Genomic DNA, 144,179 nt, shown 5'->3' with positions numbered 1-144,179 from the left:
ATTTGAAGCGGAAGCATTTCCACTCTATAAATGTACAGAATATTTGCACCCCATCTCTCCCGATTCAAAACCTGGTTGTCAAATGTGGGGGGGGGGGTACCCATGACTCCTTTGCGTGTAGCCAATCAGGGATGTGGCACAGCTTATAACAGAGGCAAGGGGGTGCAAGGCCACATGGGGATGTGTAGCTTCTGGGTAATTAGACTAATGTATGGACTCAATTTATTTTGGTGCTTGTTTTTACAATCATCTACTTCACAGTTACAATACTCTGAATGTGATCTTTTTCCTTAGCTGTTATGTATCTACATTGTCATATAGTGCCCGTTGTTATAAAATGTGGTTTGTTAAAAAGTGCAAGTTTAATAATACTCCTGGTAATATAGCCACCTTTAATAAACAGACATAACATCTAAGGTTACCTGATGTCTTGAAAGTGTTTGGAAACACTACAAGGCCATCTGGCAAAGACAAAAGTTGTTTGGAAATGTATTTTCACAAGGGTACATTATATTTTTTATCGCAAAATTTTTGGAGAGTTGGTTAGTTTATATGTATTAACTGCATGTAAGATAAATATTGCCCATGGCATCCCTCCAAGAGAATGTATAAGAAACATTGTAAAAATCCTTCTGACTTTATTTTGCAATGTTTTGTTTAGTTAAGTTAATAATCCTCACTTAGCTGTCAATTTGCCTTTGCTATAATGTACTAGACATACTTGTGAATGTTAGCATTTGGAGGGTGGTCATTTGTTTGTGTTAAAGTGTATTAATGTTTGTTTCTTGTGTCTTTCTTCTCATCCTACATAGGAGACAACGCTTATTCCTACCATGTTGAGGCCACACACAGAGTGTGATGTTGCATATAACTTGGCTCATACAGCCACCAGATGGGTAATTGAAAGTGCCTTTGGCCTTCTAAAGGCACAATTTAGATGCCTTGACCGGTCTGGTTGAACACTGATGTATGGACGGAGTAAAGTATGTGACATCATAGCTCTGTGTGTGGTGTTTCACAATATTGACATCCGGAGTGGGGAAACATGGGTGGTGGACGAGGTTGCTGGGATGTACGAGGTGGGGGAGTCTGAAGCCACACCATGGTATTCAGACCAAGGAGCCAACTTCAGGCAGTATGTCCTTGATACATATTTTTGAGGTAAATCACATTTATTAGTACTGTTTTCTTTAAAGGTCAAATACGTCAATTCAATATGCTTGAATAATGCGCAAACGAAAAATATAAGTAAACTAACATTAGGAACCAAGAAATGGCTTTACAAACATACATGTGGTTTTGTAATAATTAAATTGCTTTCATTTGCACTGCTTCCAAAATGTATGCTAACCTGTAAGAGTACTTGAGAATGCTTTCGGAATTCTCCTTCAATTCGTGTAAATTTTTGGCAAATCATTTGTCCTCCAACCCCCAAAATGTTTTGCTGTCCAAAACTACAGGATAATGTGCAAACATCAACCTACTGAAGTGTTGAATTTCTGACTTACCCTTCAACTGTCCTAACATGACCCATATGCTGTTTGAATAATATCATTGAATAAATGACCTTATGGTTTCGTGAGGCAATGGCGCTTACCTTTCCAATATGATTGCCTAACATTGTTAGTCAAAACTGAGGTTAACAGTGTTCCTCAAGGAATCTAAAGTATATCATCTAATTTGTAGCCATTAGACTGACAAAAATTCCACATTTGTACACCAATGGTGTTAACCATTTTTAACCACTGGCTGTTTCACCAACATGCCACACCATATAGGTGCTGGCAGGACTAAGGGCCCACAGCACTTGCCTTTGGAGTTGTCGAAGGTGCCTATCATGTCATAGCCAGTTAAAGAATGTAAGTATCTCTAGTGTTTTGATAACTAACATTTAATATAATTTTAAAGTGTGTGTGTGCTGCATACAATATTGCTGTTATCAATTTATTGAATTGTAATGGAGATTTGTGTGTCTGCCTAGGCCACCTTAGGCAATCCACATGTTTATTAGCTGTTGCTTTTTTGTGTACTTTCAAGACCAAACCACAATTCAATTCCAAGACCTAGATTAAACTCACAAGCCACTATTACAGAGAGGACTGTGTTGAGCCTTACAAGACACTTTGCATGGTAGGATACAGTGGTCACCTTAATGTGAACCAAGCCAAGTACATGCATTAATGTTAGATGTGAGCTATTATTGAAGTATTAATTTTTCACTTTACCTTCAACAGGCAAAGCTGATATGCATTTAATAGTTCAGAATTGCGTGGCTTCTTACAGATTTAAGTATTTCTCCAATGCTATAAGACTGCATATGTGTTTCTTCAAATGGCCCTGATTGTTTACTGAACATCCAAGGACCTTTCTAGCAAAGACCACTGTCTTACTTACTATGTATTGTGCTGCAAATATGTAATAATGTTTGTTAATAATAAATCTGACCCTGCATTAGTGTCAGCAATCTGTGAAAACGAAGTATCTACTGCTTACTACACTGCTGCTCTTCCTCTTGTCATACACAGCAATCACTCTATAGTCCTTTGTGGCCCATTTAGGTACATGTACCATCGATTGTAACAATCCTTGCTTATTTTGATATTAGCCACGTACAGGCCTCAGGGCCACCTTAACAACATTATGGGCCCCCGGGCAAAGCAGTGCAGGGGGGCCCCTACCTCTATATATGTGTATCATATATAGATATATATATATATAGATAGATAGATAGATATATAGCTGTATATAGATATACATATAGATATATAGATAAATAGATATAGATATATTTGCAGGATTATTTTTTTTTGCAGGATTATTTATTTTACTTAAGAGCCCTGTCTATGGGGTCCCCTTGCCTGTGGGGCCCCCGGGCACCTGCCCATCGTGCCCAATGGTAAAGATGGCCCTGACAGGCCTTCCCCTTAAATGACACTCTCTATTTAGTGCTTTTGAAGTTTATAAGATTAGATATATTTGTGTGTTTACTATGTATGCTCTCTTTTCATAGTCCACATGTTAGGATTTTGTATTTCTTTAGTTCAATATGTTATGTGACCTTAATTCTATTTTTTTATTTAGAAACCGTTGTAAATGTTGTCCAGGTAGGGTCCTTAAATGTTAGAATCGTTGCCAACAACACTTCATAGTTAAAACCACTACATGTTAAAACCACAAAGCCAAAAATACACTCCAGACAGAATCACCACTTTGCTTGGATTCATGTCCATAGACAAATGCAAAAACAAAAAGCCCACACAATCAAGTCAAATGCCTTGGTGTCAGACGCAAGTTCAGCATCTGTTGGATTACTTATCAACATTCCCTTAAAACCTGGTTTGGGCCTGCAGTTAAACCATGACACTATTCACCCTTTTCACATTTGTCCGCCTCCCTAAGATAGTTTTGACATACTACACAGTTTTTTTTTTATTTTTTTGGCCCAGGCATGCAATGTTCCATTCCAGCCACATACATATACACACTTGTAAACATAATACATTTTTGGTGAAACACAGATTGTTATCCTGCACACACCTGGCATATATGTTCTTTTTTGGGGGCGGGATTGTCAAATCTGGGAGACAATCAGTATTGATGTAAACTCACATGTTCATATGGGATCTTGGTGCCTGATGTTGACATTAATGTGCAATAGCATACAGTTTGTGATTGGTTCCAGAAAAAAAAAAACATTAGCCTTAAGCCAGAACCATGATGGGAATATCTGCAAGTAGGATCTGTAAGTGTGTTTGTAATTAATATGTAGGGATACTTTCTGCCATAGTAAGACCAATGCCTACTTCAACATGTGTCTAAATATACGGTATCACAAGTACTTTCAAAGTGTTAGACATAATAGCACTATGAGGCAACAATTTCATTCTCCTCACACAGCAGAGTGGCCATCCTCCAGAATGACAAGCAAGTAGTAAGTAATGACCACTGGCACAATATCCGTAGGGAGATGAAAACCCCATCCTAAACATAGGGGTTTACACCAAGGTGAATGTAACATTAGCTGCATTCACTAAGCATAGTTTGTTGTTCCTAAGTAGCTACTTTGCGAGGAATATACCATGGCTGCATGGTGATCCTGGAATCTAGGGGGACTGTGTTATAAAGAAAAGGAAAGCACTACCAATATGGCTAATGTGAACTCAGCACAACCATGTCACAATGCAAAGGAGTGGACATAAAATGTAATTCCAACATTAAACCCTAAAATTCCAAATCACATTGTCCAGGCCAAGCACTCCACCAAAATTTGTACAGTAAGACTTTGAAAAGGCTAAACCTTACTACAAAACTTCAAATCATTCCCTAAGGATTTGGGTTATATATTTGTTTTTAAAAGTTTAATCAAGGGCCACACTGACCCTATACAGTTTGAGTTGTACTTTGAATCCCCATGTCCTCCTAGAGTGTCTGCCCTAGCATACATTAGCCCTGGGAATTCATAATGTCTGGATTCAATTCAAGAACATGTCTGTGCTCAGTAGAGATGGGCGAGTACCGAGCCCTCTTCCGCCTATTCGGTATCGAACTCGAGGCAAAATGTCATTGTGACGTATTCGTATTTCTGAGCTCGGTTCTCACGAGATTTGAAAAGCATAAATACCAGCCTCCACAGCAATCCATCGCCATTTGACAGAGGGAGAGAGCAGGGTTAGTTCACATTATATATTAGCGCAAGGAAAGAGTAATAATTGTACACATTATTGTTTCAATTCTATTCTATACAATTCTATTATTATTAATACCAATTCTATTAGCAAGTGTTAGAGCAGGAAGAGAGGAGGATAGAGGATGCACTACAAGTGCTTTGGGGTCTCCCATATTCCCCAGTGTTTTAGACTAATTTTTCTGGCTGTCAAAAGTCATATTTGTCAGCAGTATTTCTAATTTTTTTTGGCACTACAAGTGCTTTGGGGTGTCCCATATTCCCCAGTGTGAAACACTAATTTTTCTGGCTGTCAAAAGTGATATTTATCAGCAGTATCTATACAATTTTTTGCACTACAAGTGCTTTGGGGTGTCTCATATTCCCCAGTGTGAAACAATAATTTTTCTTGCTGTTAAAAGTGATATTTATCAGCAGTATCTATACAATTCTTTGCACTACAAGTGGTTTGGGCTCATTAAAATGGATTCAAAGCAGTCCACATATGAGCAGAATCAGCAACCAGGTTCTGTCACCAGTCCTGATGGTAGTGTTCCCAGTACGTCATCTGGTAAAGGCAATGTAAAAGTACATAGTCTTTTTAAATCAGGGGGAAAAAAAACACACCAAAAAAATTTTACTGTGTTGAAGCGAGAAAGAAGTGTAACTGAGGAAAAGTTAAGTGCCGATAAAAAAAAAATATGCCAACATGCCATTCTACATACGCAGTGGCAAAGAAAGAATGAGGCCTTCGCCTTTCTCTATTAGTGGCAGATCAAAAAATGTTACCGAGCCTTCTTCTTCTATGGTCACTCGTGACCAAGCAAGACCAAGTAATTTAGAGACTAAAAGTGGTGCACAACTACTGTTACGCGTCAAAGCCAAGCTGTAAGAAAACAGTAAGGCATTAGAGGATAATGTATGCTCAGAATCAGAAATGACACCAATCCCTGTGGAGAGTCCATCCACCAGTGGTATGTCTAATCGTGAGCATTCTGATAATGTACGTATAGAGAAGGGCCCTTTCACCAGTTCTGCTGATGTTTGCCTGAACAGCCCGATTGTAGGCGGTGATACACCAAGTGAGGATGACACTTTGGAATTAGAAGAGGATGAGGGGGAGATTTGGGTAGCCAATGAGCGCGCTGATGTGGGTGGATGCGGTTGATTGTGTAAGTCCTGCACCAGTGGCAGCAGGGTGGCACCAGTGGCAGCAATTCTGGCACGTGGTGTTCTGGCACCAATTTGCACTTTCCAAACACAAGCAGGGATGACGCAGGTGGCAGACCACAACAGTTTGACATCTGGGCTGGTTTGAAGGATTTGACATAAAAATGTGTGACCTTGCCCATAACTTCAACCAATCTCACTATTAACATGCAAAGGATGATGGAGGGCCTAGCAGGGATTAAACTGTATTTTTCCTAATTTGCACTAATAATTTTTGGGTGTAATATACACCCAAAGACGAGTGCTCAATTGCTAAGAGTCATTGATGAAGAGGAAGACAAGCAGGCTTGCAGGCAAATTCTACTGTGTTATATAGGTAACACCCAAAGAGAAGAGCTCCATTGCTAATTGTAATTTCTGAAATAGAAATAATAGGGCTGACAGTCTTGGTCTAAATCTGCAGTTACATTTTATTGTACCATAGCTCACTAAGAAACAGGAGAGGTGGCAGGATACAGTGCTAATCTTCCTCAAACAATACTAATTCATCCCACCATCATAGAAGTCTGTGTACTATGATGTAATTGCCAATAATGGCCTTCCAAATTGAATTAGTAGTTCGTTTTAGGGCAGAGCTGTCACGATTTTTGGGCAATTCTTTTACAGCAGAGCAAATATCAAAATGTTGTGCGGAATCATCTGCATCACCACTGGGTGTCATGTCAAAGCATTTTTTTGTACAACAAGCAATTGCCAGAGAAACTGAAGGAGAAGATGTCCAAACAAGATGTTGATGGCTCTTGGATCCTTGCACAGCAATTAAGTATTTAATATACAATTAAAATATAGTTAGCACATTTACTTTGTTTTATTTCACACGTTAAATTTCTGTAGCTCCTTGGTAAAATGTATTATTAAGGCAATCACTTGACTCAAGCTAACCGTGTCTGCACTCTCTTCACAGGTGGACTAAAGTACATTCCCCTTAAATGCTAGTCTTCTTGCAGCTGCTGCATTCTCCTACATGCTGTTGCAGAAAAGAGAAATTGACCCTAAATTTTTCCGGACACAAACAGCATCTCCTGCATGTCATTTTTTAAAAGTTCTGTAACACCAAGATGATTGTGTGTGCAAAACAGGAAATGTGATGGAATTCAACCCCACTGTAATGCTTGAACAATATTGGGGTCGTAATCAGAAATGACATATCCGCAGGAGAGTCCAAGCAGGAAATAGCCATCTTTCAATGACATCTCTTAGTTTTTGGAACAGATTTTCAGTTGTATGCCTCTTAGTGAAGCTGCTGATGCACAGAGTAGCTTACTTCAGAAAAATCTGACGTACTTGGGTACATGCTGCTGCTGTCCCTGCTGGTGAAGGTGAATGACCAACCCAGTGGACTGTCACAGTTATATAATCTTTACTTTGCCCAGTGCCGCTTGACCACATATCTGTGGTTAAGTGTACAGTGGGTAGAATAGCATTTTGTAGCCCAATAATTAAATTTTTATGAACTTTCTGGTAAAGGTGAGGAATAGCTTTTCTAGTAAAATGGTGTCGTGATGGAAATTGGTAATAGAGACAGAAGACCTAACTGTCTAAAACTAGCTGCATTAATAATGGACATTGGATGCTGGTCTAATACTAGCATAGTCCTTATGGCGTCTGTGATCCGATTTGCGACTGGGTGACAGATTTCATACTTACTTCCTCTTGCAAAGGATTGTTTAACTGTAAATTATTGGTTCTGGGGATATTGATGATGAAGGTGTTGGGGGTGTAGATTGCAGGTGCTGGGATGAACATGAGAGAAGGGAGGCAGATGATGCTGGACTGCTTGTTGTTATTTTTATTTTTTTTAACCTAAGTTTCTGATTTTCCCAAAAGCTTTCCAAGAACTCGCTGAAAAATGATGTAACATGGATGAGGATCCCAGATGGTTAAGGTCCCTACCTCTACTGAGTGTGGCTTTAAAAACACTACAAATGGCTAGATAACTGTTGTCAGGATTTGTGTTAAAATGATTCCACACTTAAGATGTGGATTTTTGGTCTTATGCCCAGGTATGACATTGGTCTTTTTCTTATCACTGGCAAGAACTGCAGCAATTTTTCTTTGCAAGTATATGAATATCATATTGTGACCTAGGAGGTGGTCAAAATTGAATGGAAATGATTGGAAATTAGTGTTAGTGAGGTTAATAATAATGTAGGTACAAAATAATACCTAAATTATGTTATTTTAGGCCAAAAATTTTAAATTTTTTTAACAAATTGCAAAACCAAACCAAACAAAACCAAAACCAAAACCAAAACACGCAAGGGCGGTTTGGCAAAACCAAAACCAAGACATGACGGTAATCCAGATCCAAAACCAAAACACGGGGGTCAGTGAGCATCTCTAGTGCTCAGCACCATACTGTGTTTGGATATGAGCCTTAAGAATGGACAGATATGAGACGGTGTAACAATATCTAATACAATGTAGGTAATGATTTCATGTTAGTATGAGGCTTACTATTGTTCACTTATAGCAAATGGGTAAGTATGAGTATTTTTGATCTGGAAAAACATACATCAATAATTTTATTTTCGTGTTTTGAACATTTGGCTTCACAATACCTAGCTTTGTTTACAGAAACAACTGTATATCAGGCAAATGACCTGGCCTCTGTAAAAATCTAGTCATGCAAGTGTTCCGTTTCAACCACAATGGAATGAATAGTCAAAATTACATTATGCTTGAACCATTTATATAGATTGTGTATATTTAGGCCTGCTATTTTCATTGCTAATTATTAACGCATTACAGGCTAGGCAAGTTATTTTTAAATATTGTGCTTGGACCTACATCACTAGGCTATCGCGATAATGTGTTGATGTGTCTTTACAAGCACAACAGGGTGTGGTTCTGTGCCTGATGTAATAATGTGAAATATAACTGTGTCTTGAATTCCTAGGCATTAATATCCAGAGACACAGCAGACAGTCTACACACCCCTACAGCCTGAGGCTCTTCTCACAAATATCTGGAGATTGGAAGAAGGACTGCGATGGCCCTTTGTCAGGAGCCGCGGTGGACGCGGGCACCGCCACGACTCGCTGCCCGTGGTCTCTGGCGTCCCGGCCGTCGCTATGATGACCGGGATGTCACTTCCGGTCTCCACGTCCCGGTTGCCTAGGAAACAACTGGGACTGGGCACTCTGCTTTCTCATTTGGCAACTGTGCCAGTAATTTATAATGCAAAAACCTGGGAGCACTTGCAGGGCCTTGCTCTGATTGGCCCTTGGCACTATTTAAGGCAGTGAGGACTGAGCCTCACTGCCGGTTATAGAGTTCTGTCTCAATACTGCTGTTTGCTCCTGTGCTATTTTCGCGTTGAAACTTTGGATTGCTTTCTCTGTGTATGACCTCTGCCTGTACCTGAACTCTGAACCATTGCCTGTGACCCTTCTTGTGCCTGACATCTCCACCAGTGCTCTGTTCAGTCCGTAGATCTCTGGCCTGTCTCTACCCCGTGTATTACCTCCTGTACCTGTGCGCTGCCGTGTGAACATAAACTTGTACTACACTGAGTGTAAGTCCAGGGGTCATCCGAGTACCTGTGAGTGTAACTAGTCTCTACGGGAAAGGTGGCTGCTAAAGGAGAAGACCTCTTCTACTATAGTTCTACAAGCTTATGCCACACTGGTTGCCATAACACCCTTGTTGTTATTTCTTTGGCTAAAGTTAGCCCATGTCTGCTGATTAAGTGTGCTTGCAAAAGCATGGTGACAGTGAATGCGGAACAGTGGCCGGCTGGCAGGCATTGGGGCTTCACACTACCAGGAAAGACTAAGCCTTTGCTTGTCTTTTCAAAGATGCCCATAATAGGACCAGCACTGTATTTTAGGTATGACTTTCATGTCCATTGAGCATACCTGAAATTGATATTATTAAGCCATATGTTGCTTTAGAGCATATTGTCGGTGTTACATTAATTAAAGATAACATTGGAAGAGTAGGATAGCTGCCTTGGTGGAAGTATTTCCACACGTACCGAGGAACACTGTAGGCTGGTCATCCTTTGGTAAACACTGTTCCCTCACACAAGCCATGAAACACTTCAACCGCTGCAAAATATGTCTGTATATAGAAGCTCAGTCACAGAATGTCTCTTTTTCCACAATCCACTACATGTCTCTGACATTCACAAGACACAATTTTCTAATAAAGCACACTATGGCCCTGATTTGTTAAGAAACTTAGTCCAGACATTTCTAACTTAAGTCTACTGGAACAAACCATGTTAAAATGAAAGGGGAAATAATTATTTTTCTATGTTGTACAAAAGTTAAATACTGGCTGCTTTTTCATGTAGGCCACAAATATTTTATAGTTCATTTGGACACTCACATTTATATTTGATATTTGTGTGCTACATGAAAAACAGACAGTATTTAACTTAGGTGCAAAATAGGAAACTAATTTTAGACCTTTGCATGTTAACCCGGTTTTGTCCATGATACTTATGTCCGAAATGTCTTCACTAAGTTCCTTAAGGAAGCAGGCCCTACCAGGAATTTTTTTTCGACCTAAGTGTCTAATGGATTAATTTTATTACAATATGGACCTATGGGTCAAAACTAAACATGTACATGCAACACAGAGCACAGGACAATAAAACCTTAGCTTGCACTATAGTTAAGGAATGCACACATCTAGGGACATATTGGTCTGAAATGTGTAAATTAAGCAGCCATGATACTCACTTTTAAATGGTGTAGTGTACTCTGACGTCACACATTTGTCCCTGTGGATCAAACTATTTAAGTGTCCTAAAGTATGGCTCGTAGTTTACTCGGTACCTTGGAGTTTGGGGGAATTGTCTTGTTGTGGGTGAATGCTTGGGTATGTGTATTATTTTCCTCCACCCAAACTTTTGACAAATTAGACATAGGATTAGAGTTTTCAAACATTTTGCAGGGCCATTTTGACCTGAAATGTATTGTAAGACACTTTTAAATTATTGCTTGAAGGGATGTAGACTCAGTGTTTTAATGTAACAAAGTACTCACAAAATATGTATGTATTTGCCCAGAAAGACTTATATGTCTACAATAACCAACAACCAAATAGTTATAAATGGAAATGTAATTTAATTCTCATTACACTTCTTTTACCACATTAAGCAATAACAAATTTAGTAAAACAAAAAATTTTTTTTTCCTTTTGGAGCTACGCTGTGACCCCTCTTGTGCCTGGCTTCGAGTTAAAAGTGATGTGGACGGCTCAGAGAAAGCTTAGAAATTCTCTTGGTCTGCAGGTTGTGACCGAGGGTGTGCTGAAGGGCCAGAAGGATATCCATGGGGATAGTATGGTAGATGGCGAGGGGGATAGTGAGGGGGATAGTACGGGGGATAGCCCTGTGGATAGTCCTGGGGATGGCCATGAGCGGCAGACACTGGAGGGGCGGCAGACACTGAAGGGGGCAAGAGCCGAAGAGTTTGAAAGCTTGAAAGAGCAGAGATCTCATGAGGGAGCTGATGGTCTGTGGGGGAGAAGGAAGCGGGTGCGGAATGCATTTCAATGGGTGAAGGAGTGACAGTTGGTGGGCGTGGGGAGTGGTCAGTATAAATTTGCAAAAAGGTGGTGTGACAGGATGTCACCCTGTCTGTTGTTGCTGGGAACCGGCTGGGCTTACTTTGCCACCATTCCCTTTTGCTATCCCAAATGCGCCCTCTTGCCGCAGTAGGAGGGGCTTATAATGCTGCCACCACTGAGCTCCTTTATGGCGCTCAGAACCACGTTCCTTCTGGGTAACTGTCACTGCTAGAGTACTCCTGTGCTGGTGCACTTCGGCTGGTAACTCCGGACCTCTTATTATGGATCCGGGTTGCTATGGATGGATTCTCCCTGGCCTATCACACTGACCATAGCTGCAGGTAGCAGGCAGAGCGGTGGTACTGGAAAAGCTTGGGTCCAAACCTCAGACAGCCTGTCAGGCGCTGTCCCGCTGTCTCCTCGGGACGGCCGTCTGCATCTCTGCCCAGTGCGTCTGGTTGCCAGGCAACCAGACGCGGAAGCTCCAGCCGCGTGGCGCGGCCTTCTGCGCATGCGCGTCCCATTGCTAGGCAATGGGACGCTACTCAATAGTCTCGGCGGCAGTTGAAAACAGCGCTGCCGCCCACTACACTCCTATTCGCTCCCCAAACTTTAAAAGGCACTTCCTGTCACTACATCTGTGCCAGAGTATCAGGTCTTCCTGCCTCCAGCGTTTTTCTGTGTTGCCAGTTCCAGCATTGTTACTTACTTTCCTCGTTTGCCTGTGACCTTTCTGACCCAGACCATTTGACCACCCCTTTTGGAACTCCCCTTTGTACTGCGCTACCTGAAAGTTACCGACCCGGCTTGACTCACCATCCCTCCGGATATCCTTGTGTTCTTTCTATTACCAGAACGTTACTGACCTGGCCTGACACCCTCTTCTTGTATCCCGCTGTTGACTCGTAGAAGGACCGCGACCTGCATTTCCCTGCAGCGGAGTCCATACCTCCTTGCGGGGGTCCCTGGTGAATATCAGGGGTACGTTAGAGTCAGCACCTTTCTCTGAGTTGCGCTAACAGTAGCTGGTACGCAATATATATATTGTGACACAGCCGAAGAACGGATTAGATTTTGGGTCTAATCTGTAGATCACAGGAATACAGCAATAATGAACATGTTTTCAAGCAGGTCTTGAAGCAAGATGTTTATTTGCTCACACTGGTTAGTGGTACCAGTGATCAGTTTAGATGAAAATCACAAGAATACATTACATGCTCACACAGCTCATCTTCTATACAGTTCTGACATAACCCCTAGCAGAGGTAAGCCAGCCCCTTGGACCTAGCTGGCTCCAACCCATCTAGAATATTCCCTCAGATCTCAGGATATAATCTAATTTTGCATCTAATAATTGAACTTCCATATCAACTTGATTTCCATCAGATCTCAGGATGTAATCTAGTTTTGTACTTAACACAATTTAACTTCCACATCCCCCTTCAGATGTTCTGTCTCCATTGTTTAGAGTTCCTGTCTACAATGTTGGACCTTCACACATCCAAAAGATCTAATTAACATGGGGCCTTTTATCAGACCGTTTGGAATACATATTTACACAGAACAACAAAAACCAAAAACAAGCTACTTCCCCACATCACAATACACCAGAGGCTTGGTAAACACACGCTCATTGTATCAGATATATACATCAGAAATAAGGTATTTTCTTTAGCAAGGGTAAACAGAAAAAACTAATTTTCTACCCTGGTCTCAGAGATAATGATTTCCAACCTCACAATATACACAATATTAAAAAATAAGTGCATTGGCAATTTATATAAATCAGCTGCCTGCGCTATTTACTTTAACTAAATTTATACCAAAAGTTATTAAATAGTGATCCAGTCACAGGTGGCAATAATGGAGAGTGTCATATTTACTGTGGACATGTGGGTGCCAAAATTTGAAAGGGTATTATTTAACATTGTGAGTTGATGGTCAAAGTTGTGTTCCATATGGGTGTTTAAAATTTAAGCTAAATGTGTCTCTTGTGTTTCTGTTGCGGACTCATAATGTTGCCTGATGTGCGCCAGACACTGCAGCCTCAAAAGTCGGGCAACCTCCATCTGAGTGACATCCACATCACGGGCAGGCACCCCCACTTCAGGACTGGCCTCAGCCCCCTCCCCTGCCTCATGACCTTCAGCAGTCTCCCGTTCTGTATATAGAGCAAAATAAAATAGCAAAAATTAGCTTCTAAACTAGGCAACCTAAAAGAAAAAGCATTGGCATTGGCAAACTATTATTTCAGCCAAAGTGTGATGCATCCATTTTGACGAGGATGACTACAGGGAATTTAGCTACAAACATGACTTGGTAGTCCCAAATAGCAACTATGTCTATTAAGTACATGTGGTTGTCAACAATACATATTTAGGCGTAGATTTAGATAGTATGTGTCACGGTTCAAATACAAAGTGCAGCTCAGGAGCCAAGAATGAGTTAAAAACACACAAAGTTTATTGCTGGAATAACAATCTGATGGTGTAATACTGAATATACAGGAAAATGCAGGAATAAATACCGGGTAGATGGCTGATGTAGGTAAGTGGTAATATGGAGAGATCCCAGATAGCAGGTAAGCAGTGATATGGAGAGATCCAGGCAGCATGAAACCACAAGCACAGCAGAAGGAAGGAACAACAGAATGCAACAACAGGATGGGACAACAATAACCAGCAATGACTGCTGGGAGAGACAGGTTTAAGAAGGAACACACCCAGGTGCAAGAAATAATTACAGGGCAGGTCAACCCCTGATACAACCAAGTAAGGCACAATAGCAGCACCTCTGGTGATCAGAGGTACTGCTGCAACATATAAAATGAACACAAATACTGCACAGAACAAAAAAAAAAAGGGCTGCAGGATGCAGGCAGCATTCAAAAGGGAGATGTTGCAAAGCAGACGGAGGCAGACCGTGACAGTATGTTAAAAACAGTGTGGACATTTCATTCCCTTTTATGTGGTTCACAAACAGAGTATGACTGGAAAGGTTGCATTATCGTACATACTGATAGAGGTGCCACATGTTTCCAAACACAACATAAACATTAACAGACAGATATATTAAATGTTTATAATGTACCTAGGGGAGATAGCGGCCTTGTTAGGAGTGGGTCACATTCTGTATCAATGCAGCCCACCCCAGCAACTTCTACCTCCGAAATCGCCACACTTGCACGCTCCTCTAGGTCTGTGGGGTGGAGCTCTTGGGGAGGCCCCCCACCAGTTTCTGAGCATGCCTCCTTGCCGCCGCTATTTTTTTTTCAGGCATTGTTTATAGTCTGTCCATCTGTCAAAATGGGAAATAAAAATATGCGTTTAAATGCTTTGAGAGTCAAAAACATGCAACATAATAGTGTCCATTTTCTATTTACACACAAAATGACACTACAACTACACAGTGAAATGTGTGTGTCTTTTCAAGGGTGGACAATGGAGAAAACATGACCTTTTAAATTGTCTAAGTGCACTTGAAGGCAACCATGGCCCTTTTTTAGTTTAAAAAAGGCCTGGACAGACAAATGACTTACACAGGCACAATATGTGCCAAGTTCACAGTCATCAGACTTGTACTATGTTTTGAGTCATCAAACAGAAATTATGGTTTTGAACATTTCATTGTACCTTTTCTGCACTTCATGCGTCAGACGCCGACAGGGAGCGATTACGTTTGTTTGTGTGATGGCCTCCCATCGGTTAGCTTTTTCTAAGGCGCTCAACCGTCGGGTCCCGGGAATACAAGTTTGCGATGACCTCTTCAACTAAGACTTCCAATTCTGCGTCAGAACCATTTAATATGCGACGGGTTCGCACCCTCGTCCCAGCCTCCGAGCTGGGCCTGGCATCAGACATAGTTATCTAGAATAGAAATGGAGTGTAATCATTGACAAATGAAACAGTCATGTTAAAGTTTGCTAATGTCAAAATCCCACCCCCTTAATTGACTTTATATCATGCTTAAACTAAATAATGCATTCCTCAGACTCCGACCCTGTTTGCAAGCACATGCACGTTAATATAAAAATACTTGTGATTTCTCAATATACACCTTTAACTTATTAAACTGGTCAAAAAAGTGTGTTATGTAAAGTCCCCGAATCATCATTTGCACTTCCACTACTCAGTTTTGACTTCATTACATTGGGCCTGATTCATTAAGGATCTTAACTCGAGAAACTTCTTATTTCAGTCTCCTGGACAAAACCATGTTACAATGCAAGGGGTGCAAATTAGTATTCTGTTTTGCACATAATTTAAATACTGACTGTTTTTTCATGTAGCACACAAATATCAACTTTAAATTTCAGTGTACAAATAAGCTATCAAGTATTTGTGTGCTACATGAAAAAACAGTCAGTATTTAACTTATGTGCAAAACAGAATACTAATTTGCACCCCTTGCATTGTAACATGGTTTTGTCCAGGAGACTGAAATAAGAAGTTTCTCAAGTTAAGATCCTTAATGAATCAGGCCCATTGTTATTCCCGCTAGGTTTTTCAAGCAACTAATTTGAAAAATGGGCACATGCAACACGGGAAAAGATGAAAGGAAGGTGTAACAAAAACACCAGCAGTTTACAAGTCCACACATTAAACTTTATAGATCCAGGTGTCTGTAATGTACATTATCCGCAGGCACTTCACAAACAAGTGTAATGGCCCTTCACGCCCTTCTGAGGGCCAGAAAAAAGAAGGACAATTGGTCAGTTTCTGTTCTTATCACTAAGTAATCGGCAGTGTTTGAAGCACAGAGAACTCATCTATCTCCATATTAGATTCCGGAGCAGAGTAAATCCAACCAATTTGTTTGGAAATCTAAGGAGAGGCCAAAAGAGAGGCATAAGGATGATTAAGAGTGTAGACAATATTGTACATAAATGATTTTTTGTCATCAAAGATAGTGCCTAGATACATTTCAATTAATATGACCGACAATGCTATGGTCTGCTTACACTTGGGTTTTGTTTAGGAAACCCAGTAGCAAAGTGTTGCATTAAATGTGACACTTTGCCTGTGCATTTTGAGCTCAAGCCCACTTTTTGAAATTTGCAAGCACAGTAACATTGCTTTATGCCTAAGAAGTTTGGTTCCTATTGTTAAGCAAACATGTTTTATCTATTGAAACATATCACATCAAATAGTACTTACAGTAATAATGTTTTTGAATTCACAGGATTTAACAATATTATTCACTAGAAAGAATTCATATAAACCAGAGGCTGCCTGCCAAATGAGCAGGAGTGAAGGAAAAGGCCAGGTGGGTTTTAATGCCTAATTTAATTGCTAGCCCAGGTGAACACTAATGTCATCCTCATTGCAAAGTACAGAGTACTCGTCTCATCCATACCAGATGCCATGTTTTTGGATCTACAGGCAGCCATTTTACGCACAGGTGTAAGAAAGATCCGCGTACGACGTCAGCTCGCCCATACGTGCTCAGATAAACAATCAGAGCGCAGAGTACTGCAAAGTAGTTTTATGCAAGTAACAATGAGGTGGACAACATGTCCATGGGCAGATACATCTCCGAGATGAAATTGTGGGCATATCTAAGGATCCACAGATACCTCCGCCTGCGCTACAACAAACGGCAGATGGTCGTTCAGCTACAGTGGAGCTCGTGCGACCTCCGCCGTCATCAACCGCAGCTGCTGAGGGAGCTACGGGAGGAGATGATAAGAAGTGAGTTCTCTATTAGTCACCGAAAAACGTATCTAAACATATTTATTTAGTATACTGTTCAAATTACGTTAACCTAAATCTCATGACATGGCCTACCACTACATATCAATCTTCCTTCACACTAGACAGGAAACTCCTTCTCCAATGCAACTTGCTTGGCTCCTGTCTCCTAATTTTTGTGGCTGAACATTTACTTTCCTAAATGATTGAGGGTCAAACTCCAGAACATTAAAGCAGGGTTTGGATTCCAACTCTCCAACTCTTGACCCCAGTGCTGTGATGCAGAAGTGCTACCCACACAGGCAACTTGATGACCGTACCTTAAAATCATTTTGAAGATTACAGTGGCAGATGTGTTTTTGTTACTGAAAAATCTTTGAAAACCATGTCCACTCTCACAGTTGTCCTTAGCTGAGTATTACATATAAGCAGGTCCAACAAAACCAACTACTGTATTATATATACTTAATCAGTGATTCATTATCTGGCTGTTTGAATTATGATGTGCCCCCCAAAAATGACTATTTGACAATTACTGAGTAAAACTGAGACAGTCCACTCTCCAAAGCCTAAAGCAAACATTGCTGCAGGCCATGTGAAAGTGGTGTGTGTTATATAGCACCACTAATTGTGCCTAGCAGCAAATGAAGATACAAAGTATTGTTTGGGATGTTTGAAGAAAATCCACACTAAGATGGGAAGAACACTAACTACATACACATAAGGCAATGGTCAGGTCAGGAATCAAACTCATGACACCAGCACAGGGAGGCAGAGGTGCTTGATACTAAGCCACCATGCTGACCTAGTGTTGGCTATAGTATTTTTCTAGACAAGAAGATGGTTAAATACCATACTAGCACAAGCAGTAGATGATGAAACAAGGTTTGCATTTGCTATTTGCATTGCACAAAAAGGACCGTGTGCCCGCCAACAACAATCCACCCCTCCAAGAGGTAGGCCATCCGTAGTAATAGCATACGCATAATGTGCCCTGGGGGCCAGATTCATTATGGAAGGTATATGGCAAATGCCATACAAAATTAACTCCTTCCCAAAATCATGTGTCATTGGAGTGGTAGTCAAATGTTAACTTAAAGCGTCAGAGTAAACCCATGGAAACATTGAAGAGAACATCCAAACTCTACACAGAGGTAATGCAAAAGTGCAAGCGACTTAAACTACCATGTTACTCGACTGTGGTCAGCGTTCTGTTTGGGTAAAGCTGAGTACATAACCTAACCTGTAAGCCGTATACACAGATAAAACAAGGTTTCCAGAAAATGTAGCATTTACCTTCAAGGAGCCTGTCCCCTCCAAATCAATAATAATTCATAATTTGCATGTATTTTAGATTAATAATGAAGAATACTATTAACTAGAACTTTCAACTGTAGCACACATGCGGTATTGGTGATCTTCTGACTCTTATTTCAAAAATAACTTTGCGTTAGTGGTTAGCTACTCCACCTTCCAAAAATGAAGTCATGAGTTCTAATCCAGACTCATACCCTTTATCTGTGTGGAGGTTGTATGTATGTATCACTTATGGAAGAGTGCGTTATGCATTTTTTAGTAATGGTCGAGATAGAATTATAAAACAACATACATTTTTACCGATTCATTATGCATATTTCTTTAGGCGAGCGAATTATATGCATTTGCCATGACATCCCCCCAGTTCAACTCAAACACAAACAGACCAATTAATCGATCTTTCTTTCATGTAGCAGAGTATGGATTTAGCTCATTCAACACAATCCAAAGTCATTGTTTTAAGTTTACAAAATATGTAAAACCTGATAAGGGATAAAGAGGTTACAACATTCCTGCTAAAAACCCACTGGATTGTGTTTGTACATTTGTAAACAAACTCTTCGGACCTCCCACATTGGCTATGACGTATACATTTCTTATCTTAACGTAGCAAAAGTGAACATAGAGGAACTTGTAAATTGAGTAAGTTGCTTAGGATCTGTTGCATATTATTTTCCGTTGCCTAAAGGACCGCAGGTGGTTGTGTTTTTCGACATAGCGTTGCTTATTTGAGTTGCGAATATTCAGTTTTTACTTAAAGTGTTCTTCGCAACTTACAATGAGGAAAGTTCCTTAATGAATCAGGCCCCTTGTCTTCCCTACTGTACGGTGCTGTGGAGCAATGTGGTGCCTTACAAATCTATGATAATAATAATAATAATAATAATATGCCTCTTAATGAAGCAGATGATACACAGAGTAGCCTGCCTCTGAAAAATGTGATGTTCTTGGGTACATGCTGCTCCTGTCCCTACTGGTGATGGCAAATCTCCAACCCAGTGGGCTGTCACAATCATTTAATCTTTAGTTTGCCCAGTTCCGCTTGTCCACATATCTGTGGTTAAGTGTACAGTGCGTAGAATGGCATTTTGTAGCCCAATAATTACATTTTTACATTTTTAGTAGAGGTGAGGAATAGCTTTTCTAGTACAATGGTGCTGTGGTGGAATTTGGTAATGGGGACAGAAGACCTCAAGTAACTGTCTAAAACCAGCTGCATTAATAGAGGATATTGGATGCAGATCTAATACTAGCATAGTATCCATGGCGTCTGTGATCCTCTTTGCGACTGGATGACAGCTTTCATACTTGCTTCCCCTTGCAAAGTATTGTATAACAGTCATGGCCGGATTAAGGGGGTGGCACAGGGGGCAGGTGCCCCGGGCCCCTCACTCTCTGAGGGCCCCCCGCCACCTGGGAGGAGAGAAGCTGGATAGAAGTCGGCGATGTCAAAATTTACAGCAGCCGCGGTGGTGCTGTACATGTGCAAGGATTTTGTCCGTCCGGAGGGGGAGGTTTTGTATTGCGTCGGGGGGGAGGAGACTTACAGCCGCAGAAATAGGAGAAAGATCGGATCACCTGTCAGTTGGTGATCCGATCGAATGGTATTTTTATTTTTTTTTGAACTTTATTGCATGCTATGAAGACAAAAATATTAACACCAAGCGGCATGAAGAGAGAAACAAGAGAGAAACAATTTTAGATGAAATATTTCAGTATGCACAGTCTAAAAACCCATTCCCTTACAGAATGGAACAAGGAGTTGTTCTCACTTCTGTTAAGCAGTGGGTTAAATTTGAGAACATTAAAATTGTGCAATTTTATAAGTTGCCCTAAATAGCGCTGACAAACTTTAAAAGGTGTTTCCGAAATTTTAATATTGGGATATTTTTGGTGTCGTTCATAAATCCACACAGGGAACAGTTGAATCCCCATATGCAAATTGCAGAACAATGCCAATGGGTAATACCTCCAATTCTAAACCTCAAAAGGTATGTTTCCATTTATTCAAATTCAGTTTATAAAAGGACCACTTTGACTTTCATGTAGAATTGTGTATTTTTGTGTTTTAACTTTCCTGTAGTGCACCTTGCCACACAGTACACAAAACACTAAATATTTTACAAGCTATACAGTACATGTGGTCTATTTACAGCACTGCCTATTTAGAAAACCACCCCAATTTACCAACAGGATTATTATGTTAACTAAACACAATGATAAATAATTGGATATATGTTGCCCCTTTAAAATGCCTGTACTTGGCCTACACTCTTTTTTTTTTTCTGTGTAATATTTCTTTATTAAATAGAACATTGTGATTTACAACACATAACATCAACAAAGTCAAAATTAACAAATCACTGAGGTAACTATGACATTCCTTTCTTTTTCTTTTTTTTTTTCTTTCTACAAGTCTGTTATTTTACAGCAATTAAAAGATATATACATTTTATCCGAGAAGGAGAGGAATTAAGATAAAGATTAAAAAAAAACAAAAACAAAAAAAAACAAAAAAAAACAAAAAGAGAAATGTAATGCTGCCATATTCAGGTAATAACCTGGACAAGTAACGAAAAAGAAAGTTAAAGAAAGTTAAAGAAAAGAAAAGGAGGTGGGAAATCGGGTGGGGAAAAAGGAGCTACCTCATTAAAATTGTAATTAACATGGGTCATTCTCGGCTGAGGGACAAGGGGTTGAATTCATCAATTAAGCTAGTTTCCCTGTATCCTGAAATGCAAACCAGGGACACCAAATTACATAATATTCTGCAGTCTTATCAGCTGAAGAGAAAGATAAATCATCCATAAACCTGTAGAATTCTATTCTCTGCAGCCACTCCCTAATGGATGGGGGTGTGGGAAATTTCCAATGAACCGGAATCACTGCTTTAGCGGCAGAAATGAAATATATAAAGGGATGTGCCAGGTTCCACCTGACACCTCCAAACAACGCTTGGTACCCCTGAGAATATTTTTGCTAATTGTATTTTATATTTATGAAAGTAGTATTAGAGAGAGAGAGAGAGAGAGAGAGAGAGTTTCAGGATGGGTTTATTGTTACATGTGACTGCTAATTATTTATTGCTGGCCTGTTTTGTGGGGAGGGAAATAGTTTTTATTTATTAAATTTGTATACTATTAATTTTATTTCATTTTATATTCAGGCCTGTTTGCAGGGAAGCCTACTTATTAAATGTGGGTGCTATTGATTTAATGCCAAGGCTGTTTTACATTTTCACGAGCATTCCAGGATCTATACAAGCAACAACTGAATTTAAGTCACCAGCAGCCACAGCTGATGAAAGTGACAAGAACAGGTAGGAGAGAGCAGGACAGTCTGCCATCTGTCCTGAATCTCGTCGGGCAGTCCCGAATGTGGGTGACTGTCTCTCTTAAGCTGGGTACACACTACACTGTTTTCGTCCAATAATCGTCTCAAACTGCCGATATACGACCAATCGTTCAAAAGTAGGGTCAGTGTGTACAGTTTATCGATGGTCGAAAGTCTGCCCAAGTGGACGATTCTCACCTCATTTGGTTGGTCGCACCATTTAATATTTTCGTTCCAATCTCGTTTCCGCTGTGCAGTGTGTATGAACTTCCGACGGATCCACGACAATCCTCCGATACTTCCTCGACCTGGGGGGCGTGTGTATGTAAATTTTTGATGTCAATCACAGTCCCACGTGGTGCGGAATCCGCACATCAATGTGTTTTGTATCGATGTGTATTGCACCTGTCTGGCTGTAGACTGTTACACGTGTAGAAAGCACGTGGGTTATTACCCTTTGGATGTATGTTGGCATTCATTTTTTTATTTATCCTCTATAAATTTTCTAAACTATGAAAGTTATGAAAGCCATAATAACGTTTATTACATAATGGATATGCCCCAATATGTCTGAAATACTCGAAATAAACCACACAGTGTGAATGCAAAACTTTTATTGCTGGTAAAAGCAATAGAAACGTTCAACTTCTCCAGTACAATTTGAAAAGTGAAAAAAAAGTAGCATTATAGTGAAATGGTGATACTGGTTTGTGGCACAACAGTTGCAAACAGCATATACATCTCATCAAAAGTAATATCAAGGATTTTGATTTTTCTCTTAATGTTCGCAATATTGTCTTTCATTTTTTGCAAATGATCGTAGAGCTCGGCGACATTTTTTCCCTCTACCGAACTTTCGTCTGATATGACGATGGTATCTATGAAGTAAGAAAATACAAAGGTTTTAACATTTCGTTTCTATCTGTACTAAAGTTAATACAAGTTTTAATCCAAGACCTGACATGTGCTCAACTTGCACACTGCTCGAGATAACTTTGTGTTGTGGTCCCTCGGACACATTTATTTTTTCGCTTTTTATCACAGGTATATTTACATCAATGGTATCTACAGTGGCCTTGTCACCGTTAATTCTTGCTTCTGACAAAACAATAATCATACGTTTGCATTGGTTCTAGCGACAGTAGAATGAAATACATAAAGTCCTTCAAACAGGTACATTACACGACTACACAGTGTCACTCACCGGACTGTGAGTGCTACTTCTCGTGTGTTTAGGAACCGTGGCCGTCCGCCATCCTGAGGGTCTGCGCATGTGCAGCCCTTTCAAGCCTTCAGTATCTGTTGCTTTTCATTAATTGGCTGATCAGGCAACACTTCCTATTTAAAGCACCTGTGGTCAATACCTCGTTGCCTGATCTTGGAGTCTCATTCCCATGAGCCTCTGAAGGTGTTCCTGTGTTTCCTCGTGTATTCAGCTCCTGCTGATTCCTGTTATTTCTATTGTGGTTTCCAGACCACTTCAACTCTCCTGTGTTCATCGTGTCTACACCAGCTGATTCCTATCCGCTGCCTCCGTTGTTTCTACAGAGTTCCTACTCACTTCAACTCTCCTGTGTTCATCGTGTCTGCACCAGCTGATTCCTATCCGCTGCCTCCGTTGTTTCTACACAGTTCCTACTCACTTCAACTCTCCTGTGTTCATTGTGTCTGCACCAGCTGATTCCTATCCGCTGCCTCCGTTGTTTCTACAGAGTTCCTACTCACTTCAACTCTCCTGTGTTCATAGTGTCTGCAGCCAGCTGATTCCTATCCGCTGCCTCCGTTGCTTCTACAGAGTTCCAGCTCATCTCAACTCTCCTGTGTTCATCGGGTCAGCGCTCCGCTGCTTCCATCTCTGCTACTGGAGTTCAGACCACCTCAACTCTCCCGTGTTCTTCATGTTCCAGTTCCATTTACTACTGCTTCCAGAGTATTGCCTCGTTCATGATGGTTTACCTGCCGTGCGCTGCACCAACTTGATTACCGCTTCCACCTTCCAGTGATCTCTCCTCCTGCCGGCCTTCAGCCATTCAGGTATCCCTGCACGTCTCTCTGACAGCCTGCTCTCCTGAACCGCGGTATGCATACTTCTCATTGACTTTGCTTGTGTATTGCATATCTAGCTGGACTGAGTTGTGTTCTCCTCCGGAGTCCTCTTTCCACTGAGATTATCGCTACCATTGACTTTGTCTCCTATTTGCCTGGATTGTTATTGTGACTTTGTATACTTTAGCAGTGCTGCTCTGTTATCATTGTATTGTGATATCATCGTGGGATCAAGTTCTGTGTACTAGTGTATACTCTGCATAGCATTCATCTCCTCGTGCCCTCCTCACATATATATTGCAGTGGTACAACTTGCTATATGCAGACCACTGATTCCAGTTCCCTGTGACACCAGTTTCAAGTATCCTCTCACATAGCAGTGGTACAACTTGCTATACGCAGACCACTGACTTCCCTGTTATCTACCTTCACCTGGATTCCATTCCTTCACCTAGACAGCGGTACAACTTGCTATACGCAGACCGTTGACTCTCACTACCTCCTCGCTACCTCTGGACATTCCTCCTCACTATAGCAGTGGTACAACTTGCTATACGCAGACCACTGACTACCCTCACGTTTCCTTGTCCATCCAGTTCCTCGTGTACAGTTATATACTCATTACCAGTGCTGCTAGTCATAGAATTTCCTCGAGCATTCTCTCACCATCTGCTGTTCCTCCGGTTCCGTTGTCACCCTGCTACCAGAGTACCTATTACCATCTATATTACCCTGGTAAGCCATCATCTGGTGATTTCCTGGGCAAAGACTCCTAGTGCCCGTGACACTCGGGCTATTCACTTTTTTTATATTTTTACTGATTCGCTCCAGTCTCCTAGCTTCTTTATTTTTAAGGTCCGAACACCTCTTCTGGACTTGGAATTTATTTATTTTCTTTCCAAGTTTTTCCTTCAGTAATCGCAGCAGTTTTTGCATTATCAATTCCTTTCTATTATTCACTTTTCTGTACTTTCACTTTTGACAGTCGTAGTCATACTGGTCTAGTACTTTTACCATCATCTTCATCTCTCTAGGGCTCATTGACTTTGTTCTTTACCTGCAGTACATTCTTCTTGAGCATCTCCATCCCCCTCTGTAACTTTTCCTACATTTGTTGGCCCTTCCGGCACAATTTGTGCCTGCGTCTCCGTCTCCATTGCTTCCACCCCCACTAACACCTTCTCTTTATTCTCCATCTTCTCACGTTCCTCTGCGCCAGGCATTCTCCACTACAATTTTATACACTCTGACATGGGCGTTTGTTTAGAGAATGGAGCATTGTGGGTGAAGACTATTTGTGTATAAAAACCTCGTGTATCAGTTTTTTTTTCTATAACTGTAACCCGTTCATGACCATTACATACGAAGGGATTTTACGATTCTTCGGAGCTGTACATTCGTTCACATATACGGTAAGTTCTTTCTGATTGATACATACATGTGTACTTGCATTGTTGATATTTACAGCACGGATGGGACTTATGTTTCTTTTTATTATACCAAAACAAATCATCATAATGACATATGAAAGAAATGCTGACCTAATGAAGGATTTTATTGAGACCTACAGGGCTCACCCGTGTTTGTGGAAAACCAAATCCAAGGAGTATTCTAACAGAATGATGCGAAACATTGCGATGCAAGAGCTTGTAAAAGCATGTCTGCCATATCACCCTGGAGCAACTGTTGAATGGACAAAAAGCAAGATCCAGAACCTTAGGAATGTGTATAAAAAAGAATTAAATAAAGTTGAAGCATCCAAAAAATCAGGAGCTGCAGCTGAAGACATGTATGTGCCAAAGCTATGGTACTTTGATATGTTACACTTTGTGAAGGACCAAGAAACACCATGTACGTCCATTAGCAGCATGTCCACAGACAGCAGTTCATCCCCAGAGGTAGAGCAAGCACATAATATACCTGCAAGCAGCACAGTAAGTACAGTACATCATTATGTTGTAATGTAACAGATTTATTAATGTTCAAACAATCAACACCACAATATCAATGCATAACATGTTTATAAATATTCATATACAATCATTTTGCCATGGCACGGAACCATCACCGCTGAAATATGAAAAGTAGGCCTACCGATTTAATTTTGCCACAGAACAATTGTTTTTAGAGTGGCCACACTCTAATGCTGTTAAGCCCACTACCTCCATGTCCTCTGCATTACTTTCCGCATTGACCTGAGTGGTACGGCTACTAATGCTTTTACGCCGCAGAAAGTTATGCAGAACACAACAGGCCATCACAACTTTGTCTATTTTGTCCAAACGCAGGTAGATTGTAGACTGAAAAACTCTGAACCTGTTGCTTAAAATCCCAAAGGCATTTTCTACGACACGCCTAGCACGTGACAGTCTAATTAAATATACACCTTTCATGGGTCATATTTCTTTGCGGGTACAGTTTTAATACATTCCCATGCAATGCAAAGGCGTCATCTGCCACAAAGACAAAATGTAATCCTTATTTACTGTTGCTCCGCAAAGGAAGGTTTAGGGCATTGTTTTTTAGTTTGTTATGGAAGGCAGTATGCTCCAATGCACCACTATCTGAGACTCTTCCATTTTTCCCAATGTCCACAAATAGGAATTCATGGTTCGCATCCATGATGGCCATTAAAATAATGCTGAAAAACCCTTTGTAGTTTTAGTAGAAAGATCCACTGTTTTGATTGTGGCATGATTCGGACATGTTTGCCATCAATAGCACCACCGCAATTTGGGAAATTCCAAAGTCTTCCGCTATCACTTCCCTGTCTGCTTCACTCGATGGGAACTGAAACATAAAGATGTGTACATAGTTAACATTTGAACATGCATGCAATTGCATCCCCTCATTCGTTTACTCTTTTGCAGCCTGCACTACTGTCTGATGCTCTCCTGCTGGAAGCTGAAGACCCGGATCCTACAACTATTTATCCCACTCCACGTGAAAGCAGGCTAACTGTAGACAGGCAAGATGCAACCCAAGATGATATACCAGCAAAAATAAATCAGAAGCGAAAGAGACGCAGATTACATGAAATACCAGAAAGTGATGCACTAGCAGAAAGAATGCTTGATTGCGCTAACAGTCTGCTAACACCAAGAAAGGAACAGGACACATTTGAGTTACTCGCAGCAACACTAGCTAGCAAAATGAGAAGTAGTAGCAAGCGCATACAAACTGAAATGGAACGGCTGCTGTGCGATGTCATGTGTAGGGCTTCCACTGAGGATTTGTGGCCGGACACATGTCTTTCCTCAACTAACCATAGACACCAACAAGCATACACATTTCAGACCATGGGTGGACAAAGCGGCATGTCTCAACCTTGTATGACATCCATGCCATTACCATCAGTAAGGATGCCACATTATGTTGGGGACACACCTGGTATGGACACAAGCGAAATTTTGCACTACCAACATTTATAAACTGTTGCGCTGGTCCTAACAATCTATGATTTGCACATTCCAAGTTAAATGTATTTTTACTACGTTAAATATGTTAATTTGTAAAACGGTATTTTTAAAATAAATACTGTTGCTTTGTACAAACCTTTATATACTGGTCACTGAGAACTTCAATGATAGCATCACAGGTGTCAGGGATCATCATGCCAAGAGCTTGAGGTGAAATAGCTGTGCTGTATTTCAGATCTGCCAGTGTTCTCCCTGTTGTCAAAAAACGTAGGGTTGCCACCAGTCTTTGCTCTGGCGTTATGAGTCTTCTTAAATGGGTGTTCTCCCTCTGGATGAGATGTGGGGTTACAAGTTGGAGCAGTTCCTGAAAAGCTGAATCATTCATACGGAGAAAATTCTTGAAATCATCAGGGTTGTTGTCCCGTATCTCCTGCAGCAGGGGCATATGGTAGATTGTGTCTCTCCTCTTGAGCCACTCTTTGCTCCAACAAGATCTATTCTGTCTCCTTCTTTCTCTTCGGTTCCATACCAGCAGTCTTCTTGCCACAGTAAGCATGAGAAGTGCGGCTGCTTGTTCTTGTTTTGTAGCCATTGTACGTTTACAAATGGGAATGAATGAAGGGACAGTGTAGCCTTCTGTTTTTAAGCTTTTTTGGGAGTTAACTATAGTGCAGGGTCCGCCCATTTATGCTTTTGTCTTCGGTATCTCGTACATTTCCCCGAAAATGCCGCTGCAGTGTGTACGGAATTTAAATCATTGTTCACGACAACATGGCTGTAAAAAGTCGCTAAAGGGACGTCCGCTCTTCCGTTTATCGTCCTAAATAAGGCTAGTGTGTATGCAGTCCATGGACCGAGCGATCGGACCATCGATCGCATGTAAAATTGCTCGGCATAAAAAGTTGGTCGAAATTTCTGTAGTGTGTACCCAGCTTAAGTCAGGATTTGGTCCAACTTCAAGTACAGTTGGGAGGTATGTCCCACTTCGCACTGTACTACTGGTGAAGGTAGAGCTGTGTGCACCTAACAGTAGTGCACGCAGTATTGTCTGTGTATTTGTCTAAAATTATAGCCATAGTACACTTTAGGCCCCCCCCCCTGTCTAAAGTGCCCATGGCCCCCCAGAGCCTTAATCCAGCTCTGATAACAGTCAATTGTTGTAAACTACTAGTAGTCTTCTTCGTCTGCTTCTGGGTTTAAGATCCACTCCCAGCAGCAGGAGCACCAGCAGTGGGCCTAACGCTCAAGGATTCTTCTGAAGAGTCCTGGATAGGTGAGGAGTCAAATTGCCTTAGAAACTTGGATGCAGGACTAGCTCCCTTCACTTGTGAGGATATTGATGATTAAGGTGTTGGGGGTGAAGATTGCAGGTGCTGGGAGAGGGGAGGTAGTTGATGCTAGACTGCATGTTTTTATTTTTCAGCATAAGTTTCTGATTTTCACAAAAGTTTTCCATGAACCCGTTTCAAATGGCGTAACATGGATGAGGTTCCTAGATGGTTAAGGTCCCTACCTCTACTGACTGTGGCTTTATAAAAGCTACAAATGGCTAGACAACTGTTGTCAGGATTTGGGTAAAAATAATTCCACACATAAGAGATGGATTTTTTTGTTTTATGCCCAGGCATGACAATGGCCTTCTTATCACTGGCAAGAACTGTTTCAGTCTTTGTTTGAAAGTGTATGAAAATAATATTTTGACCTGTGAGGTGGTTAAAATTGACTGCAAATGACTTGAAATTAGTGTTATTGAGGTTAATATTAATGTAGGGGGGGGGGGGGGGGGGGAAGCAAAATTATGTGATTTTAGCAAAAAAAAAAAAAATAGGGATTTTTGCCAAAACCAAAACACGAAGTTAATCCAGATCCAAAACCAGAACACGGGGGTCAGTGAACATCTCTAATAATTATTTTTTTTAACACCTTAAACATACGGAAACATTTATTATTTGAATTTATCAAAGTTCCATAAATGTCATAACATAAGAAAACAAACCCTAAAACATCACATACGGTGCCGGCCCCTTAATATGTGTCCTCCTTGCTCTGGCTCCATCCCCAATTATTTCCACCATAAGAATTTGTACACAAAGTGCATTGTGTCTACGGGCAATGCCAGCACAGCATGAGAGTAAACAAATAGGTCCCTATTTCAAAATAAGACTTTATATTAAGTACACATATTTGGTATCACTATACTCAAGAGAACATGTTCTCATTTTTGGAATAAGTATTATGGGTAGCACTATTTGTGTAAACAAAACTCGTGTAGCAATAATTGAAAAGGGATTTTCACCAAATTTCCATGTATAAAGCCTTCGTAAATAAATCAAATATTTATTCATCGATGCTATCAAAAATCTTCAGTAGAATAATAAGTGCACTCAATCTGAAGAGGTAAATAAAGGCAGGTGTTTTTCTTTTACCACACATGGCACTTTCTTAAGAAACAGTGGTAATCTTAAATCAATATTTGTCTAAGTATTTATTCTCTATAAATTGTACTCTGTGTCTGTCTTCTTTTTTTTTATCTTTTTGGTTTACTACATGCAAGTAATTAATAGATCAACTGCCTGTAGTCAAAAGAACACAAAACCGACCATGACGATGAGTCAGGGCAGAGCATAATAACTGTCCCTGACAAGTATAGAGAAAGCAGATGAGCAGAAGGAGTTACTGGAAAAAGATGGCTCTGTTCTGTCTTATAGTACGCATTCTTTTGTCACTGCCTGTACTACATACACTGTCACAATGATTAATCGTGTGGGATTGCAACATCAAACTGCTTTATCACATCTTCCCAAGCAAAACATACTTGGTATACATGTATAGCAGTACAATATTTATTTATGCAAGCTAGAATAGTCACCAACTATTTCCTTCATCAAATACTTCAACACTGAGATATGTGAATATGACATGTTTTGAAAAGACTCATTCCCATAAATATTATTTTTTTGTAAGTAATGCACATTTCCTAAAGATTAAGGACCTGTTTCAGTAAGACACTCAAAGTGAACGTATTGTGCATTTTTTTAAAATCGCAAGTAAATCGGGCATATGCATGTTCATATTCAACAAGAAGCAGCTCAATAGATATTTGTCTGTCAGCTAATATGTGTCTAGGTCTGTTCTGCTCTATCAGATGATACACATTGCAGGATATGTCCAATACATATGTGAAATATAAAATCCCAAAAGGAAACAAAGAAAACATCAATTAATGTTACCTGTCATTAATGGCAAAACAATTAAAAAAAAAACATTTTTCTCTTCTTTTTATCAATAAAATACATTTATTAATATGTTATGAATGTCTACTGCACATAAAATGCATGTTTACAGTTGCTCCTAATTGCAAACACATGTTATAGCTTGCATGCATGACTAACATCAATATCACTTGGTACTTAAACTCGACCTGTAGCTGGTGCAAGCGATACACCAGAAAAACACATACCTTTGAGATGCCCAAAGCTTGAATCGAATGTTGCTGCTCAAGCTTAGCCTGCCCTTACTGTACCACCAATGAAATCATAGACTGTAGTAAAGGACCTTTGCTCTCAAAGATGAATTTGACATTGCTGTGTTCTCTGGCATGTGGCTCGTTTCTGGGCATGCGCAAAGTGATTTTACGCAAAATACAGCACGTTGCCATCTACGTTCCTTAATGAATCACTTCACAAATGTGTACACAGTATATAAAACCAATGCACTCACTACATTAAATAACACATAATTCTTTGGTGCAAAAGCAGTATACCAATTTGTACCATGTTTTGAAATATGATATATAGAATTGTCTTATCCTCTAAAGCATCTTTGCTCGCTTCAACAGCTCCACTTAACTTACCTTTTTTTAGGGGGGGGAGGGGGGGAAATATTTCAGCTTGTATAACTAGTATTTACACTGTGATTTTAATTATTCTATGTAACTCGGATACATGTGTAGAATTATTCATAGTAATAGTAGTATATCTGCAACATAGACCCCTTTAACCAATACTGTCATTATATGTACATGAATCGACTTAATCTCTAAACTAATTTACTTGAACTCAATTAGAGTCAATGAACCAGTAAAACTGTTAATTCGAAAGAAAGTGTGTTTTCTTTGCAATCCGGCCATCAAATCTGACATGAAAAAACTGCTCACAGAGACAAAATAATGTGTTAGAAACAGCTACTGGATTCAGAAATGTCTATTGGCTGGCGGTTGTTAGAAGGTACGTCACTGCTATATAATATGAGAGCCAAGATTTCAGTCTCAATTATAACACTGGTGAGTAACAGAAAGACAGAAACAGACGCTATCACACTCAATCTGTTCTTCGGATGTTACACTATACGAAATGTTCTCCAGTCCTTACCTATTCAGCTTGTTGGAGACAAGTTGTTGCGACTTCCTGTAATTAACAACTGGGAAACCTGTACCCTCGCTACAAAATCCACTTGTAATTAGAAGTAAGGAACCTGTGCTTTTACTAGAAACGATGTTTTAGTTTTCAAAGCGACAGAGCGACATCTGGAAAAAAGGTGATCGACCCAACGGAATGCATACGGGGCGACCAAAGGACTCCTGACAACGTTTTGTACATTGTGACTTGTCATTTGTATTTTTGAGAGCAGTCTGTGAAATAATTGCAATTTAAGTGATCTGGTGGCTTAATCCCCCAATGCACTAACATGACTAGACACATGTGGTTCGCCTTACCATATGCCTCCAAACCCTTTAGGAGAACTGATGTGGCGAACTCTTCTGATATATTCTCTGCCTTCTATGGCTTTCCTAACATCTCATCCCTTTTCAATGGAGACCTAAATATCGACGACATTGGGGACTTTGAGAATAACACGAAGTATGAAGCAGAATCGCAGAGCTCCACAGTAAAAGCTCTGTTGATAGTTGCCTATTCCGTAATCTTTGTCATCTCTTTATTTGGAAATATTCTGGTTTGTCACGTCGTCATAAAGAACAAGAGAATACAGTCGGCCACCAGTTTATTCATTGTCAACCTGGCAGTGGCAGATATAATGATCACCCTCCTCAACACCCCCTTCACGCTGGTGAGATATGTTCTGTGCAACTTCACCTCTGACAGGCGCTTTAGTATAACAGCCAATTATACCAAATGTGGCACTGTGTAAAAATTGTACGACAGCCACACTACATTGTTCCTGTAAAATAGATTTTTATTAACGGTAAGTGACACTAACTGTGTGACTCGAGACACAGAGTATCAGTGCTCTAAGTCATGTAGTTATTAAAGTAAAGTAACCCTGTGGTTAAAAATGCTGATTAAGCCAGCACTACAGATATAATAATTAGATAACTGCTGTACTTCTCCGACTGTCCCCCTTACAGTACCATGGACAGAGCACAATGAATGACAGCTCGGCGGATAAGTTTGGTTTTCGCAGGTATAATTACAGTTAGCTCTAGTTTCTCATTTGCTTTTACTTCAAGTGTCAAGAATAACTAAGTACACTTTGAAAATACCTATGAAACATTATAGAAAGCTATGGAACCTCTGCAATTAGTCAGAAATAGCCTAAGAGATACTGGGGGAAACACGCTCTGCTGTATGGGTTCTGATACAAAATTCACTTTTTTGTTTAAGTTCTTTATCAGAGGGGATGTTTAGCTCTGACTTTTAACTGTATTTAAAGGCTAACACGATTCAGATATAATCTAATACATTAAACTTTTGTAAAGCGAGTTCAGTAAACTGAAGGATTTGCATATTTAATCTTTGCATGAAAGCCCTCTCATCTTTGCTGATTTATTCATGTCCATAATAAGCAATGAGCTATAAAGGGATTAGAGCATGGGATAAAATTAAGAAGGAATTTAGTCACAGAGCAATTATCATCTTTGATTTTAGAAATGAAGAACATGTTATCTCAAATTCTGGGAGTCTGTTTATTAACACCCCTCTGACAACATGGTTTTCTACTGCAGCATTTTGCAGCTATAGAAAATATTTTATTTGGCAATTTATTAAAAAAATGGCACAAAGGTAGCTGAGTGATGCCTGCCTCTCCAGTGGTACTGGCTTGTAGCAGTAATAGGAGGCTTACCACTTGCCAAGCCAGTACTGGGACCATCTGCAATGCTTGAATTCTACAAAAGTATACAACATTTAAAAACAAAAAAACAAACAAAAAAAAAAAAATAGAAAAAAATTTCAAAGAGAAAATAGAAAGTGCTTTTTTTTAATAATTAACATTTTTCCCGTGTGCACCCCCGATAATGACATTCAGATATGGCATTAGCCATCAGAGGACAGCAGCAGTACCTCTACCACTCCTTTTCCAGGTAAATAGACTTCCCATTCTTTGCATGGAGAAGCATCGCAAGAGGTCCCCTGTGGTGGTTACCCACATGTCATAGCCAGCAATTACAGGCCAGGGGCTTTGGTAAATAGACAGATGTCCTAAATTTTGCAAAACATCTTTTTTTTTTTTTGCTGGATTTATGGCATTTCTTCCTTTAGAAAATAGACCTCTCATGTACAATATATCAATGCCACACTTCCTTCTTATGTTATGGCCCATTAAAATGTGTTTAATATAAATTGCTTCAATTTTCCCTTTATACAGTTCAATATTTTGGTGGGTTTCTCATACTAAGTTCAATTATGTTTATTTAGTTGAACAAGTAATTACAGCCTCATTTCTTACAGAATCCTTTGTAAATGTGTACATTATTAGATAACATGTTATTGTTAGTATGTTCTGTTTGCCTTTCTAGAGAGTCTGCTCTATTTGGTTAAGGATGATATATGATAGGATATCCACTGTGATGCAATTAAAATGTATTTTTCTGTATCCATTCATAATCTTAATTATAGCTTATGTCTTTGCGACAGCTAAATCTGAAATGGAATACATGCACTTGACATTTCCTGTATGTCATTTTACATTTTGTGTGGCTTTAAATTTGAAATCATGACTCATATTTCATCTTGGGTTCAATGTGTTTGAGAACATAGAACATTAACACTAGCAGAGTTTTTGCATGTATTAAAGTACCCTTAAACCTTATGACACATTGCGAAAAATTGTATACTTTGATCAGGTATGTTTCTACATTTTAAAAACTGGAATAAGTTTATTTTTACAGATTCTGTCTATATTAATCAGCTAAATACATTTTTTTTTTAAGCGTGAACAAATGGGGTTACTAAAGTATATGGTAAGATAATGAAGTTGTTTCTATTAGATTTTTAACCACTTTTGTAACACTTATGGTATTCTACTTTACACACAACAGATAGGTTGGACAGCTGCAAGTGCACAAGCTTGCTTCTCCTTTTACATTTTGATCTCAGTGCACACTTACGAGCATGACGAAATTGTGCATAAACACATCATATATACTCAGCCAATTTGAAATGGGATTACAACTAGCCCTTCATATACCTCTATGTGCAAAAGTGCAAAGTTGTGTGTATAGTTAGCTACAGATGACCCGATTTTGCAATAAAGCTCGAGCACCAAGAGATAGGGTCAGTGTCCAATTTTGAATACATGTAGGTGAACAAATTGGATGAAATTTGGCTGATTTGTGATAAGGCCAAGTGGTTCAATTATCTTTGGCTTACACTAGTGCCTGTTACTGCATTCAAAAGACAGGTTTTATTCTTGCAAAGTACTGTTAATTTCACCTTTGTCGATGCATTATTATATTACTCAACAAAATAAGGGTTTGTTGGTATTGTCTTTCTTTCAATTTTCACAATCTTTACATATTTACGGTGTCTATGGGCTTACACACAAATAGTCATACTGCTCCATTTTTGCATTAGAGTCAGGCGCGGGCTGGGAAATGTCAGCCCGGGGGGCGCAGAGGTGGCCGCATCACATGACACGCGTCGCGTGTCATGTGATGCGGCCGCCTGTGCGCTGTCGCGGGCGCATCGCGTGTCATGTGATGCGGCCGTCTGTAATGTTCAAGAAATATGGCATCCACGGGGGGGTTAGGCTGGGGGGGGGGGCTGGCTGGCCCAAAAAGCGGCTAGACTGACCGGTTCGGAGGGCCGATGCCCCCCTCCCCTCCGGCCCAGCCCGTCCCTGATTAGAGTATCTTCATCTGTAAAATAAAATTAAGGTATTTTACAGTTTTACAATGGAGAAGGGCTGGCCTCTGCCACCTAAGAGTTGACAGACTATTTTGGTGTAGGGAGGAGAAACACAATTTGATGTATGGTAATGAATAAATATCATTACCATCAGTGCATTGCCCTCACTCGCCCCTGAATCCTCCTCTGGTCATGTCCCTCAATGGGTGGCCTCATAAAAAATGGACGTCCATAAGCAAATATGAAATGAAGAGTGGTAAAGCGCTGCTGTTTCCTTCAGTTTTGCCTCAATACATAGAGCCCTTCATTTTACATATACATATTTGACATGCTTTTAACTTTTATTTGTACATGTACATACTTTATAGAAAGTGTCTAGATCAAAGCATAATTGATCTTGTGAACTGTCTAAGTAAGTATCAGCAGGTCTGTCTTGATCATATAAATGGCCAGTGCTGGGATCTCCAGTGACACCTACCCTATGTTTGCACATGCACTAATCTCATGTAACCCTGCATTTGTTCCTATACCCACACTAATTAGAGCTGGGATTCCAAACATAACGGAACAGAAATAGTTTTTCAAGCAGACAGGCTGGTGGGCTTACTGTGTTCCACTGGTCCTCATCATATATTTTCAAAAATGATGACATTTTGTTATGCTTATCTGTGCACTGGCAAGTTAAGATTACTTTGGGCCTGGGCAGCAATGCTAGTTCCCAACCTCATCTTTGCAAATGTTCCCCCACCAATAACTAGTTCACTGCTTGCATTAAGTTAATAAGGATCCCCCGCCTGTACAATATTAATCGCTCCAAATGAATGCAGAACTCTGCAAATTCATATAATTTGTCCCAGAGTCAAAGTAAAACAATCTAAATTTATATAAACCTCCTTAGATTAAAATTAAGTCTTTACATAACTAAAAAATTCTTGTGGGTCTATGCATCAATGTAATGCGGTGCCACTAAATATGCATCACTGCAAATCACAGTGATGCATATTCAAGCACCGCTTAAATGCATCATGCCAGTGCTACTCTGGGAGCCCCAGCGAAGTGACCCCTCTGTGCAATGGAAAAAGGAGGAAGTGACCTCTCTGCTGCCAGTAAAAGGAGGAAGTGCTGTGTGCATGTGCACATCACTTCCACTGTAACGGATTCTGCAGAATCCCATAGGAAAAGAAAGGTAACGTCATTCTAAGATGGCATTACTTTTCTGTGCAATGCAAAGCTTATCAAAGCTTCATACATTGTAGAACATCGCAGTCCCCATAGTAATCTATGGGACTGCGATGTTGTACGATATTTGCCTAAACGGAGAAGATTTCTGTGAAATCTCCTCTGTTATACATGCAAAGAACAGAAGTTTTATTTTTAGGAAAAAAATGCACTCAGATTCCCACTTAATTACTTGAACACAGTATTTTATGACCAAGAGAACATCATAAAAAAATAGATAAAATATAACTTGTATTGATATGTTAAAACTAATAAAGAAAAAAAAACAACAAAATTAAAAGTGCTGGTGGGTAAACAAATAAGGGATATTAAAATCACTGGATGCATTAACAAATATCTCTTCAATAAAGGGAGTTTTAAATACTTATACTGATGAAATTTAATGTGATTATAATCACATTTTAAAAGTTTTAGCTTTGGTTAAAACTCTCGCTGACCGCTAATCAATAAATGTAAAGGTCTGATATCAATCACCACTTCCTAAGGGATAAATTGTTCTCTTATAAATATAGTAGCTAATCATCTTTTTATGGGGGATATTCCCAACAAGGTAGATAATAGTCAAATCATCTGTTAGTCCAAAGTTTCTCTGTGTACGAAAAGGACTTGAGATCTCCAAATTAATAGCTGCTGTGCTTCTAAACCTGCTGCCTCTGATGCATGCAAGATAAATAACTCCCTACCTCCTATTCGTTACATACTGTCTTGGAATTTAAAAAGCTGCACATACTCATGTAGGTATATAATCATTAGCTGTTTTTCCTTCAAGCAACTATTTAGCCTGAGTATCTCTTAACACGGAGTGAACTTGAATCCTACCTCTCATGCATATCAATTATGGGGAGTGATTTGCTAACTACCTCCAAGTTGCTCCATACTATCTTTAGGTTTAAGGAACTACAGATTCAGATATAAGATTCCTCCTATATAAACTAGATAAAAGTGCATCCAGCGAAAAATGTCAACTCGTGTTTCACTATGCTTTTTCAAGGCAATCAAATATTAACTTCTGACAGGACATACTCTCAGAAACACACCTCCCACATGACGTCAGTGTATCAAATACTTGATAGCTTATTTGTGCACTGAAATTTAAAGTTGATATTTGTGTGCTACATGAAAAAACAGTCAGTATTTAACTTATGCGCAAAACAGAAATCTAGTTTGCACCCCTTGCATTGTAACATGGTTTTGTCCATGAGACTGAAATAAGATACTTCATTTAAGATCCTTAATGAATCAGGCCCTATCTTATCAGCTTCCCATTATCCCCAGAAACTCTATTCAGTCATCTTAGAGGATTATGGTCTGCAATAATGGTGAAACCCCATCCATACAAGTAGGGCTGTAGCTTTTATAGTGCCTATACAATGGCTAGCCACTTCAATGGCAGCATAAGCCACCTCTCGGGGGAGTAACTTTCTACTTAGGAAAATGATAGGATGCTGTCACCTGGCTAAGTACAGCTCCTAGTCCATACTTAGACACGTCAGCCTGTACTATAAATCTTCGTTTGAAATCTGTGGACTGTAGCACAGGGGACTGGACCAGAGCAAATTTCAGAGCTATAAATGCATTCTCACAATCGTCTGTCCAATTAACCACCTGTGGTAATTTGTTTTTGTTAAGTCAGAACTTTGGCTAGGGTGCTATAATGGAGGACAAACTTTTGATAATACCCAGCCGTACCTAAGCAATACATGACCTGCTTCTTCGTGGTAGGTGTTCGGCCATGCAGTGATAGCCTCTACGTTGCCTGGCTCTGGGCAGAGGGTACTTCCCCCTACACGGTGCCCCAAGTACTACACTTCACTGTTGGCAAGCTGTCACTTCTCTGGCTTGATAGTCAGACCTGACTCAGCAATTTGGCCTAACATACTATTCACATGGATCAGGTGCTCCTCCCAGTTCTGGCTGAACAAAGCAAAGTCATCCAGGTAGGCAACTGCATGTCCCTCCTGGCCCTCTAGCAACTCATTGATCAGGCACTGGAAGGATGCAGGGGCATTTTTCATTCCAAAGGGCATGACCAAAAACTCAAATAGCCCAAATTGGGTGATAAATGCGGACCGCTCACATGCCTCAGGTGACAATGGGATCTGCCAGTACCCTCTACTGAGGTCCATGATGGTGATGTAGCATGCCTGAGCAAGCTGATCTAGTAGTTCATCTATCCTAGGCATAGGATAAGCACCAAACACGGACGTCATTAAACCTCCTATAGTCTACACAGAACCAGGTGCTCCCTCATTTCTTTGGGACCAGTACCACTGGGGCAGTCCAAGAACTGCGAGACCTTTGAATTATCCCTAACTGCAACATCTCATCTATTTCCATTTTCATTGCTTCTAGCACTTCTAGGGAAGTACAATATGCTGGCTGTCTGAAGGGAAGGGTCTAGTTGACTGTGTTTACATGAGGTGGGACTGATAGGGCCGTAGCAAGTCAGCTGGCTGCTCTAGCTGATAGTCATACAGCTCTTCACTGCAGTGGGTGTCTGCTAGAGACCCTGTCTCTTTGGCAGCAGCTGCTAAATCTACTAAGGGGTCAGACTCCTGATCACTCTCAGGCAAGCTACACACAGCTAATACACAAGCTTCCCTGTCATGATAAGCGTTGAGCATGTTGATGTGATATACCTTCTGCCTCTTTTGCCCTTCATCTTTTTCCACTACATAATTGACATCATTAATGTGCTGTGGTGTAGGGGCCCTCCCAGGCAGCCTGCAACTTGTTCTGCCACATAGGAGTCAAAACCATAACCTTTTGCCCCACCTCAAATATGTGTTCTCTCACATTGCAGTCATACCAGCTTCCTTTTCACCTGCGTAGCTTTCAGGTTGCTCTGTGCCATTTCCATTAAGGCCTGCAATTTTTCCCTGAACTGCACTATATAGTGTACCACTGATTGTTTCTGGTGTGATCAATTTCCCTTCCCAATCTTCCATAATGAAATCTAACGGGCTGCGCACCCGACGCCTGTACAGGAGTTCAAAGGGCGAGAAGTCAGTGGATTCCTGCAGTATGCAAAGAGGAGGTGCCACAGGAACCTCTCCCAGTCTCTTCCCTCTGATTCCACAAAAGTCTTAAGCATTTGTTTTAGAGTGTTATTAAGGCATTTGTCCAATCTGTTGGCCTGTGGGTGATACGGGGAAGTAATTAAATTATTCACCTGCATCTTTTTTAAAAAAAACTCTGCATAAGGTTAGACATGAACTGGGTACCTTGATCAGTTAACACAGCAGTTCCCAACTGGTGGCACACATATCCGCGGGGGCACGTGCAGGGCGATTCACAGGTACATAACAAATAAAAATAAGGAATGGCGGATTGGAGGGGCGCATGGTTTGTGTGCAACACTGCATGAGCACGTTTCCGCAGAGCTCCAGCCAGCACAAGTTCACCCCGCGGTTCCGGGTTGCATCGGAGGACGTTCCTACCTGATGTGTCTGCTCCCCGACCCCGTTGCTGGCCAGCTGTCCAGGGCTTCAGAGCCGGTGAGCGACTCTGTGCTGGGACAGAGCCACAGCTGTGTATAAAGCCTGGTGGCGAAAACCGGAGAAGAAAGGCCTGCAACGGGATTTATTACAGGCGCTACCGCTGACACCTTACTACTGGCGAGGGCAGCCCTATATAGAGTTGGTGCTTTGACAGCCTCCTCCCAGGGGAATAATCAACAGATGAACTTCCCCAACTGACTGACAGGTCAGACCTTTATGTGGCACTCCACTGCCCCACACTACAACTTATTTCCTCATTTACACTATTATACATTAAGACAGCCAGTGAACAAAAGTACCAGTATTTAAAAACATTTATTTTAAAATCAAGGGGTACAACTTATAGAAATGGGTTCAAAAGGGGTACCCAAGTCGAAAAAGGTTGAGAACCACAGAGTTAACATCTCTTTTAGGAACCCCGCCCTGGAGAAAATAGTTACAAGGGCATCTGCTACCTTGTCTGAGCGAATTGAGGAAAGAGCTACTGCTTCTGGGTACTGTGACATCAGGGGAATAGGTACCATCTCCAGTGGAAGATGGCGATGAACAGCAGCAGTAAACCACACAAGTCCAGAGGTTTCAGGTTAAAAGCTAGTTTATTCACCAGCTTGCAAACAAAACAAACAAAATCCTACTAGCTAACACATTTTAGCGACACCCTCTCTCAGGTGTTGGACCTTGTGTCCAAACAAACACTCAACATATCATTGCTCACCACAACAGAGTCTCTCAGGAGCCATCTCGTCTCCTCCCCAGCTTGAGAGACTGTTTGCATATTCTAGGTGCATTTTAACAGGCACCTCACAGGTGCAACTCCTGATCATTTTGTTTAGAGACTGGCAGATCTGAAGACTCGGACTGGGCCTTATGTATGGAGCCCACCCTTCTCTTTCTCCATACATAACACCATGGACCCTTACCATGTTTTGTTAGTGCAGGGAAATCCCCTGTGAGAAGCTTTACCCACACATTTACACATTCTCCCTGGTGTTTTAACTTACACAATGCTGGAAGCCTGTGACACATACCTCTGCCATTTAGACTCCTTCCAGCGACTGTCACAGTACCTAGTAGCAAAATCCATTACAGTCAGAATGTACTCTTTCCCTGAGCTACTGGGAATTTATAGGGGACCCACAATTTTCACAGCAACCTGTTCAAAGGGTTCTGATATGATGGGCAGGGGAATGAGAGGGGCCCTCCCCACATCACCAGACTTCCCAACAACCTGGCACACATGGCATGAGCGACAGTACTTGGCTATGTCAGTCAGCATACTAGAACAGTAAAAATTATGTACCAAACAAGCTTTAGTTCTGGCAACACCCAAATGTCCTGCTAGGGGTATCTCATGGGCTACTTTCGCAACCCCTCCCTATAGGTTTGAGGTACAGCTAGTTTCCTGCCAGCAATTACATCTGGATGCATACTCATGACATTTTTCTCTCTGTACAAAAGGCCATTTTACCCCAAAAATTATATCTTCACCTTCAAGACAGGACTGACTGACCCTCCCCCTAACTGTCGATAAAATGGGATCAGTGTTTTGTTCTGCTTTGAAAGTGTCACTTCTGAATTTATCCATGTTGTACATAAGAGGTCGCTCATTCAATTCACTGCATGAATCTGCAGCTTCCACAGTGAGGGAGGGAGATGGAGGGGGTGGGATTAGTTTCTAGTGAACTTCCCTCCATAATTGAATGGATTAATGCACAACTCCTCTATGCTGCTCTCCAGGTTACAACTGCTAATACATTTGATACATTTTCACACTTTGGGACACCTTCAGAATTGGGTATTTGTAAATTGACCTGCTTACCTAAAACATTAGCAGACATGGTATCACATTTAGGCACAATCTCACACATTTTGCCCTGATCAAATTCACAACCCAGGGGATTTAAAGTGTTAGTATCTCCAGCAAGAGCAGTATCATCAAACACATTGGCACATAAGCCCTCCCTCTGCATCACAGGTACCTGCAAATCTGCATGAGTATTCTCAGCAGCACATGAAATTTCATTACATATTTTTGCACTCATGTAATTCTGGTCACCAGAATCCACCTGAGAAAGAATAGGGTTAGTTTGCACCAGTGCATCAGAAATTACATCACTTTCATTTATAAAAGCAGCATGCATCCTTCCCAAATCAGTTCCCACCAGTACCGTGGCAGGCAGATTGTCTAGTACCCCAGTGTCTCATATTCCTCTGACAGATCCCCAATCTAGATATACTCTGGCTAGTGGTACTGCAGAATGTAGCTCCCCCCCCCATCCTCGCACACTAATAGTCTTCCCGGGAATAATTTTCCCTGGGTACACTAGAGCTGGATCTACAAGGCTGGCACCAGCTTTCCTGCCGGGCCCCTCACAGGAAAAAGAGTTGTTTTCTTCTTTTTGGAGCAATTGACACTGATGTGCTCCACTTCATCACATGTAAAACACCTGCAGCCAGTTGCCAAAACAGGTTTTATCCCCGCCCCACCAAAAGGTACAGCAACAGCTGGTTTGGTTGACGAGGAACTCAGGGGTGATCCTCCAGGTTGCCTCTCTTTCCAAGTAGTTTGCCCTGGTGCTACCCAGCTCTTTGTTACAGGAGCCCTGGTAACTGTGTATCTGTCAGCCAGGCTAACAGCCTCTTGCAATGTCTTAGGGTCACGAACCACAATCCATTCTCTCATCTCATTTGGGCACAGTGTAAGGAACTGCTCCTGGAGAATACGATCCTTTAGCTTATCATAGTCTAGTACCTGCAGTCCCTCAATCCATTGATGAATGATAGATGATAATTGTGCCAACAGTCCAGTATAGGTATCAGAGGATCTGCATCTTGAGTCTCTGAACTTCTGTAGATAAGCCTCAGGAGTTATGTTGAAACAACATAAGAAGGCTTTCTTAATTGCGACATAATCGTCGTCCAGTTCCTGGGGATATTTGCAAAAGGTCTGCAAAAGTTTCCAAAGTTTTCCCTCTCAGTTCAGGGGATAGATAGCTGGCACACTCAGTGGGGTCCAGCTCAAACTGTCAGCAAGTCCTTTCAAATCCCCTCAGGAACGTATCAAAGTCACTGTCCTTTTCCAACACAGGAAATTGGTCATGCCTGGGTTTTTTCCTACTCGGACCTCGGTCCACCGATTGGCTGTTGAGCCTGGCTAGTTCCAGTCTGCAGCAGCGTGGCGTTCGGTAGCCTCTGGGAGTTGCTGGATCAGCTGCGGCGATGTTGCAGAATCAGCATCCTTCAACTGTTTGAGAGCAGTTTGAAGGTAATTGTCCAGGATAGACTCCTCACTTGGTTGAACAGAGGCATTTGTGGTAGTGTCCAGTACTGATTGCTTTCCTGAAGCCGAGAGGCTTTCTCCACTGCCTCCTCCGACTCTTAGCTTCTGATCAGCCTCCACAAGCGTTTTAATCAGTTGCTCTCGGTTCCTGCCGAGGACGACAATTCCTTTGTTGACACACAAAGCCAAAAGCTCAGCCTTTTACATCTGCTTATAATCGGTGGCCATGTTGGACCTTACACTTCCACCAAATAAAAGATAGAAAAGTAAACAAAGGGGAGCGACAGAAACTATTTGCGAAGTATGTCTTTTAAAATTTTGTAAGCCTTGAGCGTAATCTCCAGGCAATTAGGATCCTGACTCTCTCTAGAATCACACACCACTAATTCCCATAAGTCGTTTTGATAAAAAGAAAAATATTATCAATCATACCAAGCTACCAACCAGTTGGTCCGAGATACAGCAATCTTAGCAGTTGGTTGTGACTGGTGTTACCTTTATCCCTTAGCGATGAATACACCTTTTCTGCCACCACAAAGGATTCACTATGGTGTCCTTACATTCACCAAAACCACTTAGTTACAAAAAGTTAACAACAAGACATACATATTGTGACTGGATCACTGATAAATAACTTCTGGTATAAATTTATTTAAAGGAAATAGCGCAGGGCGCTTATTTATATAATTGCACATGCACTTATTTTTTATATTGTGTATATTTTGGTTAGGGAAATCTTTAATGCCGGAGACCAGGGGAAGAAATTTGTTTCTTGTTTAACCTTGCTAGAGGAGATGCATTATTTCTTAAGGTATATATCTGATACAATAAGCCTTTGTGAATGGAAGTCTTTTGTGTGTCGTGATGTGGGGAAGTGGCTTGTTTGGGGTTTGTACCTTTCTTTGGGAATGTGTATTCTGGACTGTCTGAAGAGGGGCCCCAAGCTAATTAGATATTTTGATGTGTGAAGGTCCAACATTGAAGGTAGGAACTTTTAATTAAGGCTGTCTCCTAGATGCTCTGCATCTGAAAACCAGATGCAGGACATCAGTGTAGAATTTCATGGTTAAGTGTAAATATTGTTGGCTTTGCAATGCATGTAAATCCATGTTAGTATGAATGTGTTTACACAGATTCTAAAAATAGCCTGTGTCCATATCAGTATAAAAAGCACTGTCTTGTACACTGAAATGTTCTTCTTGTTTCATCTGACCTGATCACTGGTACCTTCAACCAGTGTGAGAGCAAACAAACATCACTTGCTTCAAAGACCTGCTTGAAAACATCTTCAATATTGCTGTATTCCTGTGACCTGCAGATTAGACCCTAAATCTAATCTGTTCTCCAGCTGTTTCTGAGGTTGGACCTAGCTTCTCCAGTACCACTGCTCTGCCTGCTATCCTGCAGCCCTGGTCAATGTGATAGGCCACGGGGGATCCACAGCACCCCTGATCCATAGTAAGAGGTCAGGAGTACCAGCCCAAGTACCCCAGTAACGGGGTACACTCGCAGCGTCAGTTACCCAGAAGAAACCCGGTACTGGATATTGGTAAGGAGTCCAGTGGTGGCAGCATTTGTAAGCCCCTCCTACTGCGGCAAGAGGGCGCATTTGGGAAAGGGAACGGTGGCAAAGTAAGCCCAGCCAGTTCCCAGCAGCAACATACAGGGTGGCATAGGCAGTCCATCCTGTCACACATATACATAATTGCACAAATAAGTTTCAGAAAATAGGAAATAAAACCAGAGTCACTACTTACTAGTTAAGACTTGGGGCTAACTTTACTAAAGGACGGTTTGCTCAAACTGCCACTTTTCAGCTATTTTCCCGGCGATTTACTAAAGCCCAAACCATCGTCAAAATGGCCAGAAATTAAATTTTTCAAAACTACCACTTTACAAACCGCCATCCGGATTTTAACAATAATGAACATACAAACAGCCGGATTTACTAAGCTGGGGTTTTCAAAAACGCCACAAAACAGCCATCCAAACAGGCAAAATAAAAGAGGTAGTTGCGAATAGCAAGATTGCTCAAACTGCATGCTGTTTGATCTATATTGCTATTCAGAACATAAGAGAAAGCACCATTGACATTTAAAATATTTGGAAAATCATTATTTATTGCTAAAAGGGACAAAATAAGTTTAATATTAACTTATGGGAGAATTTGTATTTTTTTATATTTCTTTTAAAGGGACACTATTATAACATTATATTATGTGGGAAATGTAAATATATAATAATATTAACTGATTGTTAATGGTGGATATAATTATTTATATTGCACAATTTGTGATTGCATATTGTCCGAATAATATAATAAAATAATTTTATCCCCTTAATATAGTTAAGTTTGATTTTCCCCTCATAAGTTATTATTTAATTCATTTTGCCCCGTAATCAATAAATAATGATTGCCAACCTAATTTTAAATGTCAATGGTGCTTCTCTTATGTTCTGAATGGCAAAATAATTCAAACAGCATGTTTAAGCTATCCAGCCACTCTGAAGCAGGTATTAAAACTGTCCTGTCCTGTCTTTTGGATGGTGGTTTTGATTGCGGTTTCATCCAAACCGCCGGCAGTTTAGCTTTTTCAATCCGCCAAACATTGCCAGTCATTTTAAATTGAAGCCTCAAGCTGCCCTATAGTAAATGCCGCGGTGTGGACCTCTAAACCCCCACCAAACTCTATTCTTAGTAAATCTAGTCCTAGGTGTGTGTAAGGAAACACAATTGAGAAATATGGGACATTTCATTTTTGATAGACCCCCCTCATGAAAATACCCACGTTAATGTTTAAGGCGGAAGATTTTAAACTTTTCTCCAAATAGCTCTCACCCCCCCCCCCCACCCCAATGGAATTTAGCTGTCAAAAAGGACAGATTGATTTCCCAAATGTCACAGGGCTTTCGAAGTGAGCTAGGGATGTCCTTAGATCTGGAATGTTCACAGCGCCTGAGTGCTCACCTCTGCTCAGTGGGCTTGGCTGGTCAGGTCCACATCCTCTGCATACCAAAAAAACTCTTCAGAGATGCTTATCTATCTCTTTCTGAATAATTTCAAAAGATTATTGACACTTGCATGGGTCCAGAGTCATGTCACTTAAAGCACACGTTGAGATTACATTACAAGGTTACATACAATATACATTCTCATACCTGATTATTTAGGAAAAATAACAATACATAATCATCAAGGGCGTTTTTGTCACGACCAAAACCAAAACACAAACTTAATACAGATCCAAAACCAAAACAGGGGGATCAATAAACATCTCTAGTTTGAATGTTGTGTGTCAAAGTTGGATGGCCAGTTATTTAACAGAGATTATTCAGACAGACAAATTTCAGATACTTGTCATGGATGAATGTATTTGCAACTATTTCCTAATTCCCTCAAAGTTTGGCAAATAATTAATGACTACTGGAAAATCACAACTCATGGAATGCTAAGAAGCTAATGAGCAAGTCTATTACCTTATAAAATGAGCACATAGCCCATTTGACACTCATTTCCCATGGACTGTGACAAGGGAAAACAGCTCTGAATGCTCTCTGGAATTGTGACTATTAGTAACACAGACCACTGTAAACTTGTATGCTTTTGATACATGTAAACAGCACTGCAGCATTGATTGATTTATATATTTTTTTCTTCACATTTTACACCCTAGCTAAACACATATGATCCCCTTAAATCACAACTCTTTTCTGAACTTGTAATTAATACTTGCCAGTAGCACCATTGGTATCAAGGTGATACTAATGGTGTATATTAATATACTAATATAAAGTCAATTCATCATTACCTCAACCAGTGTATTTGATGAAATGCACTGACTGGCGCCAAAATAAAATATTTCATGTCATTAGTGCTGTTACCTATCTAGGTGTTAAATTCAAAGTCAACACATTGTGTTATCCTTCATGGTATTTGTTGCAATACACTGACTTTAAAAAAAAAAAAAAAAAATTATCAGCAACACCATTAATTATCTAGGTGTAGAAACAAACAGGCAATACATTGCCATCTCAACTGGTAACATTTTAGTTTATAACCCAAAATATCCTGTTGTAATTTGTCTATATTACCTTGTAATTCAATAATAAACATGGTGAGCCTGATTCATCTAGACACGCATTCTAAGCAAAATGTGCAATTGTTTAAAAACGCACATAAATCAGCTCTGTGCACCTCCAAATTCAACAAGGATTGGATCTGAAGATACATGCGTGAATTTGGGTGAATGTCTGCTCTGCTCTACTACACAAGACATTGCAGGATATGTCCAATACCTATATGGATTATAAATTCACAAAAGTATGCTAAGAAAAAAAAATATTGAATTAATGTCACTTGTTAATAATATGGGCTTAATGATAAAACTGTAAAAAAAATGTTTTTTTAATCCCCAAGTAATACATGTATTAGGGTGTTCTTAATGACTACTGAACATAAAATACATTTGTATAGTTGCTTCTGTATGCAAACCCATGTTATAGCATACATATGTGACTGTCATCACTGGTACTCAGGACTCAGACTAGCCCTGTATCTGGAGCAAGAGATACGGCAGAAAAACAAGTAACTTTGAGATGCTCAGAGCTTGATTCAGATGTGGCTGCATGTGCTTGAAATTGGATTTTTCTGCATGTTGATTATGGCCAAACACCCCTTTCCCAGCTTGTTCACTCACCAGTAAGTGTACTTTACATATGAAGGCGTAGCGGACATGGCTGCATTTACTAGAGTATGGTTCAGTACTGGGCATGCTCAGAATGTTTTTTCTCACAATATGCTCAAAATCGGCATATACGTGCTTTGATGAATCAGGTCCAGTATAATCATCTGCTTATAATAGTTTTTTAAAATCACTTGCATCCATGTTGACTTCTCTCTCTACAGTCGACATGTCTTTATGCAGGGCATTAACCTGTCAAAATTGACCTGATTTAATAAATTAGTAAATTGTAAGTTCATATTTGACCAGCAGAGTTATAGTTATATATAAATAAAGGGAGAAAGATCCAAGTTCCTAGAGAGCACCATTTTGAGGCAGCTTCAGAAGCTGATGTTATTACTGCAGTGGTTCCCAAACTGTGTGCCGCAACTCAGTTGGATGCAGTGACGATCTCACAGGAGTGCCGCAGCCAGATCCGGTGGTAAGCAAGGTGGGGAGACTACTTGGTATTTTTTTTGGCTTAAGCGTGACTTGAAAAAAATTTGGAGACCCTAAGGGTGCCTTGAACTGAGAAAGTTTGGGATCCACTGTATTAGTGAGTTCCAAGTAGAGCTTCTATGTGTCACAGCAATATGGTTTGTGGGATCCATCCTGGTACCCCTGGGACTAGTAGTGGCAGGAGTGTAGTGGAAACTGGGAGGCCGGATGAATGTCTTGCTCATAGAGCCTGCTCTAATCCCATATACTGGATGTTAGGAGGAGGAGGAATGCTGGACTATATACCATACTGAAATAAATGCCTGGAATCTGTTCCTGATAATCCTGGACGAGGGAACAGGGGGGACCTGAACCCACGACCAGAGACGCAGTACCTCCAATAACTCAGAGACTCAGGCAAATATAGTACCACAACTGGGACGACTCATAACTCAGGCAGAGGATATACAGGGGTGGCAATCCCTTGAACAGACTAAGCCTGGAACTGACCCTGGACAACTCAGAACCAGGGTTAGGCCTGGAACTGGAAATCAGTACCTCAAGACACAGAAATGGCTCCAGAAGGTGGATGACTCAGAAAAAACAACCTACTACCCCAGATAGCCAGTAGAAGAGACAGGAATAGATTGATGAGAGGAGGATCGACACAGAAGATAACAGCTGGATTCTGTACACAAGCAGATAGAATGAATCTGAATTCAAATGAAGGGTTAATGGTTTGCAGTTCATATAACAGCAACAGGTCGAAGCTGAATTCACAAAAGGGTTAATGGTCGCAGTTTATAACAGCCACAGGATGAAGCTGGACTCACTCAGATGGTTAATGGTTTGCAGTTCATATAACAGCATACACAATGAACTCCCTCAGAGGGATAATGGTTAAAGTCCATATAACAACATACACAATGATCCTGAACTCACTCAGAGGGTTAATGATAGAAATCCATGGAACAGCAAACAGGGTGAAGATAAATTTACACGAAGGACTGATGGTTGAGACCTGTATACAGCAGACAGGACGAAGCACCAAACAAACAGAAGCTGTGGAAGTCTGGAACTAGGAAAGTGATGCACTGGCAATTTGCTGAGTGTAGGATGAGACTCTTATAGTCTGCAGAGGAAGCCAATTGGTGGATGAGATCAGGTGTTCAGGCTCAGCAGGATGTTTAGCAAATGTCTCACCCAAGATGGCAGCCTCCGGTACTGAAGACAGAAGTCATGCTTGTCCCAGGATAGAATGCTGCATTCGACCAGGAGTGAGATTCACAGTGATATGGTACCACTGCAGTGGCGCACGAATAGGGGGTTTCTTAGTGTCTCCAGAACCCCCCCCTGCGCTAACTAAATGGCCACTATAGCGGCACTGTCTTATACAGCAGCCACGGCGCTGTCAAAGAAGCGTCCGCGGCGGTGCTGTAGTGTATACAGCACCACCGCGGACGCTTCTTTGACAGCGCCGCGGCTGCTGTATAAGACAGCGCTGCCTAAACGGAGCTGCTGCGCATGCGCAGTAGCTCTCGCGCGGGTTGGGGTTTTGTGGTTTTTTTTGGGTCGGGACAATCCTCCGTGCGCCCCTGCACTGAGTGGTGTAAACAGGACTAAGACCCCGATTCATGACAATATGTGAGTGTGTATTGTCAATAAGCACACAACCTCCTCAGTCATTCATACAGGAAAAAAAGGAAATACATCAGAAAAAACAACATTATATCAATGGTCATGAACATAATAATGCAATTCAGTAAACTGTCACCAATACTACCTCCAGGGACAGTGAGCATATATTCACATTAATCACGAAAATCTATTTTTATGATAATGATACTTTTTTTTTATAAAAAGGGATGAAGAGCATAAATGAATTGCCCTACAGTACTTACCTTTAATTGTGATCCAATTAGTTATTTTAAGAAGAAGCTTGACCAGTGGTTACAATTAAAAACATGTATTTGATGCACTTTACTGCCATGTTCTATTTGTATACATAATGTGTGTTCAGTGGTGATAGTGAAATTTTCACCTGAAAAGCTCTACCAGAAATGTGGAAGTGCTGATATTTAAACAATTAATCAACAATGGATAACCCCTAAATCCCCTCCCCCCATTCATGACATACAAGAACAAATCCTATTGTAATTCTGAAAAAAAAAATTAACATTAGTTGTACATTTATCTAGGGATGTGCACCGGCGACTTTTGAGGTCTCGTGTTTTGTGTTTTGGATCCGGATTTTCGTTATTTTTGAGGTTCGGATTTGTCTCGCAAAACACTTGACGAAAGGTCTCGGTTCGGATTTAAGGTTTTGGATTCGGATTTTTTTGCAAAAAAACATAAAAAGTTTAAAAATCAAGTTTTTGGGCTTATTTTCACTCCTAGGCTATTATTAACCTCAATAACATTCAATAACAAGCATTTCCACTAATTTACAGTGTATTCTGAACACATCACAATATAGTTATTAGTCCAAAACGTTGCAACAAGGTATCTTTCTGGACTGCGTAGAGGAGTGGGTCACCACAAAATATATTAAAAACCCTGAACTTTTATGAATCGCACCAATAAATGTACCTGGACAGCGTAGAGGAGTGGGTCACCACAATATCTTAAAAACCCAGAACTTTTATGAATCGCACCAATAAATGTACCTGGACTGCCTAGAGGAGTGGGTCACCACAATATATATTAAAAACCCTGAACTTTTATGATTCGCACCAATAATTGTACCTGGACTGCGTAGAGGAGTGGGTCACCACAATATATATTAAAAACCCTGAACTTTTATGAATCGCACCAATAAATGTACCTGGACTGCGTAGAGGAGTGGGTCACCACAATATATATTAAAAACCCTGAACTTTTATGATTCGCACCAATAAATGTACCTGGACTGCGTAGAGGAGTGGGTCACCACAATATCTTAAAAACCCAGAACTTTTATGAATCGCACCAATAAATGTACCTGGACTGCGTAGAGGAGTGGGTCACCACAATATATATTAAAAACCCTGAACTTTTATGAATCGCACCAATAATTGTACCTGGACTGCGTAGAGGAGTGGGTCACCACAATATATATTAAAAACCCTGAACTTTTATGAATCGCACCAATAAATGTACCTGGACTGCGTAGAGGAGTGGGTCACCACAATATATATTAAAAACCCTGAACTTTTATGATTCGCACCAATAAATGTACCTGGACTGCGTAGAGGAGTGGGTCACCACAATATCTTAAAAACCCAGAACTTTTATGAATCGCACCAATAAATGTACCTGGACTGCGTAGAGGAGTGGGTCACCACAATATATATTAAAAACCCTGAACTTTTATGATTCGCACCAATAAATGTACCTGGACTGCGTAGAGGAGTGGGTCACCACAATATCTTAAAAACCCAGAACTTTTATGAATCGCACCAATAAATGTACCTGGACTGCGTAGAGGAGTGGGTCACCACAATATATATTAAAAACCCTGAACTTTTATGAATCGCACCAATAAATGTACCTGGACTGCGTAGAGGAGTGGGTCACCACAATATATTAAAAACCCTGAACTTTTATGAATCGCACCAATAAATGTACCTGGACTGCGTAGAGGAGTGGGTCACCACAATATCTTAAAAACCCTGAACTTTTATGAATCGCACCAATAAATGTACCTGGACTGCGTAGAGGAGTGGGCACTGGGCACCACAATAAAATATATAAAAAACCTTCAACAGATCTGCATTACACTACACATACGGCTGCTCCTCCATCCTCTCCATCATATACATGTTGGAGTTTTAGCGTGTGACAACCTCTTGTTTTTGATAATGTCAGTGCATTTTGAATATTTTTCAATTTGCCCCACACCACTGAATGTACTTTATCTATGATACGCATCTATCTATCTTGACTGCGTAGTGTGGTGGCCCCGGTACACAATTTGGTACCGAGGCCACAATATAATTAAAAAACCCTCCACGTGTCAGAATTCCACCAAACAAGTATCTGGACTGCATAGTGGGGTGGCCCCGGTACCCAATTTGATACCGGGGCCACAATACCTCCTCCAAACATGGTACAGACAATTCGTCATTGAGATCCCAGACAGACAGGGTCAAAGTGTTATTGTTTGACTTTGTAAACCCAAAAAACTGTCCCTGTTGCACATAGTCGTGCAATGAAGACTGACTTTTTCATTTAAAGGCACGATCTTTCAAGTGTAGTGTTTGTAAGTCTAAGTCATATTATACTTTTGGTAAAATTGGTTTATTTTGTTCCTCTTTATGGTAATTAGTAATAGAATTAAAGTATGAAATAGAATTAAAGTATGAAATAGAATTAAAGTATTAAATAGAATTAAAGTATGAAATAGAATTAAAGTATGAAATAGAGTGGTATATAGAGTTGTAGTGTGGTATAGATAGAGTGGTCCACACAATATAATAATAATAAAACCCTCAACTGGTCTGAATTCCACCAAACAAGTATCTGGACTGCGTAGTGTGGTGGCCCCGGTACACAATTTGGTACCGAGGCCACAATATAATTAAAAAATTGGGCATCAACTGTCACCGTTGTTTAATATCTGATACACCTAAATATGGACTGCACAGTGGAGTGGCCCCGGTAGTAAATTTGGTGCCGGGGCCACAATACCTCCTTCAACTTCCAAGTGTAGTGTTTATAAAGACAGACAGCGTCGAAGTGTTATTAGTTGACTTTCTTAACCCTAAAATTGTCCCTGTTGCAAATATTCGTGCAATGGACAGTTACTTTTTTATTGAAAGACTCAAGCTTTCAAGTGTAGTGTTTATAAAATATAAACAACAATACAGTAGTTTTAGAGCACGTCAATACCTATTGTTTTAAATTATGACACAGCATTTTACTTTTGGTTTAATATCTTGTATTTTTTTAAATTTGGTTTTACTTTTTGAACATGGCAAACGACTGTTGATTGGTCATATAATGCAAAAAAAAAAGGTCCAAGATGGAATTGTCCTTGGGCCCTCACACCCACCCTTATGTTGTTGAAATAGGACATGCACACTTTAACAAACCAATCATTTCAGCGACAGGGCCTACCAAACAACTTTGGCTGAAATGATTGGTTTGTTTGGGCCCCCACACCAAAAAAGCTATTCATCTCTCCCTGTACAGACTAAACAGGCTCTACTGAGGCAAGATGTCGTCCTCATCCTCAACCTCTGATTCTTCTCCCCCTACAGTGTGTACTTCCTCCTCATCACACATTATCAATTCGTCCCCGCTGGACTCCACAACCACAGGTCCCTCTGTACTGTCTGGAGGGCAGTGCTGTACTTCATTGAGGAATTGATTATTCATTTTTATAAACATCATTTTTTCAACGTTGTGAGGAAGCAACCTCCTTCGCCGCTCACTGACCAGGTTCCCCGCTGCACTAAAAACTCTTTCCGAGTACACACTGGAGGGGGGACAACTCAGGTAAAATAGAGCCAGTTTGTACAGGGGCTTCCAAACTGCCTTTTTTTCCTGCCAGTAACAATATGGACTGTCTGACATGTCTACTTGGATGGTGTCAGCAAAGTAATCATCCACAATTTTTTCTATTGTGACAGCATCCAATGCAGCGAGAGTAGACATGTCTGCAATGGTTGGCAGGTCCTTCAGTCCGGACCAGATGTTATCAGCATCCCCGCCAGTGCCTCTTTTGGGAAAACTGAGCTTTTTCCTCGCAGCCATAGATGTGGAAGAAAATGAGGGTGGAGCTGTTGGGATGTCACGGTCCTCTTCAGAGGACAATCTCCTGACCAGCAGGTCTTTGCACCGCTGTAGACTTGTGTCCACCGGAAACAGAGACACAACATACGCTTTAAACCGAGGATCGAGCACTGTGGCCAGAATGTATTCCTCTGACTTTAAAAGAGTGACCACCCTCGGATCCTGGCAAAGCGTACGAAGGGCTACATCCACAAGAGCTACATGCTTGGTGTAATCGCAATGGCTTACCAGCTCCTCCCTCACTTTCTCCAGCTGCTTCTGCAACAGCCTGATCAGGGGAATGACCTGACTCAAGCTGGCAGTGTCGGAACTGACTTCTCGTGTGGCAAGTTCAAATGGCTGCAGAACCTTGCACAACACGGAAATCAGTCTCCACTGCGCTTGACTGAGGCGCATCCCCACTCCTTTGCCTATGTCGTAGGTGGCTGTGTAGGCCTGAATGGCCTTTTGCTGCTCCTCCATCCTCTGCAGCATATAGAGGGTGGAGTTCCAGCGCGTCACAACCTCTTGTTTGAGGTGATGGCAGGGCAGGTTCATGCTTTTTTGATGTGCCTCTAGTCTGCGGTAGGCACTGGCTGAATGCCGAAAGTGTCCAGCAATTTTGCGCGCCACCGCAAGCATCTCCTGCACACCCCTGTCACTCTTGAGGTAATGCTGCACCACCAAATTAATGGTGTGGGCAAAACATGGGACGTGCTGGAAATTGCCCATATTTAATGCCCGCACAATGTTACTGGCATTGTCTGACACCACAAATCCCCATGAGAGTCTAAGTGGGGTAAGCCACTGGGAGATAATTTCCCTCATTTTCTCTAATATGTTGTCAGCATTGTGCCTCTTATTAAAGCCTGTAATGCACAATGTTGCCTGCCTTTGCACGAGCCGCCATTTTGTAGTTGCTGCTACTGATGCAGCTGTTGCTGTTGCTGCGGAAGGGGATGCATCTACCCAGTGGGCTGTCACAGTCATATAGTCCTTCGTTTGCCCAGAACCACTTGTCCACATGTCCGTGGTTAAGTGGACAGTGGGTACAACCGCATTTTTTAGAGCACTGAGGACACTTGATCGTACTTCTCTGTACATTTTTGGTATCGCCTGCCTAGTGAAGTGGAATCTCGAGGGGATTTGGTACCGGGGACACAATACCTCCATCAACCCTCTAAATCCCACTCCACTGATGGCGGACACCGGGCGCACGTCTAACACCAACATTGCAGTTACAGCCGCAGTTATACGCTTTGCAATAGGGTGACTACTATCGTATTTTGTGGTCATGGCAAACGACTGTTGGACGGTCAATTGTTTTGTGAAAGACTTAGCGGTCTTACGACTTCCCCTCTGGGAAGATGACCGACTAACAGCAGCAACAGCAGCAGTGGCAGTAGTAGGCGTACCGCTGCAGGATTCCTCGGATGAATCCCGTATTGAGGAGGACTCAGTCTGGCTGCTGACTTGGGCTGCAGGACTGAATCTGATGGAGATTGTGGAGGAAGTTGACGAGGAGGGTGTTGCTGGTGTGTATCCAACTGGACCACGGGATTTAGGTGTCCCTGTACCGATGAGGGTCCTAGCCCCAGTTCCTGAACTAACCACTGAACTATGAAGGTTATTCAGGTGACGTATAAGGGAGGATGTTCCTAGGTGGGCAAGATCCTTACCCCTGCTTATTTGAGCTTTACATAAGCTACATATGGCCATACATTGGTTGTCTGGATTTGGATAAAAATAACTCCAGACCGAAGAGGTGCATTTTTTGGTCTTCTGACCAGGCATGACGATGGGCTTTTTCATCCCATGGACATCAGCTGTTTCCCCCCCTGGTGCCTCATTTACAATAACCACATCACCATCCTCATCATCAAGTTCCTCCACAGCGCCAGCTACATCATCAATAGCCTCCTCCCGAGCCACCTCTTCCCGTACAGTGATGGGAAGGTCAGGCTTGACAACCACCAACATCCTTGGACTCGCCTTGTGGATTTGTGATAATTTCTCTTTAGAAGGCAGAGTTGTTTGCTGTTTTGTTGCTGACAGCATAACTCTCTTCAATTTTTTGTAGGGGGGGGAGGAGGAGGAGGGCTAAGATCCGTGGGTGAAGCTGAACCACTAGTCATGAACACGGGCCAGGGCCTAAGCCGTTCCTTGCCACTCCGTGTCGTAAATGGCATATTGGCAACTTTACGTTTCTCCTCAGATGATTTAAAGTTTCTCTTTTTGCTACTTTTTCTTAACTTGGGCTTTTTGGATTTTACATGCCCGGTACTACGAGATTGGGCATCGGGCTTGGAAGACGACGTTGATGGCATTTCATCGTCTATGTCATGACTAGTGGCAGCAGCTTCAGCATTAGGAGGAAGTGGGTCTTGATCTTTCCCTACTTTATCCTCCAAATTTTTGGTCTCCATTATATGTAGCACAAGATACTGCAGAATGTGTGAACTTGGTAATATTGCAGTACCAATGGACTTATACTGCTGGATTGGTTTTGCAAATTTGGTTATAATTATTATATATTTTTTTTTTTTTTAAATTTTTATTTTTTTTTACTTTTTTTTTATTTTTAAAAAACTTGGGAATAGTGGGGAAATAACTATGCCCTTAGAAGCACAGAGCACAGGACACAGCACCACTGGACTGAACAGGACACGGCACAGGACCCAGCAGCACTACGGAACTCAGCAGGACAGAGCACAGGACACAGCACCACTGGACTGATACTGCAGAATGTGTGAACTTTGTAATATTGCAGTACCAATGGACTTATACTGCTGGATTGGTTTTGCAAATTTGGTTATAATTATTATATTTATTTATTTTTTTTTTACTTTTTTATTTTTTTTTACTGTTTTTTATTTTTTAAAAACTTGGGAATAATGGGGAAATAACTATGCCCTTAGAAGCACAGAGCACAGGACACAGCACCACTGGACTGAACAGGACACGGCACAGGACCCAGCAGCACTACGGACCTCAGCAGGACAGAGCACAGGACACAGCACCACTGGACTGATACTGCAGAATGTGTGAACTTTGTAATATTGCAGTACCAATGGACTTATACTGCTGGATTGGTTTTGCAAATTTGGTTATAATTATTATATATATTTTTTTTTTTTTTAATTTTTTATTTTTTTTTACTTTTTTTTTATTTTTTAAAAACTTGGGAATAATGGGGAAATAACTATGCCCTTAGAAGCACAGAGCACAGGACACAGCACCACTGGACTGAACAGGACACGGCACAGGACCCAGCAGCACTACGGAACTCAGCAGGACAGAGCACAGGACACAGCACCACTGGACTGATACTGCAGAATGTGTAAACTTTGTAATATTGCAGTACCACTGGACTTTTACTGCTGAATGTGTGAACTTGGTAATATTGCAGTACCAATGGGCTTATACTGCAGGATTGGTTGTGCAAATTTTGTGGTAATTAAAAAAAATTAAAGTAGTTTTTGGTATTTTTTAAAAAAACTTTTTTTTATTTTTTTAAACACAGGGGAATATTGGGGAAATAACTATGCCCTTAGAAGCACAGAGCACAGGACACAGCACCACTGGACTGAACAGGACACAGCACAGGACCCAGCAGCACCACTGACCTCAGAAGGACAGAGCACAGCACACAGCACCACTGGACTGATACTGCAGAACACAGCACAGCACAGCACAGCACAGCACAGAACTAAACAGCACAGAACTAAACAGCACAGAACTAAACAGCACAGAACTAAACAGCACAGAACTAAACAGCACAGAGGACCACCTAACACACCCTCCCTCTACCCTGATCAATGCCCGAGTGAAGATGGCGGCGACTAGCGGGGAATTTATAGGATCCGAGTATCGCGAGATCCGACAACGGGATTATGAGTCAGAGCCTCAGTTTCACATTTGAATTTGGCGCCAATACCCGGATCTGTCTCGGATCCGACTCGGATCCGCAACGTTCGGGTGGGCTCGGATTTCATAAATCCGAGTGCGCTCATCCCTACATTTATCATCCTTACTGTTGGTGATGAGAATGATGATCACTATAGGACTGAAGCTGCACCTGATGATTATTTTGAGTTGCAAACTGTAAATTCTCAGTCATCATCGCTCTTTGCATTAAAAACAAAATTCCAAGCCAGCCATGGCTATACACTCGCTTTATACACTGACACTAAAAAATCACTTACATTTTCTATGGTTCATTTTGTTTACTTTCCCTTACAATTATGTCACAATCAGTGTTAGTTCCAGCCCACTCTTTCCGTTATTGACCTATGTGAACTTGGGAAGTTTAATCTATTCTTTCAAGAACACTTCAGAGCCCTTGATTTTACTGTAACCACCTCTGACCACATCATGGCACCACTGTGACTATGAAGGCTAATTCTGTTTCAAGCAGCGGAATCAAAACCTGGTACATTAATCAGTATGTGAGAACTGCAATGTGATTATGTGCTAGTACTAGTAGGACAATTAGCTATAGGTGATTTATTTACAATAGAAGATAATTATAAAGAGCATTTCTAATCATTTTTTAGCACAATACCTCTGTTTTGTAGTTTTATTCAAGTGTGTTTTTGCTTTTACTCAGTGACAATCATTTAAAAATGTGGGAGTGTTTATTGTAAGTACTTCACTGTATTGCTAGGTCGGATTAATTAAATACTTATACTAATATGAAGATTTCTGTACTAATAGGCATGGCACCAAGTTAACCCATTAAGAAGAAAATGTATCCACCTTTGTTAACTATATGTGTATCTCATTTGCTGAATGTCACTTTATATTTTAAGTTGATGTGCAGTGCAATTCTCTGAAAGGTCGATAAGAGGTTCTCATTAGAGATGCTCAGACTTGGTTCCCCGAGAACCAAACATAACGGAACTTAACAGATCTGAGTACCGAACTGAGCCGGCTCAGTACTTTTGCGCATTTTCGGAATTGAAAATGAGGCAAAACATCATCATTATGTCTTCGGATCTCGCAAGTTTTGTATCCTATAAGTACCGCTCTCCACGGCGATCCAGCGCCATTTCACAGAGGAACGCAGAAGGGGTAGCACAGTCTGTAGAGCAGTTGGGCAGCAACATACGTAGAATAGAAAGAGGAGGGGGTAGCAGTGTTCTTCAAAGTCTACAGTCATATTCAGGAGAGCTCCATTACTCCATTGCTAATTGTCATTGCTGAAATAGAATTAATAGGGCAGGCTTGGTCTTCTAATTTTGCAGTCCCATAATGCACAGTGTTATATAGGTAACACACAAAGAGGAGAGCTCCATTGCTCTATTGCTAAATGTCATTGCTGAAATAAAAAATACTAGGGCTGGCAGGCTTTTCTTCTGACTTTGCAATCAAATTGTACGGAGTTATATAGGTTACACACAAAGAGGTGAGCTTCATTGCTCCATTGCTAATTGTCATTGCTGAAATACAAATACTAGGGCTGGCAGGCTTTTCTTCTGTATTTGCAGTCAAATTGTACGGTGTTATCAAAATGGATTCACAGCAGTACAGAGAAGAGCAGGAGCACCAAGCAGCTGCTGCCACCAGTCATGATGATAGTAATCCCTCTATGTCATCTGGTAAAGCCTATGTAAAAGTTCATAGTGTTTTTAAGTCAGGGAAACAAAAATGTAAAAAAACACCTTTTACCTTGGTCAAGAAAAATAGATTTGTAATCCAGGCAAAGTTATCTGCAGAAAAAAATAAAATGCCAACATGCCATTCTACACACGCAGTAGCAAAGAAAGAATGAGGCCTTCGCCTTTCTCTCTGAGCGTGAGTTCTCCAACTGTCACTGAGTCATCTTCATGTAAGGTCAGTCGTGACCAAGCAAGACCTTGTCATTCGGACTCCAAAAGTGGTGCGCAAATACTTTTACATGTAAAAGCCAAGATGGAAGAAAACAGTAAGGCATTAGAGGAAAATGTATGTTCAGATTCAGAAATGACACAAATCCCTGAAGAGTTTATCTAAGAGTGCTATGTGTACTCCTGACCATTCTGATAGTGTACCCATAAAGAAGGCCCCTTTCAGCATTTCTGCAGATGTGTGCCTGAAAAGCCCGAGCGTAGCCGGTGATACACCAATTGAGGATGCCTCTTTGGAATTGCAACAGGATGAGGGGGATATTTGTGTAGCAGACAAGGGCACTAATGAGGATGTTGATGATGATGATGTTGTTTGTGTAAGTCCTGCACCAAAGGAAGCAGTTCTGGTACGTGATAAGAAGAAAGCCAATGTCATGCCTAGACATAAGATCAAAAAATTCACTCCTTATGTGTGGAATTATTTTTACCCAAATCCTGACAACAGTTGTCTAGCCATTTGTAGCGTATGTAAACCCACAGTCAGTCGAGGTAGGGACCTTAACCATCTTGGAACTAGAGATGAGCGGGCTCGGATTATCGCAATCCGAGCCCACCCGAACAGTGCGGATCCGACGGCAATCCCAGCACTGTTCGGGTATTTCCAGCGGGGAGAAACACTGAAAGCTAGACTCGGACTCCAAATCCCGCCGTCAGATCTCGCGAGACTCGAATTCTATAAATCCCCCGCTTGCCGCCGCCATCTTTAGTCGGGCTAAGATCAGGGAAGAGGGAGGTTGGTTTTTTTAGTGCTGCTGTGTCCTGTCACTCTGTCCTGCTGAGTCCAGTGGTGCTTTGTCCTGTGCTCTGCCCTGCTGAGTCCAGTGGTGCTTTGTCCTGTGCTCTGTCCTGCTGAGTCCAGTGGTGCTTTGTCCAGTGCTCTGTCCTGCTGAGTCCAGTGGTGCTGTGTCCTGTGCTTTGTCCTGCTAAGTCCATTGTTATTAAAAATTTATAAAAAAAATTCCTGCAGTCCAGAAATATTAGTACTGCAATATATAAATACGTTTACTGTTCCTGCAGTCCAGAAATATCAGTACTGCAATATTTAACTACGTTCACTGTTCCTGCCGTCCAGAAATATTAGTACTGCAATATATAAATACGTTTACTGTTCCTGCAGTCCAGAAATATCAGTACTGCAATATTTAACTACGTTCACTGTTCCTGCCGTCCAGAAATATTAGTACTGCAATATATAAATACGTTCACTGTTCCCGCAGTCCAGAAATATTAGTATTGCAATAGTTAACTACGTTCACTATTCCTGCAGTCCAGAAATATTAGTACCAGAGATTAAACTACGTTCACTGTTCCTGCAGTCCAGAAATATAAGTACCAGAGATTAAACTACGTTCACTGTTCCTACAATCCAGAAATATTAGTACCAGAGATTAAACTACGTTCACTGTTCCTGCAGTCCAGAAATATTAGTACCAGAGATTAAACTACGTTCACTGTTCCTGCAGTCCAGAAATATTAGTACCAGAGATTAAACTACGTTCACTGTTCCTGATTGGTTTGTTGAAGTGCGAATGTCCTATTTCAACAACATCAGGGTGGGTGGGAGGGCCCAAGGACAATTCCATTTGGCACCTCTAGCAAATTCTTGCAAACTGCCATACTGTCTGCCACTGCAGTGCCACTCCTAGATGGGCCACGTGTTTGTGCCACCCACTTGTGTCGCTTAGCTTAGACATCCAGCTACCTCGGTGCTACCTTTTGGACTAAAAACAATATTGTGAGGTGTGAGGTGTTCAGAATAGACTGGAAATTAGTGGATATGAATGTTATTGAGGTTAATAATAGTGTAGGAGTGAAAAAAAAACAAAAAATATTGATTTTTGCACTTTTTATGCTTTTTTAAAAAAAAATCAGAACCAAAAACCTTTAGTGGGGTGTTTTGGCAAAACCAATCAGAACCCAAAACCTCAAGCTAATCAGAACCCAAAACACGAAAAGTGGCCGGTGCACACCCCTACTTGGAACCTCATCAATGTTACACCATTTGACTCGAGTTCTTTTCAATCTGTTGGGAAAATCAGAAAATGATGCTAAAAAAATAACAACAAGCAGTCCATCATCAGCTAGGACCCTTCTCTCACCTACAACCCGGCGCACGCAATCTACACCCACAACACCATCCTCATCAATGTCCTCAGTAGCGATCTTAGTTAGTCCTGCATCCAAGTTGCTAAGGCTAGATGACTTCTCCATTAACCTGGATTCCTCAGAAAAATTCTTGAGCATTAGTCCCACTGTTGCTGCTGTTGCTGGGGGTGAATCATCATCCCAGAAGAAGACCAAGTAGAAGACTACTAGTAGTTTACAACAATTGACTGTTAAAAATTCCTTTGCAAGAGGAAGTAAGTATTAAAGCTGTCACACAGTCGCAAAGCAGATGACAGAAGCCATTGGCGACTATGCTAGTGTCACTCACCGGACTGTTAGTGCCTCTAGGTTGGGACATGGGTCTCTCTCGCTCCTGCCTCTCCTGAGCCGCAACCGTCCGCCATCTTGACTAAGATTGCGCATGTGCAGAAACCCTGAACTGTTAATACCTCGCCTCTAGTCTCATTGGTTAATTAATCACCTCTCAGTACTTAAGGCACTTGTTGCCCTATTACTTTTGCCTGCTCTTGGTTCTCATTCCTTGAGACTTTGAGGTGTTTCCTGTTTCTGCTCATGTTATCCAATTGCTCTGGACAAGTCTCCTCTCCACATCGGTAGTTGAACTTACCCGCTGCAGACTACTCTCGCTACCTCCGTTACCTGCCTGCTCCTGGACAAGTCTCCTCTCCACATCGGTAGTAGAACTTACCCGCTGCAGACTACTCTCGCTACCTCCGTTACCTGCCTGCTCCTGGACAAGTCTTCTCTCCACATCGGTAGTAGAACTTACCCACTGCAGACTACTCTTGCTACCTCCGTTACCTGCCTGCTTCTGGACAAGTCTCCTCTCCACATCGGTAGTAGAACTTACCCGCTGCAGACTACTCTCGCTACCTCCGTTACCTGCCAGCTCCTGGACAAGTCTCCTCTATACATCAGTGTTACAACTTGCCTATTGCAGACCACTCACATTGCTCCGTTACATGCCTGCACCTGGACAAGTCTTCCCTTCACATCAGTGGTACAATTTGCCTATTGCAGACCACTCACATTACTCCGTTCCACGCCTGCACCTGGACAAGTCTTCCCTACACATCAGTGGTAAAACTTGCCTACTGCAGACCACTCACGTTACTCCGTTTCACACCTGCACCTGGACAAGTGTTCTCTACACATCAGTGGTAAAACTTGCCTATTGCAGACCACTCACGTTACTCCGTTCCATGCCTGCGCCTGGACAAGTCTTCCCTTCACATCAGTGGTACAACTTGCCAATTGCAGACCACTCACGCTATTCTGTTACACACCTGCGCTGGACAAGTCTTCTCTACATATCCGTGGTGAAACTTACCAGCTGTAGACCATTCATGTTTCCTTGTGATATAGCTACTATTCTGTATGGTACCTATTAGCTGGACTAAAGTCTACAAGTGCCTCTGTATTGTAGCTGCAAGTCGCTGACTCTTCTACTATATTGCTGATTGGTCTGTGCCTAACGTTATTCAGTTATCAAGTACTGGCCTGCTATATGCTACCTGCCTCTTTCCTCATTTTATCCTATTTACTAAACTGCTGTACCATCACAGTTCCACGGTGCCAAGACTCAGCATTTTTACTATTGACATTCCTTTCCTCTATTCTACTGTATGGTTCCACTGATTCACCACACTACCCAGAGGTCCGCACTTCTGGTAAGTGTAGCTACACCTGGTGAATTCTGGGTAAAACTCCTAGTGCCCGTGACAGCTAGTATTAGAACTGCGTCCAATATCCACTATTAATGCAGCTGGTTTTAGACAGTTACTTGAGGTCTTGTGTCCCCGTTACCAAATTCCATCACAACACCTTTTCAGTCAAAAAGCTATTCCTCATCTCTACCCAGAAGGTTCGTAAAAATTTAATTATTGGGCTACAAAATTCCATTCTACCCACTGTACACTTAACCACAGATATGTGGACAAGTAGAACTGGGCAAACTAAAGATTATATGACTGTGACAGCCCACTGGGTTGATGATTCACCTTCACCAGCAGGAACAGCAGCAGCATGTACCAAAGTACGTCACATTTGTTAGAGGCAGGCTACTCTGTGTATCATTCCCTGTATTGTTCACACAAAAAAATTGGTGGTGCAGAGCTTTTTAAAAAATGACAGGGACGTACATGAGATGCTGTCTGTGGCCCGTAAAATATCTAGACATTTCCGGCATTTGGCAACAGCATGTAGGAGATTGCAGCAGCTGCAAGAACAATTTAATTTGCCCTGCCACCAACTGAAGCAAGATGTGGTAACAAGGTGTAATTCCAACCTGTATATGCTTCTGAGGATGGAGGAACAGCGAAAAGCCATCAACGCTTACTCCACAGGCCATGACATTGGGAAAGGAGGGGGAGATATATTTTAGTCAAGCGCAGTGGAGAATGACATCAAAAATAGCGACTCGCCATTTTTGATTAAACATCATCCATGGTACCAGTGGCATACGGACAGCATTTGGAGTAAGCTGTACACTGGCTCAACTCTTTGCCTAAGTTTCCTCTTTTCCTTATTCGCACTTGTACGCAAATTTTCTACTAATAAGACACACTAGCACAGTCTTCCACCTGATTTGTTATTCTGTTGATTGTATATTGGATTTTATGTGGATGAGGTGGTAGATGTGAAAGGCTGTTAGCCTATTTATTTCAGTTTGATTTTGTGGATTGGATAATGATTATAACAGTATTTTCTTTCATATAAATAAGAATACTGGAAAGTCATAAGGCCACAGATTAAACTATAAGTCACAGTGTCACATAGGTGAGATAAAGTGGATCTAAACTACATGGTAGCAAATATCTAAAATTTAATTCCTACTATGTAAGTGGTAGGGATAATAATATAACACTGCTTTAGTACAGCATGTAGTTCTTAAAATAAAGATAATTGTTTTAATGGTCTTAGAAAGCTATGTTTAATATATTAGTCATTGCTTTTGCTATGAAAACTATAGATGCCTTCCAAATTCAACATGCAACAGAAAAGTTTTCTAATCAATAGCTATGACCTTTGTCATCGATTTACATAGAAGCAATGTATTGTACTTTGCATTATATTCATAATTTATTACACCTTTTCTTAATCTTTAGGTTCGTTTTGTGAGCAGCACCTGGGTTTTTGGCAAACTTATGTGTCACGTGAGCCGCTTTGTTCAGTATTGCTCAGTCCACGTGTCCGTGCTTACCCTCACAGCTATCGCTCTGGACAGACATCAGGTAAGCATTTTGATATTGAACATTTCCTTCATGGTGATGGTGATGATGACTTCTAATGGTTTAAAATGGAACTAGACTGGTTTCTAAATTGGTTCGCTATTCAGTATCATTCAAATAATAACAACTCAAGTCATTGGTAAAGGCTTAGTAGACATAGATAGCAGATCTACTGTGCTATATTTTTAAAAGTTGGTACATGGCAATCACTAATTTTAATGAAAACGACAGAAGTATTTTGAAATAAAAGTAGTTATTTATATACTTTGGTTTCTTCAGCAACAATTTAACTTATATATATTAGAGATGCTTAGGCTCGGGTTTCAGAAAACTGAGCCCACTCAAAGTTAGCCATTCCGAATACCGAGCGAAGCCGGCTCTGTACTTTTGCATGCCCTTGGAATTGAAAACGAGGTAAAACATCATTGTTGCATCTTCGGATCTTGTTAGTTTTGGATCCTATAAGTACCACCCTCAATGGAGATCCTGCGCCATTTCACAGAAAGACACAGAAGGGGTAGCAGGGCTGTTGGCAGTCTCCAGTGAAGTTGGGCAGCATCATAGCTTAAACAGAAAGAGGAGGGGTGGCAGTGTTCTTCAAAGTCTCCAGTGAGATTCTACAGAGATATATTACACACAGAAACAAAAGAGTTGTCAGTGTTCAGTGCCGAAAGACAAATTATAGCGATGGCAGTGTTCTTCAAAGGCTCCAGTAACATTCTACAGAGATATAGTTCACACAGAAATTGAAGAAGTGGCAGTGTTTAGTGCTAAAACAGAAATTCAAATAATAGGTCTGGCATGGTTATTAAAAGTCTCCAGTCACATTTAACTGTGCCATTGCTCATCCAGAAATAGGAGAGGTGGTAATGTTCAGTGCTGAAATAGAAATTCAAATAATATGGCTGGAAGTGTTAATAAAAGTCTATCGTGACATTTAACTGTGTCATCAAAATGGATTCACATAAGTCCAGAGAAGACCAGGAGCACCAAGCAGCTACTGGCACCAGTTAAAATGCTAGTAATCCCTCTATGTCATCTGCTTAAGCCTATTTTAAAGTGCATAGTATTTTTAAGTCAGGGAAACAAAAATGTAAAAAAGCACCTTTTACCTTGGTTAAGAAAAAAACACCTGTAATCAAGGCAAAGTTAATTGCAGAAAAAATTTAAATTGCCAACATACTATTCTACATATGCTGTGGCAAGGAAAGAATGAGGCCTTTGCCTTTCTCTATGAGTGCTAGTTCTACAACTGACAGTGAGGCATGTTCTTGTAAGGTCAGTCATGATGATGTAAGACCTTGTCATTCAGACTCAAAAAGTGGTGCCCAAACACTTTTACGTGTAAAAGCAGAGCTGAAAGAAAACATTAAGGCATTAGAAGAAACTGTAAGTTCAGATTCAGAAATGACAAATCCCTGAGGAGAGTCTATCCACGAGTGCTTAGTATAAGCCTGACCTTTCTGATACTGTACTCATAAAGAAGCTTCCTTTCAGCATTTCTTCAAATGTGTGGATGAAAAGCCCAAGTGTAGCCGGTGATACACAAATTGAGGATGCCACTTTGGAATTGCAACAGGATGAGGGGGATAATTGTTTAGCTGATGACCGCGCTACTGAGGATGTTCTTGAGGATGATGTTTTTTGTGTAACCCCTGCACCAGTGCAAGCAGTTCTTGCACGTGATAAGAAGAAGGCCATTGTCATGCCTGGGCATATGACCAAAAAAATCGCCTCTTATGTTCAGAATTATTTTTACCCAAATCCTGCCAACAGTTGTTTAGCCATTTGTAGCATTTGCAAAGTCACAGTCAGCAAAGGTAGGGACCTTAACCATCTAGGAACCTAATTCACGTTACGCCATTTGAAGCTAGTTCATTGCAAGCGGTTGGGAATATCTGAAACTTATGCTAAATAAATGACAACAAGCAGTCCAGCATCAGTTAGGTCCCTTCTCTCAGCTAGATTCTGGCACCTATCTCATCAATATCCTCAGTAGCTATTGGAGTTAGTCCTGCATCCAAGTTGCTAAGGCTAGATGACTCCTCCACTATCCAGGATTCCTCAGAGAAATTCTTGAGCGTTAGTCCCACTGCTGCTGCTGCTGGGGGTGGATCTTCATCCCAGAAGCAGACCAAGAAGAAGACTACTAGTAAATTACAACAATTGACTGTTAAACAATCCTTTGCAAGAAGAAGTAAGTATGAAAGCTGTCACCCAGTCACAAAGCGGATCACAGACGCCATGGCAACTATGTTAGTATTAGATCAGCGTCCAATATCCACTATTAATGCAGCTGGTTTTAGAGAGTTAATTGAGCTCTTGTGTCCCCGTTACCAAATTCCATCACTACCCCATTTTACTTAAAAAACTATTCCTCACCTGTACAAGAAGGTTCATAAAAATGTAATCATTGGGCTACAAAATGCCATTCTACCCACTGTACACTTAACCACAGATATGTGGACAAGCGGAACTGGGCAAACTAAAGATCATATGACTGTGATAGCCCACTGGGTTGGTGATTCGCCTTCAGCAGCAGGAATAGCAAAAGCATGTACCCAACTGAGACAGATTTTTCCCAGGCAGGCTACTCTGTGTGTCACCGGCTTCACTAAGAGGCATACAGCTGACAATCTGTTACAAAAACTCAGGGATGTCATTGATACATGGCTTATTCTACTTGGACTCTCCTCAGGTTATGTCATTTCTGATAACGCCACAAATATTTTCAGAGCATTAGAGCTGGGTGAATTCCGTCACATTCCCTGTGTTGCTCACACAATAAACTTGGTGGTGCAGAGCTTATTGAAAAATGACAGGGACATGCAAGAGATACTATCTGTGGCCCGTAATATATCTGGACATTTCTGGAATTCTGCAACAGCATTTTGGAGATTGTAGCAGCTACAGGAACAATTTAATTTGCCCTGCCATCAACTGAAACAAGAGGTGGTAACAAGGTTGAATTCCACCCTGTAAATGCTTTTATGAGTATTGAGGAATAGTGAAAAGCCATCCATGCTTTCTCCACAAGTCATGACATTGGGAAATGAGGTGGAATGTATTTTACTCAAGCGCAGTGGAGAATACTTTCCGTGTTGTTCAAGGTGCTGAAACTATTCAAATTAGTCACCTGTGAAGTGAGTTTCGACATTGCTAGCTTGAGATAAGTGATTCCCTTAATTAGACATTTCGAAAAGCAGCTTGAGAAACTGAAGGAGGAGCTGAAACAAGGCAATTACGCTAAGTATGTCGAACTTCTAGATCAAGTACTGGCGACTGTGCTGGATGCTAGGTTTAAGAAGTATGTCTTCTCTTTGTTTCCAGCTGACCCAGATCTCAATAGATGCAAGGAGCTTCTGATGAGCAAGATGAAAGCTCAAGTATTACGTGTCAGGATGGCGTCTCCTCCTTCAGTTTCCCACTCAACTGCTGCTAGGAAAAAATGACTCGGCACAACATTTTGACACCTGGTCTGGTCTAAAAGAATTGATCAAAGACTGTGACACCTCACCCGTAACCCCACCTGATCCTACTATCAACATCCAAAGGATGGTGGAGGATTATTTTAATGATAGCATAGAAATAGACACATCAGACAGTTCCTTTACATACTTGGAGGAAATAAAGGGAATTTGGAGACCCATGTACCAACTCACTTTGCAGTACCTTAGCTGCCCACCCTCCAGTGTGTACTTGGAATGAGTTTTCAGCACAGCCGGGAACCTTGTCAGTCATCGGCGTAGGAGGCTACTTCTTCAAAATATGGAAGAGATGATGGTCAAAAAAATGAACTTCAATTTTCTGACTTAGAGTTGAACATAAGTACATTTGCTGTATGTAAACTGTGCTTTGCTGCACTGTGTATGCACTAAAAAATCTGGCCAAATTAAGAGTTGCAAGTAATTTCCACTTGCACCCTCCTGCACCTTGAGAGGTGTTTTGGGAGTGTGAAAGTGAAGGTTCAGTACAGCAATGCACACATAACTCTGAATGAATGCAAAGTCCACAGAAAGTTCAATGAAAAATTGGAAATGTGTCCTATAGCAACCAGATTTTAGCTATCATTTATTTAGTGCATTCTACAAAATGACAGCTAGAATCTGTTTGGATGCTATAGGCAACATCTCTACTTTTTCAAACCCGCAGATTAGTAAATATAACACCTAGTCAGCCCTGCCCTTGCATCCAGTGTCTCACTTTAATACCTAAAACAAAGGCTAATTAACATTACATAATCTGGCTGTAATTTCTTTCATACAAAATGCCAATATCGCAATGTAATTACTGCATAACCTGACTAATCGTAAGGATAACGTTGTAATATAATACATGCATACGTGGTTAACACACTAAAAACCAGCAATATTAGGCACCGTTTTAATCAAATAGGAGGGGGGGGGGGGCTGGCTGGCTAAACCCCTGTTTTCAGGCTTTACAGGTGTTTCCCAAGCATCAGCTTCATCCTGAGATTAAGTTGCTGGTCAGGAGATTGGAGATAAGGGAGTCTCCCACACAAATCAGGAGGGCTTTTTTTTTTAAAATGCTCATAATATCACAACCTTCTGTCACTTACCTTCTCAATATCAATAAATGATTAACAATTTCACCCAGGTGTACCCTTATCCTTAATGTTGGGATCACTTATCCCAAGCATCCATTAACCTGCGTCTCTTCTGGGCTGACAGAACACAACCAACAAACCTGCACCCTAGGGCGGTGCCTATACTGAAACCAAAGCCTTAAAAGGGAAATATTCAGTCATTACATAAATAAAACCAAGCATAGTCCGCCTACTGCTCAATTTTTTCCGACCCTGCCTTGTTCACTCTAAAACCAAGGCCCTCCACCATAACTAAACTAAAACTTGCTAAACTCCATCTAACCTATAAAGACAAGCACTATTGGAATTAAGTATGCTTAATCTGCAGCCGTCAATAGGGACACCCAAACCTGACCACCACTGGATTATCTGTCCAACGTACCTTTAAATCCCCCACCCATCAGAAAAAGACCTACATATCCCCGTGGGAGCTATATCAGGTCAGCAGCGGACCAAGTCAGGCCATGAGGAATGTATCCACTCCATGTCAGACCCAAACAGAGACAGGGATCTAGAAATTTTTTCTACCCCGGGCGATATAGGGGGGCGATTTAGGCCCCACCCCCTTTCTAACTTCTAAGGTTGCCGACGGCTGCACAGTATGTGCAGGTCCGTTCGGCAGTGATAATGTGCTGTTCCACTGCTCTGATTGTGTTTAAAACACAATCACAGCAGCCGGGCAGCACATTATCACTGCCGAACGGACCTGCACAGTGTGCAGCCGCCGGCAGCAAGCCCCTGCTAGGGGTGGATCCGCCACTGAACAGGAAGCAATTAAGGCTTATCATTATAGAGCAGCCCAAACATAGATCCAGACCATAGTGGCACAGAGCAGAGAGCTTAGAATACATAGCTCAAAGTGAACAGCAAGGAACTACTGCAGGGATAAGGAAAAAGGGGAGGGGAAAAAAGCAAGAAAAAAGAAAAACATGAACAGGAGACACAAGTGAAGGTTAAATCATAAAAAAACCTTGTGGGGCTAACAGTCACTGAGGTCCACCTGTAGAGGAAAAATTAGGTAAAAGACCTTTGCGCCCTTACTTCCAAAAGCAACAAGCACGCAACACCCTCTGTCACCCGAAGGCAGAAAGGTAGAACAGAAATTCAGGACAGCAGAAAGGGGCTGTACATACTTCTCAAAAGCATGTGACTACCTCCTGCCCATTTGCTGTATCCATTGTATTGAAGTGCCATCTACAGCTGCAGACGTGACTCCCTCAATCTGAAAGCAATGCGCGCCAAATCATCACACCATTGCAGTGTTACATCTCTGTGTATCATATACAATAAAGAATCTCCACTGTGATCGCAGTGGTCCTAAAGCACAAAGGTTTAATTTGCAAAATAGATTACAGGGCAAATGATCACATTCATATGTTTGCACAGTTGGCACCAACACAAGCCAGAGATGAACAATTTATACACTTATAGTGAACCCCGGCAATGACAAAGTCAATATAGGAAAACCTGGTATCCAATGTTTTTCAATACTCACACATTCCTAAGAAACTACAAATCTGTTGATGGTTTTGCGGCAGTGTCATGTCTTGTATAGCCTTAATCCTGTCCGTTGACAAATCCCCCGAGTATGACAGCATCCAAAGTACTTGTACTTTGCCTGGCATGACTGTAATTTATCCTTTGCAACCTTATGCCCTGTTTGTGAGAGATGAAACAAGTGTTTAGTATCAGACACTGATGACATAAACGAATCAGAACACAGCAATACTGCATACTAAGATAGACCAGACCTTTGCTTGGTTGATAGTCATGCAAGGCTTGTGACAAGATACTGGGTTTATCGATAAACCCTTGAGGGCAATCTGATACATGTATACTGTATCTCTTTGTAAGAGAAAGCAAAGAGGTACCGACAGTCAGGATGGAGACGGACAGAGAAGAAAATAGAGCAAGGATCAATAATAGTAAAACGGTTTGCAGAAATAAAAGTTGCTTCAGAATGACAGCTGGATAGGGCACTACAAGGAATTGGCTCCCAACTACTTTATTAATCCCCCTTAAATCTAGTACTAGTCTGTAGCCACTCCTCCCATTCTTTTAATCATAGCAGGAGCTACATTAGTCAACATGCCAGTGTCCTGTCTATCTTTTGTCTATAAGGAACACTGTACAAGTGACAATATTTCTTCTACCTGTGATGGATTTTTGTCTATAACAGAGGAGTGCAATATTAGCCCTTTTGGGGTGTCCAGTATATCCTGTATTTCCTGTGCATGGCTTCCTGGAATATCTAAAAGCACAGTATATTACACACCCCATTTTGCATAATAAATATCAGCCAAGTAAGTTAGTATGAGCCACTGCATCTAGAATAAAAGAATGATTAGTATGTCATGGTTAATAATGCACTTCTCATGTTATTTCCACAGGTAGAATGTTTTTTCTGGTGATTAAAAAATTCAGAGGAGAAGTTAACACAGATCTGCCCCCCCAACCCCCCACCCCCCCTACCCTGTGTCTAAAAAAAAAAATAAAAAAAAAATAGATTAGTACCAGATATATTAATTTTGATTTTGGGCTCTTTGTTCTTATTATTATGTAATCTAACCATCTATAGATTACAGGTGTGGCCCAGATTTCAGAGAGTAGCATGCATACTCATTGCCATTCAATGAGTACGTCCCTGATGCCAATTTCTCTATCCTATTGTAAATTTTTTGCCAATTACTCTGTCACCTGTTATCTGCATGGGGATAAAATATTTGCTTATATCTATTGTCTGCACTTGGTGTAACTATATAATATATATAATAGCTGGAACTATTGTCTCTGTACTTGACTGTACTACAGTGCTTACAAGTATGTGGGAGTGTTTTATTGGTGTCTGTAGCAGAAAATGAGGTGGGGACAGTATCCTCATCATCACTATCCTCTTCACTAAAATTGATACATTTACTTTTTCCCAAAACAGGATCTCATTTACAGGATTCACTGTTTCCCCTGGCTGTACTTTTGTTACTATCCACATAAGGTGGGGGTGGTGCTGCTGCATATTCTGGTTTTGAACAATTTTTCTTTATCGGCCTGTGTATACGCTGATTTTTTGAGCCAAACTTTGCCTCACACTGCCAAAATTAGATATGTGATATGTTTAATTCACAATTTTCTTGAACTTACCATACAAATCTGATCTTTAACTGTATTTAATATACCAGGATCAAAACTACCAACGATAGGAAAAATTTGCACACGTTCAGCTGTTATTTCTGTCCACTGCTCACAACACACAACTCAGACCATATTTCCTAATGTATTTTGCAGACCCTTCAGGTTCTACCGTATACTTATCCTGTTTTAATGTTGCCCCTGTCATTTCTGCCTGACTCCGATGGTCTGTGGTTCTTCAGAACTCTAGAGTAGATTAAGAAAATAATGAATTATAACCAATATAGGTCGTACATGATTGCGCATCCGAGGAGCTAGACATTTCTAAAGTAACGTCCTCTCACTCTTCCCACTGGAATTGATTCTTTCCATTGAGGATTCTCTTCGCGTCTGGAAACTTTTTCCAGATAGGAATCTGGAATATATTCTAATGATTTTAATCTCTTAGCCAGACAATGCCATTAACCGTCCCATCTGCATTGCGTACGCGTCTTCCACCCTTTGTTGGGAAACTGAAATCCGTAGATCTCCGAATCCTACAGTAGTGTGGAGTCTGCTCACAAGCCCACAAACTGTTATGTCTGTATGTATCATATGCAATAAAGATTCTCCAATGCAATGACTGTGGTTCCAAAGCACAAAATTATTATTCGCAAAATAGATTACAGTATAGATTAAGCATTGCATGCATTTGCTTTCGCAGTTGGCAACAACACAAGGTTTCCAAAGCCAGAGGTGAACAAGTTATACACTGTATAGTTATAAAAAGCAGTGACATCACAAAGTTACAGTATTAAGGTCCACATTTATAGGTCGATGGGTCATAACCTCCCAAGAACTCACACCCAATTGGTTGATTTCTCTGTTCATTGTTCTTTGAGATGGCCAAGTGTCAATCTCCAGGCTCCTGCCTCTAAACCTGTATAAACTGGTTCTTTTATGACATCTCTGAACTTGCTATTTTGTGTATGAAAAGTGATATTAGCTATATCACAGTAGCAATGAGTGAACGCTTAATAAATAGTACAGAAAACATTCCTATGCGAATGCAAACAGAATGACACTAAACTCGGTGCAATTAACATGTTGAAAACATTAGCTTTTTTCCCCACATTATATTTTATATTAAATGACAGGAATACATTTAAACTTATTTAAATGTACAGAAATTAATGATTACCATCTTTATCCAATTATTAAATTTCAACAGCACCATCCAGACTCATGAAGCCCAGCTTCGCTTAAAGACAACCAAAACAAGTCAGTGAGAGGCTTCCACCAGGATGTACAACCAAATTTCCGCTGTATGGTGATGCATATAGGCCAATATTGTGCCATCTTGAACCAGGAAAACCGAGCACTTCCCCCTAGCCAAGCAGAGCCAAGTTTTCTAAGTATATAAATGGCAAAGGGATTAAAACAGATAATATAGGACCCCTAAGAAGTGAGATAGGTGAATTGATAAATGATACTAAGGAAAAAGCAGAGGTATTAAACACTTTCTTTTCTTCAATATTTACTAGAGAGGAACAAATGGTAGAAGTAATACATAAAAATGGAAATGAAACCATGCCATTAATTAATACTTGGTTGTCAGAGAAAGAAGTCCAAAGGCGACTGAAAAATATTAAGATAAATAAAGCTCCAGGTCCAGATGGCATACACCCAAGGGTCCTTATGGAGTTAAATTCAGAAATAGCTAGACCGCTATTCTTAATTTTCAGAGATTCAATCTCATCAGGCTCAGTACCAAGGGATTGGCAAATAGCAGATGCGGTGCTGTTGTTTAAAAAGGGGACGAGATCACAACCAGGGAATTATAGACCTGTAAGCCTGACATCAATAGTGGGGAAACTACTGGAAGGTATTTTAAGGGATAGTATTCAGGATTACTTGCTACGCCATAAAATTATTAGTGGAAATCAACATGGATTTGTGAGGGATAGGTCATGTCAAACTAATCTAATTAGTTTCTATGAGGAAGTTAGTGGAAACTTAGACCAGGGTAGCACAGTAGATGTGGTCTACTTAGATTTTGCAAAGGCCTTTGATACAGTGCCACACAAGAGGTTGGTTTACAAAATTAGGGAACTGGGTCTAGGAATCAACATTTGTACTTGGATCGAAAACTGGTTAGAAAATAGGGAACAGAGAGTTGTGATAAATGGAACATTTTCTAATTGGTCAAAAGTCCTAAGTGGAGTACCTCAAGGTTCCGTGCTGGGGCCACTCCTTTTTAATATATTCATTAATGACCTTGGTGATGGTTTAGAGAGTAAAGTTTCTATTTTTGCAGATGACACTAAACTCTGTAAGGTAATAAAATCAGAGCAAGATGTAGCCTCTCTACAGAGGGACTTAAATAAACTGGAGGATTGGGCGGCCAAATGGAATATGAGGTTTAACACAGATAAATGTAAGGTTATGCATTCAGGGATCAAAAACAAGAACGCAATCTATAAATTAAATGGAATTAATTTAATTTAGGAAAATCTATAATGGAAAAGGATTTGGGAGTGCTCGTAGACAGTAGACTTAGAAATAGTGCTCAATGTCAAGCAGCAGCTGCAAGGGCAAACAAAGTATTGGCATGCATAAAAAGGGGCATAGATGCAAGGGAAGACAGTGTAATTTTGCCACTGTATAAATCGTTGGTAAGACCTCATCTTGAATATGCAGTACAGTTCTGGGCATCACTCTATAAAAAAGATAATTTGGAACTAGAAAGGGTTCAGAGAAGGGCGACAAAATTGATAAAGGGTATGGAGTCATTAAGTTATGAGGAAAGGTTAGCCAGTTTAGGCATGTTTACTTTAGAAAAGAGGCGTCTAAGGGAGATATGATTACTATGTACAAATACATTAGGGGTCAATACAGAGCACTTTCATGGGAACTTTTTACCCCAAGGACTATACAAAGGACACATGGTCACCCTCTAAGGTTAGAGGAGAGGAAATTTCACAACCAGCAAAGGAAGGGGTTCTTTACAGTAAGGGCAGTCAAGATATGGAATTCATTGCGAGGGAAGGTTGTGATGGCAGATTCAATAGATATGTTTAAGAAAGGGTTAGACACATTTTTTGCGGAAAGGTGTATCCAGGGATATGACCGTTAATTAAAATGTAGGATAGTAGTGGATATATGGTAAAAATAGGACTGCAATATTGAGTCTGGGGGGATTTTCACAATTGAAACAGATTGGCGGTTGCTTACTCTGGATCAATTTCAAATATAAGTGCAGGATCGCAGGAGATCCAAAATAGGTTGAACTTGATGGACTGGTGTCTTTTTTCAACCTCATCAACTATGTTACTATGTAGAGTAGTGGAGGACTTGCACACTTAATAGACCACTCAGGAAGTAGCAATAATATATGCTCAGTCAAAATGACCAAGGATGGAGCCAACCTAGAAGAGGCTATTGATTCGCTCATTCCTAAAAAAGTGCCCAAACACATTACAAAGTGGCGCTAAACAATGCACAAACAAGTAATGTGCAACACCTTCAAGTGCCCTTAGCAGGTCCCTCAACATTGTAGTTTAATTGTCCACATCTGGTTAGGGAAAACTGGTAACACATCAGAGAAAACGTCCCAGACTGCCAAAGCCACCCTTAACACTTCAGAAAGGGATACGACTGTGAGGACTGTAGAAATCAATCAAACTGATGGAAAAGTCCTACCCCTAGCAATCACCCTGCTAGATCAATAGTCCAGGCTTGAAACATATTGAAATATAAGGAGAAAACCACTGCAGCAGAGGAATTAGATTTTGAAATTGTCCCGCAGTTACACTAATATGGCAATTACAATAGGTAGTGTTCATGTATTCGGGCACTCTCTGAATAGTATTTCATGAATGACTCAAGAAAGGTATCACTGTCAAAAGAGGCACTCCCAGGGTCCGTAGTCTCAGCACCGCATAACAGGGGTTAGTTATTGAGTCCACTGTGAGAGAGACACTAACGGATAACTTTTAGTACATACCAATAAAATAATTAAAAGTAAAAAGGGTGGGTAGGAATACATAACAGGTAGAACATATCAGGGGATAGTCAAACAGGACATATAGATATGCCTTTCATTTAAATTTGTGGATGTCTCCATTGTAAGTACCAATTGTTTAAATTAACAAATATATATTGTATATTGTTATGGCAGAATGTGTATCATTAACAACATAATATTAAACTGTGGTAAATCAAAAAGTGAATTTCATCAAACAAATATGATATATAGCATAAAGACATCAAGTTAAGGCATAACCAAGTTAAATGTGAAACTGACTTATCCACCTGCTTAGGTGCTCATTACATAAGACATAATGTCCCAGGAAAATATCTGTCACATATAATTTCACATAAATCATTGTACCTTTGAGAACCAAATCAAACCCTGAAACTGCGAGATCATTAAGGATAGATAGTGAATCGTGACACATTGCTTCTGTATTGCATAAAAAAAAAAGGAGCATGAATATATGTTAAATAATCGCCCAATGTAAGTATTGTTCACAAACACCTCCTTAATTAATACTGGCACCATTAATTAAAACCAATATTAGGTAAGTATAATTATTAACTTATTTTGTCATTTTTTTTTACCTGCCTGGGAAATTGGCACCCAAACCCCAACATCTGGGAAGTTGAGAAGAAGATTTGGTAGCCCATCATATATGGTCCAGAAGGCCTCCTCATAATAAAGCCACTACCCAGGCCCGGATGACATGTACAGGTCATGGGTCATGTGTTTACATGTATGCATAGCTATGTACGCATGAGGCCCTGTTTCTAAAGAAAAAGGCCTCCGAATGTACATGCCGGTGAACCAATTATGACAGGTTTATTAACTGGACACAACTTACGAAGCTCCCCTTGTAGATGCTATCACTCACCTGGCTAAAATTGGCCATGCTAGGAATGCGCCCCATTACAAACCCAAATATTTGGTATTTCACATGCCCTGTCGAAATCCCACTGCCACGTGCCAGTACCACCTCTAGCAACAAAATGCAAGGTCAAACTTTCAATCAGCTAACTGTGACATCCGCCAAACCTGGACGTGACAAACAGAAAAAGAAAGAAAAACAACAAGGACAGAACTGAACAGAACCATCTTTAGAGCCAGAAACATTTGCCAGACTCATCTCACCAGAGGATGGCTGGCCCAGCCCCTGTTTCTGACGGACCCATCAGTGGCCAGATCATTATATGCGTGGAAAAGAGTTACCACAGCAAATAAAAACAAAACATTGAAAATTAGCAAACTAGGCATGCACCAGCTGGGGACCAGCCAGGGTAGTAGGTACATGTAATCTGGCATGTGGAAAATGTGGGTCAACGAACAAATATTACAGGGCAAGTAAGAGAGGTGGGGAAAGAAATACAGGAGGTACCAAAGAGGAAAAAGGAAAGGATGAAAACACCACTGTAGAATCCCACAAGATCAGAGGCAAAATAACATGTGATACTATGGGAGTCGTGTATTTGCTAGAATGCCCGTGTGGGCAACAATATGTCGGACGCACAATTCGCAAATTACATGTACGAATATCAGAGCACCTACGGAATATCAGAAATAAATCAGAAAGCCACAGTGTGTCTGACCACTTTCTTAAGTGCCATGACCACAATCCATCTTCTCTCAAATCTTTGGGGATATGCAAGGTACAAAAACCATGGAGAGAGGGAGACTTTATTGCACTCATTTTGAAGGAGGAGGCCAGGTGGATTTATAATCTTAAAACCCTGACCCCTAGGGGACTCAATGTAGATTTTGATTTAGGATACTTCCTAAATACATAAAACATCACACATCCCCATCTGCTCTCATACAAATCCATTGATTGGGTGCACATTACACTGGAACACCCAGCTCTTCAAATGACCATGTAAAATATGCTTATCACTTAATGCCATGTAATATCATCTCAAAATATTATTCATTGGTTATCATCTGTACATTATTGGATTTAACAATAGGAGACTTAATTGCATTCCAACTGTGACATCAAATCTCTACTTGTAACCTATAAATACAACCCATCTGGCATCAGCTGCCTAACATCAATATCCACCTGGCCAATTATCCCCAATTACCAACATCTGTAAACAGCGGCTGTAACCTACAAATACTGGCCATGATTACCTGTATGCATTTACATAATCCCTGAGAAAGCCCACTGATCTATACCGCGGGTGAAAGGCGTTGGTTTTATAACTCTATTTAAGAATTTATTCCATTCCTAACAACAGTGTGCCATACATCGTCAACATCTGTACATTTGCTAGGCTCATGCCCGCTTATTACTAGCATGCTAGTTTATCGGCTCTGCACACACCGATCGGAACATCAGCATTGTTACAGCCAGTGTCTAGATGAATGGAGCGTGCATGCACCACCTCGCAACTACATTTTACTAAGGGACTACAAATGAAATCACCCACCCGTAACTAGTGAAGGTAAAGGAACACTCGGACTGTAGGAGGAGTGCACTCGAGCTTGGCTAGACTACACTTTCACCTAAATGTGAGTCAAATAGACAATACCAGGTACTTTGCCATATTTGCAATTTCATGAATCATTTCTCGATTGGACAGACCTGCTAACAAAACGAACTAATCATTTACTCTTTTGACTACTTATACTGTATGCTTATTGACACTAACTTGATTTGTCACTTTTGGACTATCCAGATTCCTACCTGTAATTTGCCACATCTGCAAGCATAATTGCAAGCATTCCTTGCAGTTTATTATATATTGTGATTTTTATATTGTTCTGGCCAGAACATGCTTATTTCTTGTATACAACAATCGATTTAAACAAAACCTTGTACACCCACTACTATATCCTTACATTTATATATCTCATGCGTCCAGTAGCCTAAACCATTTATGCTATACCACATCTCTGGAGGGTGGGGACTCCCATATAGGTTCCATTTTGTGGCCACACCATCAGAAATTAGGAAGCGCGACCTTACCCATCAGTTTTTTCCTGTTTATTTATACCTTAAGTTTAGCCTGCTCACTTTAACCCCTTAGAGAGGAACAAATAAAATTACAAAAACACTGTGACGATACCGGGTTTAATGTAACCCTCTGTGCCACACAGCTGGCCTACCTGGTACCTATCCAAGGTTCAAATTCACGTAGGCAAATATCCGAAATAAAGTAAATAGGTTTATTTAACAAAATGGTAGAACCAAACAGCAATAAACATATTTAAATAATAACCTGCAACAAATAACACTACAATCTGACACAGACAACATATAGGTTATAATAAAAACACCTCACCAGTTTCCTAGTCACTTTCAGAGACTGCAGTCTATCCATCCAAGCTTCTCCCCCTCTCTCCTTTGAGGCTACCAGCAAGGCAGTGGTCCTGAGTCAGTTACTCCACTTTTGGCGGAGACAGAGCTCCCCAAGACCTGGGATAGTAGATCAGGGCAAAGGCAGTACTTCAGGGACCGATCGTCCCTTTCCTGTCAGGGGCAGAGATCTGGATCTCAACGCCAGCCTGACTTCAGCTATCACTGGGTAATGAATGCCTCTTTACTGTCCTCTGGAGCTCTCTTTTAAAGCCATAAATGACCTTCTCAAGAGTTTCAGGACCTGCCTGATTGATCCTTTTCTGTGTTTACCTACAGGTAAACATACAGACAAAGGGATAGCAGATGGGCTGCTCTTGATATGATTTAGGATAGGTATTTTTCTGTAGCTATACAGCAGAGTTTGTTTAAACAAGAGAGATCACAATCCAGACACACTACATTTAAATACACAATGCACTACTCTGTAATTAAACATAGAGCTGTATCTGGGGACCTTTCCCCTATCTTAACACATGAGACCTCCTGGTGTGATGTAAATTCATACAGGACTGGTGGACAATAATCCTTTTGCCTAGGCTGAAAAAATTAACTATTCTGCAAGATAAGAAAACACATGCTGCCAAACATTTTAACTCCTTCTAAATAGAATATATACAAGTTTAAATATGACTGGCCAATATGGGGAACCAGAGGGCTAGAAAAAGTATATTATTTTAAAGTCCATAGTTTGTGAGAAACGAGGTTCAGACTGGTTAAGGTGATAAAATACCTTGTTTCACAAAGCACAGCATAACTTTTAATTGCCCTCAGGCTTAATTCATCCCTCAGTTATAATAGTACATTTACTGCAACAGGTTACAGAACAAGGATTTAACAAATATAGTTTAACAATAATGCAAGGAACATACAAACATCAGTTTAAAATATTCACATTTCATCACATTATGGGCCTGATTCATTAAGGAAATATAAATATATATTTTAATTAATTTTAATTTAATAAATAAATTATAAATATAAATGTATGCATTAATATCTGTTTTCATATTTTTTTCTGTTGACTACTGTAGGTCTGAGAGACAAACAACAATGGTTTAGATTAAGTGTTAAAATTAGAAACTAGTTAGAAACTAGCTATTATACAAATGTAATAGTTTTTCATCACCCACATGTGCTGTTGACATGATATACAATGCTGGTGTTTGGTTCAATTCTATTTTCAGAGTTTCAGTTTTCTTGTTTCTGTGTTTTAACATATTGTTAGGCTGCTGGCCCTGATCACCAACCCACAGAACTAGATGACGGAGGTTTTCACCTTTAGCAGCCGCCTTTCCCTTAGAGCTAGACGCGCTCACCGGTACTCAGATGACCCCAGGACTTAACTCCAGATGTAGTGTGGGTTGGTAATGCAGGACCACAGCGGCAGGCCAGGAGACTGGTAGAAAGCAGCGGATAGTCAAACAACAGCCGTGGTCAAGGGTCACAAGCAAGCCGGATAGTCAGTTAACAAGCCAGAGGTCGGGGTCACGAGCAAGGTAGCAGAATCCGAGGTGCAGGCCAGTAGACTAAGGGTCACAAGGAAAACAGGCAGAGTCAAAATCTAAGCAGGGGGTCATACACAAGAAATCCAACAGAATATCCACAGGACAGGGACTAGGAAGCAGGAGCAGGTCAGCAGGACTGGTACAGTGAAGCTATAACCGGCAGTGAGGATGCAGACCTCACTGCCCTAAATACAGTCAGCCAATCAGAGCCTAGCTCTGAAATACACACAGGCCCCTGCTAATTAATAAATTAAACCTAAATAGCCAACAAGCTATTACTTAGTTTTGCGCACGCGCCCGTCAAGGTGACGGCCGGGACGCCAGGGGGCGCAGGAAGTGAGCCGCGGTGGCTGTGAGTACCGCCGTGGTTCGTGACACATATATGTTGTTTTTTACCGTAAATTGGGCACACACACATCCATATTCAACTAGGATCTAAAAAATACGTCTGTTGTTTGAAATGGGTCTAAGTACACTAAAACCCATATTCACCAACCCATATAACAGAAAATACACTGCAGGATACATTCTCTACATATGTGATATACAGTATAAGGTTCCAAAAGAACACACAGAAAAAAAAGTATGTTAATTTCACCTGTTAATAATAGTCATTAATGACAAAACATTTGAAAAAAATGTTTCTCATTTTTATGTCCATAAAATACATTTATTCGGATGTTTTTCATGTTTATTGTACAGTCATGGCCAAAAGTATTGAGAATGACACAAGTATTGGTTTTTACAAAGTTTGCTGCTTCAGTGATTTTAGACATTTTTGTCAAATGTTGCTGTTATACTGAAGTAAAATTACAAGCATTTCATAAGTGTCAAAGGCTTTTATTGACAATTACATTAAGTTTATGCAAAGAGTCAATATTTGCAGTGTTGATCGTTCTTTTTGAAGACCTCTTGTCACTATGTACCGTGACATTAAGAACCAGCCATGTCAGATCCTGACAGAGAACCTTCCGCCAAGGATATGCTTCAACACTTGGTTGGAAGAGTGGAGTGTCAAGATGCCGTCCAGATGCAATTATTACAGTGTGCACAAACCCTGGCTACCCGCTTGGATGCACTACAGGTGGCTCCGCCTCCTCCGGCTGATCAACCCCAACCACAAGTTGCCGACATTCCTTATGCGGCTGCTTCCTCTTTGCGTTTGCCTACCCCCTCTAAATTCGATGGAGACCCAAAGTCTTGCCGCGGATTCTTGAATCAGTGCTCCATTCAGTTTGAGCTCTTAACACAGAATTTCCCCACTTCCAGGTCAAAAGTGGCCTACATGGTCTCCTGACTGACTGGTCAAGCCCTGGCATGGGCCTCTCCTCTTTGGGAGCGTAATGACGACCTCCTCAATGATGTTTCCGCCTTTACCTTAGCATTCCGGAGGATTTTCGATGAACCGGGATGGGTGACCTCCGCGGCTTCCAGCATCCTGAGACTACGCCAAGGTCCCCGCTCGGTGGCTCAATATGTTATCGAGTTCCGGACCCTATCCTCCGAACTCCAGTGGAATGATGAGGCTCTTGTTGCTGCGTTTTGGCAAGGGCTATCAGATAAGGTCAAATACGCCCTTTCTTCTCAAGAGTTACCACCCACCTTGGATGCCCTAATTTCCCTCTGCAACCGGGTGGATCTTCGGTTCCGGGAGAGATCCTCCGAGAAGGACCTCCCCAGACACCCTACCTTTCGTCCAGCCCCCCCGATTTCCATCGCCCACTTCTGTGGATGAGCCAATGCAGCTGGGACGCTCCCATTTAACTCCTGAAGAAAGGGACAGAAGGAAGAAAAATAAATTATGTTTATATTGTGGAGATTCTAGCCATCTCCTAGCTTCCTGTACCCGGCGCTCGGGAAACAACAGACCTTATCCTGCACTGGAGAGGTCATACTAGGGACTTTCGCTTCCTCTCCAACTTCTTTTCCAGACCCTACATGTTCCTTTCCTATTACTTTATGTTTGCCTTCGGGGTCCATTCCATCCATGGCATTGTTGGACTCGGGAGCAGCCGGGAACTTTATCTCACAATCTTTAGTAACCCAGCTTGCCTTACCTACTGTTCCGCTGAGGAAGCCCGTGGTCACTACTGGCATTGACGGTTCCCGTCTTCCTAATAGCAGCATTCATAAACGGACCAGGCCCATTTCCATGCAATTGGGGCTTTCCACTGGGAAAAAAATTCCTTTCTTGTCCTGCCGCTGACCATCAGCCCCATCATCCTTGGATTACCATGGCTTCATCTACATTCACCACATCTGGATTGGTCTTCTTCACAAATCATCGCATGGGGTCCTACATGCTCCCACAACTGCTTGACACCTGTCAAGCCTCTCTGCTCTACTCACTTGGAACCTACTACAGTCACCCTGCCTTCCCAATACTCTTCATTTTCGGATGTTTTCTCTAAAGCCTCCTCCGAGTGTCTACATCCCCATCGACCCTGGGACTGCCCCATTGATCTTCTTCCCGGGAAAACCCCTCCACGAGGCCGGGTCTATCCACTTTTGCTACCGGAAACTGAGGCTACTACCCTCTATGTCAATGAAAATCTGCAACACGGCTTCATTAGACCCTCATCCTCACCCGCTGGGGCCGGGGTTTTTTTTGTGAAAAAAAAAGACGTTACTCTTCGTCCCTGCATTGACTACCGAGGCTTGAACACCATCACTATTTAAAAAAGCTATCTCATTTTATTGATCACTGAGCTCTTTGATCGCATTAACTCACTACACTGATCTTTTTCAAGGTAGATGCTCAATACCAAGCGCTATTATTTCAGATCGGCATACGTTACAGGATCATTAGAATCAAAACCAGATGGTAACTAACTAGGATATATAGCTAGCAATGATACAATTTAGCTAAAGCGGAACCGCTTATTAGATCTGCTCAGCCTAGATCGATAGATGTACCAACATTATGTGTTATACAAGGTCTATTAACAGTATTTTAGAAACTTACAGTTACTTAGTACTCCATCTATATGTGGTATCAATACAGAGAACACATATCTCACAGTTATTACCAGCATATCGGCAGGAGCAGCGCAACGACTGTTTAACCACAATAAAAGAGAGACAGCTTGCTTAGCATTATCAGACTAGCTGGTTGGTTTAACCTGGCATATTTTTATCAGTAACAGTTTGAGCCGATACTGATAGCGTTATCTGATTGAGGTGTAACATTACACGGTTTGAGCTCCCGCATTATAAGGAACGGAGAGTACTATATTTGACTCATGTATCACCTAGGCAAATTGCCTTAACCTACATATATAATCAAATACCTGACATGCTCCAAGATATACTACATAATTTATTATACCTTTACCTATATATTTATAGAGTGGACGGCGTGTACTAGCAATTACTGCTAGTCTTAACAGTTACAATAATCCTTTGTTTGGTTTACATTTCCATATGCACTTTTTAATATTTCACTGCTTAACATGATCTGATTATCATAATTTTAATGTATATTAATAAACTTTGAATATGTTTTATATCTATCACATCCTATGAGTGCCCCAATTAGGACACATTGGCTCTTTGTTAAAATAAGATTTTCTATCCATCTGGTCTCAAGTCAGGAGGTCCCTTAAACATCTTCTACTCGCTACAAGTTAGCAGCAGATAGAAACCGCAGAGCTGGTCCTCTTTTGAAAGTCGGTGACAAGGTGTGGTTGTCTATGAAAAACATTCGTCTTAAAGTGCCTTGTATGAAGCTTGCTCCTCGCTACATTGGTCCTTATAAGATCGCTCAAGTAATCAATCCCGTTTACTTCAAATTACGACTACCACCCACTCTGCATATTGCCAGCGCCTTCCACATTTCCCTATTAAGACCACTCATCATTAATCGGTTCACTAGTCCTGCTACACCTACTACTACTCCTTCCCTCCAACAAAGTGAGGAATTCGAGCCATATTCTGGATTCCAAGGCTTCTAGAGGAACAATCAAATACCTAGTGGACTGGAAGGGGTACGGTCCCGAAGAGCACTCCTGGGTGCTGGCTGCTGACATAAGTGCTCCTCTTCTGCTGAAGAGATTCCACTCCAGATTTCCGAAGAAGCCAGGTCCTAAGTGTTCAGTTTCCACCTCTAAAGGGGGAGGTACTGTGTCCCTCCCGGGAGCCGGCGTGTGTATCCGCTGCCTTCACGGTCTCCCCGCCAGGTCTCTCCCTGTTAAATTAATCTGACTTACCTGTCTCCTAGCCGAGCAGTCGGTCCAGCGCTGCCTCTCTCCTTCTGTTCACGGCGCTCATTGGTTCTGCGCATTCGCAGAACTGTCTCCTCTTTTCTGTCCTCTTTCTGCCCTCTATTGGCTGCCTTATTAGAACTGCACTATATCAAGACATTCTGACCTGGACTCTGTGCTGGTTCTTTCAGTCAGTTCCTGACCCTGCACTGGAAACAGCTGCTGCATCTATTCCATGCTCCTGAGAAGTTCTACCCTGCGTTCCAGTATTCCGGATTCTCCAGGCTCCTACTCTGCAAATCTCACCTGCCAATCACTTCCAAGTGGCAACGCTACTTAAACTCTACACCACTTCCAAGTGGCAACTCTACTTACTACCCAATCAACGCTCCGTCTCTTCTGGTTCATTGGGAACTTCCCTAGGGGGCTGCGACCTGCAAGTGAAAGCCGCAAAGCCCATATTCCCTTGTGGGAATCACTGGTGAACACCTTTCGCTTGTTAGATTCCGCGCGATTAGCAGAAGTAACACCTATCCCGACTGAACCACCAAGATCCAGTCGTCCTTCCTTGGTACCGTGACACCTCTGCAATGCGCCCTGGCATGCTGTCAATCAACTTTTGGGCCACATACTGACTGATGGCCGCCCATCCTTGCCTAATCAATACTTTGAGTTGTCCATCCACCTCTTGAGGATTGATCACAAGTTCTCAATGGGATTAAGGTCTGGGGAGTTTCCTGGCCATGGACCCAAAATTTCAATGTTTTGATCCCCAAGCCACTATGGCAAGGTGCTTCATCATGCTGGAAAAGGCATTGTTAGTCACCAAAATGTTAATGGATGGTTGGGAGAAGTTGATCTTGGAGGATGTTTTGGTACAATTCTTTATTTATGGTTGACTGAAAAGCAACACCAAACATTAATGGTCTCATGATGCTTTACTGTTGGCATGACACAGGATTGATGGTAGTACTCACCTTTCATTCTCTGGTTAAGCATTTTTCCAGATGTCCCAAACAATCTGAAAGGGGATTGCTCAGAGAAAATGACTTTACTCCAGTCCTCAGCAGTCCAATTCCTGCACCTTTGCAGAATATCAGTCTGTCCCTGATGTTTTTCCTGGAGAGAAGTGGATTCTTTGCTGGCCTTCTTGGCACCATGCCCTCCTCCAAAAGTCTTTGTCTCGCTGTGCATGCAGATGCTCTCACACCTGCCTGCTGCCATTCCTGAGCAAGCTCTGCACTGGTGGTGCCTCGATCCCAGAAGCTAAATAAACTTTAGCAGAAGTTCCTGGTGCTTGCTGGATGTTCTCTAGCGCCCTGAAGCCTTCTTCACAACTTTTTAACCTCTCACCTTGAAGTTCTTGATGATCCGATAAATGGTTGATTTAGGTGCAATATTACTAGCAGAAATATCCTTGCCTGCGAAGCCCTTTTTGTGCACAGCAATGATGACTGCTCTCGTTTCCTTGCAGATATCTATGGTTAACAGAGGAAGAACAATTATTTCAAACAGCACCCTCCTTTTAAAGCTTCCAGTCTGTTATTCTAACTCACTCAGCAATATAGAGTGATCTCCAGCCTTGTCCTTGTCAACAGTATCACCTGTGTTAACGAGAGAATCACTGACCTGATGTCAGCTGGTCCTTTTTTGACAGGGTTGAAATGCAGTGGAAATGTTGCTTTTGGGATAAAGTTCATTGTCATGGCAAAGAGAGACTTTGAAATTAATTGCAATTCATCTGATCACTTCATGACATTTGGAGTATATGCAAATTGCCATCATAAAGACTGAGGCAGCAGATTTTGCGAAAAACAATATTTGTGTCATTCACAAAATGTTTGGCATGACTGTACATAAAATGCCTTTTTATTGTTTCAAACACATGTTCTAGCATGCAATCATCATAACTAGTAATGGGCAATTACACCCGAGTGTAGCTGGTGCAAGTGAGATGATAAAAAAAAAGAAGTAACTTTTAGATGCCCAAAGCTTGAAAGTGTTCACTGGTGTATCATCCGGTTCTGGGCAAGCGCCAAACGATTTTTTGCAAAATATGACACATATCGAAATTTACGCTCCTTAATGAATCAGGCCCATAATGTGTAGAAATGTGAATCATTTTAAACTGATTTTTGTTTATTCCTTGCATTAACATTAAACTATATTTGTTATGTAACTTCTTGCACTATAAAAGTACTATATGTAATCATAAATTTAAAAAGAAATGTTACTGTACAAGTTTAATTAAGGTTCTGTATACAGCTAAGAAACAGAGAATTGGTCTGTTTAAGTTGCACTAATAAAATACTATTCCATAAAGGACAGGTTACCTACAGCTGGGTAAACACAGAATTTATGCACCGCCATTAGTAATTAGTATGCATCTGTCTAGTGGCAAATGGATAATACAGTCAAATGTCTGATTGGTAGCTATAAGTTAGGGCAAATTTACACCTTTTGAAAAAACTTGCACATAATAATAACAACAATAATAATAATAACAATATTATTGCTATTATTAGATCTAAAAGGCTCCACAGAGCAGTATATGTGCTAAAGAACCAATCTACATAGTCATTCATCTCCACAGGGAGGCGGATAAGTTAAAGTAAAGTCAGTACAATATATTTGTGTAATATATATATATATATATATATATATATATAGTGGCAATTGGGACACTTTGCCACCGTCTAATAAAGGAAAGAGTGGTGTTTTCCCTGGAAACCACAGTCTAAAGGTGCAGAGAGGGCTAAATCTGAACACACACACCCCCACATACACACACACACACACACACACACACACACAGAGCAGACCAGTTGGTGCACCTGGTCTAACCAATTAAGGAGTCGGCCAGAGCAATGCCCGGCAGGAAGCTTAAAAAGCTGGGTTTGATCTAGGGATGAGCGCACTCGGATTTCTGAAATCCGAGCCCACCCGAACGTTGCGGATCCGAGTCGGATCCGAGACAGATCCGGGTATTGGCGCCAAATTCAAAAGTGAAACTGAGGCTCTGACTCATAATCCCGTTGTCGGATCTCGCGATACTCGGATCCTATAAATTCCCCGCTAGTCGCCGCCATCTTCACTCGGGCATTGATCAGGGTAGAGGGAGGGTGTGTTAGGTGGTCCTCTGTGCTGTTTAGTTCTGTGCTGTTTAGTTCTGTGCTGTTTAGTTCTGTGCTGTTTAGTTCTGTGCTGTGCTGTGCTGTGCTGTTTAGTGCTGTGCTGTGCTGTGCTGTGCTGTGCTGTGCTGTGTTCTGCAGTATCAGTCCAGTGGTGCTGTGTGCTGTGCTGTGCTGTGCTGTGCTGTGCTGTGTTCTGCAGTATCAGTCCAGTGGTGCTGTGTGCTGTGCTCTGTCCTTCTGAGGTCAGTGGTGCTGCTGGGTCCTGTGCTGTGTCCTGTTCAGTCCAGTGGTGCTGTGTCCTGTGCTCTGTGCTTCTAAGGGCATAGTTATTTCCCCAATATTCCCCTGTGTTTAAAAAAATAAAAAAAAGTTTTTTTAAAAAATACCAAAAACTACTTTAATATTTTTTAATTACCACAAAATTTTCACAACCAATCCTGCAGTATAAGCCCATTGGTACTGCAATATTACCAAGTTCACACATTCAGCAGTAAAAGTCCAGTGGTACTGCAATATTACAAAGTTTACACATTCTGCAGTATCAGTCCAGTGGTGCTGTGTCCTGTGCTCTGTCCTGCTGAGTTCCGTAGTGCTGCTGGGTCCTGTGCCGTGTCCTGTTCAGTCCAGTGGTGCTGTGTCCTGTGCTCTGTGCTTCTAAGGGCATAGTTATTTCCCCATTATTCCCAAGTTTTTAAAAAATAAAAAAAAAGTAAAAAATAATAAAAAATTAAAAAAAAAAAAAATATATAATAATTATAACCAAATTTGCAAAACCAATCCAGCATTATAAGTCCATTGGTACTGCAATATTACAAAGTTTACACATTCTGCAGTATCAGTCCAGTGGTGCTGTGTCCTGTGCTCTGTCCTGCTGAGTTCCGTAGTGCTGCTGGGTCCTGTGCCGTGTCCTGTTCAGTCCAGTGGTGCTGTGTCCTGTGCTCTGTGCTTCTAAGGGCATAGTTATTTCCCCATTATTCCCAAGTTTTTAAAAAATAAAAAAAAAGTAAAAAATAATAAAAAATTTAAAAAAAAAAAAATATAGAATAATTATAACCAAATTTGCAAAACCAATCCAGCATTATAAGTCCATTGGTACTGCAATATTACCAAGTTCACACATTCTGCAGTATCAGTCCAGTGGTGCTGTGTCCTGTGCTCTGTCCTGCTGAGTTCCGTAGTGCTGCTGGGTCCTGTGCCGTGTCCTGTTCAGTCCAGTGGTGCTGTGTCCTGTGCTCTGTGCTTCTAAGGGCATAGTTATTTCCCCACTATTCCCAAGTTTTTTAAAAATAAAAAAAAAGTAAAAAAAAATAAAAAATTAAAAAAAATAAATAAATATAATAATTATAACCAAATTTGCAAAACCAATCCAGCAGTATAAGTCCATTGGTACTGCAATATTACCAAGTTCACACATTCTGCAGTATCTTGTGCTACATATAATGGAGACCAAAAATTTGGAGGATAAAGTAGGGAAAGATCAAGACCCACTTCCTCCTAATGCTGAAGCTGCTGCCACTAGTCACGACATAGACGATGAAATGCCATCAACGTCGTCTTCCAAGCCCGATGCCCAATCTCGTAGTACCGGGCATGTAAAATCCAAAAAGCCCAAGTTAAGAAAAAGTAGCAAAAAGAGAAACTTAAAATCATCTGAGGAGAAACGTAAAGTTGCCAATATGCCATTTACGACACGGAGTGGCAAGGAACGGCTTAGGCCCTGGCCCGTGTTCATGACTAGTGGTTCAGCTTCACCCAAGGATCTAAGCCCTCCTCCTCCTCCCCCCCCCTACAAAAAATTGAAGAGAGTTATGCTGTCAGCAACAAAACAGCAAACAACTCTGCCTTCTAAAGAGAAATTATCACAAATCCTCAAGGCGAGTCCAAGGGTGTTGGTGGTTGTCAAGCCTGACCTTCCCATCACTGTACGGGAAGAGGTGACTCCATCCAGCATTTGCAGCACGCCCTCTGCATATGCTGGAAGGATCACCCACAGTCCAGTTACAGATTTGGCTAATGAAGGTGTGAATGTTGTACACCGGGAGGAGGATATTGATGTAGCTGGCGCTGAGGAGGATGTTGATGATTATGATGCAGACAGATACCAAATTGCCTTTCTCAATTTCTATTTATATTCTAGATTATATAACGGCTGAATAGTTTTCTGTTTTACTCCTAGTGGAGAGGGGATCTGATGCAGACAGATACCAAACTGCCTTTGTCCATTTCTTTGTATATTTGAATTTCTAGTTCTACAGTCTATGCAGGCTGCTTTATTTATATTCAACTACAAGTGTAGGGCGGGGGGGGGGGGGGGGTAGGGGCATAGATAGCCACCAAAGTAACGTGGTCCATTTAATTACACTTTCTAGCTCCACAGTCTGTGCAGTCTGCTTTTTTTATCTTCAAAGTATTTATATTTACAAGCCTTGCAATCTAAATTAACTAGAGGTAGTGACATGGTAGAACGCCAAAAGGCAGTTTGGAAGCCCCTGTACAAACTGGCTCTATTTTTTAACTGCGTTGTCCCCCCTCCAGTGTGTACTCGGAAAGAGTTTTTAGTGCAGCTGGGAACCTGGTCAGTGAGTGGCGAAGGAGGTTGCTTCCTCACAACGTTTAAAAAATGATGTTTATAAAAATGAATAATCAATTCCTTAATGAAGTACAGCACTGCCCTCCAGACAGTACAGAGGGACCTGTGGTTGTGGAGTCCAGCGGGGACGAATTGATAATGTATGAGAAGGAGGAAGTACACACTGTAGGGGGAGAGGAATCAGAGGTTGAGAATGAGGACGACATCTTTCCTCAGTAAAGCCTGTTTAGTTTGTACAGGGAGAGATGAATTGTTTTATTGGTGTGGGGGCCCAAACAAACCAATCATTTCAGCCAAAGTTGTTTGGTAGGCCCTGTCGCTGAAATGATTGGTTTGTTAAAGTGTGCATGTCCTATTTCAACAACATATGGGTGGGTGGGAGGGCCCAAGGACAATTCCATCTTGGAACTTTTTTTTTGCATAATATGACCAATTAACAGTCGTTTGCCATGTTCAAAAAGTAAAACCAAATTTAAGCAAATTCAAGAAATTAAACCAAAAGTAAAATGCCCTGTCATAATTTAAAACAAGAGGGATTGACGTGCTCTAAAACTACTGTATTGTTGTTTATATTTTATAAACACTACACTTGAAAGCTTGAGTCTTTCAATGAAAAAGTAACTCTCCATTGCACGAATATTTGCAACAGGGACAATTTTAGGGTTAAGAAAGTCAACTAATAACACTTCGACGCTGTCTGTCTTTATAAACACTACACTTGGAAGTTGGAGGAGGTATTGTGGCCCCGGCACCAAATTTACTACCGGGGCCACTCCACTGTGCAGTCCAGATACTTGTTTGGTGGAATTCTGACACGTGGAGGGTTTTATTATTATTATATTGTGTGGACCACTCTATCTATACCACACTACAACTCTATACCACTCTATTTCATACTTTAATTCTATTTCATACTTTAATTCTATTTCATACTTTAATTCTATTTCATACTTTAATTCTATTTCATACTTTAATTCTATTACTAATTAATTACCATAAAGAGGAACAAAATAAACCAATTTTACCAAAAGTATAATATGACTTAGACTTACAAACACTACACTTGAAAGATCGTGCCTTTAAATGAAAAAGTCAGTCTTCATTGCACGACTATGTGCAACAGGGACAGTTTTTTGGGTTTACAAAGTCAAACAATAACACTTTGACCCTGTCTGTCTGGGATCTCAATGACGAATTGTCTGTACCATGTTTGGAGGAGGTATTGTGGCCTCGGTATCAAATTGGGTACCGGGGCCACCCCACTATGCAGTCCAGATACTTGTTTGGTGGAATTCAGACACGTGGAGGGTTTTTAAATTATATTGTGGCCTCGGTACCAAATTGTGTACCGGGGCCACCACACTACGCAGTCAAGATACTTGTTTGGTGGAATTCAGACCAGTTGAGGGTTTTATTATTATATTGTGTGGACCACTCTATCTATACCACACTACAACTCTATACCACTCTATTTCCTACTTTAATTCTATTTAATTCTATTTCCTACTTTAATTCTATTACTAATTAATTACCATAAAGAGGAACAAAAAAAACCAATTTTACCAAAAGTATAATATGACTTAGACTTACAAACACTACACTTTAAAGATCGTGCCTTTAAATGAAAAAGTCAGTCTTCATTGCACGACTATGTGCAACAGGGACATTTTTTTGGGTTTACAAAGTCAAACAATAACACTACGACCCTGTCTGTCTGGGGTCTGTCAATGACGAATTGTCTGGAGCATGTTTGGAGGAGGTATTGTGGCCCCGGTATCAAATTGGGTACCGGGGCCACCCCACTATGCAGTCCAGATACTTGTTTGGTGGAATTCCGACACGTGGAGGGTTTTTAAATTATATTGTGGCCTCGGTACCAAATTGTGTACCGGGGCCACCACACTACGCAGTCAAGATAGATAGATGCGTATTGCGTATCATAGATAAAGTACATTCAGTGGTGTGGGGCAAATTGAAAAATATTCCAAATGCACTGACATTATCAAAAACAAGAGGTTGTCACACGCTAAAACTCCAACATGTATATGATGGAGAGGATGGAGGAGCAGCCGTATGTGTAGTGTAATGCAGATCTGTTGAAGGTTTTTTATATATTTTATTGTGGTGCCCAGTGCCCACTCCTCTACGCAGTCCAGATACATTTATTGGTGCGAATCATAAAAGTTCAGGGTTTTTAATAGATATTGTGGTGACCCACTCCTCTACGCAGTCCAGGTACATTTATTGGTGCGAATCATAAAAGTTCAGGGTTTTTAATATATATTGTGGTGACCCACTCCTCTACGCAGTCCAGGTACATTTATTGGTGCGAATCATAAAAGTTCAGGGTTTTTAATAGATATTGTGGTGACCCACTCCTCTACGCAGTCCAGGTACATTTATTGGTGCGAATCATAAAAGTTCAGGGTTTTTAATAGATATTGTGGTGACCCACTCCTCTACGCAGTCCAGGTACAATTATTGGTGCGAATCATAAAAGTTCAGGATTTTTAAGATATTGTGGTGACCCACTCCTCTACGTAGTCCAGGTACAATTATTGGTGCGAATCATAAAAGTTCAGGGTTTTTAAGATATTGTGGTGACCCACTCCTCTACGCAGTCCAGGTACAATTATTGGTGCGAATCATAAAAGTTCAGGGTTTTTAAGATATTGTGGTGACCCACTCCTCTACGCAGTCCAGGTACAATTATTGGTGCGAATCATAAAAGTTCAGGGTTTTTAAGATATTGTGGTGACCCACTCCTCTACGCAGTCCAGGTACAATTATTGGTGGGAATCATAAAAGTTCAGGGTTTTTAATATATATTGTGGTGACCCACTCCTCTACGCAGTCCAGAAAGATACCTTGTTGCAACGTTTTGGACTAATAACTATATTGTGAGGTGTTCACAATACACTGTAAATTAGTGGAAATGCTTGTTATTGAATGTTATTGAGGTTAATAATAGCCTAGGAGTGAAAATAAGCCCAAAAACTTGATTTTTAAACTTTTTATGTTTTTTTCAAAAAAAATCCGAATCCAATACCTTAAATCCGAACCGAGACCTTTCGTCAAGTGTTTTGCGAGACAAATCCGAACCTCAAAAATAACGAAAATCCGGATCCAAAACACAAAACACGAGACCTCAAAAGTCGCCGGTGCACATCCCTAGTTTGATCTGTGTGTGGGAAAAAGTGGCCAGTGACTAGTTAGGGACTTAACAGTGATAGCCAGTGTTTAGGGATATGGGACTATGTTTATTTATGTGACTGATGTATTTGATTGCCGAAGACACTGTTAAGACTGTTTATCCATCCTTACAAGTAAATAAACATCAAAGTGCTTCAGAAAAACTTGTGTGAGGAGCCAACTGTTTGCACGCTTTTCACAATATTATATATATATATATTAAAATATATATATATACTACTGCAGACATAGTGCATAATAGATTATTAAGTGTATATATTCGAGCTTGACAAAATATCATGGCCACTTTTTCTCTATAACATTGGCATCACTGCAGCTGAGTTAATAATCAGATATTCAAAGAATCAGGAGTGCTCACAAGTCAACCCACAGGCAAGGGTTTAGACAGAGTGGGCAAAACAGGATGAATCCAGCCATCTACCCAAATATTTTTTTGTACGTCAAAGAGCATTTCCTGCTAGTATTTACAAATAGCTCATGACCTTGTTTGATCCAGTCACTGACACGAGGATCAGCTTATGACATCCAATATCTAGATATGCAGACTTTGGCTAATATGAAAACATTTGTCAAGTATTTATGTTGCAGTGGTTCACAATATGCTCCAGCTGTAGCCCAAATAAGCAAAGGTCAGGTGATTATAGCGAACCCCATATACCACTTTTCGCGATGCGGAAAGTTGAGGACCAAAAGCTTGTAATATTAGGGCACTGCCACAGCAGATGCCAAAAAGCACAATCAGGGCCATTTAATTTGGACACATAAGTGCTCTGTCCATGTTTAAAATTAGCTAACCTACAAGGAGTAAGATATGTTCTATGGAGAATAGAAATCTGGATTTGCTGAAATCTCAAAGAGACAGTTGCATAACAAGAGCTACTCAGCATTATCCCCCAGTCCTCATTGCTCAAAAGGCCAAGGTTTCTCGTCAACTGGTTCCTCAAACGGACAAGATGATCTGCAGCAAACTCACTCAGCATATAGTATATAAAGCAGAAAAGTCTTGAGCAGCCCAAGGGTTGAAGCAAGATCTTCATTGGGACATCAAAATTGGGTCAAGTCCCTTAGAGGCTGTAAATAACAATAAAACATGCCAGTGGGGATTGCAAATGCCTCTTTATAGAATACAATAGATTTGAGAACCCCAGCAGAATACAACTGACCCATAGAAAATTCTACAGTAGGAGCACCCAGGTAAAACTTTAAAGTTTAGTGATTTTAGAAAGACCCCACAGAGGCGTGCAAGGATTCACAGCTTCACTATCCAGCAGAGCATGCACAGCATTCCGGATCTTTAAGGTTTCCAATAAAAGTGGAACTGAGTGCCTGGAACATGTGTCAGTCAACAGAATTTGAAGGTGGGTATGCCGACTATTCACCTGCCGCAAAAGGTCTCAATGGAGATCATGATAATCTGGGATTTATAACCAATATTTTAAATGAGCCATTTAGGAAACATAATAGGGTCATTCCGTGTCAGTTCAACCAGGGTTGTCCACCACTAATCTCCGATTTCTACTAAAAAAAATTAGTGAAGAGAGGATGTCAAAACAACTATTTCTGCCAAATATCTCGACTGTCTGACAATTAGTTGATTAAATATTAATTTTTCAATTTATTAAATAATTTACTAATCACGGCTTCTTTATCCAGTTTATTTGAAATATTACGGGTTTTTATTAAGGAATCAACACAAAATTTGGACCCCTAAGGAAACTCTTCCTCCCGAATCCAAAAATCCAAACCAAATTACTTTATCTGCCTCATGTTTTGCGTTACGGCAAAAACGCTCGTTTTTTTGAATATAATTAAAAACGCTAGATTCAATTGACATTAGGGATCCCATTTTTAGGAGGGTATTTAAAAAAATTATAAATTACAACCACAAAATAAATCAGCTGGGTACTCTCTTTCATAGTGGAGAAAAAAAATATTGAAGTTGATGCTCGGTTACTGCTGTGCAGCATACATAATTTACACATTGTTAAAAACCATACCAAAAAAGTGAACTAAACTGAGGCAATGGGATAAAACTCCCATGCAGGAAATTAAACAAACAGAAACTGATGGGAAGGGGATTCCCTTTACAGAGACCAAAACTGAAACTTTCCAGAGAAAGAGAGGGGGAGACACAGAAAGAGTCAATCATGGCAGACGCTCATTTGGTAGTCTTTTAAATATTTTTCTCCACTATGAAAGAGAGTACCCGGCTGATTTTTTTTTTTGTGGTAGTGATTTATACCTTTTTTAAACACCTCCCAAAAAATGTGATCCCTAATGTCTATTGAATCTAGCGTTTTTAATTATATTTGAAAAACGAGTGTTTTTTGCAGTAACGCAAAACATGAGGCAGATAAAGTAATTTGGTTTGCATTTTTGGATTCGGGAGGAAAAGTTACCTAACATTGTATTGCTTGTCACTTGTCAACTGGAAAACTTGCACTGTTAGGGGTACTTGAGGACAAGGGTTGGGAAACACTGGTCTATATGTCTAAAGTAGGGATGTGCACCGGCCACTTTTGGTGTCTCGTGTTTTGTGTTTTGGATTCAGATTTGCTTGAGGTTTTGGGTTCGGATTTGTTTCGCAAAACACCTGACGAAAGGTTTTGGTTCGAATTTAAGGTTTTGGATTCGGAATTATTTTGAAAAAAACATAAAAAGTGTTAAAAACAAGTTTTTTGGTTTATTTTCACTCCTACGCTATTATTAACCTCAATAACATTCAATAACAATCATTTCCACTAATTCCCAGTCTATTCTGAACACCTCACACCTCACAATATTGTTTTTAGTCCAAAACGTTTCACAGAGGTAGCTTTCTGGACGGCATAGTGCAGTGGTCCCGGTACACAATTTGGTACCGGGGCCACAATAGCTCCGCCTTCAAATGGTCTGAAATCCACTGCACAGCTGCCTGCTCCTACATCCTCTGCAGCATATACAGGGTGTAGTTCGAGCGTGTCAATACCTCTTGTTTTTGACGATGACAGGGGGGAGGAGGAGGGCTTAGATCCTTGGGTGAAGCTGACCCCTAGTCATGAACACGGGCCAGGGCCTAAGCCGTTCCTTGCCACTACGTGTCGTAAATGGCATATTGCCAACTTTACGTTTCTCCTCAGATGATTTTAAGTTTCTCTTTTTGCTACTTTTTGAGAACTTGGGCTTTTTGGATTTTACATGCCCTGTTCTAGGAGATTGGGCATCAGGCTTGCCAGACGATGTTGATGGCATTTCATCGTCTATGTCATGACTAATGGCAGCAGCTTCAGCATTAGGAGGAAGTGGGTCTTGATTTTTCCCTACTTTATCCTTCAAATCTTTGTTTTCCATTATATGTAGCACAAGAGAGCGTACCCCTAAGCCACACACACTCGGCAAAGCCTTTAAAAATTATATGCGGCACAGGAGAGTACCACTGGACTTATACTGCTGAATCAGTGAACTTTGTAATATAGCAGTACCACTGGACTTATACTGCTGAATCAGTGAACTTTGTAATATAGCAGTACCACTGGAATTATACTGCAGAATCAGTGAACTTTGTAATATAGCAGTACCACTGGACTTATACTGCTGAATCAGTGAACTTTGTAATATAGCAGTACCAATGGACTTATACTGCAGAATCAGTGAACTTTGTAATATAGCAGTACCACTGGACTTATACTGCTGAATCAGTGAACTTTGTAATATAGCAGTACCACTGGAATTATACTGCTGAATCAGTGAACTTTGTAATATAGCAGTACCAATGGACTTATACTGCAGAATCAGTGAACTTTGTAATATTGCAGTACCACTGGACTTATACTGCAGAATCAGTGAATTTTGTAATATAGCAGTACCACTGGACTTATACTGCTGAATCAGTGAACTTTGTAATATAGCAGTACTACTGGAATTATACTGCTGAATCAGTGAACTTTGTAATATAGCAGTACCAATGGACTTATACTGCAGAATCAATGAACTTTGTAATATTGCAGTACCACTGGACTTATACTGCAGAATCAGTGAACTTTGTAATATAGCAGTACCACTGGACTTATACTGCTGAATCAGTGAACTTTGTAATATAGCAGTACCACTGGAATTATACTGCAGAATCAGTGAACTTTGTAATATTGCAGTACCAATGGACTTATACTGCAGGATTGTTTTTGGATATTTTTTTTTAATTAATTTTTTTTAGAATTTTTATTTTTTATTTTTTTTTATAACTTTTTTAAAAAAAAATTATAACTTGGGAATAATGGGGAAATAACAATGCCCTTAGAAGAACAGAGCACAGGACACAGCACCACTGGACTGAACAGGACACAGCACAGGACCCAGCAGCACCACTGAACTCAGAAGGACAGAGCACAGGACACAGCACCACTGGACTGAACAGGACACAGCACAGGACCCAGCAGCACCACTGAACTCAGAAGTACAGAGTACAGGACACAGCACCACTGGACTGAGCAGAACACAGCACAGCACAGCACAGAACTGAACAGCACAGCACAGCACAGCACGAGATATAGCAGGACAGAGGACCACCTAACACAACCTCCCTCTACCCTGATCAATGCCCGAGTGAAGATGGCGGCGGCTAGCGGGGAATTTATAGAATACAAGTATCGCGAGATCCGACAGCGGGATTATGACTCAGAGCCTCGGTTTCAGTTTTGCAATTGGCGGGAATACCCGGATCTGTCTCGGATCCGGCTCGGATCTGCAACGTTTGGGTGGGCTCGGATTTCAGATATCCGAGCCCGCTCATCTCTAGTCTAAAGCTGGGTACACACTACACTAATTATCGGGCCAATCAAACGATATACGACTGAATAGCCAGATATCTGTGAGTGTGTATACTTACTCATTGGTCCAAAGTCGTCCCAAAGTGGTGAACATCGCTTCATCTGGTTGGTCGTACTGGTTTGATTTTTGTCGTTTAGCAGTTAGTGAACTGTCAGCAGCTGCTGACAGTTCAGTGTAAATCTGCATCCTGAGTGAAGGAGAATGGAGACAGCGAGCAAGAACAAGGTCAGCGTTACAGATTGTGAGAAATGCCAGACGTTTTAGTCATTCATTCTGCTGCAGCACAAGTCTGAAGTATGCTACACTAGGTTAGCTAAATAAATGAAGAGTGGTCTTTAATGGCAGAGCTGACACTGCAGGACATTTACATGCTTCAGTTCCTCCCCATAACATCTTTCAGGCTGATGGTGACAGGCTGTAAATCTGAAGGTAAATCGTGTGTAGTGTGTACATGCTGATCATGACTTTTTTTTTTGTCTGTCGTTAATAAATCGCTAATCGTTAGCATTTCATGTAGTGTGTACCCAGCTTTAGATAGGGAAGTGATCAACAAATACTTTGTGGCTTATATTCTATTACACTGACAGCAGGCAGCAGCATCTTAGACATGAAAGCTAAATAAATTCTGGAGAGAATATCATGGGAGGATTAGAAACAAGAAAATTGAATGGAACAAAGACGTCTTACGTACCATACATCAGCAAGGCTCAATTCAATCTCTATGTCTCTTAAGGCAGAAGCACAAGGGCATTTCCTCCACCAGTCTGCGAGCTTGTCCATTACATTGTTAAATTTACCCATTCAGGTAACCTGAGAGTCAGAAAACAGGGCCATAAAATCTCCACATTGTTTGAGAACATCATAGGGGAGGGGTATGTGAATAGCAAGTAATAATAGCTAAGACATATTAACAGTGTTTTTTTGAAATACAAATCTACCATGTGGATCCATTTGGACTTTGTCTAAGACAGAAGGAAGGCGTTTGTGGATAAGAATAGAAACTCCTCTGGAGTTTATATCATGAGTAGCACAACCAACCAGGGCATTTTTTAGTACACGGACTGTTCTCCCTTCCAAATGCATCTCAAAACAATTATCAGGATCATACTGTTTAACATAAATACCAGTGATCGCTTAATTTTATTATTCAGACACCTAACATGCCAAGATACAGGATGCAGGTCCTTAGTCCCAGAAGGTCCGGGAACAATTAAGTAGTAAAGTGATACAGTGAAAATGGATGATGTAGACCTCCCGTGAGTGTACCCTAAGCAAGAAGTACCTGCGAGCACCCATGAGACAGACCAAAACATCAGCACAGAAATACTTTGTAGAGACATGTGATGTATTAACATGCAAAACAAAATGAGAAAAACATCTAAAACAACCCCACACCAAAGCCCAACTAAGGCGTACCTCCCCAAAGAACTTTCACCGGGCCAGAGTCAGCATAAAGGACTGCAAGTTATTTACAAAAAAACATGAGACTAGGGGAGGGAGAGTAAAAAGATGTAATTGGCCCTAACATGATGGGCTCTCCGCCCAAATATGAAGACAGTCAATCAAATAATGAACGAATAAGGGGCCCTTCTGTAGATCCTACAGACCCAGCGGTGCTATAAAAGGATAGGTATGGGGGTGCTATAAACGGATAGGTATAAACATACATTAAACAGACGGATAAAGGCTACTATCTACGCGAAATGTGGCAGGAATAAACAGTTTAGTGGCATATATGCACTATGCGATACCCAAAAAGTATCCAGCCGAAGCACTATATGAAAAACACACTCAGGAAGAATGCTTACAGTCCAGGTCAAGGTTAACGAATAGCATAGCAAGCCAAGCAAGAAACTGCAGTCTATGGAGAATTGAAGAAATGAGTGATACCATCTCCAGCACTTGTATTCTTACAGGGAACAACATGGCATAAGTTAATTGGAGATCCCTCAGATGCCTCTTAACATCCATGAATTAAGCCCTGTTTTTTTAGACATCCACAGAGAAAACAGGAAAGACATCCACACATTGATTTTGAAGCAACAGGGGACCCTGCATTTTGAAGAGCTGTAAAATACCATCCCTGTCCTTATAATGTAGGATGCGAGCAATAAAGGTGCATGTGGTTGCACCAGGTGGTGGACGCACATTGGATATATGATGAGTGCGTTCTATAGCAAATTGTGCAGAACATTCTTCTCTGTCAAAACACTGAGTCAGCTAGTCTTCCAAGAAGGTCTCAGGATTACCACCATCTGCCTTTTCAGGGAGGCCACCAAATTGGATATTGTTAGGATGCAGACTGTCTTTAACATCCGACATTTTCTGCTTACAAGAGAGCATTTGTGACTCCAGATTAGCAATTTTCCATTGCATCGGGGCCGTGATGTCCTTGAGAATAGATATAAGTGCCTCTGCTTCACCAACTCTTTCCTTAAGTTTTTGCCTGTCTTGGATCATCAGAAACAAATCCATCTGTACCTTGCCTATCTAATCCGCCACTGTTTTCTCAGAAGTATTAATAGCAAGCAATACCTCCTGCAAGGTTATCATGGGTGTTTCAGTATGTGGTGGCTCTTGCCCAGATTTTGGGCCCCTGGGAGGCAGGTTGCTAGCCATCAACCGCTGTAGTGGAGGAGGTAGAGCAGTCAAAATGTTTCAGTCTGCCAGCGACAGTGGTAAGAAAATGTTTATATGTAGGTTACAGATAAGTTTGAGTGACTCAAAGGTAATTGATGATAGGAGCTGGACACAAGGCCAGGAAGTAAACCAGGCTCAGTAAACGATACTGGGGATAATCAATGTGTGGGCTATACGCTCAAGGACAGAGCCCAGTAGGAGCAGAGGGAAATTGATAGTAGGAACACATCACAGAGAGTGCCTGTACGATGTATGCACAGTGTGGAAGTATATAAGTCCTTACAGGCTGTAGAGATGTGTGTGACCCAGATGTTTAATATAAGTGGCCACAGTTAGCCCAAAATCCACAGAAAACAGGCAATAGAAGTCCACCATGGCCTAATAGGTGACCAATATCTGGTGTATATGTACAGGAGTACCACAAGAGGTATACCTGACTGGTTAGCCATATGTTACTACCACCAAAGGCATGTCCGCAAAGCAGCCCAAACACAGTGCCAATTATGCTGCCTGTTACCCCCTAGTTCTGTTGGTTAGGGCACTCCACACAAGTGCTGGAGATCTCACTGAAGATATGAAGCATTGGGTATGGAAGTTAGCCACATGCAGAGGAGACATCAAAGATTGTGCCTGAATCTAGCAGCGGTGGGAACTCACCACCAGCATCATGAGACACAGAAGGGAGCGGTAGCCATAAGTATACTGGCCTCCAGAGGCGACAGACAGTCGTAACACATCCACAGCCCTACATCCAAAGGATCCGCAGTCCAACACTGCCAATGAAGCAAAAGATCGGTGGGCCAGGCAGCCGACGGGGGGCTGCAGTTTTCGAGCAAGCACAACAGGCCTCAATGGAACTCTGGTGGGTAGCGCACTGTAAGCATCAACACTCGGCAACACTCGGCCAAACAGGTCCCTCACTCTGATTATCAGGAACACTGCACCTGGATAGTTGATTGAGAGCACACAGCAAGATGTGCTACTCCATAGACGAGCAGGCCAGCCCCCACCTTCTTCATATGCTTTAAACTAAAAGTATAGGCTAGAGAGCATGATTTAGAGATCTGCCACATGGAACCACTATTAAACATAGCAATCAACTGTAATAGATCATTTTAGTACACAGGGCGTGTAGTAGTTATTTCACGAAAAAGAAGATGAGGGGACAAAAAAGCATGCTTTCCTCCTACACTAAATAAAACTCAAGAAAGCATGGATCTATTGTCTTGAGGACATTAATAAATCCCCAAAAATTGTCAATTCTACAACTTTCACATTGCCTCAAAGTTGATTTTGACTGAACATTGGATGTCCCTTAATCAAAGTGACCAGACCCCGGTCAGAACTGAGAAAGGACCAGAAAAACAGAAGCTAGATCTCTCAATCTGAATCTGGCAGCAGCGGGAACTCACCACCAGCATCATGAGACACAGAGGGGAGCGGTAGCCATAAGTATACTGGCCTCCAGAGGCAACAGACAGTCGTAACACATCCACAGCCCTACATCCAGAGGATGCACAGTCCGAGAGCTCCAACACTGCCAATGAAGCAAAAGATCGGGGGGCCAGGCAGCCGACGGCAATCCCCAATATTGTGCAAGTGCTTTGATTAGCCACCATGATACTAATGAATAATAGGACAAATACACCACCTTTCCAAGAGGTTGAGGAAAAAAGTTTCACAAGACACCATACCCATTATTCAGTACTCCTATATTGTCTATGATTTTCATGCAATGCACAATACAAGCCCATCCACAGTGAACAGCCCCCAGGCTACCAATAGCTGAAGAGGTTGCTTTTAGTTGATGACTGCTAAACAGAAAGTTAAGCTTCTCCTCTACTAAACTATTATCAAGCACAATACTAGTACTAGTGAAAAAGTAGGCGCTCCAATAAATTGTAATCATGCCATCCCTCTATATAAGTAGATCCACACTGTACAAGACTTATAATTAGGAACAGCTTTCCCAAAAGTTGAGATTACAATCTCTCTTAAAATGATTCAATGCTGATATAAGAGTGGTTAATAGTGGAATAGTATGTTATCACTTTAGGAATCACAGAAAAAATATATTCCTTAACAAAAATACATGCAGTGATATGTGCTTATTATGGCTCACGGCTGATTAGATAAGCTTTTAGAACCAGAATGGTAGAAATCTTCACCTGTAGCAGCCACCTTTCCCATAGAACTAGTATGTTTGAAGGTACTCAGATGCCCTCAGTATTTAGCTCTATAGTAGTATAAGCTTATCAAAATTAATCGTAGCACCAGGTAGAGAGTAACCAGGATTCTGGAGGTGGGTACCAGAGACAGTCCAATGTTGTGGGTCAAAAGCGAGCAGGATAGCCAAGGGACAGGCAAAAGGTCAGGGTGGGTTGCATACACCAGTAATCCAAAAACAGGCAGAGGTCAAAGAGCACAGGAGTTCAAGCAGGGTCTAAAATCAAGCCAAAGGGTCACAAGAGTTAGTCAATCCAAGGTAGCAGGAGAAACACAGGAACACAGGAGCTGGACAGCAATATGTGCAGACACAGAGAACGCTATAAATGACAGGGAGGTTAAGCCCTCCCTGCCTTATATACACAAAGTAACCAATCAGGGGACAGGAGAACCACAGTCAAAATGAACCCTAGGGGTTGTGTTACCATACAGTACACCTCCTATTGCCCAGGAGGATGAATAATAAATTATACTAATTGTGCGCATGCCCGGCTGCCCATTTGCCAGGACATGGAGCTAGTAATGAGAGCATCCCGGCCATCACCTAGGTGATGAGAGGAACGAGAAATCAAAAGTGACGTCCCAGCTGTTGCCATGACACTCGGGATGCAATGCGTAAGGGGGGTGCAGGCCACCGAGGCACTTTACAGTGCTCTGTCAACTCTGTAGTAATCCTCCTTAAATAAAACATTTTTTATGTGCAAGAGTTCACGAAATACGGAACCACTACTCAGTCCCAAAATTCAGAATGTGGTCAAGAGGTCCAATCTTATGCAATACAATCCTAACACATTTTTAATGATAATAATACTAATAATAATAATAATAATAATAATAATAATAATTATTATTATTATTATTATTATTATGAAAATTCTTATTTTCACAGATTTGTAAGGTGTCCGTAGACCCGCACAGTAGGGAAAAAGGACATACATAAAACAGGAGCATACAAAAATAAATACAGATGCAAATTAAGGGTAGTAGGGCCCTGCTCGTGAGAAAGATTACATTCTAATTGGTACAGGGCTCAGATGAAATAAGAGAACTGAGTGTGGCTCAGAGTGGACATTGAGAGAGTTGTAAACGTGCATTAGTGTCAGTAGTATCGGTTAGAGTAAGGTAAGCTTTAATAAAGAAATGGGTTTTCAGGGAGCATCTAAAGATTTGAAGACTGTGTAAAAGCCAAATTGTGCATGGTAGACAATATCATACGTGGGTAAAAGCACAGGAGATTTCTTGTAGGAGTGAATGAGAGGTGTTCTCAAAAACAAGGTGAGGCACCAGTTAGAAGTAGGTCAAAGAGGGTGAAGCAGTGTATTTTTAAATTAGATTTGAGATGTATAAATGGGTGGTTTTGCTGAGGACTTTGTAGGTAAGGGTGAGTAATTTGAATTGGATTCTGGAGGACTATACGGATTTACAAAGTGGTGTGACAGATTTGGAGTGGTGAGAGGGGAAGATCATTCTTCCTGCAGCATTTGAGATTACTGAGGGAATAGAAAAGTGAGGGGACAGGGTTGCAGTAGTCAAGGTGGGAAAAGATGAGACAATGAATAAAAGTTTCGGTAGCGTCTTGGGTAAGAAAACGGTTTATTGTGGCAATATTTCTAAGGTGAAGGTGACAGGACTTAGAGGATCTGGCTGTGAGGAATAAAACAAAGTGAAGAGTCAAGTGTAACACCGAGGAGTGTGAGAAAATTGCGGTGTTATTGAATGTGAAGGAGCTTTGAGTGGAGTTAGTTACTCTGGGAGGAGGGAAAATAAGTTCAGTTTTGGACCACTTGAGATGCAGGTAGTATTGGGGCATTCATGTGGTGATAGCAGAAATACAGTTGGTTACAGAAGCTAGTACAGAAGGGGACAAGTAAGGGGAGGAGAATTAGATTTGGGTGTCATCAATGTACAGGTGGTATCGGAGGCCACTTACTAAGAGAAAAGGAGTACAGTGAAAAAAGCAGAGCTTTGAGGAACACACACACATAGTGGTAGTGGAGGGGAGGAGTGGTTTGATAGGAAGTGAACCAGGAAAAAAAATTGTCATGAGGATAAATAGATTAAAAGTGTTATAGGAGAAGAGAGTGATCAAAATTGTCAAAGAAACGGAGTATCAGGAGGGCGACTATGGAGAGATAATCCTTAGACCTTATTGTAAATTGTTGATTGCTTTTGTAACAGCAGTTTCAGTGAAATATTGGAGGGTGTAAGCCTGATTGCAGTGAATCAAGAATGGAGTGAGGAGAAAAAGTTTGATATATGGTTGAACACAAGTCTCGAGTATTTTGGAGGCAAAGGGGAGAAGAAAAATAGGGTGGTAGTTTGAGAGAGAGGCTGGGTCAACAGATTTTATTTTTAGAATTGGTGTAATGAGTGCATGTTCAAAAGAAGATAGAAGTGTGACAGTGGAGATAGACAGGTTGAAAAGGTGAGCATGTAGTGGGGGAAAAGACAATGGAGAAGCTGGAAGGGAATAAGGTGAGGGACAGGTTGTAGTGTGAGATAATATGTGTTTATTGAGGACTCATATGTAGCTGTCTAAAGCATAATAATAATGATTCACAAAACAAAGATAAATAATTAATAGTCAAGAACAGTGGTTCCAAAAATTTTTCAGTTCGCGGCACCCTTAGGGCTAGATTTACTAAGCTGCGTGTTTGAAAAAGTGGGGATGTTGCCTATAGCAACCAATCAGATTCTAGCTTTCATTTATTTAGTGCTTTCTACAAAATGACAGCTAGAATCTGATTGGTTGCTATAGGCAACATCCCCACTTTTTCAAACCCGCAGCTTAGTAAATCTAGCCCTTAGAGTCTCCAAATTTTTTCAAGGCACCCCTCCAAAATAATTACTGAGCAGTCCTGTTTTAGAAGTAGTTGGGTCAAAAAATTGTAATAAGTATTTAGGTCACGACAGAAATACTTATTTAGTTGTATGCAAAAATGCCCCTCTGCATCCAGGCACACTGCCCCCTCTCACGTTGCCTCCTCTGCCCTCTCTCATGCTGTCCCCCTCCTATGCCCTCTCTCACGCTGTCCCCCTCCTCTGCCCTCTGTCCCCCTCCTCTGCCCTCTGCCCCCCTCCTCTGCCATCATTCTGTCCCCCTCCTCTGTCGTCATTCTGTCCCCCTCCTCTGCCATCATTCTGTCCCCCTCCTCTGCCATCATTCTGCCCCCCTCCTCTGCCATCATTCTGTCCCCCTCCTCTGCCATCTGTCCCCTTCCTCTGCCATCACGATGTCCCCCTCCTCTGCCATCACGCTGTCCCCCTCCTCTGCCATCATTCTGTCCCCCTCCTCTGCCCTCTCTCATGCTGTCCCCCTTCTCTGCCCTCTCTCATGCTGTCCCCCTCCTCTGCTCTCTGTCCCCCTCCTCTGCTCTCTGTCATCTGTCCCCCTCCTCTGCCCTCTGTCCCCCTCCTCTGCCATGATTCTGTCCCCCTCCTTTGCCATGATTCTGTCCCCCTCCTTTGCCATGATTCTGTCCCCCTCCTCTGCCATCATTCTGTCCCCCTCCTCTGCCATCATTCTGTCCCCTCCTCTGCCATCATTCTGTCCCCCTCCTCCTCTGCCATCATTCTGTCCCCCTCCTCCTCTGCCATCATTCTGTCCCCCTCCTTTGCCATCATTCTGTCCCCCTCCTCCTTTGCCATCATTCTGTCCCCCTCCTCCTCTGCCATCATTCTGTCCCCCTCCTCTGCTACGATCCCTCTCACACTCTTCCCCGCGCCAGTCGCCAGCCACAGAAAGAAGAAAGAAAACAGGAACTTACCAATCCGCCGGGCACCGGGACCCAGCAGCCTCCTCTCTCCCGCAGCTGTCACTGACGTCGATATTCAGTGACAGCTGCGGGAGAGAGGAGGCTGCTGGGTCCCGGCGCCCGGCGGATTGGTAAGTTCCTGTTTTCTTTCTTCTTTCTAGGTCTGGCCCCAGGGGTGCTGCGGCGCACAGTTTGGGAACCGCCGGTCAAGAAGACAAAGGGACTGAAGTTTTCTTACTTAAGTTTCCTGGACAAAACCATGTTGCAATGCAAGGGGTGTAGATTAGTTTATTATTTTGCACATAAGTTAAATATGTGTGCTACATGAAAAAACAGCCAGTATTTAACTTATGTGCAAAATAATAAACTAGTTTACACCCCTTGCATTGCAACATGGTTTTGCCCAGGAGAAAATTTAAGTAAGAATACTTACTCAATTTCTTACCTTCTTGCATCAAGTTCCTTAATGAATCAGGCACAGAGAGTCTACCACAACTACATTATATATAAAAAACAGATTCTCAAAAAGACATATCTGAAACACATAAAATATATGTCTCATTGGACCACTCATGTAATAAACAGCTTATTAATATTCAACAGTAGAAAAAACTAATGGAAACTTTCAAATAATGTGATATTGTCATTCAAAAAAACTGTCGAAGAAAACTCTGATATTAGATGACTGTTTTCATTCATAACAGGATATGACTTCTACTTAGTTCGCAGTTGGTAAAATGAAAACCTGGGGGTAAATGTATCAAGGTCCGATTTTTTCAGCATTTTTAATCACTCCCGTCTAACTCTCCTGTATTTCCTGCGTGATTAGTAAACACATCACTGTTACACTGTTTTGCCTATACAGCCGGAGGTCCCGGCAGCTGTCAAATGTGTAAAAATAGATAAAGCTTAAAAAATAAAAAAGCGTGGGTTCCCCTGCCTGAGGCACTATTAACCCTAGTGCTGCCAGCCTACTGCTGGTTACGTGAAAATCAGGGAAATTCCCCCCGATTTTCACTTAACCAGCACTAGGCAAACCAGCATGGTTTGCTTTCATAGTGCTTTCAGCACTGGGCTGGGTGTCCCTAGAGGAGGGGGCCCGCTCAGTTTTTTTTGGCGGAATCCACTTCCTAGGGAATCCAGCCCAGCGCTGAACAGCCTGGAGTTGGTTTGTCATTATTGAAGGGGACCCGTGCCACGTGTCCCCCTGATATAGTGCCACCCACCCCATGCTGGTCTGCCTAGTGCTGGTTAAGTGAGAATCGGGGGGACCCCATGCAAATTTTTTCCCTGATTTTCACGTAGCCAGCAGTCACCACACAATTTTTTCCCCGATTGTCACGTAACCAGCAGTAGGCTGGCAGCACTAGGGTTAATAGTGCTTGGACGGGGGGGCTCCGCGCTTTTTTTTTTTAATAATATTTATTTATAAAGGCATAAAGCACAATATAAACATTAACGAAAAACGCTTACATTTACAAAAGCATTACAGTCCCATAAAAGATTAGTACAAATATCAGACATCAAAAAATCAGTTGTTTAGACCAGTTGCACTTACAACAAATACATCAAATACATCAAGTATGATGTATGGTTTAAATAGAGAAGGGAGAGAAAGATCAATAGATATATCCCTCACATAATCACAAATCCACAGCTCATTATGAGAGAACCATGTTACCAGAAAAAGGAATCAAATTAATCGGGGTGTCTGCCATAATTATCCTCATCTCATACCATTCTGTATTATGGAAACTATTCCAAACTTGTGTCCGTAGAGTACGTGGTAAGAGATCAATAAAACTCTCCCATGTTTTGAAGAATTGTTTTACGCTAGAATTTTTTTTGCAGAGAAGTCTATAGCTAGTCATTACAGAATATATGATAAAGCTTCTCCTTAAAAAGGGGAAATATAGGAGGAGAATTCTTGGCCCAGACCTGGAGAATAATTTTCCTGGCTGCTGCCGAAATTGCTACCAATAATTTTCTGCAACCTTTACTGATTTTGCAGGTGTTGGGAGTATTCTGAAGATCACCCAGTCCGGAGAGAGAGGAGCATAGTTCACCAAATGAGTTAAAGAAAATCTCCAGATCTGGGTCCAGAAACGTTTAATTGGAGGACACCCCCAAAAGCAATGAGTCAAATCCCCTCGGGGAGATCTGCATTTTGGACAATGATGAGAGTCCGAGAGCCCAATCTGAAATCGGCGAGATGGGGAAAGATATGCCCTATGATAGATGTTAAGAAACATTTCTGTATAGGTCATGGCAGGTATTAATTTTGTGGCTTTGTATATTTCTCTCAAAAGTGTCACAGGTGTTAAATGAGGAAAATGATCCTGCCACTGGGACAGGCCCGTTTTAGAGTGGTTATAGTCAAATTGATTACGTAATAGTGAATAATGTTGTGAGATAGCATGGTGGTTTGGGACAGGTCTTGATTGTATAACATCTAAAGGATTATTCCAATCAGCTGAGGATAATTTGCGTAAAATTGTATTGATGTAATGTTGGCACTGAAATAAGTGATGAGGATGAATAATTGGGTATTTAGAGGTGACTTGGAAATAGGACATAGGTTTACGGGTAGTTAAATCGATCAGCGATCTAATTTTAATGATTCCCCAATTCGCCCAGTCATTGAAGGGATAAGAGGTCATACCATCCTGGAAATCCGGGTTATATAGTAGCGGGAGATGAGTAGATGCATGGGGATTTAAATGCATACGACAAAGTTGATGCCAAAATTTACGAGTAGTAGTTAAGAATGGGTTATGTAAAATATGATCTGGTAATTCTTGCTCATGGAGGTGTATAAAAGCCAATAAATTGAGATTAGGATTAAAGCTTTGATCTAGGGCAGTATAAGTATAGGTGTTAATATTATGCAGCCAATCCCTAAAATGTCTTAGTTGAGCAGCTTGGTTATATCTAGTAACATTTGGTAAATTAAGTCTCCTTCTGTCTCTAGATTGCTGTAGTTTTACCAACCCAATTCGGGGGAATTTTGGAGTTCTAAATGAAACGTCGAAAACCTGTATCTAGTCTAATGGAATCTGTGTGGGATAGTAAAAGCGGCAAGACCTGAAGGGGTTATGAAAGTTTAGGGAACAAAATCATTTTTATCATATTAATTTGACTCCATAGGAGAGACACAGACCACCCCAACCCTTCATCTCATGTTTCACCACACCTATCACCCTAGAAATATTAAGATCATTTAGAGAATGAATGTTCCTCGGAAGACGAATACCCAGGTATGGCATGGAAGATGTCCATGTTATGGGAATATTCCATGCTCAGGGTGGGACAGTTATATCCCTACATAGGTACATAGCAGTGGATTTCTCAAAGTTGACCGAGAACCCCGAGACAGATCCAAACTTCACTATTCGGGCAATCAAAGGTTTGAGAGACATTTCAGGATTGGAAATATAGATCATAACATCGTCAGCAAAAGCTGTGATTTTAAGTTCTTGGTTTCCAATTTTTATCCCCTCTAATAAATTCCAATTCTGAAATACTCCAAGAATTGGATCCAATACCAGGTTATATAGCAACGGGGAGAGTGGACATCCTTGACGTGTGCCTCTGGACATCTCCAGAGGAGGACCCTCGATTCCATTGATCTAAAAGGATGTCTTGGGAGAAGTATTGAAGAACTTTACCAAGGTTCTAAATAAATGGCCATGCCACTGTGTCAAATGTCTTCTGAGTATCTAAACTGAGAAGCATATTAGACGTGGGTCCCAGATTGGAGGCTACAATTGCTGAAATAGCTGTTCTAATACCTTTGACCGAGTGGCAACCTGTCACAAATCCCAGTTGATTTGGTGTTAATAGACAAGAAAGAATGGATTGTAAACGATCAGCCATAATTTTTGCCAAAATTTTGTAATCAAGGTTCAATAGAGTGATCGGACGGTAGAGGATCTTTTCCTGGCTTGGGGATAAGAATAGTATGGGCTGTATTGATTGAGGGGTACAAGGGATGTTCCCTGTGATTTTTAGAATATAATTCTGCCAGGACAGGCGTCAAATCTCCTCTAAGGGCCTTGTAATATTCTGCAGTGAGGCCGTCAGGGCCTGGGGTCTTGTGGAGTTTTAGGTGCTTAATTGCTGAGTCTACATCTTGAGAAGTGATGTCAGCCACCATAATTTCTCTTTGACTTGGCGTCAACAAGGGCAATTTTGCCTCAGCCAAAAGATTAGACATCAACTGAGGATTTGGTGGAGTCCCACTATATAAGGCAGTATAAATGGTCTGGAAGGCCGTAAGTATTTTTTCCGATTTTGTCAGGAGCCTAGGAGAGCCAGGTGAGTTGAGGGCAGCCATATGACTTCTACCTCTGTGGGATCTAGTCATGCTGCCAAGTAACTTATCCACCTTATTGCCCCTTCTAAAGAATTTATTTTTGCCAAAATCAATCTGTTGTTTTGCTTGGGAGGTCAAAAAACTTTCTAATATTTGTCTCGCCTCACGGTAAGCAGCCAATGTTGTTTCCGATTGGTCAGCTGTATATTTAGCGTAAGACTCCGCTGAAGACCTACGCAGGTCTCTCATCTTTTTGTGATGGTTAGATACATATACTATTATATGGCCGCTTTTGAGGCTTCCCAAAATAGAATTTTATCATCCCAATGGTCAATGTTATCATCCAGGCATTCAGCCCATTTGTGTCTTAGGAATTGTTGGAAGTGATCAGAACTATGTAAATAAGAAGGAAATCTCCAATGCCGAGGTCCCTGCCTTGAATGTGAAATTTGAATAGAAAGCGATACCATAGCATGGTCTGATATAACTATGTCTGCTATATCTGCTTCTCGGATCAGCGCCATCGGTGAGTTAGGTATCAATATATAATCTATTCATGAAAAAGAACCATGCACATTGGAATGAAGAGAGTATGATCTGTCTGTTGGGTTTAAAAGGCACCACTGATCAACCATACCACACCTGGCCATCAAACCAAAGAAGAAGTCAGGTTCAAGCGATCTAGCAGATGCAGGTGAACCGGACCTATCAAGTCTTGGATCAATAACTTGATAACTTAAAATCGCCTGCAATCACCAAATTGTGGGTATCACGTTGTAAAAGGAGCTGAATTAGGGAATCGATAAAAATCTTGTGGCATGGTATTGGGGGCATATATTTTCAAAAAGGTGAATTTTGAATTATGAATTTGTAATTGAGCTAGCAAAACTCGACCTTCGGGATCAATAACTGTGTCCAATATAGTATATTGAAGGCGTCTCACTATTATTATAGACACACCTCTAGATTTTGCACTATAGGAGGCCGAAATACAATCCCCAATCCAACCAGCCCGCAATGTCAGACCGTCTGCATCTCTCCAGTGAGTTTCCTGCAGGAAAGAAATATCACAGTGAGCTCTTTTAAGATGGTTTAGAACTTTTTTGCGTTTAATGGGATAATTAATACCACCTACATTCCAAGATGTCAAATTGAAAGTTTGTGGGGAAGCAGGTAAATTCGAGTCAAGTTGCGTGGACTACATTATTGACCTATCCCCTCAACAGGGTGAGTAGCCTGACAAAGTATGTGTGAATAGGAACCCAGATGAACTCCTTTCTACCCATTCATAAATACGTGTGATTCAGAAAGTGGGAATTGTTTTCTTGCAAACTATAAATGGAACCTTTGAAATTCAAAACAAATAAAAATTTGTGCTCTTCATACCTTAAACCATTTTATAACATTTTCCTAACCAAAACTAGAAAATTATCTCTGGGGTAATACCAGAGATCAGAGAACTTTTAACCAAATGTTCACATCAATTCTAACAAGGAAATACAAAGTAATCAACGTGTGTGTCATTCAACATATTTGCACCTAGATTACCAATAGCAGAGTGTTACATTACATCATGGCGGTGTGCAGAGGGGTAAACGAGTTCCTCCCCGTGACTCAGAAGGTGGGGAGGATGTCTGAAAGTGACGTTTAGCTGCCTCTGGATTGTCAAAGATTATTGTACGGCCATTGTCAAATACTCTGAAACTTAGCTGGGTATAAAAGTGCAAAGCTCTTGTTGTTGCCAGCCTGGAGTTTACAAATAGGCGCAAACTCTTTGCATTTCTGAGAGAGCATAGCCGAGTAATCTTGGAAGATTAATATTTTGTTGTCTGCAATCAACAATTGTTTCATTCGTCTAAAGGCTCTTAAAATTCTCCCCTTATCTCTGAAGTCTAAGAATTTAGCAATTACTGGTCGAGGTCTGACAGAAGCATCCTCCCTGAGAGGGTCCAATCAGTGAGCTCTTTCTATGTGTGGGCTATCAATTTCGCCATGTATATTAAGGGCCACTGTTAAATGTTGCCTGAGATAGGAAAATAGGTCAGCGCCTTTTATCGTTTCTGGAATGCCAATGAATTGGAGATTATTTCTGCTGCTGCAGTTCTTTAGATCATCTAGTTTTTCTCGCATCTGAGACCATTGACGTGAGTGTTGCTCGGACCCATTATGCAATGCTAGATTATCTTCAGCGTCGCTAGTACACTGCTCCAGTGAGTTTATTCTAGCTGTGTTCTCTGAGATCTTGGCCAAAGCCACATCTAAGGTGGCCTGAATAGCCCCAAATTTTTGATCTATGATGTGAAGTAGAATATTTAGAATGCTTTTGCCGTATCTGAACTTGTGGGAATAGTAGATCCCAGGGAAGCGGACTGGTCCCCCTCCCCCGTGCCCCCCGAAGATAGGAGCGAGGAAGGATCCCTGCCCACCCCAGTTTTGTTCCTGCCCATTTTAACCTCATCGGGTTTATTATTTGTACGTTTAGACGAGTTTTTGCTACAATATTTATCCATGCTGTGATCAGCCGGAGAAATCTGTGAGACAACAATCCAAAACCTCACTGAGATACAAAATATCAGGAATCCCAGCAACCCGTGACTAAGATTAAGAATTGAACTCTCTCCTGTTACATTAAACTAATCACATGTAGAAGTAAGATTTACATCCTCAATTAAGAAAAGAAAAGGTGAATTAGATCTAGGCTAATTAAAGATCCAGTTATATGTAGGACTATCTCATCACCAAGTTATTTACCTAGCAGGCAAGTATAAGTGAAGTATATTAGAATCATCAAATTATCAACTTAAGCCTTCCCTCAAAGTTACAACAAAAATGTAGGTGCTACCGAGAAGATAGGAATGCAATACATGAGAGTAAACAGTGGAAATAGAAAAATCCAATAAGAAGTTAGGAACTGTAAAGTAAAACAAAGAATATAAAAGTTATCCTAAACATTATTATCCATAGTAACCTCAATAAAGAAAACCTGTTCCTCAGATTTCTCAAAAGCATTCAAATTTCAGTCCTTGCAAGAGTTGGTGAAGATGAAATTAAGTAGTAGTGAGTAATATAATCAGGTTTTCTGAAAGCTACGATCCAATCTGTCAGAGGATATCCTGTATTAACCGAGTTCTTCCGTGATCGATGAGTTGGCAGCAGCACTCTCATGAAGTAGGATTACAAGCGAGCTACCACACTAGGGTCAGGATTGCTGTGGTGATTATATATCTGTAGTCGGGGTACGTTGTTGTTAATATCCGGATCAGTCTCGTAGGATAAATGAGCCTGACAAATATATTCGTATGGCATTAAAATTTCAAACCCCTCTTAAGGGCAGCATCACTCCAACATCCAAAGATGTGCCAAGGAAATACGTCCCAAATTTCAACACTCCGCCGGAACGGCATCAAAGGGTAGTTGATCCCAACCAACTTTTGTGAGATACAATACTTTCAGTCCAGCATTGTAAAAAGCTATCTCCCAAGCCTCTCCACTCTAGCTCAAAGCGGCATCAGAGTCCAGCTTGTCGTAGTAGAGGAAGCAGTCACCTCAAACCTGGTCCAATTAAGGGTGAATGAGTCACCGCCCCTCTTTCCTCCAAATCTCAGCATCTCAGACAAAGGTAGAAGTGTTGCGTTAGAGCAATTTTCCTGGAGAGGGACTCCGCCTCCTGTCACAGCCGGCCCGCAAGAACTTCACCCTCCTTCCGCCCGATAAAGACACCCGCAGTCCAAATCCTGGATCTCACCACCGGACCCAGCCACGAGTTCTGTCACCACTCGGGGAACAGAGAGCAAGAGGCAGGTGACCGTAAGGTAGCAATGAGCACCACCACTTCGTCCACCTCTCCCGACACACTGGAAGGATGGACCCAAGGGGATCGCCAGAGCACCCGTTGCAGACCTTCTGCGACACTGTATCAGTCACCTCCGCTGATCAACATGTCCGAAGGCAGTTCACCCAACTCCCCGACCAGCTGCGCTCCTTCCTAGCACCAGGCGATAACAAAATATCTTCAATTCCGCACTAACTGCCCGCAGCTCCACAGAGATTTGACCGCTCCTGAAGGCTGCTAGGCCATGCCTCCCCCCCATGATTTTTACACATTTGACAGCTGCCGGGACCTCCGGCTGTATAGTCTGACAGTGTAACAGTGATGTATTTACTAAACACGCTGCCAGGAAGCAGCTTGTTGTATGTAGCGATTTTTAAAGCAAACCCGGGAGAGTTTGCTTAATCGCAGGTTCATACATTTGAGACTTGTATTGTTAGAGTGGCAAACAGTCGGGAGTTTGATCTCTATCGATTTTGGAAATAGCGATTTTGACAGAAACACAACGATTTTACATGGAATCTCAGCTTCATAAATAGTTTCAGAGTGATATAAAAAGTGTAACATTGATTTGAATAAACAGAACAGTTTCTTGAGACAACAATATATTGTGCTGTGTTTTTTTCTCTTCTCTGAATGCAGTAAAGTTTTCTCTGTTTGTGTATGGACTTAGTTTCAATCCACTGGTAGCCCTCTTTGGATTTGACACTAGTAAGTTTTTTTGCAAAACCCAACATCATTAAGTTGCCTTAAGGCTACAGTCTTATAAACAGTAATGTCTTGAATCACCAGCCCTCCTTTATCTGCTGAATTTTGTTATAATTGATGTATTGGGCATCAATCTTTCAGCGTTAATCTCTCAGTTCCTGAAAGATTAGTGTGTTTGTTTTTTCATTTAGACCATAACTGTAAAACCATCTAGGGGTAAATGTATGAATCTCCGGATTCTTCATCTCCGGCGTGTTCAGCCTCTTCAGCGCTTAAATTTAAAGCGGCGCTGCATTGTAAAGGGAAACTTCCCTTTACAATGCAGCACCGCATTAAATTTAAGCGCTGAAGAGGCTGAACACGCCGGAGATGAAGAATCCGGAGATTCATACATTTACCCCCTAGTGTTACTTCATGAAAACACTTGATGTTTGAACTTTTAGCATGCATTGGGACAAAAACTTCAGCCCCAAATTACCACTCTTATGCCTGATGTAAAATATTTATGTGATTCTGTTTTTTTCATTAAAATCCTCCCAAAACCAATATATTTAAAGATTGTTTCAATTTATTACTATGGCATAGCAACAGATATCGGAGATATCTGCTGCTGTCCCTGTATCTTAAAAAGCAAAAGTAGGTTTCTATTGCGACTGCTATTTTGCACAATATAACAAATTATGAAAAGCAAACATTTTCAGAACTTTTGCCTGATGGCTAATGCCATGTGAAGATGGCGTTAGCCATTGAAGCCTATGGGGAGCATTGCTGTAAATTAATCTTCGGATCTCTCACCACATCTTACCTGCTCTCCCCTCCAGTTACTATCACAAAGGTGGCCACTTTGCCATAGTGACCATAGAGAATATAGGTTTTCGTAGGAACAGCAGTTTTTCGTGACTGCTATTCCGTAAGAAGAATTTTGATAAATTGGCACAATCTTATAATTGTGATAAGGAATGAAAATGATTGAGTTTAAAAAACACGGTGCTTGGTAAATATGCCCCTAAATTTTCTATATTTGGAGTGACAATTTAGTTACATAATTCACAAAGTATGTTTAAACTAGGTTGGTTCCTCTCACCAAGGGTGATTTGAAAGAAAGCCAATTTGTTTTTCTTTTATTTATTTACTAGCAAAAATCTTTTGTGGCACAATGATCTGGTAAATCTGTTTTATTTGTAAAACAATTAAAAAATGTTGGTCTCAGAGGTTTGTAAATCTTTATTTAATAATTGTTCTATAGTCTGCATATTTCCTTGCTTGTCTGTAACTCAATTAAAATCTATGTTGTATAATAGCTACATTTTTGCATGTATCTATTTTTAACAATCTATTAGTGGAAGGTTGCTTCATTTTGTTAGGTAATTCAAGGCAAAATAGAGGCAGGAGAGAAGTTTAAACAACTGTGAATTTATTTTGAAATTGTAACTGATAATCAGACACACAGAAAACACTGCTTGCAACTGATTAATGACGAGAAAACAAAGTCTCTAGTAATGGTCGTCTCAGACAGCTGTAGTAATTAAAGCTCTTCAGGGACACTCTCAGTCTTAAGTACTTCAAGCAGTATAATAACAGTTATGATAGTAAATAATAGTACTCACAGAGGCCATCTTAGTAATGAAGGCTATCCAATATTTCCTGATCACCTGAAGGCAGCAAACATTAAAGCACAGTTGAGACACAAAAAAAAAGAGTCCCTTAGTGCACTATCAGTAGGCAGAGAGATGTAGAAAGATTCCTTCTCTAGCAGACAATTGTTTCATATAAACAGTTCTATGTTCAAACTGCAATACTCACACAAGAATTCAAAATAAGCTAGATGCCAAAAAGCTGAGAAATAATGCTAGCCAAGGTACAGAGGAGTCATAATCCACTTATCGGCTGACATCTTTACCTTTACAGTGTTACACCTACAAGAGTTAACTTACCACCATGAAATAAAGAAACAGAGACTTGTTTTGGCTAAAATGAAAAGTCAGAAATTTATTGAAAGATAAATATATATTGAGAAGAGGTGGCCAATATAAGCAGACTAATCAGCCCCCAGGCCACACCCATAAATTGTAATCTCTGTTCCAATAAATTGGACAGATCTAGTCGTTAAATGCCAATTTACCCCATTTGGCTCATTAGCTGAGGCCCGCCCGTCTAAGCGGAGCCATATAACCATGAAGGGTTATTCTCGCTAATTGCCCAACCCCTTTAGGGGAGAGTGCCTACCACGCCTTGAATGTGACCAAATTGGCCGCTGATTGGGCTGCTTACTGCCACAGCTAGGTTCCCGAAACTAGGAACCTAAACACGCCACCTACTGACCTCTCATAGCCAAACAAGGGAACTAAAAATCTGCTCCACAGAATAAGACAACCCAGTCTCCAACAAGTATACCCCATCTGATCTATAAAGATGCGTAAAACGGGCTCTGATGGACGGATAGCTGATAAACTCGCCCCCTACTTCCAGGAACATTTTCCTCACAGCCCTATTAACCTTCCCACGGGCCTTTTCAATACGAGCTGGTCTATCCGCTCCCCTCCAATTAATTCTAGGGATGATGTATAACTAAATGAGGTGGACTGCAGGCCAATGTAATTTAATTGCTTCAACATCCGCTTTAATACTTTCAATGAGTTCCAAACCTTTAAACTTACCCAAATCATTGCCCCCAAGGTGAATTATAAGTACAGAAGGGCGCCCAAATTTTACCTCAGAACCTTCAATAGCTACACTAAATACAGACCGCAGAAACCTATCCACCTAACTGACTTTGCCAGGGGATATTTGTACAAGTTATGAGCAGGGCCACTTTTACCAGCCCAAAAAAACGAATGAGTGGCCAACCAGTCAAATATTCTGGCCATCTTGCCGTGAACTTACAACATGGAATGAAATGCACATAAAACAATTGTCGCAAAGCACACATAGTAAATAAGGAAGAGGTACACTACAGTGGCACGCAACACAGGGTGACTCATGCGGAGGTAAAACTGGAAACCCTGGGGTGCCAAAAGCCAATCAGGCCCCCGAAGAAAAGAAAATGGAAAATCCCTCTGCGCCTCCTTTCAACAAGATAAGCAACGCATGTCATGGGCCAGCCTCACCAAATCGCATCAATTAAGCCTAAAGCGCAATAGATGACCAAACATACTTTCTAAAACACTTTGACTTCCACCTACCCAAATCCATAATAGACTGATCTAAAACACCCTCCTCAGCCACTACTGTAAATGCTCCTTTTCTAAAAGAATGAGTCCCATAATCTGCCGTATTCAAGCCTAGCTTAGCAACACACTTCTTAAAGACAGCTGAAAACTGGTACTTCGTAAGGGGGTATCCATCACGGTGCCTAAGCCAATTACAACTAGGGGCGGGGTCCATCTCTCTATACAATCTAGTTAGCTCAACTGGGCAAACTGCAATATCCCTATTGCTATGCAAGGTAATCCACCGCCCTCTACCCAACGGATCAGTCTTCAATCTATGTATCTTACAAGCTATGCTATCATTCTTAACCGCAACATTCTTGTGAAGTAACCCAGACCCAATTGCAAAACTAAAAGACACCACCAACTCACCTATGCTGAATGCACCGAAAAATGCCATTGGAAAGGCCAACCGAAACAAAGCAGCCTCAAACGCATAGTTAGCAACTACCGAAATAATATTGACAAGACCAGCCAACAATCCCTTATCAATAGGCCTACATCTGTCTTCCACCGCAGGGGAAATCCTTGCCCATCCCCTTAAGGCTTTTCAAACCAAAACATGCTTAGTAACATCCCGACTACCGTTCAACTGCAGAAAAAAGGAAATACCTGCCAGAGCCGAAACCATATAAGGCTTTGATTTCCCCGTACGAAAACAATGCCACACAAAAGACAGGATGCGCTGCTGATCAGTCTTACCTCCTGCCTCCCTTGATGAACAAAACCCTTCCCAGGATGACCAAGCCTCCTGGTATTTCTTCAAGGTGCCCTGCGCTACTGAATGTTTTGCAAATTCCTCTATACCGGCCTTATAATCTGGCAGACAAAATCAGGGCACGAAACACCATCATTAGCATCAGGGGCTAGCAAACGAAACTTCTGCCAGTCAAATCTAGACAAAACATCCGCAATCCCATTAGAAGACACAGGAACATGCCCTAAAGATAATGTTAAACGATAAGCATTTGTACACCAAATGTCTCAATAACCTCAAATCTGGAGGGGAGGTAGCCTTTTGATTATTGATAACATGCACCACCCCTATATAATCACACCAGAAGGTTATACTTCTTACCCCATAATTCCATTGCCCCAATAATTGGAACAATTCCAACAACAAAAGATTCCTTGTGAGACCTTCCTGCCACCAAGAAAGGAGCCACAATGCCACACACCACTACCCGTCCAGGTAAGCACCAAACCCAGACGAGCCAGCTGCATCCGTAAACAATTGAAGCTCGATATTATTGGTGGCAGGTGAAATCCACAAACAAACCCCATTGTAGCTCTCCAAAAACAAGCGCAACATAACCAAATCGTCCCTAATCTCCCTGGATATCCTTACCAGATAACAGGTTTTCGTAACTCCAACTGTAGCTCTCTCAAACGTCCGACAAAAAACCCTACCCATGGGGATAACACGACAAGCAAAATTAAGCAGACCAAGCAGCGATTGAACTTGCTTTAACTGTACCTTACCCTCACCCTGAAACGAGTCAATCACACCCCTCAACTTTCTCCGTGGGAAGCCTACAACACCCCGCTCTAGTGTCAATTTCGATACCCAGGTATGAAAATTTCTCTGTTGGACCTTCCGACTTGTCCGCTGCCACTGGAACTCTCATAACCCTAAACAATGACCGAGCGGAAAACAACAAATCCTGACACACCATGGACCCACTATGCCCAATGAACAAGAAATCATCCAGGTAATGGGGCACACCCTGATGACCCGACCCAGTGACCAATGAAGAAAACTGCTAAGACACTCAAAGAATGCACAAGACACCGCACAATCCATCGGCAAACATTTATCAACATAATAACCCGGCAAACGAAAACCCATGTATCTTAAGGAAGATGGATGCAAAGGCAAAAGCCTGAATGCCGACTCAATATCAAGTTTCGCCAGTAACGCACCAGGAGCTATCAACAAGGCGTCATCAAAGGATTAATACAGCACAGAGCACTCAGATTCTGCAATCGCATCATTCACAGACTTACCATGCGGGTAAGACAGATGCTGTATTAGCCTAAATTTACCCACTTCCTTCTTCGGTACCACACCCACTGGGGAAATGACCAAACCCTGAATTGGAGGGTTAGCAAAGGAACCACACATTCTACCCAACCTCCTTATTCACTTTCTCTTGCACAATCAACGGCAACTCCAGAGCTGATTTCAGATTCTTGGGGGAACCAGCATGCACTGTTCCACTTACAGGCAATTTAAAGCCATACCTAAAACCATCCCATAGAAACTCTGAGGCCGACCTATTGGGGTACCAACCCAGCCATTTACCTAGCTCCTACAACACAATTTGAGAAAAAGCCTTAACGCGCAGGAGCTCCTGCGGTGGGTCTGTCAGTGGTAGTTGGACTGCTCCTCTTAGGGCATTCTCTTCTGGGATGCCCAGCTCCACACGAGGCACAGGCATACTTGAACCTACAGGCCGCACCTCTGTCACAATGACCTCTGTTGTAGGCAAAACATTTACCCTGATAGGGGTGGCCCAATCTATTCGGGAGTTGCCTCTGCCTCATCACACTTGCATCACTCACTCCCCACTTAGGCTGAGTAACCTCTAACCACATCTCCATGTCCTTACACGCCAAATCCATCACCAATAAACCATCCTGCTTCCTGCGAAATGCATCGTCATATCGCCTCCACATGTTACCTCTAAAGAGATACTTGATAACGTTCATGTGCTGCTCATGTAACAAACCGCAAACACCAGGAAACCCTCCAACCAATTGGAAAAACTTCTATAAGCCTCCTCACCCACGCCAGAGCGTGACCTTGCTGCTGCCAAAGCATTCTTACCCTTGTTAGTGATGGCAATTATATCCACAAATCGGCCCGTGCGTATCTTTCCACGCACCCTGTTTCTGTCACGCAGGACGGCTGTATTGGAACAGCGCACCACATCATCACCCGTCTTCCTGCCCCTGGAGCTGTCACTCTCAAACTCCGCCCGCCGGCGGATACCACCCAACTTCCTCTCCAGCAGCCTTAATAACCTTGTGTCCGAACTTCTGGACCCAGCTGGAACCTCACTCCCAGAGGAAGAAGAGCCTGAATCAGAGCTCACACCCGACACCCTACTGGCATGCTCACCAACTGCCTCACGGCCACCACCGACCACTCTTGATGATGGTCCAACCGCGGCCTTAGAAGGAGCTTCCACACAAAAAGTGCGCCTGGACCCCCGGCCTGATGCCATATGCCTGGCCAAACCTGAAGAGGAGGAAACAGAAAGAGAGCCCAATGGACCAAGAGCTGTGGTCCCTGCAAGCAATGACAGATTTGAATTATGTTCTAACAAACTAGGCTCAGCAACCACAACCGGACCATCTTGCTGAAACGGATTAACTAAATTAGAGGTAACCGTGCAGGGAGTGAATCTTTAACCTGCCAGGGAGGACACATGACCCTGACCTGAACCTGGACCCCCAGCCACCATCTGCACGTTGCGAGTACCCAATGGCACTGAAGGGGCTAACGAAGATGTCTGCGTGCATTCAGACCCTGAAATGACCGAGGAAAGCGCATTTGTGGAAGTAAAGGCATTTGTGGCTAAACCGTAAATACTGGGACAGGTAGGAACAGAAAAGTAGGGACCATAAGCAGTGGAGGGGGGGATAACAAGTAGGAAGCCCGAGGGTAGGGCATAAAATTGTGTAAGGAAAAGGATGGAGCCTTTCGCTATGCGGGGCCCAGCCGGAACTACTGCTCTGCCATTGGAAGGAGGGATGAGAGAAGACCGGGTAGGGCATGTGACTAGGACCCTGACCTGCAGACCAAGGAGGAAGATGCCCAGCAAAAGCTGGGCAGGAAGTGGCTGGGTGCCCTGGAAGAAATTTTGTGGGAAACTGTACGGCCGAGCCGCCGACTATCACCGGCGGTAAACCGGGGGGGGGGGATGTGGACACCCTCCGGTGCAGAGACTGGGACCCCCATTGCAAGGGGCCGAGGTGCCTGGGGGGGCAACATTCATTGGGGGGAAAGAGGGCAGAGATAAAGAGGAGGAAAGGGGAATGGAGTAATGGGGGAGGGATGGGGAAAAAGTGGAAAAAGAGACAGGGTGGGGAAAGCTGAACCTAAAGTGCAGGGGAGAGTGGAAGAAAAATGTTGCTGTAGGGAGGGTGAGTTATACAGAGACTGGCAAGAGCTAGGAACATTGGAGGACCTGCATGAGGGTAAAGGGCTTACTGACCTATGGGAAACAGAAATGGATGTGTTACCTGAACCCATGCCCTGTGCCCCTAACTCTACGGGCACAGGATGGGACACAGGGGAGGTAAAAGGGGGGTTAGGCAGGGCAGAGCGGGTGATGGTGTTTATTACTGTGCCCCCTGTGAATACTGTTTCTCCCCCCCCTGCCATGCTGACTGACTGGCGCTCGAGGGGGGGGATAAAATAAGCCCCCGAAACATTGGTGGCAACAGAGGAAATCGCACCTAAGATGGCCGCCGCAGCCCCTGTGTCAGACCACGCATGCGCAGAAACCTTTCCAGGATGCGGCAGACCCCCCCCCCACTTCACCAATACTCGGCCAGCTAGACGGGGCGGAGGACCCTGCCAGCGGCAAGTCCTGCATCTGGGCTCGCCACTTAGCACCAGCTGGGGGGACATGAGTAGCCTCTAAGAAGCGGAGTGGGGGGACCCGGACCCTCTTTGCTTGCGGCATGCCAGAAAGAGCGGGGGGGGGGCAGATTATACAAGAGGGGTAAAATAAAAGGAGGATGTGAAAGAAAAAAGGGGAAAAGGGAATAAAAGGGGATGGGGAAAGAAAAGCAAGAAAGGATGAATAAGGGGAATGAAAACGGAGGGGTGAAAGGAAAGAAAGTAAAAACAGAGAGACAAGCAACACTGAGAAAGGAGATTAAATGTAACTACAAACTAAACAATGGAAAACACTTATATACACACAATATATACTCACTAGATCAGCAGAGCAGGATATACTCGCCAGCAACTCTCCAGACGGTAAGAGGAAGTTAACTGCTCATTCCTGAACCTTATCCTCCTTCCCAGCTATAATCCTTCCCCCTATGTTCACCGATTGGCTGACTCTCATCCCATTCCACCCAGCAAAGTTAACTCTTGCTATATCCAATGCTTTCTCTTACATGCACCCTCAGCGTTTATGTTACTTTGGGCTAATCCCAGCCCTCTGTTATCCAATTTTAAGGAGAAACCTGTAACTAACGAATCTCAGAGAGCAGGCTGTTCAGGAGTCCAGAGTAACTTCTATCACTGACAAAGATTGAATAGGACAAGAGGGGTTTAAAACTTCAACGATCCAATCAGGTCAGTAGACAAACATACCTTAAATTATTGAGACTGGTGTGAAATGACCCATGCTCACCACAGCTGAAGAGATAATGACACCACACACAGTCACTAATTCATGCTCACCAGAGTTAAAGAGGCATTCCAAATATTCTAACCTTCTTTAAAAAAGATGTCAACTTAATTTAAACTTTCCATGCAAACTTGAATAGGGTACCTTGATATCCACACTAACAAGAACTGTGGCAGATTATTTTTCTTAGAAAGATGATTTGCGTACATACATATTTTAAACATTTTGTTCTATTTATCATATAATTATTGGGATCCAAAGATGACAATTGTCAAATACAAATTTTGAAGAATACAGACCCCATTCACTGGTATTGGCTCCAATTGACTTGTAGTTAGTGGAGAATATGAAACAATTTGCTGTCTATTTGTTAATAATAAATACCCACATTATTTTGTACTTAGCTCTCACCAATTGTGAAATTGTGCTAACTGCATCATTAAACATCTTATCTGAGCTATAATTATTAAGGTTTCTCTATTGTTGTGAACTCTTTTTGGCTGCTCTGAGATAACAGCAGGAACGGATTCAGAGCACTGTCAACCTATAACAGTCCCCATTAATAAACATTTTTTAATAAAATGTTATATGTTTATGTCTGTGTGTGGGGTGGGGGGGGCATGTAAAGGTGGTAGATGGGCTTTTAGGACTCCAGGGCTGTTAAACAAGGCATGGGTCTCTGTACATCCCAGCTTTGTCTTATTTCATTGTTGGGTTGAGGTGAGGTGCACAGGATGCCTTATGCAGTCTTCATAGAATCAATTGATTTTGCATTGAATAAGCATTAGTAAGTTTTAACAAGGAGGAATTATCTTTCTTTTTCACAGATGTATAGACTTATCTGAACTGGTCTCTCATTTACTTACAGAGATTAGAATGAGTATACCTATAAGAGACCTTGTTACTACTCCATTCCCTTTTAAGCGTAACTTGGTTGTCCCTACAGTATGAGTATTTCAAAGGTTCAATTCCTCAGTTCTAGGCTAGAGCCAGATCTTTTTGCCACTTACTACCTGGAACCAAGATAGGACAGGCTAGGGCTATTACTTTCCTCGATTATGCCAACCTGCTCAAACTTTCTACAATGGGTTAATATTTTCTACATGGGGGACACAGGTAGACCTTTCACCATGGCTCTACAGTGGGACTGGATGAGGGCCAGATAATTGTTCATTTGCCTTGGAACATTGAGAAACTGAGCTGGGATCATTACTTTAGTGAACCTAGGATGATGGGGAATATGCAGTTAATATACTGGCTATAAGTTTCACTCCATTGCCAACTGGTCCATTGGAATTAAGAAAACATTAGACTGGGACAAATTTCATTTGGCTTTCTCCCACCCCCCAGTTCTACAGAAGGGGCCTGATTCATTAAGGATCTTAACTTAAGAAACTTCTTATTTAAGTCTCTTGGACAAAACCATGTTACAATGCAAGGGGTGCAAATTAGTATTCTGGGGCCTGATTCATTAAGGTTCTTAAATGTAGAGGATTCTCATTTCAGTCTCCTGGACAAACCCATGTTACAATGGAAGGGGTGCAAATAAGTGTTCTGTTTTACACATAAGTTAAATACTGACTGTTTTTTCATGTAACACACAAATATCAACTTTAAATTTCAGTGTACAAATAAGCTATCAAATATTTGTGTGTTACATGAAAAAACAGGCAGTATTTAACTTATGTGTAAAACAGAACACTTATTTGCACCCCTTCCATTGTAACATGGTTTTGTCCAGGAGACTGAAATGAGAATCCTCTTCATTTGAGATCCTTAATGAATCAGGCCCCTGGTTTGCACATAAGTTAAATACTGACTGTTTTTTCATGTAGCACACAAATACTTGATAGCTTATTTGTACACTGAAAGTTGATATTTGTGTGCTACATGAAAAAACAGTCAGTATTTATCTTATGTGCAAAACAGAATACTAATTTACACCCCTTGCATTGTAACATGGTTTTGTCCAGGAGACTTAAATAAGAAGTTTCTTAAGTTAAGATCCTTAATGAATCAGGCCCAACATGCTGCAGATAGGAATAAAAATCTATTGTGTGACTGCACTGAAAAGGGAGACTTTCAATCCAGAAAAAAATGCATAATTTGTGCTTGAATATAGCCTCCACTGCTGAGAATAAAGCCTAGTGTGCAGGTCATTGTTTAAATCAAGAGTCGGCCAATTTCAAGGACATGACACTTCTACTCCTTCTGCCGACACTGCCATTATTCAGTCTGTTAAAGAACAATAATTATACACTTCTTTTAAAATATGGCAACATGTGGAAAATTCAGTTTTAAGACAATGGGTATATATTGTTTTTTTCCATTTGTCTCGTTTTAAAGAGCCCAACTATCTAAGCAATTTTGAAAACATGCAGTTATAACACATTGTTTAATGAAATCTGACACTTTGATGTAGCCAATGCACTATAAAATATATATCTCGTGTTTTAGGTTATTATGCACCCACTGAAACCCAGGATGTCCACGGTAAAGGGAATAATCTGTATTATTGTGATTTGGATCATGGCAAGTGGATTCTCATTACCACATGCTGTCTATCAGAAGCTAGAACAGTTTTATATTGGGTAAGTTTGCCAAGTCTTGTTTATCTTCTTTCAAAAGCAAAACCAGTTTCAACTAACTTCATATTGAATGGCTTTTAAATCAGCATGGTAATTCTGTACCCTGGAATTGCTAACATTCTTTCTGAAACCACCAAAACAACTGCAAAATTTACAAAAAAAAACAATGACCAAACCTAACTGTAAATAGGTAAATGTTATCAGTTGCCTATATATAGTAGGATCAGTCATTTTGTTGACTGTACAAACATGTTTGAGAATGAAGTCACATCATGGTACAATGGTTCTACTGGTACATTAATATTGCACATAAAAAGTTGTATTTTCTGAGCCTCAATTAACAAATCACAAAATGCCCAAGGTGCAGTGCAGTATTTTTGGGGGGATGTTGTAATATATGCTGGTGCCCGTAGAGATGAAAAAAAGGGATTTAATATTGATGAATGGCATTATTGAAACTAGACAAAGTGGCTATTTTCTAGGGGGCTACATGCTTTGCAGAAGGCTACTCTGCAAGAACACTTTTATTTTGCACCTGCTGACGGAGAAGTAAAAGTCTCCATATCTCCCGGGGAACTAAATCAAACCAGCAGCAAAGTCAGGCCATAAGGAATGCATACAAGCCAGGTGTCAGGATCTGCCTAAAGCCCTCTGCATTGCATGCAGCTTGCATTGGCAGCTCCTGCCACCTGGACCTTGGACTTTTATGTATTATCTGCAATGCCTCTGTTCACCAGAGGTGCTGCTATTATGCCTTCCCTTTCATCACTAGGGGTTAACTTGTTGCACTAATTATCTCTTGCACCTGGATGTCTCTCTATTTATACCCGTCAGTCCCAGTATACCTTGCTAGTCATTGTTGTTGTTGCTGTTGTATGTTGCTGTGCTGTACCCTGCTGTGCTCCTGGTTCACCTGTTTCCTGGGATTTTTTCATATTACCTGTTCACCTGCATCAACCGTGTTCCTGGTATTTGCTTTCTGCATCTCCCTGCAATCCTTATTCTATATCTACACCATACGGTTTGTACCACACTGCAATAAACATTGTGGGCTAGATTTACTAAGCTGCGGGTTTGAAAAGTGGGGATGTTGCCTATAGCAACCAATTAGATTCTAGCTTTCATTTATTTAGTACCTTCTTCAAAATGAAAGCTAGAATCTGATTGGTTGCTATAGGCAACATCCCCACTTTTTCAAACCTGCAGCTTAGTAAATCTAGCCCTGTGTGTTTCACCATAATCCGGGCTCCTTAGCTGTGATTTCTGCATTAAAGTGTAACAGTATCACCAGCCCAGAAAACAGCTTTGAAGCCGTGTTATAATTTCTGCTTCAGATTTTTATTCCTTGGACTTTTCCTGCAATTGTTTTCATTTGCTTTCTCCTGAAACATGTCTGCCTTCCTCAACTACAGAATCTACAAGCAGATATAATTTTATTACGATCTCAGCTGACTCAGTTTTCTGCCTTACTTATGGACCCATTCAGGAGACTATCATATTTTGATTCTCACAATTCAAATACTGTTGATTTGCTTCAACCAACCTTCTTTGCTGCTGAATCATTGCAAACATCATCTCTTGATAGTTCTACTACAAATATACTGTTTACCAAGAACTATGAAACAAACTCCAGGATCACAGGTAGTCCACGCCCCCATCTGATCGATGAGGAGTGGTCTCTACTATGCCAGTAATATACACTTTTTACAAGACTGTCCTCTCTGCAGGCCACGACAGCCTACAGAACCATCTTCTGTTTGTTCCCCTCCTCATTCTGGATTTGTTTGCATTTCACTTTCTGTTCCCACATTGCAGGCTGTTCTGCTCCCTGGGATGAGCCCTTGCCTACCAGTTCCAGCCGCCTGTCCTGTGGCACCAGTTCCAGCCCCCTGCCCTAATTTGCCAGTTCCAGCCGCCTGCCCTGAGGCGCCAGTTCCAGCCACCTGCTCTGAGGTGCCAGTTCCAGTGGCCTGTCCAGAGTTGTCAGCCTCTGCCTCCAGTTCCAAGGTGCCAGCCTCTGCCTCCAGTTCCGTGGTGCAGCCTCTGCCTCCAGTTCTGAGGTGCCAGCCTCTGCCTCCAGTTCTGAGGCGCCAGCCTCTGCCTCCAGTTCTGAGGTGCCATCTAATTCCAAGGTGTCATGCTCTGCCTCCAGTTCCAGCCTCTGCTTCCTGGATTTGTTTGCGCTTCACTTCCTGTTCCCACATTACAGCCTGTTCTGCTCCCTGAGATAAGACCTAGCCCACCAGTTCCATCCGCTTGTCCTGTGGCGCCAGTTCCAGCCACCTGCTCTGTGGCTCCAGTTCCAGCTGCCTGCCCAGAGGCATCAGCTCCTGTCGCTTGTCTAGAGGTGTCAGTTCCAATCACCTGTCCTGAGGTACCAGCCTCTGCCTCCAGTTCCGAGGTGCCATCCAGTTCAGAGGTGCCAGCCTCTGTCTCCAGCTCTGAAGTGCCAGCCTCTGCCTCAAGTTCTGTGGTGCCTGCCTCCGCCTCCAATTCTGAGTCTCCGGCCTCTACCTCCGGTCTCGAGTCTCCAGTCAATGCCTCCGGTCTCGAGTCTCCAGCCTCTGCCTCTAGTTCCAAGCTGCTAACCTCTGACTCCAGTTGAAAACTGCCAGCATCTGTCTCCAGTCCCAAGTCTCCGGCTTCTGTCTCCAGTCCCGAGTCACCGGTTTCTGTCTCCGTTCCAGAAACATTGTCTGCTTCTGAGAGGGTACTGCCCTTGCAACCTGCTCCAGAGGGGGGTGCCGCCCTTCCAGCCTGTTTTCGAGAGGGCGCTGCTCCTACAGCCTGCTCCAGAGAGGGCTCTGTACCTCCAGTCCACTACAGAAACATTTGGTTCAGCCCAAGTTGCCGCTTAATTCAGTTCAGCACGAGTTGCTTCCTAAGTCGGTTCAGCGCAAGTTGACACTTAATTTGGTTCAGCCTGAGTTGACACTTAGTGCTGTCCACTCTGAGGCTTCTCATACTGCTGTCCTCTCTGAGGCTTCTTACAGTGCTGTCCAGTCGGGCCACCTGCCAAGTCGTCCGCCCAGTCCGGTCCTCCTGCCAAGTTGTGCGCCCAGTCCGGTCCTCCTGCCAAGTCATCCGCCCAGTCTGGTCCTCCTGCCAAATCGGCCTCCCAGTCCGGACCTCATGCCAAGTCGTCCGCCCAATCCGGGCCGCCGGCCAAGTCGTCCACTCAATCCGGGCCTCCGGCCAAGTCATCTGCCCAATCCCGACCTCTGGCCAAGTCGTCCGCCAAGTCTGCCAAGTCCGAACTGTCTCCAGCCAAGGGTGCCAAATCTGAGCCGTCACCTTTCTTTGAGGGGCACCTTTCCCAACTTAGTGCCCTTCTTAGGTTTTAAGCTTCGCATATTCCCTCCGTACCTAGCTATGTTAATGACCCTAAGAGACAGGTACTGTTTCTAATATCAAATTTTAAAGGGGAAGCTTTGTAATAAGTAAACCCATTTATTTGAGATGGATCATCCTATCCTATCGGACTTGCAATCCTTTACTAAGGCACTAATCAGCAAGTTTGCAATATCTCCCGCTATGCCATCTTGCGGTGGCCTCTGTACATTCGGCAATACCACCTATCTCATCGGGCAAAGAGGTACCACTATGCTTCACCCAATTGGTACAGGCCGTGTGAGGAATTTATATGTTCTCCCTGTGTATGCGTGGATTTCCTCCGGGTGCTCAGGTTTCCTCCCACCCTCCAAAAACATATAGTATAGAGGAGCCCAACACAGTAGTAGACCAGAGCAGCACAGAGCAGCGCAGACAGGGCACTACAAGGGACAGCAAAGAAAAACAGGCAGCTATAGGAGACAGTGGAGGAGAATAAAAACAAGAGAAGAAGAAACATGAGAAATTGAACAGGAGACACAAGCTAAGGTAAAACCATAAAACCTTCGGGCACCAACAGCCAATCAGACTTACTTGTAGAGTAAAAATTAGGCTAAATCTGTTTGCGCCCTCACTTCCAATAGCAACAAGTGACCAAAGTCCTGTGTTATCCGAAAGTAGAAAGAGTGGAAAGGAAGAAAGCATAGTGGAGAAACCACACAAACATAAAACAAGAGACTTTAACTGCTGCTATTTTAGGATGCATTGCATTGCTGACCCATCAATCATTGCGGATGTGGCCTCACCAATTTAGAAATAATAAAGCAAAATATAGTTATGGGGTAGTGCTCCCTAGACAAGGGGATGCTGCCACAAACTTTAAAGGGGTTGTCTTATATCCCCTTGAAATTCTGAGTTCAATAGTTTTCAAGGGAAAAGGTGCAGTGGGAAGGAAAAGAGACTATGAGGGATTGTGATGATGAATGTAAATAGTGAAAGTAGGCGTTGATAAAAATCACTTTCTGTATGTTACTAACAAATTTAGGATTGGTTTCACTTTAAACAATTGGTTTAGGTGACTGACAGCACCTATTATATCTTCTGAGTAACACTCCCTCTTATTGTATTCGGTTAAAACAATTATTTCAGATATACCTCAAAGAATGAATTAATCTATTTTATACAAGGACCTTGCTTCATAATAACACCAAAATGAATTGAATAATAAACATCCGCTGATTGATGGAGTGAATAATGTCAATAAACAGATATGATTCTTGTTCCTCTAAATCCCTGGAATCAATAATGTTCCATATAGACCAGTTAATTAGTCCAATTTCCTCTAATACAGCCTCTAAATACAATGATCACTTGATTCATTGTGCTTTAGTTTTCCTCCGTTCCTCCATTTGCAGCTTATATTCAAAACAAAGAGAAGGGGAGAAAGACCATAGTGTAGTTTCATTACAAAAAATATATTTTAGTATCAAGGATTAAAAACACTCACATTTTGATACAGAGCATCGTGCATTGTATAGGTTTCCTGAAGAAACATGTAGGGATGCATGAAAATCACAAACATCGCTCTGACATCACTGGGACTCCCTGTCAGCAGGCTGCAGGTGCAGTTTCAAAAACCACATTCGGCTCATTAGATACTGTATATCTGTATCAATGACAAAGTATTCACTTAGAAAGTAATAGAAAAGTCCTGTCCCACACAGATGAAGATAGATTAACAGATACAGATTTTTGGCCCATATAAAGCTGAGCTATGTTGTCCCTTCACATTGTAGTTAAAACAACATGTTTGCTCCACTGTGTTTGTAGTGTAATCAGTCTGAACAGGCCTGCTGGCAAAGAAAAAAAGTTAATATGCCAACATGTACTTTACACGTCCTGAGAATACTTGGCCAGTTTAGTTGAAGGAAGACCATAATCGAGATGATAGCGCCATTGTGCCTTAGGTAATAATTTGGTACTACCTTTAAGAAAAAGATAATCTGTTTCACTGGGTAACCAGAGGTCACCTAGAATATATATTAAATCCCCTGAGGATTACAGTTAGGGAATGTATTTTAGAGATTATCTGTCTCCCTTTTCAACACAGATTGCTCAAATTGGTCCTATTTTAATCCTGTTTTTGGAGTATTGTTTAATTAATTGGACATCTGTGTAAAATCGTGTTATTGATCACTCCTTCAAAAGACCTCTCAGGAATAACATAGTACAATTGTAGATCTGTAACCACAACAGATTGATACTTGATCATCTACAACGTGTCCCTTAAATAAAGTGGCCCTTGTTGGAACAGTATACTAGTATAGCCCTTGTTGCTAGGGTATTAAAGAATAGTGTAATACATACATTCATGCAAGAGAACCCCACATATCCCTAATAAACAAACAAGGATGAGGCTGGGTGGAGTTACCCACAATCAACACCGTATGCTATATGTAAAATTATAATGCAATAACTTCTAGGCCAAGGAATAAGTATGCCTCTAAAGCCTGTGTACCTAATAGGTTAGCATGGTAAGAAGACGCTCCTCTCCAAACCTTTAAGCAACATCACTTTGATAGCAGCTCCTACATAACATCTCGCAGCCCTTCCTTATAGCAGACCCCATCCGTATGAACTTCATCCCTTAGATTGTACGCTCCTGTGAGCAGGGCCATCTCTCCTCCTGTTTCCACCACTTCTAACTCTGCTCTCCAGCTACTTAGCCCTCCTCCTCAAAGGTCCTCCACCCCATGTCCACTTTCGCTACCTCCTCCCCCCTGGGGGTCTCCCTGTCTTCTGCGCCCCCCTTCTTGGGCCCCGTCGTTTTCGGATCCTCCCTCCCCCTTCCCCGCCCTCTCTAGCTGTGCATTGAGCGTACTGAGTTGCTGTGTTTATTGTACTGTGCTGTCTCCCATTGTATTGTGATTTTGTTTGTCTCTGTACGGCGCTGCGGATGCCTTGTAGCGCCTTATAAATAAATATTAATAATAATAATAATAATAGTTAAAAGAAAACCTACACATTCAGCAAACCCTTTGCCCAATTTTTCTACCAGTTGGAAGATTTTATGGACAAGGTGTTGGGCATACAAATAATGCCCTCTAACTGAATAGAATATACTCATGTTTTTAAGTTTCATTACCTGACATTATGTATTGATTGTAGTCTGCTCAAAATCTTTAACAAATGGTTTATACTAAAGGAAAATTTATACTTTGTCCACTCTTAATCTATTCTCTTCTATTCACAGAAGCACTGTGCGGATGGTCTGTCTTCCAAATTTTCCATATCCTGCTGACCTCTTCTGGAAGTATCTAGACTTGGCCTCCTTTGTACTTCTGTATGTACTACCTTTGATTGTAATTTCTATTACCTATACCATGATTGCAAAGAAACTCTGGCTAAGGAATGCCATAGGTGATATTACCATGGAACAATACTATGCCCATAGACGAAAGAAAAAGATGACCCTCAAAATGTTGATGCTGGTAGTTGTGGTCTTTGCTGTCTGTTGGTTCCCACTGAACTGTTATCTTGTCCTGATGTCCAGCAAAGTCATCAACAGCAATAATGCTTTATACTTTGCTTTTCACTGGTTTGCCATGAGCAGCACCTGCTACAACCCATTTATCTACTGCTGGCTGAATGAAAGCTTCCGCTCAGAACTTAAAGCACTGTTATGTGTGTGCAGGAGGAGAAGCCCAGCTCAAAGCCATGTTTTACAATCCATCTCACCCCACTTTAGGCATGCCTGGGCTGAAAACTGTAACTTTAAACAAGGTATCAGTCCCCAGACTGCATGCTATCCTACAAATGTTAACTCAGCGAGGACCGACATCTCAAATGTGGAGCCCATTGTTACAGTCAGCTGAAGACATTTTGATGCCAATGCAGTCAATTTCTGTCGTCAAAGGAACCAATAAGTAGTTTTTTAAGTGTTTATTCTAAGAGACCTATCTGAAGAATCAAAATACATTATTTATGTACCTACAATTTTCATAGGACAGTATAAATTGGTATTTATTTACAATTAAAGCTATAAGCCATTAGTAAGATAATTTAGTAGGTATTTGCCAGACAGAGAATTTGACATAATTTCAAAATTATTGCATTTATCATTAAACTTTCTTACATTGCTAAAATTAGCAGAAACATTGAAGATACAAGTAACTATATGCTTATAGACAAAGAGAGGGTTTTGACCATTGGAGAACAGGTAATCACACAGATTATGGTGCAAAATAGCAGTAGAGAATATACTGCCAATTTTAAATTTTGCTTGAAATGTAACAAAACAATAATATGATTCATGCATAAATTTAATCAGCTTGCATCAAAAATCCTAGTCATCAGAGAACCTTAACAGTGCATGTTTTCCATATGTCTTGGCTTGAGCAAAAGACTACAACCAGACAAAACTGCATTTCAAATTTTGGGCTGACAGGCAAAAGGAGGTACACTGACCAGCTGATTGGCAATTGTTAGTTCAAAACCTAGCAGAAAAGTAAAATTCTAAAGGCTATATTATAAAATACCATAATCGTTCAGAAAAAAAAATGAAAATATCTCCAGTAGTCAGCTAGTATTAGTGTTTATATATACATATATATATATATATATATATATATATATATAAAATATATATCTATATATATCTATATCTATCTATATATGTCTATATATATATATATATATATATATACACACACACACAAATTATTCATTATTTTTAAATCAGTGCTCTGATAACGGTATGAATATATTTAATTGAATATTTCATCATTTATGGTCGTGTTTATTGGTGATGTCAATTACCCAGGAAGGTTGTTTTTACTTTAATAAAATTATATTAATATCTATATAGACTTATAATTGTATTCGTGAATAATTGAATTGAAAGGAGAGTTATCTCAGCAAGGTGGTATATTGTCTTTAATGTTTTATTTGTCAGGATAGCAGACAAGTTTTTACAACAAGCGATCTCTAGTGCTAGAGATCCTTGATGATCTCTAGCACCAATCTAACATAATTCCACTCAAGCGGTTAGCTTGTTCAAAATTGATCATACACCTCACAAAAAACACCAGTGTTTTAAACCCTAAGCTCCTCCTCAGCTCTACGGGTCTCAGCACTGTACATACAGAGTCACTTCAGAACAGTGAGTATAATACGGAATTGTCCCTTGCTGCACTAAAACCTCGAGATTTGTACATGTTGTTTTGGGAAAATTGTGACTCTTAAGAAATGAGAGACTTAGCTCTGCTTTTGTGATAAGCAACCAGTTACAAAACAATATTGATGTGGTTGCTCAGATTTAAATCTGCTTAATGGAGGAACAAAAATCCTAAATGATCACAAACGAAGTTTGAAATTTGTTTATCTTGTAATGAGAATTTTTTTGCATATGACTATATGTACTGTTGTCTGCCTATATTCACTTAGGAGATTATATCTTCTTTGCAATGAGATTGTTTTTACAGAATTATGTTGATTTTCTACAGTACCTATTAAATATTCATACTTCTTGCAAAAAATCAAATTGGAGCAAATTCCATCTTTATTTAAGGATTCCATACTACATTTTTAGACATTCTGTGATATATATATAATATATATATATATATATATATATATATATATATATATATATATATATGACGTGCATGTCTTGTCATGTGGATAAAACCAGCTAAAAATTGGAATGTTTATGCACAGCAAAAGTGGGAAACAGAGAATCACGTGGATATTAGCGGTAGTCAATATGACTGGATGTGCTATCTGAATTAAGGGCTCGTTGAGAGGATTCCTATCTTATCCGGTACCATCAGAGTGACTGCTAATCTTGGCCCAGATTTACTGATTATACGGTACGAGCACTACATATCTGTGGAGAGTGTCATATATCACTTTTAATACACTATGGTTGGCGCCCCCTGTCTTTTTGTATCTCATTTATTAGGAATGACACTTGCAGACAGGTGTTGAATGACTGGGGAGCTGCCTATTGGAAAATGTAAGTATATTCCTGTTTATTATTTGCACTTGGTGTTAATAAGCACTTTATAGCTTAAAGACTTTTTGGGTGTCATATATATATATATATATACATATGGGTTGGGTATAAAATAAACGACTACGGGAAACCCAACATCACTTTCTCCGATAGGAGGAGTGCGAATTTCAGGATTCCTACCTTCAACTGATAACGACTGGTTGGAATAACGTTTAAAAAGAACATCATGTTAAAGTGCGACCTCCCTTTCTTCTTATTAAGGTGATCATTTAAGGAAGCGCCGCATGTACAATGTAGACTAAACATTGTACAAGCTGCGCTTCCTTAAATGACCACCTTAATAAGAAGAATGGGCAGGTCGCACTTTAACATGACGTTCTTTTTAAACGCCGGACTGTTCATTAGGCAAAATTGTTTACAGCATTTATCATCATTTATTTATATAGCGCTAACATATTCCATAGCGCTTACAAGTTATTCCAACCAGTCGTTATCAGCTGAAGGTAGGAATTGGCACTTCTCTTATCGGAGAAAGTTATGTCGGATTTTCCATACTCATTTTTGTGACTACCACCGATACATTTTTATATATATATATATATATATATATATATATATATATATATATAACTGTATATATATATATAATATATATATAAAACCGTATTAAAACCGAGCCCCCACCAGAATATACCAATACCGAGTTCCGAGCTGGCTCAGTACTTTCTCATTTGCTCAGAACTGAAATTGAGGAAGAACGCCATTGTCGCGTCAACGAATCTCGCAGGTTTAAGGTTCCATAAGTATTTCCCTCCACCGGAGAGGGGGTGCCATTGCTCAGACAGACACAGGAGGGGTAGCAGTGTTCTTGTCACTCTCCAGTCTCCAGTGCCATTGTACAGTTCAATTACTCAGACAGAAATGGAAGGGGTAGCAGTGTTCTTGTCACTCTCCAATCGCCAGAGCCATTGCTTAGTGCCTTTGCTCACACAGAGACAGGGGTAGCAGTGTTCTTGTCACTCTCCAGTCTCCAGTGCTATTGCTCTGTGACATTGCTCATACTGAAAGAGGGGTAGCAGTGTTCTTGTCACTCTCCATTCTCCAGTGCCATTGCTCAGTGCCATAGCTCACACAAACAGAACGGGTAGCAGTGTTCTTGTCACTCTTCAGTCTATAGTGCCCTTGTACAGTGCCATTGCTCACACAGAAACAGAAGAAGTGGCAGTGTTTTTCTCACTCTGCAGTGCCATTGCTCACACAGAAACAGGGATAGCAGTGTTCCTGTCACTCTCCAGTCTATAGTGCCCTTGTACAGTGCCATTGCTCACACAGAAACAGAAGAAGTAGCAATGTTGTTGTCACTCTCTGGAATAGGGTTAGGAACTCATTGACGTTGGACAGAATGGAATCAGACTTCTCCCAGAGGGGAGATGCCCAGGCTAGGGCTTGCCCTGATAGAGGGGAGATAATATAGGCAGTCTTAGTTCGATCTGTAGGAAAATTAGCAGGCTGTAGCTCAAAGTGAATACTGCATTGGTTCAGGAACCCTCTACAGTTCTTTGGGTCTCCATCATATTTGGCTGGCATAGGAAGAACCAACCGGGAAGGTGGACTTGGTACAACATTGGCGCTGGTAATCTCTGAAAGGATTTGGGTAGGAGTCCATGTCAATGCATTCTGAAGGTTTGCCATAAAAGCAGATAGCTCTTGCAAATATTTCAGCACTTGCTTCAGAGTAATTTCTTGTTTTTCCATGCGTTCAACTAGACTTCGGACTAAGTCCGTCCTTGCGGTATGTTCCCCTGCCGGATCCACTGCGCCAGTGCAAACTGTCATGGCAATAGAGTTTCTGGGATCCTTCTCGGGACCCCAGGGACTCACTGTGGCCGGAGTGTAGTGGAAACTGGGGGGCTGTATGAATGTCTTCCTCATAAAGCTTGTTTGCAGGTACAAAGAAGGTGAATCCACATGAGGAATAACAAACCAAGGTATTTATTTCAGCGGTAGAATGAAGCTGAATTCTAACAATTGGTTAATAGCTGATAATCAGATAACAACAGATGAAGTTGAATTCACACAAATTGTTTATGTTTGCAGTTCATATAACGGCAGCACAGATGAAGTTGAATTCACACAAATGGTTAATGTTTGCAGTTCATATAATGGTAGCAGAAGAAGTTGAACTCACTGAGAGATGTCCTATAACATAACAGCAGGTTGAATACACTCAGAAGTAACAATGAAGATCTGTACACAGCAGGAGAAGAAGTAGTAATCAGGATGAGGCTGAATACACACGAAAGGTAGAGATCTGTATACAGCAGACAGTCTGGAGCAGCCAAAACAGAAACTTGTAGATCTGGAACCAGGAACTATGAAACGTGCTGGGTGTAGGAGGGGACTCTTAGAGTCTGCAGAGGAAGCCAATTGGGGAATGAGATCAGGTATTTAGACTCAGCAGGAAGCTTAGCAAATATCTCACCCAAGATGGCAGCCTCTAGTGCTGCAGACAGAAGTCACACTTGTCCCAGGATAACATGCTACATACGACCAGGGGGAGGATGTACAGTAATATGGTACCGCCGAGTGGTGTAAACAGGGCTAAGACCCTGATTTGTGACAATAGCTCAGTATATGATAATTATAGGAGCTGACTTCTTGATTTTCAGCATCTTTGACATGACTTGATCATACTGTAAGTGTCTGTGAAGCCTGCCAGTGCTACTGCAGTGGCATATGCATTCAACTCTGGTTCATTAAACAGACGGCAAAGCTGGCTTAGTGAGGAACTTATGGAAGCTACTTCTGCAGCTATGATCTGCAGAGGTAGCTGCTCATCGATTTTTAATGCATTAATGTGTTTTATCTTCAAGTGCAGTAGAGGAGGGACATACTTACAAACTATTAAAAAATAAACAATGGGATCTCTGCAATGTGTGTTTTGTACAATGGGATCTGTATATAAGTAACTGGCAGTTTGGCAGTGTAATGTGGTTGTCAATATGTGAAAGTTGTACTGAAAAGCTTATCCAATAGTAACAAGTTTGAGTCCTCACCAGGATTTCTGCCCAACTCTGAAGTTAACCAGAATAATCAAATAATATTTTTGTAAAACAATGCCTTTCAAGGTTCATTTATATTTAATGTTAATCAACCTATTAAAACACATTTTGATAAAACAGCCCAATTAAGGAAAACAAACATTTAGAAAGTAAAACATAAATTTGCATAGTCTACACCTAGAAAGAAATGTTTGATATATTTGATATAGCATCAGTGCCAACTCTCCCTTAATTTTGGCCCCGCCCCCCGCCACAAACCAGTCAAAATGACGCAATTCACCATGCCCCGTCCCCTCCGCCATCTAGACACGCCCCTCTCCCAGATACAGCTTGCCAAAGGTAGGCAAGTATGTGATATAGAGGGAAAGAGCAGCTTTCTGACACCTAAAGACACCTGTTCAATTTGCTCAATGCTAAATTCAGCCTTAGACAAAGCAGTTGCATAAATAAGAGAAAATTGAGTGTTGTAGGTAATTTATTTATACCAATAGCCATGGATATGCTCGGTACTCTTTACTCTATTAGTTGTTTGTCCCCCCAAGGCTTTCTGTAACATGCAAATTTTATTATCTACTAAACATTATTTTCTTTCTTGTTTTGCAGAATTAATCCCAACTGGATCATTTTTATTCCGACCTAGATACAGTTCAACACTGTGCAAGCTATTATGTTGCTATAAACTATTTGTTATTGGTAAAGATAGCAAAACAAAAACAGCAACTAATTTCAAGAAGCTTCATCAAGAACTATTTTAAATGTGTTCTTAAGAAGATTTCAAAAGCTTATATAGACAAGGATAGCTAAATATGAAATGAAGCTATCATCATAATCACATCAGCCCCTACCCCATTGAAGCTTACAGTCTACATTGCTTAATATACACACATACAGACTGAGAGAGACTAAGGTCAATTTGATACCAGCCAATTAATCTACTAGTATGTGTGGGAGGAAATCGTAGCACCCAGAGGAAACCCATGCAAACACGGGGAGAACATACAAACTCCACACAGATAAGGCCATGGTCGGGAATTGTACTCATGACAGGCAGAACTGTGCTGCCCACTGACTAAACAATATTATCAGAAATTATGCAGTGAGTAATGGAGGATGACAGACCATATAACTACATATTCAGAAAATGCAATAAAAAAAAATGAACAAATGGACAATAGAAGAAATAGAGAGTATGGTGTTGTCAGGGAAAGTGAAGATCATAAAAAAAACTAACAAAACAAAACAAAACATTTGAAGACAACTTCATGCCTGCGAGTGTTAACAGTTCTTGTTGGATCAAATCTGCTGGGAATCTTCTGAACTGAGACAAAACAATTATATACCATAACCAATCATTTGTAGTACAATGTATAAGGGACTAAAGCAGTATGCCTTTACATTGACTTATTCTACAAATATCTTGTCACATTATGATTATAATAAAAATATTTTTATCATACATTAAAATCTTATTTCATTGCATTCTGCAATATTTTGTTTAAGGAAAATGTACTAATAGATTTTCTTTTGGGGAAACGTTGCTGGGCTTGTGATGGAAAGTGTTTGTTAATGATAGTTTTTGACAATATAAAATAAATATCTACAATTTGTCCAAATGTCATTGTTTGGCATCAGAGCAACTTCAATCAAGAATTTGTATTTTATTTGACTGAAAGATTTTGTAGAATTATAAGCTAAAATAGAATACTGTACGCGTGAACTAAGTAATAATTATAATATTATTCTTATCTGTAAGTTGTAATGTTCCAACTTTTTCTGCTCGTTAACCCATCTTTACATAGCTACTGAAATGTTCCTCATATCTAAGATTTTTGGCTTCACTGTGCATATTCCTTTAAATTGTGCAAGCAGATTATCAGAAGACTATATAAGGAAAACTTTAATTTTCAAGAAACAAAATAACAATATCTATTATTAATAGAGATGCTCAGGCTCGGTTCCCCGAGAACCGAGCACAACCGAACTTCGCTGATCTGAGTACTGAGCTGAGCCGTCTCAGTACTTTCGCGCGCCCAACGTCATTGTTACGTCATCGGATATTGTGAGTTTTGGATTCTATAAGTGTCGCCCTCCAGCGCCATTTCACCGAGGGACACAGAAGGGGTAGCACGGTTCGTGGCAGTCTGTAGTGCAGTTGGGCAGCGTCAAAGCTAGAAAAGAAGAGGAGGGGTAGCAGTGTTCTTCAAAGTCTCCAGTGATATTCAGAAGAGCTCCAATGCTCCATTGCTAATTGCCATTGCTGAAATAGAAATAATAGGGTTGTCAGTCTTGGTCTAAATCTGCAGTCACATTGTACGGTGTTATATAGTTCACACACAAACAGGAGAGCTCCATTGCTAATTGTCACTGCTGAAATAGAAATAATAGGGCTGGCAGTCTCGGTCTAAATCTGCAGTCACATTGTACTGTGTTATCAAAATAGATTCACAGCAGTACACAGAAGAACAGGAGCACAAAGCAGCTGCTGCCACCAGTCATGATGATAGTAATCCCTCTACATCATCTGCTAAAGCCTATGTTAAAGTGCATAGTGTTTTTAAATCAGGGAAATAAAAATGTAATAAAACACCTTTTACCTTGGTAAAGAAAAAAATACATGTTATCCAGGCAAAGATATCTGCAGAAAAAAATAAAATTGGCAACAAGCCATTCTACAAACGCAGTGGCAAGGAAAGAATGAGGCCTTTGCCTTTCTCTATGAGTGATAGTTCTGCAACTGTAACTAAGACATCTTCATTTAAGGTCAGTCATGACCAAGCAAGACCTTGCCACTCTGAGTCAAAAGGTGGTGCCCAGATACTTTTACGTGTAACAGCCGAGCTGATAGAAAACAGTAAGGCATTAGAGGAAAATGTATGTTCAGGTTCAGAAATGACACAAATCCCTGAGGAGAGTCTATCCACAAGTGCTATGTGTAAGGCTGACCTTTCTGATAGTGTACCCATAAAGAAGGGCACTTCCAGCATTTCTGCAGATGTGTGCATGAGCAGCCCAATTGTAGCCAGTGACACACAAATTGAGGATGCACTTTGGAATTGCAACAGGAGGAGGGGGATATTTGTGTAGCT

The 144,179-nt window shown here is 41.3% G+C and overlaps 1 protein-coding gene across 2 annotated transcripts; it reads left to right on the top strand.

Annotated features, from left to right (window-relative positions):
* Positions 1-31,517: 31,517 nt before the first annotated feature.
* On the top strand, positions 31,518-136,624 carry LOC142101633 (G-protein coupled receptor 83-like). 2 transcript variants are annotated; one of them, XM_075186041.1, is made up of 4 exons: positions 31,518-32,288; positions 65,360-65,485; positions 128,555-128,688; positions 135,272-136,624. In XM_075186041.1, exons 1-4 carry the CDS (start codon positions 31,908-31,910, stop codon positions 135,888-135,890), a joined length of 1,260 nt encoding a protein of 419 aa, XP_075042142.1. In that variant the 5' UTR covers positions 31,518-31,907; the 3' UTR covers positions 135,891-136,624. The 2 variants fall into 2 exon arrangements, with proteins under 2 accessions (XP_075042142.1, XP_075042141.1); XM_075186040.1 differs by having other exon boundaries at positions 135,269-136,624.
* Positions 136,625-144,179: the final 7,555 nt, after the last annotated feature.

Source organism: Mixophyes fleayi, chromosome 9 (genome assembly GCF_038048845.1).
Source record: "Mixophyes fleayi isolate aMixFle1 chromosome 9, aMixFle1.hap1, whole genome shotgun sequence".
Classification (NCBI taxonomy): Eukaryota; Metazoa; Chordata; class Amphibia; order Anura; family Limnodynastidae; genus Mixophyes; species Mixophyes fleayi.
Note: the sequence above shows the minus strand (reverse complement) of the source record. Positions and strands in the feature narration are given on the sequence as shown.

Excerpts from the sequence above, each read along its gene's own strand:
- LOC142101633 (XM_075186040.1), top strand. The coding sequence starts at position 31,908 with ATGACTAGACACATGTGGTTCGCCTTACCATATGCCTCCAAACCCTTT. Across the intron at positions 32,289-65,359 it reads TCAACACCCCCTTCACGCTG|GTTCGTTTTGTGAGCAGCAC; the intron begins GTGAGATATGTT and ends CTTAATCTTTAG. Across the intron at positions 65,486-128,554 it reads TCGCTCTGGACAGACATCAG|GTTATTATGCACCCACTGAA; the intron begins GTAAGCATTTTG and ends CTCGTGTTTTAG.